The sequence below is a fragment of the Periplaneta americana genome, chromosome 8 (genome assembly GCF_040183065.1).
Source record: "Periplaneta americana isolate PAMFEO1 chromosome 8, P.americana_PAMFEO1_priV1, whole genome shotgun sequence".
Classification (NCBI taxonomy): domain Eukaryota; kingdom Metazoa; phylum Arthropoda; class Insecta; order Blattodea; family Blattidae; genus Periplaneta; species Periplaneta americana.
The window spans coordinates 59,102,174-59,246,352 of record NC_091124.1 but is presented as its reverse complement, the minus strand read 5'-3'; positions in this window follow the sequence as shown (position 1 = coordinate 59,246,352).

Here is a 144,179-nt window from a genome sequence, read left to right as displayed (position 1 = left end):
ATTTATTTATACTTATGTTCCTCAAAAGAAAAATTGTGCTATAGCCAAAGTTCTGCCACTGAAGAGTTACGATGTCTCGTTCAAGCAGTAAGCGGTTGCTTTTATACGTATAAGAGGAGCTGGGGGCACCAGATACTTCCCCTACCGTTTGCTTGTGAGCATGCCTGGTATATACATTTAAAAGGGAAAAATTCTCGAAATATGCATTATGCAAAATAAAGTTGGCTTCATTCGAAAGTAAAAAGCACGAAAGGCGAAGATCCATTTTTACTTTTTCAATATGCAAATCAATAAAAACATGCAATTGAATGAAGTTCCGCGGTCTAATTATTGTTGTTATCGTTACCGTTTTCATTGTCAATTTTGACTATCGCCTGTAACAAAGGACAACTGGACCTGGAATTCATGTTCTGGCGTTTTCCCATATGACAGATGTTGCCGGTACAGTTCAAGCATTGAATAAACTGTACCTGTTTAAAGAGTAATACCAAAATCATGAGACAACACAAATATTTTAATTCTCAGTTCATCGCGAGTGAGAGATTAGAGATTTGTATTCATGAGTGCCACGTATGCGCCGGGCAGATGGCTCGCATACCTCAGCGTTACTGGGCCGCTCCCAATGTACACAAAGGCGAAATTGCATTCCCACCCAAACAAATAGCGCGCTGAGTAATTACAAATAATATTAAATTTTAGGCGTATTTTCGGAGTTCGCGCATGCAACCTGTCAACAGCAGATCTGTCTGTGTACAGGAGGATCGACCTCTGCCGCAATATCTCAAGTACGGAGGCTTCACGCCCCATCAAACCCGCCCGTCTTCTGCCCTCAAACAGCGGTACCTTTTATTGATCCCCATTTTGTAAGCTCTTTAAACCCAGGGGGAAACTTAGCCTGTAGCATATTTTTCTTTTCACGTGTATATATAATATATAAAGCTAACAGCTTGCTATTCCCATGATGAAGGAAATAAAAGGCTTGCATGTTTTATTTCCATATAATCAAGTTTCTCTTATTCGGGATATAAAGGGATGAAATAAAAATAATGAAATGTGTGTACATAATTATACAGAGTGTAAGGGGTATAAGTGCCATTATTTTAAGGTGATTGTTCATGTTTTAGGGAAGAAAATATGTCCTCACAATTTTTTTCTAATTGCAATATTTAACTAATTATTAGGGACCGGATTTTTATGTAATATCAAGGTATGAAATATGTACACATTTATGTAAGAAAAATAAGCTGAATATGTACCAAAATATGTAAAATCATGAAAATATTTAATATCAATATCTGGCACGTATTTCTTCACCTGCCATAATCAGGAACATAAAATCCAGACGTTTGAGATGGACAGGACATGTAGCACTTATGGGCGAATCCAGAAATGCATATAGAGTGTTAGTTGGGAGGCCGGAGGGAAAAAGACCTTTGGGGAGGCCGAGACGTAGGTGGGAAGATAATATTAAAATAGATTTGAGGGAGGTGGGATATGATAGTAGAGACTGGATTAATCTTGCTCAGGATAGGACCAATGGCGGGCTTATGTGAGGGCGGCAATGAACCTCCGGGTTCCTTAAAAGCCAGTAAGTAAGTAAGTAAGTAAGTAAGTAAGTAAGTAAGTAAGTAGGTAAGTAAGTAAGTATCTGGCACGTATAGGACAGGCACGACTCTCCAGTTGTGATTTCATAGAACACCCGACTTTTTTTACCTCACACGTGACACATTACATTTCCATCTGTAGTAAAAGTTTAAAATTAAATCACAGCTGAGGTGCTGAGGCGAATGTCACACCGAACCTGGCGACGCTTTGTTTTGTGTGAAGAGAATTATGGGGGACATACCTACTAAACCTTATAGGCACTTAGGACAAGAGTTAGTGTAAATTGGATGTATGTCTGAATTATGAATTACATAAATAATGTGTATATTTGAGGTATTTGTAGAGGATAGCTTTGTGCCCACTCTGTAGATACTATAAAACCACTAACCATGCGGCTCATGTCAGACTTGACACAGGTTTTCCATGGAAAGATTAGGAAGAGAGTGAGTAAGGTTGCAAATTTCATGGGAACGGCTTGTTAAGACGTGTCAAGAACAATTATAGTTCGAGACAAATCATGTCGTCCTCCTCCCATTCCACTGTATGAATACAACGCTTTCTGTGTGATTTTTACAATACAAGGAGTTGTATGAGAAAGGTTGCCTTTTGTTCATTCATATTTACATTGGACAGTATGGGGTGAGTGCCTCTATTACTTCCTGGAACTAAGAACGTTATGTTTCGTCCCGAAATATATCTTTTCTTGGGTAGGTAAAAAAGACTTTAAAAATCTGTATACTTCCCCAGCAGAAGTTTCTTTTTTCTTTTTTTCCTTTTAGAGAAGTAAAAATTAATAAAACCCCTAAATATATAGATTTATGTAATACCAAGCCATAATATGTAATTTGGGGTAAATATGTAAAAATATGTAGTATCAAATTTTAATATATTGATGGTAATTACAAGATTCTGAAAGATTTGTTATTTATATACGGTTAGGTTGAAAGGAATATAATATGTAATTATATAAAAGCCGGTCCCTACTAATTATTAAAGTTTACACTATTAGGGATTTGGCAACGTTGCTGGATGCGGAGGAGGGAGTTTATAAGTACACAGTACAGCTCAAGCGGATACAGACATACCGGTACAAAACAGATCTCTATTCTAATGCAGGGGCGGACCGCTGTTTACATAAAACGAACAGCGAATACAAACTTTCAGCCTTATTAATAGAACTTTATTGTAAATTTCCATTTTATTTAACAATATTGGCAATATTGGTCAACTTTTTTATTGTATGTCTAAAAATAATCACAAAATCAAATGAATTTTTTTTTGAAATGCAACATTTTAATCTCTACCGCTTCCATAAAGCAGTACTATTTTTAAAGAAATTTCTGTTTGTGTAATTTTCGAAATGAGGTAAGAGACTCCTAGTTTCTAATAATCGTTGAGAATCTGCTACAAAAGTTCGCCGATTAGGTAACCTTCATTGCGGAAAACTGACGATAGGCCTACATCCTTCTTGCCTCACTTGAATTCTCCATAAATTAATAACATATGATATTCCTAAACTGCGAATGACATTGTAAGTTTATCGAATACCTGGTACCGAACTGTCATCCGCTCGGCAGTAGACCTATGGACAAGGAGCTTGAACTCGGCTGACATGTACGTACGTCTGTGCAGAGTACTGCCTGCTGAACACGTTGCCACGTCTCTCACGCCAGAATATTAACCTATTTAAGCATGAAATTTTATTTAATTCCACGAAAACGTAATAGAAGACACAAATATGTATTTAAACTAATACTACCTCTTTGCTAGGTATACCTACTGAAGTAATTGTTCTCGTAATTTTACTAACGATATAAGCAGTATAATGCGAATAAAATAAGAGAAGAAAGTTTTTTTTTCTGGGAAAACTATCAAGTTTTGACCCTATGTTGTATGGACATTTTTTGATCCTGTAGACCAGGCCTGCACAAGGTTTGCGCTCTCCGAGCCGGCTCACAGCTCATGAGCGGAATGCAGATATTAGCTGCGCTCTGTATAGGGTGGACTGGAAGAAGGAGTGAGCTCGTATAAAATATACACAAAAGGAAGTTCTATTACGAGGTTCATGAAATGAATTCCCGTTCGTGTGTGCAAAACTATCTTGGACTTATTAATTAATACAGAAATATTTATTTTACAGAAATAATAGAAATTTTATACCTACTTAAATGCACAATATCATGTTGTTATATATTTATTTATCAGTACATGAAAACGAGATTTTATGCTGTTGGCAGCTGAAAGGAACAGTAGCCTACTGATCGTAATGAATCATCAGTTACAGATGTTCGATGCCTGCCTTTATTAATGTTGATTATAGAAAATAGTTGCTCACAAATATAAATGTTGAGCCAAACATAGCAATCATTTTCACAGCCAGTCTGTGTAGTCGTGGATATTATTGGTAATGTTTAGTCTTGTAAAACTCAACCACGCTAGTAGTATTATTCAAACGATCTTTAGTCCTTAGGTCACATTGAAGATCAATAAGTCCGAGCTGTAAATCGTTAAATGGTATGTTTTATTTAACGACGCTCGCAACTGCCGAGGTTATATCAGCGTCGCCCGCGTGCTGGAATTTTGTCCCGCAGGAGTTCTTTTGCATGCCAGTAAATCTACTGACATGAGCCTGTCGCATTTAAGCACACTTAAATGCAATCGACCTGGCCCGGAATCGAACCCGCAACCTCGGGCATAGAAGGTCTGCGCCAACCAGGCCCACCTGTAACTTATATGGCTCTGTTTCAACTGGTGTTGAAGGAATTTATTATGATAACTTTAAACTTCTTTCCAATTAAGACAAGATTTTTAGTGGGTTATTTTACGACGCTTTATCAACAGCTTATGTTATTTAATGAGAAGAAGGTGATAATGCCGCTGAAATGAGATCGGGGTCCAATACCGAAAGTTATTTCATTATTTGCTCATCTGGGTTGAGGGAAAACCCCGGAAAAACCTCAACCAGGTAACTTGCCCCGACCGGGAATCGAACCCGGGCCACCTGGTTTCGCGGCTAGACGCGCTAACCGTTACTCCACAGGTGTGGACTTTAAGACAAGATCTTGGAATCTAGAATTAAATTCATTTTGAATGTCAATTAATATTTGCACATAATCGTTTAACATGGCTTCATCACGAGCAGTTTCTATCGTTAGAAAGTAAGGCATATTACCTTCCCGAAACTGACTTACGAAAAGTGTAAGTTTACGACTGAAATCCCGTAATTTATTCAACATATTAACACTGAGCTGGCCTTTTCCCTGAAGAGAGATATTTACATTTTTGAAGATTAATATCTTTAGTATCTTTATGTCTGGACTAGTAATGACGCATTGTTATGTTTCTTTCTACCTTTCAAAATGTTGTGGTAGATAAAGCACTGAGTATTTACTCCAGCAGCTATGAAAAAATAAGCATTTTCCCATGCAACATTGAAAGAATTTGCCTGATCACTACTTTTCCGTATTTTAGATTCCTCCATACCGTACTGTAGCAGTAGGTAAGCAACGTGAAACAGTTACTGAGAATACACACTGCACTCGACTAGATAGTTGAGTGGTCGTTCCCTCTCCTCTACCTGTAGCAAGTCTCTGTCATTCTGACGTGTCTTCCTCTCCGATTCGGCAAGCGGTAAACACCGCTCTCCCGCCCCGAAGGAGCGCGCGCGCTCGTTGAGCGCTGTTTGTGCAGGTATGCTGTAGACCGTCCCCGACGACTGTGAAAAGGATGGCACTTATACCTCTTACACTCTGTATATTTGATACGAGAGAAGTCGACAATACAGCCAGTGCATAATCTTGATATACAGTAATTATATTTGCGTGTGCACTAAAACATTTTTATACTTTATGGTTGGTTGTTGCAATTGCCATCCAATATTGGAGGAAAATGTGGTATTATGGAGAGGTGTTTGTTATTAGCAGGCTTAGGGTCCGAGACAACATAAGAATGATGTGAAGTTACAGTGCAACGGAGAACAGATGAAGTGAGGTGGTGCATTGAGTTTTGTTTACCTGTGCGTTGGTGTACAATCGGGTTCGTGACCAGATGTACAGTATTCTTTCGTCTCTCGCTACGAAACGAACTCAGGCCATCACAGTGAATTTTCAATTCATAGTGAACAGCTTTTTCGAACTAGTTGCAAGTATGTACAGTAGTGGCAAAAAAAAAAAAAAACCGGACCGACCCTTGTAGCTGATTTCAGAGCCTCATTCATTCCAGAGCACGATAGACTGGTAACTAAGAATTTCGTGGTTCGAATCCTGCCTGGGAAGGAAACTTGTTTTCTTCCTTATTCAAATTTATTCCTGTACTTTTCGATTGCTGGTAAAATTTATGTTCTGGGAATAATAAGTTAATTAAGTAGTAAAATATCGCCGCACTCGAAAAGTATTGGGAATAAATTTGAATAAGGAATAAAAAAGTTTCCTTCCCAGGCAGGATTCGAACCACGAAAGTCTTAGTTACCAGTTTATCGTGCTCTGGAGTGAACAAGGCTCTGAAATCAGCTACAGGGATAGGTCCGGATTTTTGCCACTACTGTATATGGTTGTTCATTTTAACGCTAACGTCTTCAACTTGAAAACTTGTGAGATATGTATCCTACTTCATTTTCCACCGTCACTAGATTGTAGTATTAACAGTAGAATAAAAAGAAGCACATTGATGTCGTTGTTTACATTCACAGTATGTCTGTTTATTATGCTCAATGAACTCTATAGTCAAGTTGTGAGTACATTGGTTGCTAAAGTGTCCCGGATTCTAAGCCTGGTTATTAGGCTGTAAATAAAACATAATTGTTGAAATATATTGGATAATAGCACAGCTCTTTAATATGATATGCAGAGTTAAGAAGTTAGTACGAAAATTATTAAATTGTGTGATCTTGAACTACCGTATCTCTGTATCGACTGAAAAGAAATAGCGCATCTCTCATTGTCTGTGAACCAGAAGGACAAACATGTATAGACGGGTGGTAAGCAAACATGGTTCCGTGTAACGCTTTGGTGTAATAGTCAATTAAATTGCACTAGATTTTTTATTTTATCTAGACTGTTTCGTTTATATGACGTCATTCCATTTTCCACCAATAAAGTGTAATGAAATTTTGAACACCAACCATTCACAGTCAGACATCGTGATAATTTTTACAGCTAGATTTATTGCTATTAATTTATCGGAAGGTCGTTCTTTTGTTTAGTCAGTGTCGCCAGCTGTTTCCCCGTAAATCGATAAGCATCCACACGGTTAAACTTTTCTTTCAACTTTACACATTCAAGCAATGACTGCAATATTGATATTTAATATTAATTAATATATTTACGCAGTGAAGACGACATTCAAAACGGCTCAAGATGTAGACACAAAATTTCATGCATCTTAATTGAACGTACGTTTTAAACTTGATTCTTTCAATATTCTTCCCAGATTGCATGCATACGTGCATGGAAAATTGAACCGTGTAGATGCAGCTTTAATTCCTTTACACACTACAGCGAGATTGCGTTTGTCGAACTATGGAAAATGCTTTCCTGTAGCACGGATAACGATCGAAATAAGGCACAATTGACATTGGACAGGTAACCTAACCTAATTTAGCCTATCAAATTTGCATTACGTGAATGAAATTAATCATTTAATATAATGTCAGATGTTAAAATTTATATAACATCAGCGCATATCAAACCCAAAGACATTGTGTAGTACTGTATACAAGGTCTTTGATCAAACTGCCTTCTGTATGGCGTAATAAAATTTGTGTTTTTAATTATCTGTACAGAGATGGTGTAGCAACATATGTCTCGCTGTAGTGTGAATACATAAGCATTGCTAGCTGTTTCCACACATATTACATAGTTCATGATTCTCGGTGTAGTGTATAATGTAACGATGAAGTACTAAATAGATTACGAAATCTTACTTCCACATCTATATCTTCAGCTTCTACATCAGGAGTTCCTCAGGGATCAGTATTAGGCCCCCTGCTCTTCTCTATTTGCATAAATGGAATTTCTAAATCATTTAAGCACTGCAGATAGGGCCTATCAAATATATGCAGATGACGTTCAATTGTATATTTCAGCCCGTCCTGATGCACTAAATGATAGCATTGATAGTCTTAATGAAGATCTTGATTCCATCTCTTCCCGGTCTCAACAATTTGCGTTTAACCTAAACTCATGTAAATCACAGGCTATTCTATTCGCGAATCGGAGATTAATTCCTGAAGTCAACGACCTGAATATTCCACCTGTGAAACTGAATAAAACAATCATCCCATTTAGCTCTACCGTAAAAAATCTCGGAGTGCATTTCGAATCTAATCTAAATTGGGATACGCGTATTAAATATATATGTAAGAAGGCATTCTCTATTCTCCATTCACTAAAAAAATTGTATCATTATCCATCTAAATTAAAACAGACGCTGGTACAGACACTCATTCTACCTCACTTCGATTATTGCGACGTTTTGTTCAGTGATCTCAGGATTGATTCCGCTCAGAAACTACGTACAGCGTGCGTCCGCTTCATTTGTAATGTTCGAACTATGATCATATCTCACCTTCTTTCTAGAAGTTATCATGGCTTAGGTTACATGAGAGGAGAAATCTGCAGTCACTTTCTCTCTTATATCGAATTATGCACACTTCATCCTCCTATTATTTATTCACTCGTTTTCATACTCTCTCTCGCTATCATAATATTAATACTCGATCACAACGCGATAACACGCCAGAAATTCCACTTCACACATCATCTCTGTATTCCTCATCTTTCACTGTTGCTACCTCTCGTCACTGCAACTCTCTGCCGCCTGAAGTCAAGGGCTGCTGAACATTGAAATCTTTCAAATCCAAGTTAGAAAATTATCTTGTGACGAGTTGCCAAACTAACTTAATATTATGACGAGTGTTGTATTGCATGTTTCCACCTATTCACATTTTTTTATGTTCTAGTGATATTTAACTTATTTTATATTTTTGTTTTCATATTTTCCGATAATGGTATATCTCTAATGTGATAAGTTGAGCTATATATAATCATAATTTTCCTTACTGTGTGTACTTAAAAATATTGTATTAATTGTATGCTTTGTACTGCACTATTTTATTACTACTATTAGTATTATTATTACTATTATTATTATCATTATTATTACTATTCTTCTTCTTCTTATTATTATTATGAATAATTGTCTTATTTTTTTCTTTGTGTGCCTCATTTATTTTGACCAGATGTTCACATTTTATTATGCTTTTTTTCTTTCTTTCTGTATGTTATATATTATGTCTGATTTCTTCTTACTTGTTGTTTACATTTTATTGTTATTATTATCTTTTTCAGTTTTGTGTGTAAAATTGTAATATACTTTGTAAATTTGTAGTGTTTTTGTAACGCAGTTTTTACTACTGGTTGAGTGTTGGAGAAGGCCGTATGGCCTTAACTCTGCCAGGTTAAATAAATTATTATTATTATTATTTTTATTATTATTATTATTATTATTATTATTATTATTATTATTATTATTATTCCATGTGCATTGTAGGCTATCTGAATAAAATTACTCTTCATTCGGATATGATAACTGCTTTTTCAGCAATTCATTTAATTAATGTATTAATCAGGCTGCTTGCAATTACATTATAATATGTTTAAATTAAGTTATGATTTCAGCAGAAAAAGAAATGTATTTCTATTATAACAATAAGAGAAAAGCGCAGAACATGTAATTCACAATGTTAAACCTGCATTTTCGCTTTTCGCAATTGGCATTACTGAATAACATCCAATTTCTTTATTGCAGTAATCGATATTCATCTATTTCAGCTTCACCATGTCAGAATAGGTTAAGTATTCGTAAATATTTGATTATTAACGTTTTGGGAGCGAAGTTTAGGAATATATTATTTACATTTTTATTTCATTCACGAAATAGTCTTAATAAATCTCAGACCACTCGTGACATTAATTACTACAGATAAATCAAAACCTCTAGTGACATTACTGTAGGCAAGAGCTGAAAATTGCAATTTTTTATAAAAAAAATGACAAAATTTCACTTCTGTGTATACCTTTTAATAATTTAGTTCAGAACGAACAGATACCATTCGTAATTGGGACAAGTTAACAGTCATGAGGATCTGGTTAAATATTTCAATCGTTGAAATATTTGCAACCTCTCTCTGTGTTCTGTTCATGAACTAAACTTCTCTTTGGCCGCCCTTAGTGTCTTAACCCGGTTTGTCCTCGCGAAGTGGAGGTTTATTCAATCTTAGTCCGCGTTTGCAGTGCCATAGAGCGCCTCCTCCCCTTATTTCATTAAGTGAAATCTTTAATTAAAAGGAGTTTCTTTGCCACCTTGAACACCGGCCGTGTGTACACAGCCTGTCTTATTGAATCTCCCTTCACGGCTGTTGCCTTGATTGCGCGCAGCCGGGGCAGTCCAGCAGGTTTGAGTGATGGCAGGGCGACCCCATACACCCTTATCGACAAGCACCAGCAGCGGGTTTAACTAAAGGGGACAAGCAGATTTACATCCCGAAACCATGAATAATGTTTCAGAGTCTGAGGCTTTCTCGGTCTCAATTTACTCTGGAAGAAGCTCAGACCAGTAGAGCTCTGGTGTCCACTGCAATCAATGAAATTCCTTGCAATGCATAATTTATTTCGTCACATTTAAGCAGCTCGAAGAAAATAGTTGCATCAACAATACAAATTGTAATTTTCTCCTCAGAATAAAACACACTTAAGCAGACCTAGAAGTTACACCATTCGCAACACAAGTTACAGAAATAACGTCTGTTCTTTTTGAAATCGATCATTTCATAATTTCTGAATTTCATCGCATTTCTTCGTCCTATTAAAGAAGAAGCGTTGTCTTAGATTGTAAATATGGTTCCGTTTTTTAAATATTGTTTTTTTGGTTTCAATTTGGTTTATTTTACGACGCTTTATCAATTGCGATGGTTATATAGCTTATGAGCAGAAAGTGTATACCTTATTTTATTTCAAGGAGTGCAGTTCGGTGGCTCCTTTGAACACCCACTTACAGATTTATGACTTCCTACACAAACACCTCTGACAATTCCATCCTGTCCCCTCGTCCCAACATTGCACAGTTGCCATAATCCTGGTGACCTTGAAATGAGACTGACGGGATTCTTTGAATTCGGAAAAGATGCAGCAACTCTGCCTCCACGTGGATTTGACGAGAGCCTGTCAATTCTTCTGAACAAGCGTTGTGATTGGTTACTGACAGAAGAGAAGATTTCCGTCGTCGTAAGGAAGATATTTATTTATGACAACCAATTAGTAGGGGGCAGTAGAAGATCTGTCGGGAAAGTCCTTTGTATGAAACGGTACTCCATGAAAAAAAATACAGTATATGCGGGATGACGCAATGTGTGCAGTTGTGTTATCCTGCTCAAGTATTTAGTACGCGTTGAATAGCGTTGTGCTGATCCACAATGTCGAAGGCAAAACGATCAATTCGCTCAGAGATAAATTGAAGTAAAAACCAGAACAACTCAGGCTATAGAGAAACATTGCAACAGTACATCGCACAGGAAATGCGTGGAAATGAAATCTGAGGAACCATCATCATCATCATCATCATCATCATCATCATCATCATCATCATCATCATCATCATCATCATAGTTGTGCGAGTCGAAACAAAACGTTCTGCAAAGACATGTGCAACATGATGCTCAGTGCAAATATTCCTCTAAAAAAATCGAGTTATCACCATTTTAGAAGTTTTCTTCAGAAATTCTCTCGATACAAAAACTGTTTAAGCGATGGCGAAGACGATTCAGTTTCGACAACGTACGAGAATATATCGTCGTTCACTGCAACGCTAGTAATTCCATCAATGATGACGAGGTATGTGCAACAGTACTTCATTTTTCTTTTCCTTCTGACTGTACGGAGATATAGGAGCATGTTACGTCGTCTGTTTACGTTTAAAACCTGTTGAGCCAATGGTCTGAATGAAAAAAAATGTAACATACAGGCCTAGTAAATGTGCACCTACATTCAACGATAAGTCATCCAGCATCCACTGTCTACTTACGAGTGAAATGAAGGTGATAATGCCAGCGAAATGAGTTCAGGGTACAACGCCAAAAGTTATCTAGCATTTCCTCTTAATGGGTTAAGGGAAAATCCCGGAGAAACGTCAACCTGGTAACTTGTCCCAACCAGGATCTCAACCCGAGCCCACTTGTTTCAATGTCAGACATGCTAACCGTTATTCCACAGCGGTAGAGTTTAATATTTTTCAGCACTGTCTTTTTAAATCTACATGCACTGTTGACAACTATAAGACTCTCCTCCCCGGTAACCATGACAACACCAGTTCAACGAATAAGATAGCTGATTAGCGGAGTGTTTAAACCTGACTTAGAACCCGCGAGAGGAGGCGAATTTCGAGAAATCCTACTCACCGCTTACAAGTGTACGCTAGTCTCAGCTGATTTCCGCTATGTTCGGCTGTATTGGCAAGCTCGCTCTCTCTCTCTCTCTTTTTTCTTGGCCTTAGAAAATCGCGTCATATATTGTTATATTAGCCTATATATATTTTAAAGTTTTTTCTGCCTGCGGTAAAAGTTTCGTTTTATGTTGGGAGATTTTTTGTCTTGTTTGAGGGTGTTCCTGTTATTTTTTCTTTTTGTTACAATACATATTTATTTATGCAGTATATTAAATATTGATAGTTTAGAAATAAATACAGATTTGTCTCTATTTTCTTCTAGTAATAGTTGTTCAGTATGTTGTGACCCAGTTGATCGGTTTGCGAAGGAAGAGGATCGTCGAGTGTATATTTTGTGTATAAATGGGTAATAGTACTGAAGTACGTAACAGGCCACAATTTTTTTAATACAACCTCTCATTTGGCACATCTTGGCCTCCTCAACTTTCAAACCCACCGTCAGCCACTGTTTCATTCCCAATAACATTAAGTCACAGCTAAAGCGACCATAATATAAACAATAAAAGATACGAAAGCAAACTTAGAAAGTATAGAGCAAAATGTACTGTATGCGGAGGCGGTCATTGGGTTTTATCCTAACGACATGTTTGTTTCTTCTTGTCATTAAATGAGCGTGTTTCATGGAACGGTGAAGGTCTAAATTGTTGCACGGTCAATGAAACTTCAACCATTTCGCAGTGTTTACACACTTTTAGTATATGAATTTCTGTTTTTATGCCTTATTAATAGGCTTTATATTTAAAATAATCCATCATCATCAAAATCATCATCATCATCATCATCATCATCATCATCATCATCATCATAAACTTCAAGGTTTGGGCCTAATGACCGTTCCGTCTCCAGGACTTAGCCTATCTGATCTCTCCGTCGTTTTCTCGGTCTTCCAGGTTTTCTTCGTCCTACTGGTTTGTATGTTCACATTCTTGTTGATAGTCGTCCTTCGTCCATTCCTTCAACGTGTTTTAGCCAATTCAATCTACAATTCTTGATTTTGTCTGTTATGCATTCAACGTTTAATCGTTTACGAATGCCTTCGTTTCGAATATGATCTAATAGTGTGTGTCCTGTTAAAGATCTAAGGATACGCATCTCAGCGGCTTCTAGTCTTCTTTCCTGTCTTTTAGTGAGGGTCCACGTTTCCGCACAGCTAATGTTTTATAAAATTTTATGCTCGACCATGCTGAAATGTAGTAATTATACACCTGGTAGCAGACCTTTAATGCATGTCATTAAAGTACACCTACTCATTAAAGGTCAGGTCTTTCAGCTAATGACGACTCAGGTTACAACTGTTCAGCCAATGACAGGTCAGCTTTCTACCGTTATAAAACCGCAAGTATCGATTATTCTCGGATATGCAATCGAAAGAGAATTAGCAAAAAGTCACGGAGGCTGGAAATCCAATACTGTCGCAGAAGGTTATGTTCTGTTACTATAATAATTAGCGTTAATTGTAAATAATATTCAAATAAATTCAATTTGTCATCTCGTTTTTCAATGTCCAATTTAATTTCAATGTTATCTCTGTAGGTTCTTATGGCCTAGCAAGGTCAATGTGAACATCTGTTCCTCGGAAAAAATCAATACTTTCGCGTCTGCCAACATCTCACAACATACGGGATATTGGTCAAGGTCAGATACAAAGAAAATTAATAATATCAAGTTAGAAATATGTTCGAGCATAAAAAGTCGTATGAAACTCGCCTATAATGGTAATTAAGAAGCTCGTATGAAAATTATGAAACTCGCTTGCGCTCGTTTCATAAATATCCATACTCGCTTCTTAATTACCTTCATTATAGGCTCGTTGCATAATGTACTATTAATATCGTGTCACTCTAGCCTTTTTAAGTAATGTGCGTTTAATTGTTACTATCATCTTTTGGAACTTCAGAATTTTATTCTCTGCATCACATGATTCTATACATGAAAGGTTACAACCCAGGTAATTGAAGGAATTAGTTTGTTCCAATATCTTATTATCTATTAAAATCTTCGTTCTGATGAGGTATTTCCCTTGAAATGCCAAAATTTTTGTTTTGTTTGTGGATATCTTTAGGTTATATTTCTTTGCAACATTACTCAGTGAAAATATGGCTCTTTGTAAATCATCCTCCGTTTTGTCTAATACCACCTGATCATCCGCAAATAATAGTGTGTTCAAAGGGGTTCTATTTATAGTAAAATCCTTATTTAAAGTATGCTGCCATTCTCTTGTGACATTGTCTATACTTACTTACTTACTTAATGGCTTTTAAGGAACCCGGAGGTTCATTGCCGCCTCACATAAGTCCGCCATCGGTCCCTATCCTGAGCAAGATTAATCCATTCTCTATCATCAAATCCCACTTCCCTCAAATCCATTTTAATATTATCTTCCCATCTATGTCTCGGCCTCCCTAAAGGTCTTTTTCCCTCCGGCCTCCCAACTAACACTCTATATGCAGTTCTGGATTCGCCCATACGTGCTACATGCCCTGCCCATCTCAAACGTCTGGATTTAATGTTCCTAATTATGTCAGGTGAAGAATACAATGCGTGCAGTTCTGTGTTGTGTAACTTTCTCCATTCTCCTGTAACTTCATCCCTCTTAGCCCTAAATATTTTCCTAAGCACCTTATTCTCAAACACTCTTAACCTATGTTCCTCTCTCAAAGTGAGAGTCCAAGTTTCACAACCATACAGAACAACCGGCAATATAACTGTTTTATAAATTCTAACTTTCAGATTTTTCGACAGCATGTGACATTGTCTATATATAAATTACATAATGTGGATGATAAAAAGTACCCTTGTCTGACTCCTTGATTAATTCTTCCGTAGTCTCGCCCATTTCATATTATCTTTGTGTTCTGATACATGCTTTGTATTGTTACATGACCTATTTTTTCTAAATCCATTCTGTTCTTCCATCAATGTATGTTCAGTAATCGTATTTAGTCTGTTGGTTATGATTTTTGCATATAGTTTATATACAGAATTTAATATAAATTTAAAATCGTGTTGAAATTAAACGTTTCCATTTATTTTTCTGTTGAAATTCCCTTTCAGCACTCCATACACAATAAGTAATTTTGTTTTCCTGCATTAAATATACCGTTCAAGAATTTAGCAAACGAACAATGTGGTTAATTCTTACACATTCCCAATTGTAAATATTTGCTGATTGATGTGAACATACCTAACCGCTACAAGCGTAACGTATCTGTTGTAATGCCTGCATCCGTATCACTGCCATCCATAAATGCGGACGTACTAGCAGCATGTGTACGATAAATGTTGTGGGTTAATGAGAGTAAAAATTTTTATTACTGACCATTGAATTAAATAGCCGGAAGCACATGTTCAAAAAGATCAAAGCGGGATCCAGTTCACCTGACGCTGATAAAGGTCTAGCATTACGTAATAACTCTAATGCTGTACACGACACAAACAAAGCACGTGCTGTGCATGAATAAATGTAAACTAATAATCCACATTAATTCATAGTAATATTAGTTGCTTATATCCATTTCAGCTGCAGATAATCTCTCTACATTCATACCTACAAATATAGCCTACATACGTAGATCTATAGGTAGACAAAAGCTTTGCTGAACGTTTGCTGAATTGTGTTGGAGTTAGACAATAATATGTGTTAACAAGAATGGAATTAAATTCAGTAACATTTTTATAGTATTATAACAGCTTTTTAATCTAGTCACAAAATTATTCGGATTTGCTGCAGATAACACATGGCAGCGTTCCCGGATGCAAATCCAGTGGACTGGATTACATATCACGGAGGCGGGAAAATGAAAACGAATATCCCTTCTGTAGCGATTGAATGTATCGTTGTTCGTGTTGTCATTATACTAACCAAATAACGACAGCACTTCTTTTGAATTTATAGTAGTAAGCAGCGCACAATCGTGGGTTCGATTTCCAAGGTTCTCTTCAGCTGTAAGACGAATGTTAGATAATCCATGGCGAATCTTCAGTATCTTTTCATCAAGACACGATTTCGCTATCACTAATTCCATCGACGCTAAATAATGTAATAGGCCTAATTGAGGAGCTGAGGACCGATTTCACCAAACATTTAACTTCAAGCAATTTCGGAATCTTTCCTGTACCAGTATATAAAAATAAACTAAAATTGAACTTTTTCAATTCAGATTCCTTTCAGTTATAAGCCCTTTTCTCTGCGATAGTTGTGTAAAAATATAGGCTATATATTTATTTCCTTCCAACCCTTTTTGTTCTCTTTATCAGCCGATGAATTTATTAGCATAGCCTTTTTATTGTGAATTTTATTTAATATTCGTATTTATTTTTTATTATTATTTTATTACATTCCATTTTGTTATATTCTACATTACGTTTTCCATATTAACCATTTGTACTAAATGAGTTGCTTTTACTATATTTCAATGTAATTTACTTTCTTGTTTCTATTATTGTATTATTTTCATGTTGTTTAGTGTAGAGTTTATTATGCTATTATTATTGTTTTTGTAATTATGTTAGTATCCTGTTCTTTAACTTTTGGTTAAATTTTAACTGCTTGTATACTTTGTGACCTGGTGGAGTGTAAGAGAAGGCCCTATGGCCTTAACTCTGCCAGTATAAATAAAGAATGATTATTATTATTATTATTATTATTATTATTATTATTATTATTATTATTTTGTAATATTTTAGTATTCTGTTCTTTAACTTTTGTTAAATTTTAACTGCTTGTATACTTTGTGACCTGGTAAAGTGTAAGAGAAGGCCCTATGGCCTTAACTCTGCCAGTATAAATAAAGAAATTATTATTATTATTATTATTATTATTATTATTATTATTATTATTATTATTATTATATAGTCTATCTGATATCTCCTTTCGTCCCTTGGGCATGTCCATGTGTATCTTCTTCGTTTATGTTCTTGGAATAATGTCTTTACGACAATCATTGCATTTCTTTTACAGAAATTCGCAAAATATTCTCCTCTATCATTTCTTTTTCCCAATCTATATTTTCCAACTATTCTTCCATCTTGTCATTCTCCTACAACTGAGATCCAGTCGTCCATTAGAATTACGCATACTCCCTTCTTCTCCTTCTCAACTATCTCTTCTATCTTGTCACAGCTTTCTTCCAGTTCCTCGTCTGCTAATCCACTATGTGGCATAGGCCTACTTATAAACTTGCACCAAAATTACGTCCATTTCCTTTCCTTGTAGTCTCACCATCATCATTCAGTTATCTACATAACGCATTGATATCACTTTGTCTTTTACACGTGGTCCCAGTAATACACCAACACCATGACTTCCTTTGCACTCACTATTTCAATAAAACAACTTAAATTCATCACTCACCAACTCACCACTATTTTCCCATCTCACTTCTGATATTACCTTCACATCCACTTTGTTTCTTCTCATTTCTTCCTTCAAGTTTTCCAACTTACCTGCTTGTAGAAGAGTCCTTACATCCCACGTTCCAATCCTCAGTCTTCTTGTCTTCTTTCTGTTGGGTTGCTTCATAATGTGTCCTTCCCCAGTATACCCCTTCCGGACAACCGAATGGGAGGAATCTTTTACCGTGGAAAGACTTATCATACCATTTTTGCAGTTTTCTTGTGAAAGATAAATGCGGTAGCTTCCCGTTGACTTCCGCACACTACTCTCTCTTTCGCATCTTAAAAAGATCCCAGGGGCCCCAAAGTGGAGGTGAGGAGAGTGGATTTGACTAATTAGACCCTCCGGACTTCATAGAAATTCACCGCAAGGGTTAAATATCAGTTATATCAGGGTTTTTGACCCGATGAGAGACTAAGAACTCTCAATAGCCTTTGTCCCCCCCACTCGATTATTCTTCCACAGATGATTCATTTAATCATTCGTAAACATTCTTGGGCGAAATAACGCGCCCATGCATATCGATAACACAGCTCAGAGATCAGAGGAGCGTGTTTTGTTTTCCATTCAAGCGTGTTGAATTCAAATCACGTGATTTCAAGTAACCTGAATTCAAGTCGCAGTTCAGACATATTGAAGTTATTTTGTTTTCAAGTAGGATAAAATGGCGTCGATGGATGTTGTGCAATTAGGAATTTCTGTAGTAGCAAGCCTCCGTGCCAGGGAAATGATAAATATATTGCAGAAATTGAAGACGCGTTCTTCAGTATTGGTTAGAAATTAGATTAGTAAGAGAAATACACGACCACTGACTATTACAAATAGAATAAGTTTAATAATTCTTAATGTAAATATAATAAAATATAAGCAGATCTGATTTACCATAATTGAAAATAATTATCTTGAAACTGTTACAGTTCCCAAAAAATTATATCAGCCACATTGAACTATGCCAGTTTCGACCGATAAATGTCATTCCTTCAAGCAACACTCTTGTTAATCCCTCCTATCTTCCTCATTTTTCTCTATGTACAGTTTAATAGTTTTTAATTGTATTTCATACCTTACCTGTGTCCACGTTCAAATCTCTGCTATTCAATTATTCAATGAACTCTTTCTTCCTTAGCATCTTTCTTTGCATTTCTGTCACGAAACTTTGCAGTTTCTACAGGGACATCATTTTATTTTTACTAACATTTTTAATATTAACCTGGCTATACCTTTGGATTAATGGCTCAGAGCCAGAAACACCGTTTGCTATCCCCTTCTACAATTGAAGTCGATGAATCTGGCGTAAAATACAAACAAATCACTTTACTAAGTATAGGAGGGAAGAAAAGTAATTCATCCATTTACGTAAACTAGGAAATATCGTAATTTTGAATTTGATCATTTTCATTGGATTTTTGTTTAATCAAAATACAGTACAGTATTAACAATAAGTATTGTTACTCACGAACTGAGTTATCCATGCGAACGTATTCATTATGCAGTGTATATTATACTGTCTACAGCATATCAGCGTACAATATAAAGAATGAAGTTAAATTGAAAAATATTGGATATTTAAACACATTTTTAAAAAATGGTGGCCGTTCATTTCGATACAGGCTTCAGATCTTTTGTGCATATTATCGCACTATAGACTATTCCATCTAATTCCAATTACCAGTTTCGTCCTTCGTACTACTAGCTCGTGTTGAAATAATTCTAAACCTATTATATAAAAGAGTACCTTACGTACTGTAAATTCAATCTTCACTTCTGCCCGACCCGCACAGATAACATTACTCAGACATGCTATCTACTGTCCGTCCTAGTGGTTATGTCGCAGGATCGTAGAAAGGGGGGAAATCACGTGACAATTAATTACTTTTATTTAAGTTATTTTAAATAGTTGCGAGTGAGGAAAATCGTGATGCGACGTAGGCAAACGGACGACAGTACCTGTGCGAAAATATGATTCAATATTGAAAGCTCTTTCGTCACTGGAAAACATGAAAGTATTTGTGGAACGTACTATACTCACTAACTCAATATTGTTTGTGTTTACTACGACCTTAAGGCGACTTTGACTGTATACGCTTGGTTCTGTGAGGAGAACAGTTTGAAGTTCACTAGTAGAGGGGATGGGAGTGAAGTGCATTCAAAAACTCAGGTACAATAAAAATTGAAGGAAAAATAAAATGATGTCCCTGTATAACCCACAGGCCTCCGTGAGTTTTATACAACTTCAGGAACCCAAACATTTGGTCATTATTTCACTTACTATTATTTCCTATTATTTTTACGTCCCCAGTAGGACAGAAAAACAATTGGCTGTTAATTTAAAGCTTTTAAAACAGCTGTTAATTTAAATTCTCGTGCTTTTCCCCTTGAGTTCAAGTTATAAAGTAATGTTAACACTCTTCAAGTTGTTTCTAGTGTCCTTTCAATCAAGTAAACAGTATAGAGAGATTCAACTTCACTTGAAATTTGAATTCAAGTCGATACTTGACTTCAAGTCAACTTGAAACATAGCTCTCACTTTTCAAGTTCGTGTAATCAAGCGACTTGAATTCAAGTTACTTGGAAAGTGTGAACGGGGCTTTACTCGCTGTGCTCATCGAGATCAGTTGAATATTGTTGATGTAAAACATGGCACAGGTGTATCAACTCAAATCGCATAAGACCGATAAACAAAAACAACTGTCGGTTCATGATGAAAAACATTGATATGCCTCTGGTTTGTTCAGAGATAAGAAGATGGCAGTGAAATTTGAATTCTACGACGACTTGGAAATCTACAGACAGGAAATGGAACACCACAATCGCCAAGAATCATCCGAACCCACTGTGACAAAACCACTACTATCTATTAAGGCCTCCCCACACCGACGCGAAATATTCGCACCGGTGGCGAATGTTTCGCTTCGCAAAGTTGCCACTGCCTCAGAGTACACTGCGGTATATGAGTGTGCCCACACCGACGCGAAAGTATCGCCGGACGGCTGCGAATCTGCAGCGTTGAAATTTAGATTCGCCGCCTGCGCGGTTTTTTTCGCTGCCGCCGCGAATTTTTTGATAGTGCTCTGTGAGAAATTGTAAGGAAACATCCAGTTTTATACGATTTATTCTAGAGGATTACAAGTAAGTAAGGAAAAATGGCAATATGAGTTGCAATCTAACTGGAATTTAATGAAAGTGGTAAGTTATTCACATCTTAAGAGAAAAATTCTAGCCTACATACGGCCTGTCTATAAGGAATGATTTCATATTCGCATCTTTGTTTTCTTTTATCAGTCCTTCAGAATATCATAGCATTGCTTAGTACAGAAATATATTTCTAGAGAACCTACCTATATGAACTTTGCGTTATTTAACATCTTACTAAGGTTTAATAGTTCAAAGTTAATAATTTTCTTAGTTTAGGAAAGGTTTCATTCTTAAAAGCAAACATATAAGCCTATATTTATTAGCAATTTTGTCAAAACTAATCTCATTCATATTTTATTCCTATGAAATACTCTAGGAACTTTTGTATTAACTAATACAGAAGAGTTGTTTCAATAAACATAAATAGGCCTATTAATTGTTGTCATTAAACCTTATATCTGTATCTCCTAACATTAATACTCGCGTTTGGTGTCACTACAACTCAATGAATAATAATCAATGTTTTGGACTTAGGCTAATATTTTTATTTTATTATGCGATATTTGTCTACATAATGTTAAAATAACCGACTTGCAATTAATTTTTAAATATTAAATACAATATTATAGGATTGAGGCAATTTTCCGAAGAAAAGTTTGAACCTCACAAATGATACCAAGAAGGCACCACTTATGAGGCAACTAGGCCAGGAGATAATGGAGTAGGGTGGCCAGTTCCTTTCCCCCTCCTTTTCATACATCGCCGAAAAAATGAGCAAAAATCTACACCTAGCAGATACTGCTTCACACTTACACATAAACAGGATAATTTTATTAATTATACTCGAATATCACTACTTGTGGGACAAATCCCTCTCAGATTTTAGACTTACATCATCTCTTGTCTTCCTTCTCTTAATGGACGCATTATAACAGAATCAAAGAAAAGGTAGAAACGACGAGACGAAGTACAGTCTCTTCTGTTTTCGAGATTTTGTTACGCACTTAACACACGTGCATTGTAAACTATTTTTGCACGATCATATATTTAGAACTGCAAATACTGTATGAATTTTATGATACTTTTTGGATTGAGAGCGCATTTTAATGAATGTAGCCATTATACATTCAAGGGAGTATCAGTTTGCTAAAAAGTTTAATAAAAGTCAGTATGATTTTCTTTTTGCATCTAATGATAAAAAAAATGAAAAATATGTTATAGAGGGGGATTTAGACGTATTATATTACATTATAATAGAAACGCGGACAATTAAAATTTAATAATTGTTGTCAAATGTGAATTTATTGATTTCACGACACTAAAATGATTTATATCGTGTTAGGAGTTTGTTGCACGTACTCTCATCAATTCCTAGAAAATTGCTAAATGACCGAGAATCTTCCAATGTCATCTCTCTGAGTAGGAATAAAAAAATATATTACCAATAAAGGATCTTTTATTTCATTTCACTATTTTCAATTATTTTTATGTCCTAGGATGGTAATTCATGTTATGAGGGATTCTCTGAATATTCGTTTCATAGGTAATTTATCTTTTCAGATCTCCAGATATCTTTAACTTCTTGTTTCTGATGCACTTTTGTATTTTTATACGTGGACTTCACTTGCTCACACGCACTTCTTTCTTTTTTCTATGTGTTCTCTCCTACAGAGCTCTAAGTTCTTCGACAACGTTTGCAACCGCAAGCACAACACCTAAGGCTAAATACTAGGTATTATCGTTCGCCATTTTGATTCTTTTCTTTTAATAATTTAATTAAATGTATTCTAATATTTCAGTTACATTTATTTTAATATTCTAACTACATTTATTTTAATATTGTGATTACAATTATTTAATTGCATTATTTATATTTTAATTACATTTATTTTAATATTTATTCTTACATTTCAAAACACATACAAGTAATTAAAACAATTTAAGCGATGGAAGTATTTTGTAAGCGGATTTGAAATCAGAGCAAAGATTTCTGTATTAGCAGACAAGAGGTTGTCTTGAGTTCTTCGCCAAGTAAAAAATACTCTTTTCTTTAACTCGCCGTAACTTGAAAACCAGTAAAGATTTTGAATAGCGGCAACTTTTAAAAGTAATTTCCATTCTTTCTCAACATTTCATTCGCTTTGACCCCCCCATCTAACGTGAAAAATAAAAAAGTTTACCGCTAACGACTTCTGAAGGTCTAAATGTCTATTTTCAACAGATCACTTCCAAAGTAGTATCTTTTTTTTCCCCGCGTTTCAAAAACAATTTTGATTTCAAAATTTGTTCCTTGCTTTCCTCAGACATTGACTTGCCAATCACAAAAATAACAGTGCCATTGATTGACTGTCATAGGAGATACGACATGATATTCCTCTGCATACGCGAAATTTGGTGTCCGTTAGCGCTGCGAATATTTCACGTCGGTGTGGGGTAACGTGCGAATTTCGTTGCCGCTGTATAAGCGAAATATTCGTCGCCGCCACGGCTGCGAATATTTCGCGTTGGTGTAGGGAGGCCTGTACAGTGATTTTTCCGGAGCTGTCACAGTTCGGAACTCTGACCGAAGAACAGTCACACCCCCCTCTATAAGAAACGGATCATTCTGAGAATGAAGGATATTACCAGGATGGATCTCGAAAAAGAAAAAAAAAACTGAGACATTATTCTAAAACGATATTTCTGAAATTGTTCTCATTCTATGATCCAACTTCTTCAATAATTCAAATAAGATTACGTGCTGTCTGGGTGGCATATGGTGGGCAGACAAATTGTTGATGTGGAATGTGTCCAAAAATGCATAGTTCAAGAAATTATAACAACAAAGTGCGTTTATATGGCTTTGCTTTTACGTTGGAGATCTAGACAAAGGTGGGCCAAAAGTCGCTTTCCCAAATAATCGTTCTTAGGTTTCATACTTGTACACATATACAGATGCCATAACTTGAATAAACGAATAGCTGGTGTAGTAAGTAGGTTGACAACCATGTTCGTGAGTCAACTGTTTTTCCGATGTCATGTTGTTTTGTTTTATTGTGTTGGGTTGCATCTCTAACGGTCTTACTAATAAACCGTGCATAGTTTTTATAAGAGACTTATGCAGACTTGAGACACAAAAACGTTACTAATAAACTATGCATAAACGATGGATATATAAACAGCCTGTAACTACACAATGGGAATTGTTTGCAGTAGTTATATACATGAAACCCCTTGTTTAAGCGTTGTATTTAGAGAAAAAATGGCCGCCCCTCTAACAGCTGTTCGTATCGACTACCATTTTATGATGATGATTGCCTTGTAACCACAGAAGAACAAACCCAAGAGCACAGAATAATTAGAATAATATTGCTGTAGCTTGTACTCTTTGACCAAAATATAGTGTGGTAATCGATCAGAGCCAGTTGTACTATCGATACATAGCACGGCACACTAGAGCCCTCTACCGGATGCAATAGAGAACCTCAGATATTCTATTACCTTTCGTAATGAAGTAATGACGAAACTGTGACGTAGCTGTGTAACAGTTACACTGTTATACACGACGTATGTAGTGATTGTTAGTAAGGAATTTACACACGACTTATAAACGAGCTACTCATTGTGTAAGACAGTTAAACGTCTGTATATAGACAATTAATATTTGAGGAGAAAAATTCGCTCCGGCGCCGGGGATCGAAGCCGGGTCCTTGGTTCTGCTTACCAAGCGCTCTGAGCTACGCCGAATTCAATCCACAGTACCGGACCGAAACCTCCTCCTTCAATGTTTCCCTTTGTGGCCTGATTCCAAATTAGGCATATATGTTGACGCATATGTCCAATGTCAATTGCCATTATACTAGGAGCGCACTCAGCTGAGTGACTTATTTGGCCGAGATTCCGCAGTTACGTGCACAATTATCTGTACAAAAATTTATGCACTGTAGCTATGAGAATATTATAGATTTATTAATTTGTCCCACAGAATAATATCTCCTCAAATATTAATAGACTGCCTCCGTGTTCTGTTGGTCAGCATGCTGGTTTACAGATCAGGAGGTCCCGAATTCGATTCTCTGGCTCAGCTCACGGTGAATTTTTCTTGAAAAAGAAGAATTTCCTGGGTGTCTAGAGTCTGGAAATTTGTATGAATGTGAGTGTGTTTGTGTGTGTGCGGGTTAATATTAATTAAACAATCATCAAAAATATAAAAATACATCAGGACTGTCGCTGGGCAGTAACCTGAACACACGTTTCAGCGTCACATTGTTGACAAGTAACTCCATCTGTTAGCACAACCATAAAGCATCTAATAGATGCTATAGGGCTACCAACAACGAAAAAAAAAATTGTGAATATTACAGATATTATTCTGTAGGACAAATTAATAAATCTATAATATTATTCTGTATATAGAGTTTTATTAGTAAGAGTAAGTAAATGTATAAGAAAGTGTTTGGGGAAAGCGACTTTTAACCCACCCCCTGTATTTTATACAGGTGTTTGATAAATTTTATTTCTGAAGTAAAATATTTTCTTTTATACTTCAGATAGGCTATTATATTTCTATTAACGATCAATTTTGTCTCTGAACTCAAATGGTTTCCCTTGAATAATTTGTGTGAATGTGTTTGCCTGCGGTCAACTAGTAACGTCTATGTAATCTTTTCTTTAACGCAAGGGACCCCAAATATGTTTGTGGCTTTTTTCTCTCCCCTTCAGAGTGTAGCAAGAAACTAAAATGCATGAAATGGCCTGTGTACTACTAAAAAGTCCAACAAGCTGCTTACCCTTAGAATGAAAATGGTGGCGGGGGGGGGGGGAGAAGGAAAAGAACAGGCTTTCTCGCAGTAGCGAAATCAGCTTCCTTCTTTTCTCCCCTCTTCTCTGTACCACTCTAACAAACATAACATTTCCGTGATCTGATGCTAAAATGTAAGTTCAAGGCAAGCAGAGAAGGACGGAGAAATGAACGCTTTTTAGATAGGTTCGCAGCCAATATAACGATGTCCCAAAGGAATCGAATGGCCACATGAGGCGACTCCTAACAAGTCTTTCGGCCCGGTGTAGGGAACAACAGACTTCCATGGAAACTTGTTTACATTGCATTTTCTTGCAAATAGCTCAAGTTAGCAAAAGTTGTGTACTTCACGAAGTTTAGAATTTCGCTAAATCTGTACGTGCATAATTATTTTATGCCCAACATACTGCGTGTTCAGTTCAAAGTGTGTCATGGCTCGCTATATGCCGTCATGTGGCTAGTTGTTGAGCCTAGAGAATTCAATCTTCCTACACTTCCACAGAGGCGTATTACGTATCTACCAGAGAAGTTTCTTTGCAAGTAGGCGTTCATTCTGAAGAGTACGATACGTACGGTAACACCTGTAGTGGCAGGAATGTGAACTGTTTGGAAACACGTACTGAGGTGAGTTCTTTTCTTACTGTCGGGATATGTGGAGAGGGTTAAGACGATTACTTACGTATTTGTTGACATAAACTTCAACGGTCAACATGGACAGGGAGCATTTGATTTGTATTGTAGAATGTTGCCGCACGCAACTGATGATAACAAGTATCCTGCGTACGACTTGCCCGCGCAAAACACTGTTCGAAAGAGGTTATGGTAGCACACAGACGTACAGATCGCCATCTGTTGCTACGACGTTCAAGTTATAGAGTGCACGTTCTCAAGTTCAGATTGAACTCCTTGATTAATAGGCAACTTCTCTACATAAAAGCTGAAACTCGCTTCAAATCGCTGACTCACAACAGTGATGTCATGACACACTTTGAAATGAACACCCAGTAGTATACACAATGATTAAACAGAGCATTTCAGTCGCGTTGTAACTACGATTATAGGAGTTTCCGATATACATCCTAGATATTTGTTTGTTATCTATAGTAATGTCACAAGAGGTCTGAAATTTGCCGATAAATCCACGAGCGAAGCCTATTTCTGTGTTATTTTTATTTTCGAACCAAAGACACAATTTAATATGGTATTTATTTTTATCTACTTTTGGTCCTAAGGCATAATTTAATATAGAAATAGCATTGGTCAACAAAGTCTTTGTTAAATGTACAATTTCTGCTGTTTTTTATGTAATTTTATCTCCTGATTCCAAAAATGAAGCCAGAATTTTTCTACCACTTACTATTTTTTTTTTTTTGTAATTTTAGAAAAATTAGTTAATTTCTATTGCTATACAGGGTGATTCACAAGGAAAGATAAAAAATTTAGGATGTGAATTCTGAAGTCATTCTGAGTCAAAAAGTTCATATGAATATAGATCCGTTTTCGAACGGTTACGGAGATATGGCTCTTTGATTTCATAAAAACTTCTAAGATTCCACTTTACTAACTCGCATTTAGAGACAGATAACGGACAAATTTAAAGTTTATATTCATGTATGCATACATATCTAATATTCTAGACGTCGGGGTCGATGTTTTCGCACATTTTCAAAGGTACCTACTCCTGATTCAATGCACTGTTGCGCTCGGGCGTAACTGTTCTCTATGCCGAATCCAAAATAGGTCGATTAGCGCCTCTCTCGTTTCCCCCTTTCTTTGCTATACGAAGTCTTTCATCCAACCCCATAGACAGTAATTCTCTTGGATATGGTACCCTTCTGTTCGGAAAGCGTCGTTCATATTCAGCGACGGCACGCAAGGAACTTCCATCACACAGACCATAAACATACACAATATCGGCGTAATCTGTAGTCTGAAAATTTATAAGGCATCTTGAAAAACAGAACTTGACACTTCCGATAGCTGTACATGTATGACTGCTGTACTGTAGGTAGCTGACTGGACTGCTATGAATTGATGATAGTGTAGGCTATTTGTGATATCTGCGGGTTCTGTGTCATTACATCAGAGAAGGGCAGGCGATTGGACATTTGTAATGCCCCACCTTCCGTTTCTTCCTCTTATCTACATCGTTCACAATGCAGATTCAAATGTTATGTCATTCATTGCGACCTTGACCTTATCTCACGCCTCGTCTCACGACAGCAGCATATGGTAACGTCTGATTCACATTGGGGCGAGACGTTTTACCAAAAAAATTCATCTAGCTCCGCCATCGTTCGAAAACGGACCTATGTTCATATGAACTTTTTAACTCAAAATGGCCTAAGATATCGTATCCTAAATTTTTTACCTTTCCTCGTGAAACACCCTGTATACAGTCTTTAACATGCTACTGGAAAGAAAACATTTAAAATATTTTATTTTATTGCTTTAGCAATTGACCTATAACTTTAGAACATTGTTGTCTGTGAAGTCAGAATTCATAAAAAAATTATTCCTCGTAAGACTGTGAGAGTTAATATTAATTCTCAGTTGAATTGGAAGTTACATTCATGAAACGAGTTTCATAACCTGTGTTTCCTTTGTTCTTATTTTAAGTGTGGTAGAAGTATCTTATAAACTGAAAAATACCTCGAAATACTGTATAAATCGCATAAACCATTTTTATTGCGATTGTGATTAGTTAACTTTGAATTTTACTACACTAGTTAAAAGAGCTAACGAGTGTTCTTTTGATTTAAAAATAGATGAGGACAGGAACTGGACCCCTGAAATCTGTTTTGCTCCATGTGATTCTATTAACTGGTTGGCTAAAAGGATCCTGTCATATGGCTTTTTCAGTTCTATTGATATCCCGGGAACCTAAGGATCATTCAACACTGTTACTTTTTAGGAACCACAAATCAGAAGATTACAAAGTACTTGTCAGTGAGCTTATTCAGAACTAAAATGTGATGGGATGCCATATTTCTCAAAATAACTTCTTCGATTCTCATCTATTTTTTCTGTTCTCAAAACCTCCGGATAGTGACGAACTGGGGAGTATTTTCACCAGGACGTTTCTGAAATGGAAAGACGCTACCAGGAAAATAGAGCCCAAATATTCTATTAGGCTACTGCTGGACACTCAAAAAGACGTTTCTGAAGAGAAGTATAGCCTAAAATCTATTTCACACACATTTTGTGTAAATAAATATGATTTTAGGTAAATTGTTACAAGGTATCAATACCAGAAAAGTCTGAAGTTCATTTCATATAATTACTAAAAAATCTTGCGTGATAGAACAATTTTGAAAACACATCTGAAATCAGCACAAAAAATGCTATAAGAATCACCTATTCGTTATATTTTATGAAAAATATGTCTAATTTTGTTGGCCAGTGTAGTTTAAGTTTCGAGTAGTGTACAAGATGAAAATGAATATTTAATTTTGAATAATACAGCATTTAAAATAGAAGTTGAAAGTGAAATTGTGCACAAAATATGATTAGAATGGCGAATTAGAACGAACAAAAATGTTATTCTACGTATTAATTTACCCTTTATTATTCCACAGAAAATATCTAACTCATTGGGTTATGGTAAAGAATACTGTGAGCTGTACGTTCTTCCTAGTAAAAATTCAAACTATTTCCTTCTATGCGAGCATAGTTCGCTCGTAAACATGGCTTTGAGTCTTCCTCGCTCGGAGGAAACGCCCTCGAGTGCGAGACACAAGGGCGAATGCGAGCGAGCGAAACATTTTCATTGCAGTGCAGTAATACAAACCCAAATCATAATCTAAATAAATCAGGTATATAAGATCGACATTACGTTATTCTGAATTTTTTTGGGGGGGGAGGAAATATTTTACGACGCTGTATCAATATCTCAGGTTATTTAGCGTCTGAATGAAATGAAGGTGATAATGCCGATAAAATTAGTCCGAGGTCAAGCACCGATAGTTACCCAGCATTTGCTACTATAAGGTTGAGGGAAAACCCCCGAAAAAACCTCAACTGGGTAACTTGCCTCGGCCAGGACTCCAACCTGGGTCACCTGGTTTCGTGGTCAGACGCACTAACCGTTACTCCAAAGTTTTGGACCTTGTTCTGTATTAACAATATTGCACCGTAGAGAATAATTAGTTAGTCTGGTAACTTCGAAACTGCACACCGAAAAAAATAAAAACCACTAGATTTAGCGAGAAAATCTCAAAATTGGCAACAGTGGTGGTTAGCAACGCGCGCTCCCTCTTTAGTCACACCTATGATTTATTGCAATGGTCTAATGAAAAGTGCACGCAATATAACAACTTAAGTAATTTCAATGAAGAAATCTATTTTGAAGCCGACGATACTTCTATGAAAAAGTATCGTATTATATCTTCATAATATTTTTAGGACAGAAAATGTAACTCCAGTTGCATTAGCGATACAATAGTAGTACATTATCTTTCGTATTGATGTCAAATAAATTTAAGCACCAATATCAGATCTACCACTACTACCGCTACTGCCACTGCTACCATTACTATCATTGCTACCAGTACTACCACTGCTACGCTATTGTCACTACTACCGCTACTACTATTGCTACCGATACTACCACTACTACCGCTACTAACACTGTTACCGCTATTGCCACTAATACCGCTACTACCACTACTATCGCTATTGGCACTACTACCGCCACTACCACTGCTACCGTTACTGCCACTGCTCTCGCTACCGTTGCCGCTACTGTCACTGCTACTGCCACTGCTACCGCCACTGCCATTGCCACTGCTACCGCTACTGCTACTGCCACTGCCACTGTCACTGCTACTGCTACCGCCACTTCTACCGCTACTGTTACTACTACTGCTACTGCCAATGCTACCGCTACTGCTACTGCCATTGCTACCGCTACTGCCACTACTACCGCTACTGCCACTACTACCGCTACTGCCACTGCCACTGCTACTGCTACTGCTACTGCCACTGCCACTGCCACTGCTACTGCTACTGTTACTGCCACTGCTACTGTTACTGCCACTGCTACCGTTACTGCCACTGTTACCGCTAGTGCCACTGCTACCGCTACTACCATTGCTAACGCTACTACCAATACTACAGATTTTCTGCTGCTTTGTATGTGTCGCAAGTTTCTTAAAATTATATAAATATTTGATTGTGATACAGTTGAACTGATGAAATCTTGCAAATCCCTAATTTCAACACCCTGGATCCTTCAACCCGTAGTCTTGGCGCCTTTCTAACCACACAAAGGGAACAGAGGTAATTGTGAATTTTGATTACCAAATTTTAAAGAATAATAGCAATTCCCTGCAATAGTATATATTATAACTATGATATATGAAGGCATGAGTATTGTCAAAAACTTTCTTTAAATGTCACGAAATCCAAGTTAATTCATTTTCAATAAACACAACTGGTATTCAGAAAGTAAATTCAAATTTGAATTTCAAAATTATGATAAATCACTCTTATTGTTAGTGCCCTAGAAATTGTTGTAATTTTCCATGTTTGGAAGAAACTTCACAAATGAAATAGGTATGTATAAGTATATAAGATGGGATAAACATATATCTTACTTATGTATTAGTATCTGTAAAATTATTTACCTATACATTTGTCATTCTCCGATATTATTTTTCATATTGTAAGATTCACATATTTAGCAGTATTTGAGTCTAAACTTTTTTAGATATGATAGCCTATAATTGGTTTGGGAAGTAATTACAAAATTTCATTAAAATAATTACTATGTGTTTTTCGCAACACGTTAATTACCTAATACATTTTTTTTTCCCGAATTTTGTGTTCATAATATTAAACAAATTCACAATTTAACTCCGGTGAACTTTTTTTTTTTTTTTTTTTTTTTTTTTTTTTTTTTTTTTTTTTTTTTTTTTTGTAAAAATCGTTTAAGTACACAGATGACATGGAAACATTTCATAGTACGAGACGAAATATGTTACCCCTTACTTGAACCAAAATACGATACAAAATCTGGGCAGATTCATTCTTCACGTTATGGACTAAGCTTATACAATCAGTTATTTAATATAAATCCAGGATTAAGTGACCTTAATAATAACATTTTCAGTAAGCGAATTCAGTAGGCTATTATATTCCTTCAAATTAAAACTTTTTCGTACAGATATAGTATAGCCTATACCAATAGATGAAAGCAAACACTGCTTAACCAGACTAAATTTAACATACGATAACAGTCTCGCTAGCTCCCGAGACGGATTTCTTAAGTAAAGGAAAGTGAAGGCTACGCTAAGAGTTCTAGAATTTCAGAAATGGAGCGCACTTTCTCAAAAAGGGAGAGAAGTTTCCCTTTTCGCGGAACATCCCGCCACAAACCGGTGCATGACTCATCCTGAAGGACTGAGCTGCAATGAATGGAGGAATGCTATAAAATGGTCGGTAATGTTGCGGCTGTACGCGCTATTCCGGGCAGATCCATGGACAGTAACCGTTGTCGCCACTGCTTCAACGAGATAGAAACTCTCGCCCACGTTCTTGGATCTTGCCCGCATGGTGAGACATTACGCAATGCCAGGCATCACAAAATCAGGTCCACAATCGCTCAAGCTCTTCGCCACAAGGGATATACCACCTTTGGAGAAATCCGTGGTCTATCGGAAACAGGAAGCTATCGGCGGATTGATATATTAGCCTTTAACAACACAACAGGCTATATAATAGATCCTACTATCCGCTTCGAATTGAATACAACTCAATCGGAAGATATCAACAATGAGAAGAATCAAATTTATGGTCCAACTGTTCCTTATTATTTACATATGTATAAGTTACAAACCATTGAAATTATTGGTTTATTAGTAGGTGCTAGAGGCACTGTTACAAAAAAAATTATTAATTTCTGCAAAGAGTTCAATCTTGAATAGTCTTTGGCCAAGACTGTTTCTTTGATAGCTCTAAAATATTCAATCTATCTTCTGAGAAATCACATATATAAAGTAAATTAATAACACAATAATAATAATTATATTTCTCACGAAAACATTTTCATAAAATTGTACGTATTTACTAATACTTGTATATTTGGTATACTTCGTCCTTCAGGGCAACCCCTATTTTAGGGGAAGTATTTCATAATAATATATATTTCTTCTCGACTAGTGTTTTTCTGTTTCTATTTGTAGTAATTTTAATTATATCACTTAAATTCTTATGTTATCTAATTGGAACTGTCCTAAACACGAGCATTTACTGTTTTTGTTGCAAACCGTATATTTTTAATATGTATTAAGTTATTTTAATTTTAATAAAAGTATAAATATGTAGACGATATGATGATAAGTAACTTAAACATAAGAATTTCCAACACTGTAGGAAATACAAAACTTAATCACAAGCAGATGTGTTATTTATCCGCTTGTTTGTTCATAATGCGAAGTTCTAATTGTTCGGAAAGAATTCAATTTAGACGCACGATAAACCTCTACAATCCTCTTTTAATTTTCAACGACTGGTCTACGAACTTTCACTTCGGCGACAAAATCTGTTCCTCGCTGCTAGTACGAAAGAGATTACGCAAATACCGATTAAAGCCCTACGTATAATTTCCTCTAACACAATTCCCTGTATACAGGTCTGTTAAACAAAGCCTCCCGAAACAAAATTTCGTTTAGTTCAAAATATCAGACTGGAATTCCTTTTGATGTGCATAGCAGAGGTGTGTGTGCTAAATTAGTTGAAACACTTTCGTAAGGTGATTGAGTTAACAACTTTCGTTCGTTAAGAAGGAAATTCAGACTGAACTAATGGATCTCCTTGCCTAGCAATGGATATAATTTCCATTTTAATGATTGACTTTATTAACAACTTCATATGTTTGTGGCTTTCAGATTGCACAAGAAAATACTTGGATTGCATAAATTATTATTATTAATTAATTATTTAATTAATTCGTAGTTTTCTACCCAAGAACAGGTCTTTCACTTTAAACACCTACCTTAAGGCTGGTTCACAATAAACCAGAAATGGAAACGACGAAAACGAGAACGGAAATAATGTTAAAATAAATGTATCTAAATGTGAACATTCACAATGAACTATTGTGAATGCTCACATTTAAATACATTAATTTTAACATTATTTTCATTCTCGTTCTCGTTGTCGTTTCCGTTCCCAGTTTATTGTGAACCAGCCTTTACTCTTAATGTCCGCAGATGAGCCATATTTTATCTTAATGTCGTCTATCATCTGATATCTTCTTCTGAACCGAAATGTTATCCCAATCACCATTTCTTCTAGTGCATTCTTCATTAGGCAGTTTCTTCTCTCTTCCTAATCAGTTTCAGCATCATTCTTTCTTCACCTACTCTTTTCAACACAACTTCATTTCTTAATCTGTCTGTTCATTTCACATGCTCCATTCTTCTCAATACCCATATTTGAAATGCTTCTAGTTGCTTGTCTTCACTTCGTCGTAATGTCCATATTTCTGCCCCATGCAATGCCACATTCCACACAAAGTACTTCACTAGACTCTTTCTTATTCCTTTTTCCAGAGGACCGCAGAAGATGCTCTTTTTCTATTAAAAGTTGTCGTTGCCACTTCTATTCTCCTTTTAACTTCCTGGCAGCAGCTCATGTTACTGATGATAGTACAATCCGAGTATTTGAAGCTGTCCACTTGTTCTACTGCCTTATTTAGAATTCACACATTTACGTTCTCTATTTTTCTTCCGGTAACCATGGTCAATCTTGTTTGCATTTTTCTTCATCCCATACTGCTTTTTTCTTCATCCCACACTGCTAACTGCTGTCACTTCTCTCGAATAGCATATCTCTTAGTATCGTCTCCTCTTCTAGGAACAACGCCATATTATCAGCAAATCTTATTCACTTTATTCTTCGTCCTCCTACTATCACCCCTCCTATGTTCCAGAAACAGTTCTTCATTAAATCCTCCAGTTGGATGTTGAACAGGGTGGATCATAAAGGGCATCATTTGTCGTACTCCTCTCCTTATTTTTAGTGGGTTATTTTACGGCGTTGTATCAACATTTTATGTTATTTAGCGTCTGAATTAAATGAAGATGATAATGGCAGTGAAACGAGTCCTGTGTCCAGCACCGATAGTTACCCAACACTCGTTCATGTTCGCTTGAGGGAATACCCTGGAAGAAACCTTAGACAGGTAACTTTCCCCGAAACCTCAACCAGGGAATTCGAACCCGAGCCACCTGGTTTCGCGTTCAGACGCGCTAACCGTTACTACACAGGTGTGGACTCTCCCTATTTGACTATTCTAATATTTCTTCCCCTATCCTGACTCTGATTCGTTTCATGCATAGGTTACAGAATAGTCTTCTCTCTTTCCAATCCACATTATTATTATTATTATTATTATTATTATTATTATTATTATTATTATTATTATTATTATTATTACGCTTTAGACATAGCTATATGGTACTAGATACAAATCCCAGCTGATGATGAAATAATAATAATAATAATAATAATAATAATAATGGTAATAGAAATTACAAATTTATTTAGAAATTTATTTATTTAATCTGACAGGATTAAGGCCATAAGGCCTTTTCTTCCATCCTATCGAATTGCAAACATAAATGCAAAAAAGTACAAACACTGACAAAAATAATACAAATTAAATTAAAGTCCTATAGCGGGTCAACAGGGTTAAAAGAACACTATAGAGCTCTCATTGAGCCTTTACAAGAAGTAAAGGAATTGTATAGCGATAATAATAATAAAAATAATAATAATAATAATAATAATAATAATAATAATAAATACGTTATATATTGAGGTAAAATTGACAACAGCATAGTTACAATATTTATTATGTTATGGTTTAAGCCGAAGTTGCGTAGCCTGACAGGTGTTTAGTAAGCAATTCCATGAACTAGAATGTGATTCCTTAATTTAAATTTGAATTTTGGTGTCCCACAGTCTCTGACACAGTCAGGGAGAGAATTCTAGAGGCGTAGAATCGATACGCTAAAAAATGATGAGTAGAAGGATGTTTTGAGCAGAGAAATAGAGAGAAGGTACATGTTCCGGTTCGAGGTAGTAAAAGGTAAACAAAACGAGATATTATGTAAGAGAGTATGAAGGTGTGGATGATTTTAAATAGTAATAAGAGGGAGATGAAGAATCTTCTTTCTTTAAGTGGATTCCAAGACAACAGTTCTACTGATGGTGTTACATGATCGAATTTTCTAATGTTTCAAACAAACGCAGATTTTGTGAACACGGTGTAATCTGTAGGCAGGAACAGTATATAGATTCGCGAATAGAGAATCGCAATAAAGTGGGGCGTCACTAAAGTTTGGATGAGATTATTTTTTAAGCTAACAAGCAAACTTTCTCATGGAATCAGACAAAAAAGTTATTTTTTTTTCTTCCATCGTGTTAATAATGTCAAAAGAAGTGCTTATACAAATTCTGTCCACTCGAACGCAATTATGAGGCCGTTCGGAAAGTGATTTTCCCTGGGACCGTTTACAGAAAGAAAGCACAATTACATGGAAAGATTTATTGAAACAGATACAGCAATTATTGCGCTATTTGTCAACATATACCCCCATTGGAATTGAGACATTCGTCATACCATGGGATCAATTTTTGTATCCTTGTGTGGTAGAAGTCAGCCGCCTGGGACCAGAACCAGCGTTTGACAGCCGTCTGTCCCTATCTGTCGATCCCATGATTTGACAAATGTCTCAATTCCGGTGGGGAATATGTTGAAAAATAGCTCAATTGCTGTGTCTGTTGCAATAAATTTGTTTAATGAAATTGTGTTTTTTTCTGTTAACGGTCCTTGGCGAAGTTATTTTTTATGGCCCTCGTAACTGCGGTCGAGTGGCCAAAATTTATATAAGCACTTCTTTTGACATTAGTAACATGGTGAAAGAAAATAAATTAACTTTTTTATCTGCCCCAGTCAGAATGTTTGCTTGTAAGAGGTAGGTAACGATAATGATAAAGATAATAATGGTGACGGATGGTTAATGTGGAATGAGTAAAGGAAAACTCTAGAAAACCAATCTCGCATTCTGTTCTCCAACGGATATCAGATGGTTATACGTATTAATTATGGCAGGCATGTCAATTGATGCCCATAGGAGCAAGCGCGCGCTTTAGAGCTCAGGAGAGCCTGAGCGCTTTACAGCGGAAAGGAAAGAGACAGACGAAAGAGGTGGTATATGCCGCTTGGTCGAGCTATATTCAGGGATGGCCAGCACTGATACAATAGATAAAGGGAAGAGAATTTATGAAAACTGTATCTATGTTAATTTTTAGATTTTCCTGAGAAGTATAAGTGCATTATAAGAATGTAAGTTTTAATTTTAATTTTCATTTTTCACAAGTTTGATTTTTTATTCAAAAGAAATATTTTCTCAACTTTTCTTATAGAAAAGTGAAATTTTCAGGTATAGGCATATTTATTTAGTAGCCTTACAGAATGTTTTCGTAAATATAATATACCGTATATACGTATTACTGAAGATAGTGTATTGAACATTTTGAAAATATTCGCGTGTAAGGAAATGAATTAACAAAGCAACTACTGTTACATCATAAGCGAAAGATACGTGCCCATGTGTTGTAAAAATGTCAGCTCTATAGCTTCAGCAGATTTCGAGAAAATAATTATTGAATATTCTGATGAAAGGAAGTTGCTCACAAATATCACCATAAAAGCATAATGCGATAAGAGTTTTGTTATGTAATATTAGTTACACTTAAAACATATACAGTACCTAGGTAAATTTGGTTTGTACTGTAATATTGTTTTGATTAGTTTATTGATTACTTTTGTAAGGCTAAAGATACCATTAATATAAATTCCAACTTATCATGTCATACTCAATCTCTTTCTTTGAAATATCACTTTCTTTATGAATGATATGTTTCATGCACTTAATACAGTATAATATTAGCCTATACTACTATGGAATTTAAGTGCATATTCCTTCTTAACTCTCTATTATGTTATTAAGATTTAAAACACAAGTGCAATATTAAGAAATCAGTGTTAGTACTTTTGTTTTACAGACAATATAGATAATATTAAACAGAAAGAAGCCATATAAAAATAACGACATAAAATTTCATGTTCCGTTTGAAGTTTGTGCACCACTGTTTTCTTAATCCAACAGGTTGCTTATTCATATACACAACCCTTCCTTTTTCCATACTTAGCGCTTGCTGCCCGCGCACGACGTTAAGGTCAGAAAAATGCGCTTGCTTTGACATCACTGAATTATAGATTTGATGTAAGGACAAGATACGTTATGTTTAGGTTGCGTGTATCTTTGAGCGTATTATATAATTTCCCGTGTAATACGGTAGAATACCGTCAAAGCAACCGTCAGACATGATGTTAGTTGTCATTCCTTGGCCCTCGTGATGTTGTCGGAATCGAGTAACAAGAAGAAGCTTCTCTTTCGTGCTACGCAACAGTTTAGATCTCGGCCTGCGTTATTTTGAGCTGCCGTGTGAAAACGGAGACAAGTTCTGTCTCGGCAGCTCCGTTACTTTCAATCACGCTCGTTCGAACTGGCTGCGGGGAACTTGTCCCCTGCACCGTATTTCAGTGAGGTTTACAAGGATGTGAAAATACAAACCCGCCGAGCTGTTGCGTATGTTGGCTTACCTACGGTGACAGGAGCACCGAGTGGAAAGAAAAAAAAAAAAAAAAGACCGGACACTACTCCGCTACGAGAATTTTTTTCTCTACCCTTCTTTTTATCCGTACTCTCTCTATAGGTGACTGGCTCTCAAAGAGAAATGATTCCAAAGTCTCCTTCCTCTTTAGTTATATTTTTACAAGAGGGGATTTTGAATATATTATCGCTTTAGGAAATCAGTGAAGGGTTATTTTCTCAACAGGTTACATTATTTCTGATATTTATAACTACAGCTGATGTTGAGTTGACGCACTCCCCCACAGCTTCAACGGTTTCAAAGAACGTTTTCATGTCTTTTTCTCACTCTTGTGGGTTTTGTAGAAACCCTCTTCACAGAGCTTCTGTATGCAGAATCCTGTAATAAGTACAAACGCAACGAAACGTAAATTTAGGTCAAATGTAATAATAAAAATAAATCCAGATATCGAAATACACATAGTGGAAATTGAGGATTTTATTGTTAAAAATATGAATATTACTAACATACTCTAGAACCACATTGGTAGCTAAGTTGATAAAGGATGCATTTGCTTATGACAGTTGTCGGCATAATGATCGCAACCCACAAGACAGGATATAAATGGCAACTACATTCTGTGGAAGGGGTTGCACTCTGCAGTGCAGTGACGGATTTACAGACAGTTGCGCCACTACACTCCTATCTACCATATGTAATTAGAATAGTCCATTCACGTGATATTTAATTAATCATTTTTCAAAGCAATTTCTTCGAAATTGGGATTTATATCTGTGCATGCTATTTTCAGTTACGCAAGGAGATGAGCATCGCTGAAGCGGGGTCTGTGGCTGCACTTTATAAATTTCATTTTAGAAAACAGCTGTTCGCACTGGTAGGTTGATGAATACATACCGTCATTTCCCATAACTATGGTTAACGATACAACCATTCAAATATCATTGTAGAAGTAACATAGACTGTTCGTAGATAGCGGCAGTGACTTGAATTCAAACTACAGTACAGCATACATATAGATAAACGAGGTACTACGTTATGGAGTACAAAATTTGAATAGTTGTATCGTGGACAATAGTTATGTTCCAGGACCATAGTTATGGGAAATGACGGTACTCAATATTTTTGAAGCAAACTGTCTAAGCAGTGGATATGTAGTACTTTAAAAAAAATTTAGTTCCCAGTTCCTTTGCATTCTGCTTTCAAGAAGCCATAATTCTGCAAATCCAGTACCTCTAACTGCAATTCTGGGATAACATTTTGAATTTAAACATGAAAAGGAGTGGCAAAAATATTGAAATCTTTCTCCATCCTTTGCAAAATCACTGAATCTCTGTTCTTTGAACTCGGATAACAGGTGATCTATTTTAAGAATGTACATACTGTATTTAAGTTCGCGTCCTGAATATTTGTAACTTATCCTAAACATGAGAAATGAAAGAATCGCCTTTCTTGTAAGTGTGATATCCTCTCGATTCATATGATTCTGCGAAAGACATTGTGTCACTAACGAAGCTCCGAAGTACAGCAATCCAGTGTAAATCGCCACGTACACGCGCAGTATTTTCGTGGAGTGGGGGAAGGGGAAAGTAGGGAGTAAGTTTGATGCTTCGCTGAGGTCTGACGTCACAGTGGCAATGCCGCAGGAATGCCCACCATTGGCTTATGATAAATGGGGACCCGGGTTAAAACACCGGCGATGGTAGATCGGTATTTCTGGTGGGTAAAGCCAAGGTTCCTGGTTATTCAGATACAGATACTTTGTTCGCCATAACAATCTTTGATCTGACTGGATGTTTCGCTTTTAGCCTCTGTCATTATTTTCATTTCCTTAGCTGAACTTTTAAGATTGTAAGATTTACATAAATTACTTAAAAGGTGCAAGGTCTATTGAAATTTTCTTTCGTTCCTTGAATTATTATTAGATCAACCGCAAACAGAAGAGCATTTATATACTGTAAATGTCATCATATTAATTTGCTATAGGTAGGTAAAGGCAGATATTTATGGAGATTAATTTTATCATTTGTGTTTTTTAATATTGGGATCGGCGGAGATTATTGGAAATTTTGCAAAATACAATTATTTTGGAACTGGGATATCAATTCACTGTCAGCATGAATATTAAAATTCAAATAACATTAAAGGTTCTTTGGATTCTGGTAAAGGTGTGGTATGGCCAATAGACAATATTTGTTGGATTGAGACTGTATTTAACACATATTAATTAAAAACGAAAAAAAAAACTTGTAGCCCTCAAATTAACACTTTCAGATTATTAGTGACATGTCGAATTCTCCGTCTTTTGAGTACACTAATGTAATCGGAACACCTGGGATACCATGTAATGTAGGCTACTTGGGTATACATGTATAACAAATTCAAGTGAAAAAAAAATCCGAAAAAATTCTCTATAAAACGACGCAATAGTAATAATTCGCGAATACGTTCATATTTCGCGATTTGTTGCGACTGTTTTATCCGTATATTATTACAGATGGATAGATGACAGAACTGTGATCCATTTTGAAGTTGCACACCACTTCGGAGGACCACGCTCTGCATGAATGTATGTATATGTGTAGAGGTATACTTATTGTGCACTAGGGTGGATGTATGTGTAACTGAATAGGATGTTGTAAGCGCTTTTTTTCTCATCTTAGGCGTATATTGAGTACATGATCAATAGATTATTCAGAAATATATGAAAATTATATCGTTTGTACGTAACGAATCAGTTGAACATTAAGGGTACTATGCATAGATATTTCGCTAGCCCGCGCTACGGGCGTGCTAAACTAGCCCCGGCTATCGACTGATTACTTGTACAGGATTCATATCATATATCATATCATATCATATCATATCATATCATATCATATCATATCATATCATATCATATATCATATCACATCACATCACATCATATCACATCATATCATATCATATCACATCATATCATATATTTTCCATCTCAAAATTTGTTTATAGACTTTAATGTACTTAACGTAAGACAAATTTATTATATTGTATTAATAAATTTCATACATAAAAATCGAAATAATTTTGAATTGTATTCTCATAGTTATGAAACAAAAGGTATGAATTCTTTAAGATTGTTTGAACCAAAATGCAACACTGTTACAGTATTTAATCATAGTAGTAATTTAGGCCCAAGAATATATAACAAATTTATATTTAAATATCCTAATCTTGTCAATTCTAATAGTTCTAGTATTAAATTAAAAAAGTTATGTATGGATTTTATAAAAATTGAAAAATTGTAAATGTAAATTTATATACTATAATTGCAAATTGTATTGTATAATTATTAAATATAATTGTATTGTATAATTATTAATTTCAATTCAGGAATCCGCCCCTGAGCACGAGTTCTACTCTTTCAGGGGCGAGCTAAAGTTTCTCTGTATATTTTATAATTTGTTACGATTATTAGCAAAATAAATAAATAAATGAATGAATGTATGAATGAATGAATAAATGAATAAATGAATAAGTGAATAAATGAATAAATGAATAAATAAATAAATAAATGTCATATCATATATATCATGACATATATCATATCATATCGCTAACACTGGTTTATTAATACGAAAAACGTTAGTTCGCTGATCATCCACCGGAAGCCCGCGCTAAAAATGTCTATGAATATGACCCTGAATGTCTAGCAGAATTTGATTATTTTCAAATCACAACCTACTTTAGACATCAACGCAAGTTATTAAAGCGAAATGTGACTGCAGCGCGATAACAATTGAACACGTTGGTAGTAGCTTCATGAGTTTGCAGTTAACGTTGTGAAAACTTTTATTTCGGTCAATTAAGACGACCTGCAGTCATTATCTTATTTCGGATTAGGGCCCACTCTCTTTATAACTTGTAGCATCTGCTGCCCCATTTCCCTCACCATACTAGACCACCGGCTCTCATTTCGCCATCGCAGCTCCAAGTTCTCCGTTAATGAAAGAAAATATTAAAGCATTTTCACTTTCAAAGCAACAAGGCTAGAATTTCACAGACCGAGGAGTACTTGTATGCTTTTAAACATTGGCATGTCCTACATTTATTTTCATAAACCACTCCATTTGATTAAAAAACTCAAGTTCCAAGTAAAACGTAGGCCTTTAGCTTACGCTCCTCCGTATGTTGACTTCTTTTGAAGTGTGGCGTCATATTATTAATACATGGGCAGCATATTCATATTTATGGAAGGCAGAATCACGGCGTACGGAGTACGCAATGGTTATGTCGTAACTTCAATGTTGAATGCGTAGTCATATTGGTGGTTTCAAATTCGCCTAGGGCGCTAGTGCATCCTTCTCTTAGCAAACACAGTGTCTCCTGTTATTTTATATATGTACAATCCGACATCACGTCATGATTTTTAGTAGGTTATTTTAGATAGATGGATGGGTTTATTGAGCAATATTATACATACAGATGTACTATATATTCATAATTTTCTCTTAAATTCAATGCACGGTTCTTCTGACCGTACGTGCTGTGTAAAACAAGTCCTACTTTGTAGGTTTCACCCCCTTCACCTATGATTAGATCCAATCACTCTCTAAAAGAACACACAGATTAAAACTAAAATGGCACAAACAAGACACATTATAGAGCCTATCATAATAAAACAGGCATAGAAGTGTATAATTGAGTATCCCTTCGTCAGTTTGCATCACAAACTTCAACAGCTGAAGTTCTAATCTGTCTCGCCTTCTAGAGGAACAATCCAGTCTTTTGTTCGTATTCTCTAATCCCCAAGAGGTCAAGATATGCAAGCGAACTCCTATTCTGACTTAGCATCGAGGGTGGTAGATATTTTCTCCGAATATGTTTCGTTTCGACACACTGCAGTAAAACATGTTTCCAGATGTCCTTTTCCCCGCACAGTGAACAAAGGCGCTCTCCTTCTTCGTTGACAATTTTATTATCCTTCTATGCCTCCAATCTCAGCCACGCTAAACCTGCTCTACTGTCTTTGTTACAAGAATTTATGTAGTCATACTTCCCCAGGTAAGCATGAGATCTGTAAATGTAGTGAGGACTTTTCCGAACATTGGAGCTCAATCTCTTGCCTCGCGATATCAATTAAACGCATCTTCACATTACGCTATATATTCCTTCTGTTATCCTCTCCTGTCCACATCTGTGGAGAAACGGTTAGCACGTCTAGCCGCGAAACCAGGTGGCCCGGATTCGATTCCCGGTCGGGACAAGTTATCTGGTTGAGGTTTTTTCCGGGGTTTTCCCTCAACCCAATATGAACAAATGCTGGGTAACTTTCGGTGTTGGACTCCGGACTCATTTCACTGGCATTATCACCTTCATCTCATTCAGACCCTAAATAATCTAAGATGTTGATAAAGCGTCGTAAAATAACCTACTAAAAAAAGTTATTCTCTCCTTTTTCTCACACCCGTCCCATTTCTATATGATGTAGCCCTCTCTGCAGTTTATAAATCCACCCTTTTTTCCACCCCTTTCTTTGTTAAACTTTGTAGCAAATCGACCGTAAAAGCGATTGGTCCCCAAATATAATTTTAACCAGTATTTTATCACCCTAACTTTCATATGAATTGCTTCGTTTTGAAGTCCAAACTCCTTTAGCACCCCGCAATTAGCTGTGCTTCTGCCTACGCTGTATCAACATCTCAGGTTATTTAGCGTCTGAATTAAATGAAAATGATAATGCCGGTGAAATGAGTCCAGCACCGATAGTTACCTAGCATTTGCTCATATTGAGGTTGAGGGAAAATTCCGGAAAAAATCTCACCCAGGTAATTTGGCTCGACCGAGATTCGAACTCGGGTCACCTGATTTCGCGACCAGATGCGCTAACCGTTACTCCACAGGTGTGAACACCACGTCGTGTTAACCCTAGCAATACCAACCGGGAAGGAGGGTACTCTGTGCCCACCTTCTCCAAAATTTATATTTTAAATATGTAATTGATATATTAAACATATAAAATATTATTTATTGTCGGTTATGAATCCTTTTAGCTTATTGTGTTATTATTTAATCATTTTCACTGATAGTTTTACTAAAATACGAAAAATATGTCACGATGGACAAAAAATATCCCTCCGTTGGTAACTAGTGTAACCCAAGATACATCTAGGGTTTCAAGTTATTTCAACTTATTTCAAGCAAGATAGAGAGTTTGATGTAGAGTTTGAATATGAAACTTGTGATAGTGACGTAGATCCAAAATACATACCAGGATGAAGTCGCATCTCAAGGAGAAAAAATGAATGGAAGGTATAGTAGGAAAGATTGAGAATAATTGTAGAAAATAATCGAATGGTGGAAGAAGAAAAAGAAGCAAGAAAACAGAACACGGGAAAATCTCATGTATTCCGCTACCGAAGAAAAAAAAAAAGAAAAAGAAAGAATAATGAAATTGTATTCTGAAATATTTTCTTGTAGTTAGATTTATATATAGGCTATTGTTTCCTGTAAATTTATTTTCATGTAAGCAGAAATTAGAAACAAACAAAACTAAAGAAACAAAATAACAATTATATTCATAAATATTTTCTTGTAGTTAGGTTTATATGATTTTAAATTTCAGATAAGTTTATTTTCATGAATATAGAGCACGGATGTGTGGCATAATGCCTTTTTTACTGGGTGGAAGTAAATCATTATTTGCACTGGTATAAATGTGATTTGGAGTAAATCAAAGTGATAGGGCTAATTTTTATTTGGTCTATTTTGCATTTGTTAGGTGTTTCTTACCAATAAATGTCTTTTTTGTCATTTTAAAACAATATATTTTCTTGTTTATTTGAAATTTTCTAACTAATTATAATGTAACGTGTATGAAATTTAAATATTTGAAACGCTGACTAATTTTACTAACAATGTAAATAAAAGTAATTTATTTCGGTGCTGAATCTGCTAAAAATCGTGCTTTAATACTACTGGTGTAATATGAATAATGATCGACAATCCACAGCTACAAATATAATATTGTCATGTCTTTACGATACCAACATTCAGTTTTATAATTTTGAATATTAAGCTCGTTCTCATAGAAATTGTCATGTAGCACTTTTAATTGTTTGCTTTCATATTTTCAAATCTTACTGTTATAATTTTGTGCTACTCTTGTTTATTATTGTAGGAGAAAGAAATTTAAGTGAGGAACAGTCAGTTATTGTCGGGTGACAGAAGGTATAAGATCAGTTAGCTAGAAATGCTAGAATGCCTAAATTCAGTAAACCATCGAGAAATAAAACTTCATGCTTACGTTAGTGAATTTGATGCCCATGTGTTTTCAACCGATGGAACAGTTTTGTTATGTAAGGTTTGTGAAAAAGACAATTAATCAAGAAAAAAGTATTTTATGCTCGACCATGCCGAAATGTAGAAATTATACACCTGGTAGTAGCCCTTTAATGCACCTTATTAAAGTACACCTATTCATTATAATTCAGTTGTTCAGCCAATGAGAAATCACCTTTGTACCATCATAAAACCGCAAGTATCGATTATTCTCGGATATGCAATCGAAAGACAATTAGCGAAAAGTCACGGAGGCTGGAAATCCAATACTGTCACAGAAGGTTATGTTCTGTTACTATAGTAATTAGCGTTAATTGTAAATAATATTCAAATAAATTCAATTTGTCATCTCGTTTTTCAATTCTAAATCAATTTCCAGGTTATATCAAGACTAATGTTCATTTTATTCTCTATATTATATCAAGGTCAATGACATTCGTGGCTCGGAAAAAATCAATACTTTCGCGTCTGCGCACATCTCACAATTCAGATCAGTTCTGCTCCTCACTTTACATAATCATAACCTGAATACTTATGAATAATTTCAAGTTAGAAATATGGTCGAGCATAAAAAGTCGTATGAAACTTGCCTATAATGGTAATTAAGACGCTCGTATGAAAATTATGAAACTCGCTTGCGCTCGTTTCATAAACAAGCATATTCGCGTCTTAATTACTACCATTATAGGCTCGTTGCATAATGTACTATTATAAGTCAACATGTATCACTTACGAAGTAAATATGTGACTTATGTTGATACAATTTAAATTTATTACTAAAATATATTATGCCTTTTTGAAAATGTATCATGCCTTTTTCAAAGATGATTGTGCCTTTTTTCGTTTTTATTGCTTTTATTTGCCTGCCTATTTTAACTGTTATAAATGCCTAAACATCCGGGCTCTATTAATGAATATGAAAGTTATAAACAAAAAAGAAACCTAAGCAAATAAAACTACAAAGAAAATAATAAAAATTGTATTCCGAAGCAAATACAATTACTCCGCCTATTACGTTATTTTTACGTATAAATAGCAATACAGTACTACTCAATGACGATAGCATTCTAAGGTTAAAAACACAAAAAATAGAGAAATTCGTAGGCTATATAAGCTTGGTGCAGATCATGATAAATTTACTCGTACAAATTAATCAAACTGTAACAATTTTCAATTACTGCAATATTGGACTAAGAGCTGAATGTGGACGTACATTCTTGTTAGAATACGACTGTTCTCGTGTCCTAAGTCTGTGACTTGTTCTGATTGATACGTGGGCCATTTGTCACAGCGGATCAACCTGTCACTATGAACACTGTTTCGGTTGCCAGAATTATATGACACAAATGTGTTGAAAATCAAGTACAGCGCTTCATAATCTGGGAACAAACATGTCCGTAGATAAATACACAGACAGACATACACAAACAGATTAACAGACCAGGCGCACCAACAAACAGGGGTACCAACAAACAGAAGCGGGGAGGGACGAGCACACAGATTTCCAGCAAACAGGAAATGGAGAGGCGCTGCGTCTGACAGGTCCAAACATTGTTCTTACGGATCCAACAGCATTCAGCGCTGTGCAATTAAGTGACGTTAAGGAATTACGTTTGTCGTGTATTGACGATTCGTATTAAGAGGTAATTATAAGGAACAGTTACAGATAAACTTTTAGGGCCGTTACTATTTAATACGAGAAAAATTCGTACCGGCACCGGGAATCGAACCCAGGACCTCTCAGCTCTGCGCGCTGAGAGGTCCTGGGTTCGATTCCCGGTGCCGGTACGATTTTTTCTCGTATTAAATAGTAATAATACATATTGGCTACTTCATAGTAGCCGTGCAGTATTCAATGAGGTAGGCGAGACCTCATACAAAATGAATATGTGATGTTTTAGGGCCGTATTCATAGACATTCTTAGCGCGGGCTTTCGGTGGATGAGCAGCGAACTAACGTTTTTCGTATTCATAAACCAGTGTTAGCTATATGATATGATATGAATCCTTGTTTAGCACGCTCGTAGCGCGGGCTAGCGAAATGCCTTATGAATAGCACCCCTAAATGTCGTTTGGCATCGGTCTAACAAACCCGAGACATAAAATAAGCGAATGAAACAAAACATGCAAAAGTAGTGTTTGGGTGCTTAAAGTGTATTGTTTTATAATACGAATATTTATTTTCAGTCAATGACTTCACTATTAATATATGTAAGGTGCGAGTCCTTACATTACATGATTTAATAATGTATGAACGTTTTCGTCGGTTTCATACCAAAATCATCAGATACAACATTCTATACTGGGTGTTCAGTTCAAAGTGTGTCATGGCTCGCTGTATGCCGTCATGTGGCTAGCCGATGAGCCTAGAGAATTCAGTCTTCCTACACTTCCGCAGAGGCGTATTACCTAAATGCGAGAGAAGTTGCCTAGCAAGTACGGCGTTCATTCTGAAGAGTACGTACCGAAACAACGGTAACGCCGGTAGTGGCAGGAATGTGAACTGTTTGGAAATACGTACTATCGGGATATGGGGAGAAGGTTAAGACGATTACTTACGTATTTGTTGACATTAACTTCGACGGTCAACATGGACACGGAGCATTTGATTTATGTTGTGGAATGTTACCGTACGCAACCGATGATAACAAATACCCTGCGTACGACTTGCCGGCGCAAAACACAGTTCGAAAGAGGTTATGGTAGCACACAGACCGTACAGACCGCCATCTGTTGCTGCGACGTTCAAGTTATACCGTACACGTTCTCAAGTTCAGATTGAAGAACGCCTTAAATAATAGGCAACTTCTCTAACATATAAGCTGAAACTCGCTTCAAATCGGTGACCCAACAAAAGTGACGTCATGACACACTTTGAAATGAACACCCAGTATAGCAATATCATCACTAACAGGTACATATGTCTCTACAAACCAAAATACAATATGTATTAATAAGCATACAATATGATAAAAACATGATAAAAACCAACATAATTAGGAAATAATTGTGTCTATCTTGTGTGACTACACTCTTCTGTCAAATGATTAAAAAGCACACGTGTGATTACAATACTTGTACAAATATATTTGCAGGTCTTCACTGATAAAATAATAAAAAGTAAAATGAAATCTGTATACTATATTGTGTGAAGAGATGCATTACAGTCTTTGAACTATGTTAACTGATTTGTTCGTGCCCGTATTCTTGTTTCATCATTACTGCACGTCTTTTCACCTTCTAAATGTATGTACGTCATAATATATAGACTGAGGTTGTGCTTTGAGTCTAATTGTTCAAAGTTGTTATGGATATCATTTGTACCCGACGATATATTTCAATATTAGGTTGTCTTATGATGTTGATTTGCGGCAAATACTTGAAAGTGCATTATGAGCGGTGATGCTCTTCAATCTAAAATGGAAGTAATGGAGTTATATAATTAATTTAAATAATGTGTATTATCATTAAGTTGATGACTTAACTTTAAATGAAGAATTATTGAAAATTCTATGAGATTAATTAAATTTCGTGTGACGTGTTGAGTAGATGGAAACTTACATAGTAATTTACGGACGGTATCCAAATAATGTAGTTGTTGTGGACTATTATGTATTGTTTTAGATAACGGATTCTACACTAAATAAACAAAATTCCTTATACATGAAAACACTTCAAGTCAACACTGAGTGATGAAGTATAAACTAGGAATGAGATTGCAATAGGGAAAATAAACAATTGAAACATCAGAAGTAGGAACTGTCTGTAACGAGATAAAATCAAAAAGAAAAATGCACGAGATGAGTGTCAAATCCTGCCACTAAATGAGGGGATAGTAAAATGTAGAAGACAGTGAAATAACCATGAATTTAGAAGAAAACAAAAGTGTTATTACTCAAATGGTCGGAGAAAGTTTCTTGTTTTATGTTATGTTAATATTTTCGTTTTATCAATGTTTTTTTTCATAAAAGACCGTCATAAACTTATCTGATTTAAAAGAATAATGTTTTATTTTTATTTAATTTCTTGATTAACGTTTTCGGTTTTATAAAAACTATTACTTCTTGAATTGAACAGTTACATTGAAATACAATGGGTTACATTAAACCATGTTATGTTAAAAGTATAAAATAAAATCGTGCAAAGGATATCAGAAAACATTAATGTATATACAGATTTAAAACTGTTAAAATATTAAGATTAGAAGTAGGTCTGATGTGAAAATTATTTTGCGGAATGTACAGCCTTACGCTTCCTTTCAATTATAAAAAGGTATCCTATAATTTTTACATAATAAATGTCATGAAGTGTGTATTTACAAGATATGTTACTGTGAAATTATAAATCGTTGAAAATATGAAAAATGTATGTATGCAGCGTCAAGTTTTTGGTTGTACACAACGTCTGGAGGCACGTGTGGTCTTGTAACGGTGCAGCAGAAGGGTATGTCCTGCGTTGAAACCGGATGAACCATTATACTTTTAAATCAGATAAATTTGTGACGGTCTTCTATGAAAAAAAAAAAAAAAACATTGATAAATCAATACAACTTATCGGAACAAAGATGGGTATTAAATTTAAATTAATATTTTCGGTTTAACGCCTGTAGGCCTAATATGTCTTCATTGTTGTTGTTGTTGTTGTTGTTATTTCTTCGAGCAACAGTAAAAAATATAAATGATACTCGAGAGGAAATTAAACGCAGAAAAAATATGGAAAATGCGTGTTAATACTCGGTTGAGAAGCTTTTGTCATCCAGTCGGCTCTAAAAAAAAGCTGAAAATTAGAATTTATAAAACAATTACATTACCAGTTCTTCTATATGTTTGTGAAACTTGGACTCTCACTTTGAGAGAGGAGTAGAGGTTAAGGGTGGTTGAGAATAATGTGCTTAGGATAATATTTGGGGCTAAGAGGGATGAAGTTACTGGAGAATTGAGAAAGTTACACAACGCAGAACTTCATGCATTGTATTCTTCACCTGGCATAATTAGGAATATTAAATCCAGACGTTTGAGATGGGCAGGACATGTAGCACGTATGGGCGAATCCAGAAACGCACATAGTGTGTTAGTTGGGAGGCCGGAGGAAATAAGACCTTTGGGGAGACCGAGACGTAAATGGGAGGATAATATTAAAATGAATTGGAGGAAGGTGGAATATGATGGTAGAGACTGGATTAATCTTGATCAAGATAGAGACCGATGGCGGGCTTATGTGAGGGCGGCAATGAACCTGCGGGTTCTTTAAAAGCTGTAAGTATTATTATTATTATTATTATTATTATTATTATTATTATTAGTATTATTATTATTATTATTATTATTGTTAAAACCTATTTTTTCGTGTTTCAGATGTATTAAATTGCTGGATTATATCATAACAATTTTCACTTACTTGAGAGTTTATATTTTCCAATACAGAATTTCTCATTTCCTATTTCTGTATAAGTTTATTAACACTCAAGGCATACCATAAACATGGACATTACGATGAAGTTAAGAGAAACGACTGGAAGCATTTGAAATGTGGATGTGGAGCAGAATGGAGCATGTGAAATGGACAGGCAATAGTAATTTATAGTACAAGAGAGTAAATTAGATTTTTATCCGCGAGTGAAAGGTTTAGCGCCCGAAGCGAAGTCGAGAGTAATAATTTCCACAAGGGATAAAATCTGTTTACTCTTGTGCTAGACAATATTTTATCAAATACTGATATCTAAATTTAATTTCAAGTTGCTGGCCTTTTCTTTGTAATGTGCTGTTTGTGAAGAAGTAAAATTATTAATGACTGTATGGATTTGTTGTTGCTAATGTGTTGATTGTCAAGGAGAGAATTATTAAAAAAAATAATTCACTTGCGAATTAAAACTTTATGTAATTGCTGTGAATAAATTCATTATTTAGGTTGCTAATGACGGTGAAATAAAGACCAGGGGCCTATTTAAACTTTTGAAAAGTGAAAAGTCTTTCTTTTCTTCCATAGATTAGATGAGAGACTGCTTTGCACTTTTCATTTCATTCTGCAAAGACTTAGCATATCTGTAGTCATTGCAACTTCATGTTGTTGAGATCAGTTTCCTAGCCAATAAAGACATTGTTTTTAGTCAACTATCCGAAGACAATTCAGAACCACAAAAGTGATACTGACAATACACCACTTATGAGGCAATTAGGCCAGGAGATAATGGGTTTAGGGTGGTCCGTTTCTTTCCCTCTCCAATGCATACATTGCCGACTAGCTACATATTACACTAATCAAACTTCAGATGCATACAAACAGTATAGTTCTTCCTCTAACATACATCTTCAAATGAGATGTACTGCCGAGAAATAATAGATGTACATATTATATATCAGCCAGAACCGCAATCAGAGGCAAATAAGGATATGAGTAATAAACCGTTCTTTAGATAAAACAGATAAAGTTATTAGTGTTTTTATTTCTAAAATAGGCCCTATTCTTTCAATAACATAACCTGCTTAAGTTGGGGTAATTAAAAAAAATCTTTCGCAAAATAAAGACAAATTGACGTTATGAAATTTATCCTGTTTCTATATAGAGATTACTTTATTCTTGAGTTCTTCGTCACTTGAATCATTTAACAGTAAATTTTGTCTTCTTTCTCCTTTAAATTATTTCGGATCCAAAACAAAAATATACTGAATATAATAACTTTAATCCTAACTGCAGAGAGACTTGGTTCTTTACAAAAATCCCATTCACTTTTGATAATATGACTTCCCACTTTTCAAAATTTTTGTAATGGTGAAACAGAAGTAATAATATATTTTGAGAATTTTACTCTACTTTTCCTTTTCACTTTCCACTTTGCGAAACAGTTTTTAAAAGTGATAATGGAACAGAAACTGCAATTAAAAGTGCACACTGCAAAGTGAAAAGTTAAAAAATTCATTGGTGGAATTGAAATTGACCCCAGTTTAAATATCACTTATGGATAAAATAATAAATTAAACTTTGCTAGGAAGTGTGGGTGAAGATAGAATAATTCTTAAACTGATCAGGAAGAGGAAAAACAAATTGGCTGGGTCACTGGTTAAGAAGAAAATGCCTACTGAAGCGTATACTGGAAGGAATGGTGAAAGAAGAAGATATCAGATGACAGACTACATTAAGATCTTACACGGATCGTATTCTGAGAGGAATAGGATGGCGAAAATTAAGGACCTGCCCTTGGGCAGGAAAATTAGAGATTAAAAATTATGTAGGCATATGTGTTTCCCAGTCAATCTATTTTTGACAACATATCGTTGGCTGCCACATTAATAACAATAAATCGAGCGGGTTGGCTTAGATGGTAACGTTTGAGACTGGTATTCGGGAGGTACCGGGTTCAAACCCCGTGGCCTGCCAATCTGACTGAGGGGGGTTTCCATGGCTTTCCTCAGTCATAAAGGAAAATTCCGATTTTAAAATTTACATAACTACTATGATTCATCACCGCCTCAGTCACCGATGTCATAAACATAAATAAAATATCTAAAATCAGTTACATGAACGTAAACAACACACAATAGAAACAGGAACTGAACAATAGTAACAGCTGCTTACTGGTATACCATAGATCCTAAACTCGTGACATGACCGCTGATGTTAAAGAGTGTATAAATAAACTTAAAAATAATAGTAATAATAATAATAATATTATTATTATTATTGATTATAAATTGAAAATGTTCGTATTTATTTTGTCACACATATTTAGCATAATAAGTTATATTTTCATAGATTTCAAAAATGCATAGGACTCGGTTAAGAGAGAGACATTTAAAGTTACACAACGCAGAACTGCACGCATTGTATTCTTCATCTAACATAATTAGGAACATTAGATCCAGACGTTTGAAATGTTCAGAGCATGTACCACGTATGGGTGAATACAGAAATGTGTGTAGAATGTTAGTTGGAAGACTTTATGGAAAAGACCTTTGGGAGGCCAAGACATAGATGGGAGGATATATTAAAATGGATTTGAGGTAGTTGGGATATAGTGGTAGAGACTAGATTAATCTTGCTGAGGATGGGGACCGATATCGGGCTTATGTGAGGATGGCAATGAACTTCCGGGTTCCTTAAAAGCCATTTGTGAGTAAGTGTTACTATTCTTATTATAACTAATATTACACTCTTCCTTGTGATAACTTGTCTTTGATTACTCTCTGATGATGAACACGTGAAATATACTGTTCAACGTTTATTCCTAGTTGGAAATTTAAAACTTCACTTATTGACTGACAAAGCATTAAATATACATTTGCAGATGCATGCCTCCTTTTCCGTCGCGAACATAAAACCTATCAGCGGTTGGAGCGTGAGTGGATTTTGCACTATGTTTGTTGATATGTTGTATGTTGGAATAAGCATTAACATAAGTGTTATTTCTGCATTAACATTAAAATCATTTTGCGTTCTTCTGTTAAAACAAGCTATGGAAATAGTTACGTGAATGATAAATACATAATTTTTCATGAACTTAAAGAATACAATGTTGGTAAAATGATGATAGTGCATTTCAAAGAATACGTGTACCCCTATAATGACACCTGGAAACACAAGACCTACGACCGTGGAAAAGTGATCAACAGGCTGCGCATTTTCGTTTCCAAACAAGTAAGGAAAGTTATCGTTTAGTATATCTTGGAGTTTTAGGGTTCAAACTCTGAACCTAAATGCTTACGTCAGGACGCTGCGAAAGGTATAACCTAATTCGGTACATAATAATAATAATAATAATAATAATAATAATAATAATAATAATAATAATAATAATAATAATAATGGAGCATGAGAACTATAAGTGGGATTTCTCCTGAATTGAAATGGTCTGTCCAGCTACTTTTTAACCATATAAATGCACTAACACTGCGAAACTAGCGCTGTACAAAATATTAGTGCTACATAATATGACAGAAAATTTAATTAAATCGATGATAATAATACTGAACTAGTAAGTACAATATATATTATAGAATATAATAGTAAACATGATGCATATTAACTGTAAATACTCTATATATAATATATTATATACAATAATTAATTTAACGAAATCAACTCCATTACTGTCAACAAAAACATATATTGAGATTATGAAATTCATATCTTTTACTATAACTGCCATTAAAAATTTGTTTAAGCTAACAAAAAATTCTTCCTACGTCACTTTACGTTACACGGACAAAATAATACCTAATAACAAAAATCAGTATACAAATTAGCAATAGGCCTATTTACATTTTGCACAATATATACAATTAATTCATTTATCAAAACCTATCCCGTTGCAGTGAACGAAAACATATATTTTGAGGTTATGAAATAAAGCAAATATATTACGAACATCACATGAAATTTGTTTAAAATAAGAGAATGTTGTTTCTACGTCATATGACGTTACAGAGACATATTTATACAGTAATAGACTACATTACATCATTGTTATTTGGGGCCGTATTCATAGACATTTTTAGCGAGGGCTTCCGGTGAATGATCAGCGTTTTTCGTATTCATAAACCAGTGTTAGGTATAGGATATGATTTGAATTCTGTACTAGTAACCAGTTGATAGCCGGGGCTAACTTAGTACGCTCGTAACGCGTGCTGCGAAATGTCTATGAATATCACCCTTAATGACCCCATGCGTACCTGCTTGCAATTCTTCCCTGCTTATTCATCCACGTGACGTAATATATGCACAAGAAGAAACTACTCGATCCGCTATAGAGAACAGAAATGCGCTCCCTGGTGATCAAATAATAACAGTAGCGAAGACAGAATGGTATTATTCTGTTACAAATTGCTGCATTTATTCGTGAGAATTAGTATTACGTCCATAATGAAATAAATATCAATAACTCAATCAGTAAAGCAGGAAGAAACTCACCATGCATCCCGTACATATTTTAAGTGTATTTTTACGTCGGCAGTAATAATCTGACCGCCCTTTAGACGCATCACAGCCACATTACGCCTCGTCTATCTGCAGAACGTGAACAAAGTAGTGATACAGTCTGTCTCTGCCCTTCCAACAACAACAAGAATGAAGCGATGTTGTGGTTTGGTTGCCACTGCAGACAAATCTTGTGAATAATGCATCAGGGTTTCTCTAGGCACTACCGCCACCACCTTATACAGCAGCTCTCTTAATGGCAACTCAGTGTCGGGGCCTTAATGCGAGCCGTGTATTGAGTAGCAAGTATATATTATGTCTGCCTCCCCCACGACTCTCACTATATACAGAAGGCCAGCTACATTCGCTACATTTGAATTCGGATTTGAAATCCACAGCTCCGTCTTCCTAATGGAGAAGAATGTGCTGAAAAGAAATTGCTCTGTGAATGATATTGAAATTTTTTTCTCTCTCGATGCTCCAGAACTATTTTTTTTAACTCTCTTCCTCTTGCTATTCACTGCATACTGGATCAGTCTAAATAAATCAAGTTACGGAAATTAAAAAGAATAACCAAGTCATCCGAATCACGTGAGCGATAAAAAAGATTCCCTATATTGTGAGTGTGAAGAAATTTAATTGAAAAATGATCTTAATTTCGTCTCTTGCCGGATGTAATCCACATATCAATAAACTGCGCCTTTAACATTGAGTGAGTGCCGCAGTTTTAGGTTCGAATCTTCTCTAGACATGGATGTTTTCCGCTATAAATGTGATGTCCAGTCCAGATGTTGTTAAAATCTAAAGCCTCGTCTCCACTATTAAAAATTTAACAAAAACATGTTAAATATAGGCCTAACATTTGAATTTAACATGTATATGGACATTTCAAGTCTCATTTGACTTAACATGTTAACTGAGTATGTTTGAAGTTAACACTTTTAACATGTTGGCGTGTATTCCAGCAGAAATGGAAAATATGTCAAGTCAATTCACTTGCTCGTGCAATGTCGGTACAATTCGGCAAAGTTCGTACAGTTTCTATAGCAACTAACTTTCGATTTTGTGGCTCGTAACTAGGAGCACCTCTTGATAATTTTTATACGATCCTTGGTGTTGGCTGTAAGTTGTTCGAAGTACTGGAGTGAACGAAAGAAAATACTTTAAAATAAAATTGATTAATGCACTGATGGAAAAGCCTTGTTTGTGGGATGTGGCTGCAAAATAATACAGCGACAAACCAAAGAAGGCGACTGTTTTAGAGAACTGAAATTATTATTTAACTGTTCTCGAGAATACAATAGAGAGTTTTCGCATCCTCGTGGTACGCTAAACGTTAATGCTATGTTGACGTCAGTAATGGTCGTATTTGGTGACATATGTTAACATTAACATTCGTAAAACTTCGGAAAGAATAACATGATATTAGCCGCTCCTTTAAAATTTATCATGTCATAGTTCCTATGACAGTCAATCAATCGCGCTGTAATTTTTTTAAATGAGGTGAAATGGCTGCTCTTAATTGTGTGTCTTTCTTTGTTATGACAGAAAATATTTCTTGCAGCACTACATTATTAAAATCGTGTTCTGACATTCTCAGAAAGTTTTTTAATCCAAATCGATCTTCAACTTTAAGCTCGTTTAGAATGTCTTCTGCATTGTGTCTTTTACTAAGATATTGCCGCATCCACATTCGCATTTCTTCCTTTTCAAGGCCTTGTAACAAGCAATAGAGGCAATTACAAAAGCCAAACCATCTTCATCTGAGTCCATTGTCCAAGGTTTGGAAACAAGACACTACCTACATTAAAATCTCATAGACTGTTTATGGTGGACTACGCAAGGAAAGTAAAGTTTAACATGTTTAACAGTGTGGACAAAGTGTTAAATGAAATTAGCATTAACATGTTTAATCAACATGTTGGGATGTTAACAGTAAACAGTTTAACATTTAACATGTTGTTGTTAAATGTTTATTAGTGGAGACATATTGAAATTTTTTTCTCTCTCGATGCTCCAGAACTATTTTTTAACTCTCTTCCTCTTGCTATTCACTGCATACTGGATCAATCTAAATAAATCAAGTTACGGAAATTAAAAAGAATAACAAAGTCATCCGAATCACGTGAACGATAACAAAGATTCCCTATATTGTGAGTGTGAAGAAGTTTAATTGAAAAATAATCTTAATTTTGTCTCTCGCCGGATGTAATCCACATATCAATGAACTGCGCCTTTAACATTGAGTAAGAGCCGCGGATTTAGTTTCGAATCTTCCCTAGACATGGATGTTTTCTGCTGTAAATGTGATGTCCAGTCGTCATGTTGTTAAAATCTAACGTTGCAGTGGTCCTGGCATTTCGTGTTATAAAAAGATGTCGGATGTCGATAAATTGCACTTAAAGATTTACTGTAGAGTATGCTATTCGAGATCTGTAAGAAAGAGAGGGACAAATAAAGACATTAAAAATGGAAAAAAAGAAGGAAGGAGTATTGGAGGAAGTGGCGAGTGGAAGGAAAAAGAAAGAAAAGGTAGGACAAAAGCAGGTAGCATGAAAGGAAAGATGATGGAAGCACAGTCTAGTATATACAGTCACGAAGCTTGAGTTGCGAGGGTGCTAGGAACAATAGACTGTGCAAGTACTATTTCGCATTGCCTGTAATGAGGCGATATTAGCGATCCTAGTGGTTAGCAACTATCTATGGATGCATATTTACTACGTATTGATCTTCGTGACTGTATATACTAGACTGTGTTGGAAGTACGGAAAAAAGAAGAAGGAAGAAAGAAGGAAACGGCGAAAGATAAAGTGAAACGGAATAGAAAAAGGAAGGAATATACGAAAGGAGGAAGGATAGAGGAAAGTAACGAACGAGGAAGTCTGGAAGGGGGAATGCAAGTGGTGGAAAAAGGAATTAAAAAGAATGTGAAATAGAAAGGAAAAGGATGAAGGAAGGAAGAAAAAGGTAAGATTATAGAATGCTGAATACTACGGAAGAAAAGGAGAAAGAATGGAAAAAACGTCGAAACAAACACAAGAAAGGAGAAATTATGTAAGAAAAGAAGAAAGAAAGATGATATAAAGGAAGGATAAAAGTAATGTAGAAGTGAATGAAGGAAGGAGGATTGGATGGTAAGAAAGAACATGTCAAGGGAAAGAGAAATAAAGAAAAAATTGTGAAAGAGGATTCACACAATACAGATAATTGCTTGAATATGTCTTTGTTTTTATTGTTTTATGTTTCTTTTATGTCAGTTTGGATACGTTTTCTATTGTGTGTATGTGGGTATATATATATATATATATATATATATATATATATATATATTACACACATATGAGTAGTTTAATATCAAAGACGGACATCTGTCGTCTCCATAGTTTTGATCTAGAGGCACTTTTTTGTTTCACAGTGTTCTTTATAGTATTTTAACACAATTTATTTTCATAAATGTAGTGTTAGAGTTTGTATATAGTTTCACCATAACTGAAAAAAGCATGAAAAAATGTATAGGAATCCACATTTTCTAAATTTCATCTCAGGGTCAGGTGTCCGCCTTTGATATTAAGCTACTCATTCATTCATTCATTCATTCATTCATTCATTCATTCATTCATTCATTCATTCATTCATTCATTCATTCATTCATTCATTCATTCAGTGTTCTGCCCAAAAGGCAAGTCCAGCTTTCTCCAATCTTTCCTATTTTCTGCCTTCCTCTTTGTCTCCTCACATGATCCATAGATCTTAATGTAGTCTGCTATCTGATTTCTTCTTCTACCCCGAACTCTTCTCCCGTTCACTATTCCTTTCAGTGCATCCATCAGTAGTCACTTTCTTCTCAGCCAGTAATCCAGCCAAATCTTTTCCTCTTCTTGATCAGTTTCAGCATCATTCTTTCTTCACCCACTCTTTCCAACACAACTTTATTTCTTATTCTGTCTGTCCATTTCACATGCTCCATTCTTCTCCATATCCACATTTCAAATGCTTCTATTCGTTTCTCTTCACTACGTCGCAATGTCCACGTTTCTGCCACATTCAGTGCCACACTCCACACAAAGCACTTCACTAATCTCTTCCTAAGTTCTTTTTCCAGAGGTCCGTACAATGCTCCTTTTTCTATTAAAAACTTCCTTTGCCATTGCTATCCTCCTTTTGACTTCATGGCTGCAACTCATGTTACTACTTAGGCCCATATGTAGTACATCCTAACTAAGTATTTGAAGCTGTTCACTTGCTCTACTGTCTCATTTAGAATTCGCATGTTTATCTTCTTTATTTTTCTTGCGACAACCATGGTCTTCGTCTTGTTTGCATTTATCTTTATTTCAAACTGTCATTTAGCTCCAGTAGCATATCACTTAGTATCATCTCCTCTTCTGCTGACGCCATATCATCAGCATAATAATAATAATAATAATAATAATAATAATAATAATAATAATAATAATAATAATAATAATAATAATAATAATAATATCATTATGAGGGGAGTAGTAATGACAGCTTAATAGTAATAGAATTTTTCTAATAATTCCTAGTTTTCTGCCAAACAGCAGGTCTTTTTTTATTGGGTTATTTTACGACGCTGTATCAACATCTAGGTTATTTAGCGTCTGAATGAAATGAAGGTGATAATGCCGGTGAAATGAGTCCGGGGTCCAGCACCGAAAGTTACCCAGCATTTGCTCGTATTGGGTTGAGGGGAAAACCCCGGAAAAACCTCAACCAGGTAACTTGCCCCGACCGGGATTCGAACCTGGGCCACCTGGTTTCGCGGCCAGACGCGCTGACCGTTACTCCACAGATGTGGACCAGCAGGTCTTTAATTGCAGACCCATCATTCTCCAATCTTCCTTATTTTCTGCTTTTGTTTTAGTTCCCACATGCTTTCCATATATCTAAATGTTGTCTATCACGTGATATATTCTTTTGCCTGCAACATTTCTCCCGTAACAGGATTAATAGTAATAATAGGAATTTTAGCAAATTTAATAATAACAACAGTCCAGTATATACAGTTACGAAGCTTGAGTTTATGAGGGTACTAGGAACAATAGACTGTGCAGGTACTATTTCGCATTGTCTGTAATGAGGCGATAGTAGCGATCCTAGTAGTTAGCAACTATCTATGGATGTATATTTACTACGTATTGAGCTTCGTGATCGTCTATACTAGACTGTGGTAATAACAATCGAAAGCTTTGCTTTCCTCTTTTTGTCTCTATCAGTACGCAATCTAATCATAGTAATCAATCATTATGTATAATCATTTCTTATCTTACACCTTCGGGCCTATTGTGGTCTTTTTGATAACATTATGCGGAGTTAAACAGATGCTGAGTCTTAAAAATTCCTTCCGTTAAAACAATATGAAATCAGATTGAGTTTATACAGATATTGTTCACTACTTTGAAGTCCTGGACCCATTATTGAAGTACAGTAGTTCTCGTACGTTACGGTGTTAACTTAGGCTTTCTGTATTGTTCGGCATCTTCGGACTCCCCTTTATGACTCATTATCATATCATCTGACCGACGCTGATAACTTGTATAGTTTAAGTGTCCTTGAATAATGCACTGGCCAACTCCCGTACTGGGCGGTGCTAATGAGGACCCTTGCAGCTCAATTAGACAACGATTATAAAAGAAAGTAGAACTGAAAATGAGATAATGGACAATGGTCAAGTTCGTCATAGTTATCGCGCAATTTACATGCAAATGATCAGCTTTCTTCTTGCGGGAGAATAAAACCAAAATGGTGAGCGTGATACACGGTCTCTCTTAATGGCAGTTTGCATGGCGTTAGGGGTTTGCGGAGCTGTTGATACTGGAGGGTGGAAGCAACTAAAGTGATATGAAGAGAACATTCCGACCGAAATTGAATTTCACGCATGCGCAAGCATTAGTTCGCCCCCTACCTCCCTCTGCCTCACTCGCTTCTCGCGCAACCCTCGGCCATTTACTACTCCTACAAGGTCTGCAACCCTGCAGACGCACTGATAATCTACATAATGGGACCCCACCTAGCGCTGGTTTGTGAATCGAATGGCCACCGTTCCTGCCGGCCTGTAATTAGTAATGATATTAAGTCTATCTTAGAACGGCAGAGAATTAAGCCATTACAATATTCTTAATGTCGCGTTATGCAAATTGTGTACAAGTCACGAGTGAGTGCTACCGTGCCGTAAACAGACAACTAGCTGGGGAGAGTCGCTGTTGAATGGGGCTCTTCGGAATCACAGACTCGACTGTGACATAATGCAATGCTTATCTACTTATTTTGTGAGTTAACTGTCCATTAGATCGGAGTTTGAAGTTCAGTAACAAAATAATATTCCAGTTTTCTTGGAAAGAGACGGGCTAAGTTAATATTTTTTATGCTCGATCATGCCAAAATGTAGTAATTATACACCTGGTAGCAGTCCTTCAATGCATGTCATTAAAGTACACCTATACATTAAAGTTCAAGTTTTCAATTATTCTCGGATATGCAATCGAAAGACAACTAGGAAAATGTCACGAAGGCTGGAAATCCAATACTGTCGCAGAAGATTATGTTCTGTTACTATAATAATTAGCGTTAATTGCAAATAATATTCAAATAAATTCAATTTGTCATTTCGTTTTTAATTTCTAAATCAATTTCCAGGTTATATCAAGACTAATGTTGTCTAGGTTATATCAAGGTCAATGATATTCGTGCCTCGGAAAAAATCAATACTTTCGCGTCTGCGCAATCTCACAATTCAGGTCAGTTCCGTTCGTGACTTACATAACCATAACATGAAAACTTATGAATAATTTCAAGTTAGAAATATGGTCGAGCATAAAAAGTAGTATGAAACTTGCCTATAATGGTAATTAAGACGCTCGTATGAAAATTATGAAACTCGCTTGCGCTCGTTTCATAAACAAACATACTTGCGTCTTAATTATTACCATTAGAGGCTCGTTGCATAATGTACTATTATTAGGTTATTTTACGATGCTGTATCAACATCTCAGGTTATTTAGCGACTGAATGAAATGAAGATGATAATGTGTCCGGGATGGAGCACCGATAGTTACTTAGCATTTGCTCGTATTGAGTTGAGGGAAAACCCCGGTATAAATCTCAACTAGAGTCAACGGCAATTCGGAAGGCGGTAGTCTGCTAGCGTTTGCGTCGAGAGAGACAGATAGAGCAAGGCAGCGTACAACATTGCCACATCGTGCTTCACGCGCATATGCAATACAAATAGCGCAGGAGAGAACTTAAATTATCAAAAGACAATAATGACCTTAGCCGTAGGTTACTATAAACATGACGTCAAACATAAACTCTTTCCTTCACTAACAAAATTCTTTGCGCTTTTCTCATTCCCACACCACATGCTTCTGCAGTCGTTTCTTGCACGTTGGCAACGTTGTAGCCAGCATCAAGATGGCCGGCAGCGTTCTGCTCGTCAACGTTTTTAAAATCATTATATACACCTCAAACAATATTTTCCGCGCCTGGCTATGCAGTACTTGTCTTTTTACAGTCTCTTCTTCCATTTATTTATCTCACACACACATAGTTTTACTTATTCAATGTACTGAAACACTCACACGTAAACAAACGAACTCGTGAAGTACTTGTTACACACTGATTCCGATTGGTTCTACTGTACAAGCTTGTGACATCACATACTAGAAATGCTACGGCGCATATAGCAGCTGACCGCCTTCCGAACTGCTGTCTAGTCTAGGTACTGTAGTCCACACCTGTGGAGTAACGGTCAGCGCGTCTGGCCGCGAAACCAGGTGGCCCGGGTTCGATTCCCGGTCGGGGCAAGTTACATGGTTGAGTTTTTTTCCGGGGTTTTCCCTCAACCCAATATGAGCAAATGCTGGACCCCGGACTCATTTCACCGACATTATCACCTTCATCTCATTCAGATGCTAAATAACCTTAGATGTTGATAAAGCGTCTTAAAATAACCTACTCTAGGAACTGTAGAGCGTCTCGTTTAGGCAAAGTGAAGACGTAAACAAAGTGCAGGTAACGTGTGGGAGGGATGCACAAGATTATAGTTACAACATTTATGGTGGAGCATTAATTGAAATTATATTTTCCAAAAAAACACAAAAAAAAAGAAGAAAAATTGCATAACGTTATCATATACACATTTTAACAAACATGCAATTTGTAACTTGAAATAATTCAATAGAAAAAATCAAATTTTGCTACTTATATGATGTTATTGCAAGCAATATTTTTTACGATAATGAATTTCATTCTCTGTATGACTAACATAATATCACAGTCTTTTTGTGGCCGAATTAACAAAACTACAGACTCTGATGATGGTGTGCAGCAGTGCTCGTCAGCACTCGCTGAAATGGGTAGAGTGCATGGAGGGTAAGAAACTCTGCTCCGTCGTGCACAAGGGATAGAGAGGCAGCATACCCGCCAGCAGCGACGAATGTACTCTAGGGCTGTGTCTTGTCCGCGGGTAAGAGATGCTAGCCCCACCGTGCAGTGTTTTGATGACCGCTGGTGTACAGTAGGCCTATACACCGAAACAGCTGTAAGCCACACGTGCTTATATAATTAACACTAGTAAGTTTGCCATTTTATCAGTCATTTGTATTTAAGTGTTAAAAATAGTGTACGCAAGATTCAAGATGAAAACTACAGTATATTGATCTGAAATGGCAACACTATTTCCTAAACATAATAATTGTCCCTTCTCAAAGTTCAATTTATTCAGGTACTACAGAACACAGTGCGATATCTGGCGTCATATATTATATGCATGTAATTATGCTGTGTTGATGAGAAACAATAAATTATGGATAAAATAAATAAATTATAAAACACACTTTCTTCATCATATGATGATAAACAGAAAGTAAATACATATGGAAAGACTAACTCTAGATTTGAACATTAATATGTAAATAAAAGGTGCTAAAATGTTAATGCAAAAACAAATGGATTTGTTGATGTGATATTAAAAATACTTCTTTCTGTTTTCCTCGTGTTCTTTTTGGCTGTGTCTGGCATTGGTCTAAGAAAGGTGTGATGGATTTAGTTCATATCTGGTAGCAAGATCCCAAATTTTAGCCAGAAAATCATTGAACGCTTTACTAAAAATTACAGGAAAATATAATTCAATTATGGAACAGTTTAGAAAACTTCAAAGTTCTGTAAATTTATTATATTAATTTATTACTATGTCTATTGTTATTATTATTATTATTATTATTATTATTATTATTATTATTATTATTATTATTATTATTATTATTTGTATAAAATATTCACGATATAATATGATACAATATCACTACTTTTTGTTTCTGACTTTAATGTTCTGGCACTACTCAGACAAAGTAGCTTCAGCCGCCACTGCCTAAATCCCAAACCATGGAAAAAACACATTAATAATCCCCTTTTAAGGAAAAATTGTTGTGCTATAACCGGGAATAAAACTTGCGACCCCATGAACTGTCGCCAGAAGCTCTGATTCCTAGACCACGAGACTGGTCTTGAATAACTTACATACCATAACATTCTCTACAAGTATATTTAGAGTGGAATTGCTGTATTTCATCTGAATGATCGTTGCTAAGTGATGTCAGAATAATGTGACATAACTCATTGCATATGACGTCAGATATTTAAAAATCATGTAACATTTTAGCCATTTGACACATGAGCATAAACATTTTAAGTTAAAATGGAATAATGATTTTAAAATATTCATGGTTAAATTGCTGTTGTTAATTTCTTATAATTTACTTAACACACTGTTTTTGGACACTAAATTCCGAATTAATTATAAAAGCCATATTGAATTATTAATTGAAGAGATACAGTAATACTTTTGCATTAAGATCTTAACGACTCAGTAAATTATAGAAATGGAGATCTAATTATAAATATTCTTTACATCTACTTATATAACCCCAAAACGTTTCACTTTCATATCGTCAATATAGCATTATATATATATATATATATATATATATATATATATATATATATATATATATTAATGAAAAATAGTCACATCATGGCATTAACTATAATAATATTTCATTTCTAATGGTAATAATGTCAACAAACCACCTCAAGTTTTGTAGTTTTTAATATCCAATACACAGCTGTACTCAGAAAATTACACACCGCAGAATCAGACCTGTAAATAATTTTAGTAAGTCTTGGAGTTTTTAATAACTAATTGAATTTGAGCTCTAAATATGTCAACAATCCTTCGTGTAATAACCTATTGTTAATTGTAGTGTATGTTTTGTTTTATTCTGAAATGCAGTCAGTTCTCAAAACTGACGAAAGATGGATTTTGGGAAATAGGAAAATTATGTAGGAAATCTAACGCTTCACTGAAACTTATTATTTTTCTGTTAATGCTAGGATGACAAGCTTCAAAATGACTGGTCATTCATTAAAATCCGTTTAGCCGTTTTCCCGTAATTTCCATTACCAGTTCAATTATATATATATATATATATATATATATATATATATATATATATATATATATATATGTAGATTGATTTTACGTGTTGAATTTCGTTACAGTAAGAAAGGATTTTTCTTCCAAAATATCCACGACTTTTAGCTGTTTGTTTTCACCTACTTCTAATTTTCTGACCGATGAGCGAAAAGGAGCGATACAAATTCAGTTACAGCGTCCAGTCTGTTAGCTACTTGTTACGACCAAGAAGTATAGCTCGACTCAGCAACGTTTCAATTCAGACTCCGAGGTTCAGCAGACCATTCTAGGTAATCCCAGAGCATCTGCGAAGAGCTAAAGCAACGCACACACACATATATTCGTCTGTCCCAGTATCAACAGCACAAGCTGTGGAGAGAGAAGTTGAACTCAACTCAATTTCACAAGGATTTACTCCATAAACGAAAGAAACTTTTTGGTAAATATGTTTAGTGGGCCAACAGTATGGCGATATAAAATTTCTAGAATGGAATTCCCCCCTCTCCTGCCTCTCATCCCACCAGTCTTTCAACCATTTTTCCTAAATGCTGTTCTCTGTATACCACATCAAAGAAACAGAGATCAAGGGTCTTTTTTTTTCTTGTCGATTTACTATAGATTGGATCCTGCTACCTTTGTCAAATCCACTCACAACTTTGGCCTGGATTTCCTTGGACGTGTCCGAAACTCCTATCGTAGCAGGCAGGTCTCAATGCAAATATAACTCGAGAGATTGCGAAGATAGTGTCCGTCTTACCGTAGCTTAGTCATCTGACGGCTTCTGACCAAAAGGGACTACACTTCGAACTCAGACTTTGTGTGATCTGTCATAGGTAAAGCAATTTTTAGACATGATTTCTCCATTTCTATTGATACAGATTCACTTAATGTGATAAAAGTTTAAAAATGTATAACTTTAAAATTTTACTCTATTAAAATAAACCAATTAAAAAAAAGTGATATACATTGAATATGCCGTACAGCCGTTCCGGAGTCCATTTATTCCATCGTCAGCTTCCTTACTCATTTGAGAGTATATACATTTATATAATATTGTTTTTTAACGTAATGCAGATTTTCATATCGCTTATTATGTATTTTTTTAGCTGTAGTTCTTTCTTTTTGTTCAGGATAAGATATGTTTTTTATTTTAATTTATGCATATATAGGTGATATGTACCGTTTTAGATTCGATGTTGGACCCCGGACTCATTTCACTGGCATTATCACCTTCATCTCATTCAGACGCTAAATAACCTAAGCTGTTGATAAAGCGTCGTAAAATAACCTACTACTAAAATGTACCGTTTTAGACAGTCTTTTTTGAATTTTATGTTGTGGTGTATCCTGACTATCTTCACATTCTTATAGTTGGGTATCTATGATTCAAATACCTTAACGACGTTATTCATATCTTTTAATATCGATTCACTTATTAAACTAGACTTCGAAATTCAGGTGTCGATGAAGGAGATACAGGCTGACTGATAGCAAAGTGTTGAACGGAGGTGGGGGAAGAGGCTAGTGCTGGCTTGTTTACTTTTTCCGGCCTGGTTGAACGTATCGTACGCACTATAGTCCCGTCGTCCTTATTTGCGGCAGCCAATCACGTTGCAGGTCGGTTACATTTAAACGTGTGCGTCTTGTGATTCGCTGCTGAGATTTGTAGTAGCAATAGTACTGTGCGAGTATTTTAGAAAATCAATAAATTGTGTATTTTGAATCTAATTATCCATTTCTGTGAATGTATAAAAATGATTTTTGTTTTGAAAGTTAGAAAAGAAAATTCAGACGCCCTTGTATGACAGAAAAAGTATAATTGGGTTTAGAATTCAGCGCTACACAGTTTAGAGATCGTCTAGGTTTATTCGTATGAGAAGAAGCTTTGCCTTTTTTTCGGTTGTACTAGTAAGCTTTGGAAAACCAATAAAAATCTATTAATAAATCTCTACATACGCTCTAACTATTCAGAGAATATAGCAGTACGTGGAAAAAATAAATTACACTTTAAATATAAAATAATGGCTATAAATCGTAGTTTCAATGTAATATTTTCCGTCTCTAAATTAAACAGATATTTACTTAAAACAATTCGTACAAAATGATATTTATTACCTCTTCACGTTTACGTAAGTCTGGGAAATCAAGACTAATTACATTCAAACTTAAATAGCTAGCAAGTTAAATTGGCCAATGGACATAATAGTCTAGAGGAAAAAGTGTACTTTGTAGAAGAATGTATTTTATACACCGAGACGCAGGTGTAAAACGAATAATATTAAACGAAGAAGGCCATACCAGGGAGACTAAAAGAAATGGAGCAAAACGCAACACGAATTGTCCCTTTACAGGGACAGCTGTCGCCTCGATTCCAGGTCTCGGATTCGGAGGCCTCTCTAATTTACATAAGGGGTGTGTCGCAAACCTTTTGAAGTTGCTTAAAACGCAAACTCGAACTACCCCTCCCCTTGCTTTTAGTATTTTAGACTTTATAAATGTTGTGTTGTGGCTGAAATTCAAATGTGGTACTACTACAACGAACATGGGTTCTAATCCAGGCAAAAAAACTTCATGTGTGATCCGTAATCATTTTGTTATTGTCGTCTTGTTCAACGCTATACGCAGAATCGGTGGTAGTGATGATTATGGTGAAAGATGATGGTAGCCGCGGTAGTGGTGATTATTATAATGGAACATGATTGCTGGTGGTGATTGCAAATAAGGGTTATGGGTGTTGGTTATAAGTATATAATAGTGATGACTATGAAAGATAATTACGTAAATGGTGGTGACTGCGTATAATGGTGATGATGATGATGATAATAATAATAATAATAATAATAATAATAATAATAATAATAATAATAATAATAATGGTTTATTTTAACTGGCAGAGTTAAGGCCATTCGGCCTTCTCTTCCACTCAACCAGTATGATAGAAAATTACTACAATGCTATGAATATAACATAATAATACAATAAAATACAATTCAAAGCAATACAATACTGGTGTTAGGAAATATAATTTATCGGAGATTTTTTCCAAATTTAATCAGTAATGACCGATATAACTGCAAACCTTGCTGACCTTTGAGGTTTCCCATTTCTTTATTTAACGGGGGGGGGGGACTGAACTGAATTTCGGTAATTTATAAACTATAAAAGATACATGAATAATTTCTTACACACTAGTTCTGAGCATTACTTGGTACATGCATGCAAATTTTCAAAGCTGTAGTGTAAGTAATATCAGCATTATTAATTATTCATACCGGTATTAATTGTATGTTAATATTTTGATATCTATATAATAAATTCTTATCTTGTGCTATACTTACATATTTTTTTTTTATTATTTTTTTCTAGGTAACTTACGGCATTTAATTGTATTCTTAATATTGTAGTTGTAATCCCCTGGTAGAGGGGAAGAGAAGGCCTGATGACCTTATCTCTACTAGGTTAAATAAATATACTGTATGTGTATATATATATATATATATATATATATATATATACTATACTATATTATACTACTGTATACTACTATGGCATGGTAAAACATAATTGACATTTAGAACACCAATGATGTTTTGAATTAAAAATTATTAAATTTAATCATTTCAAAGTTTAAAAAAATCATACATATTAGAGAATTAAGCATTTTTAGACCAAATAATACTTTACATTACACAAAACTGAATGCCAATTGTCAAATATTGGAATACACTGAAACAGAAGAAAAAATTTCAGAACAATAAGTCAATAAATGTGGGAGTAGAGAGAGTTTGAAAAAATGAATATGTAGAAAAAATTTAAACCTCTTCAGGCCTGATGTACATTATAGTGTATATTGTTTCTTTTTTTTTTCTTCTTTTTTGGAATGTCTTCGATAATGTTAAATATTTTGAAAAATTCAATATGACAGAAATGGAGGATATTATTTTTTAAACACTTCTATACCTGAATTAAAAATACAATTAAAAATTTTCGGGAGGGGTCAAAATTGTTACCAAATTTTGATTTTCTGTGAAGAATTTATTTGGGAATTATGTATCCCCAAAATGATTATGTGACCAGTTTTTTTTTTCAATTTTTTAAAATATAAATTCAGGCCTGAAGAGGTTAAATGAATTGAATTTTGGTAATTTGTAAACTATAAAAGATAAATTAATAATTTTTTGCATACTAGCTTTGAGTATTACTTGATACATACATGCAAATTTACAAAGCTATAATGTAAGTAATATCAGCATTATCAATTATTCATATTCATTTTATGTTAATATTTTGATAATATAGTACAGAGAAGCATACATCCTGAAACTCTATCAATTTGACACACATATATACTCTCTGAAACGAACTCCCTGTCTCAATTTGCATGTAATCAGTTACTGTCCAAATTTCACGAGAGGATCCCTGCGAGGGGAGTATGGTCCTTGCGGGGTAAGAGGAGAGAGTAAGCCAGTGACTCAGCGTTCTTGAAGGAGCAGGTGGATGGGAGTGGTGTCATTGGCCGGCTGGGACAAACAAGGCTCAGTCAATGGCCGGCCTGTTCAGTGTCGGGGATAGGTTATAAGAATGGGGGAAAATCTCGCATTCCTTGCTCGGATCTTCTCGTGAAATGCGGACTGTAGAAAATTGAAGAAAACATAGTAATTTTGCATTTAAATAACACACGGCTTTAAAAATGGCGGCAGAAAATCCTGTTAGAAGTGGAATATGAAAATTAGAGCTGGTTCACAATAAACCGGGAACATAAACTGCAACGAGAACGAGAACGGAAATAATGTTAAAATAAATGTATTTAAATGTGACCATTCACAATAGTTAATTGTGAATGCTTACATTTAAACACATTTATTTTAACAATATTTCCGTTCTCGTTCTCGTTGTCGTTTCCCTTCTCGGTTTATTGGGAACCAGCCTTTGAACTTGGTTAAAAGATTCACAAAAATGTTTATAATTTTTAATGTGAAAATCCAAAAATCGCCTTTTTAGGCCATATGTATATATTTTTCAGTTCAGTTGCCCCTTAAGTTTCATATTGTAAAGCCAACTGGTTAAATAAAATATGTTTACAGTAATATAACACGAGTTATAACGTGATATGATGCAGTTTAATATGACAGGATGCGTGACGTGATATGATATCATGCATATAGGCCTATTGTACATGTGCGACACGAGATATTACATATCTCATAACAATGTAATAATGATGCTGATAATGTAATAATAACAGAAAACATTACGAGGGAGAAATACAGAACGAAAGAGTTGCTGGATAACATCGATCATGCTACGCTTCATTATTCATTTTAGGATGCATATTCTTTCTTCCAATGATTACTCTAACTGAGAAATTAAAAACAAACTGACTACAACATTACCACAGTAACATATACAGGGTTATTCAGTGACTGTTACAAACTTTTGAGGATGATAGAGGAGACAATTATTGTGAAAAACATTCATATAGGAACCTATGTCCGGAAACGTTCCTTTTGGTAGTTACAAGCCTAGATATTATGTTAGTCAATGTAACCAGCTAGAATCGAACTCAAGGCTATCATTTTGAAGTTTAGTTGCAGACGACATGTTTCTGCAAACGTTGGTGATTTCTCATAAACATGGGATAAGCTAGTTGAAATCGTAAATTATATTTTGACTCATTAAACCTTGCAACTTTCTGATATGCGTTTCATTTATGGAAGAGCAAAAGGAAATGCAAGGAAAATTGCAAGGTTTAATGTTAAAACCCATGCTCATGCGTTTGTGTTTAACCACAATCTAGTATATACAGTCAAGAAGCTCAATACGTAGGGAATATGCATCCATAGATAGTTGCTAACCAATAGGATCGCTACTATCGCCTCATCACATACAATGTGAAACAGTACCGGCACAATCTATTGTTCCTAGTACCCCTCATAAACTCAAGCTTCGTGACTGTGTATACTAGACTGTGGTATAACCTCAAATGTTTAGTTTTCTTCCATAATTCATTTGTTTTATTCCTACAATCTCTGGTTCATTCAATTCACAGGCAGTGATTCAATTACACTAGTGAAAACATGCATTCTGCATTAGATTAATGGCGGCTTATTATGTTGCTATAACCTGAAATGTTCAGTTGTTTTTAAATAAATTAAATTTCGGAAATCCACGTTGTTCTCCTTGGAATAAAGGTAATAAAAGTTGTGTGTTTTGCTAAGGTGAAAGAGGTACTGTAAGTCACTGCCATGAACATGAAAATCATGATTATATTATAAAAATTCCAATCAAAATGACATCTTTCTCGCATCGGAATTATCTCACTGAATACAATTCATGCTTGATATTTTCTCTGTGCTAATTTAATTGAGCTTCTAAACTTACGTATGTATGTGTGTAGGCCTATTTATTAAACACTACAATTGGATATACACCCGGTGGCAGTGATTATATAATAACTTATACAATAATAACACTACAATAAATATTAATAAAATTTACAATAATTGCAGGAAAAATAATAAAAAATGAAATAAACTCAAATCTAATTCTAACTATAATTAAATAGATGCAATAAACCTAGGACTGTAAATAAAATTATGCTATAATAACTATTACAATAAGCAAAAGTAAACCTAACTTATAAGTACTTTTATTAAACTCTACTATTATCACCTTAATTAATTACATAACTTAATTACATATAATCTTAATTTATTACATATCAACTTAATTAATTACATGACACAACGTAGATAATTACACTGCACCTACAATTACATGTTCAGTCTAATCTTCTCAAACTTTCCATAAAAGTATTGATTTTGAGGGGACTACTCTGAAAGATTGCCGCAGGTAAACTGTTATATTCTATAGGGACATCATTTTATTTTTACTAACATTTTTAATATTAACCTGGCTATACCTTTGGATTAATGATTGAGACCCGGAAACACCGTTTGCTACCTCCTTCCACGACTGGAGTTCGATGATACTAGCGTAAAATACAAACAAATCACTTTACTAGGTATAGGGGGGAAAAAAGTAGTCCATCCATTTACGTAAACTAGGAAATATCACGTTTTTAGTTTGATAATTTTCATTAGGTTTTGTTTAATCAAAATACAGTCCAGTATTAACAATAAGTGTTTTACTCACGAACTGAGTTATCCATGCGAACGTATTCATTATACAGTGTATATTATTCTGTCTACAGCACATTAGCGTACAATATAAAGAATGAAGTTAAATTGAAAAATAATCATAATATGGATATTAAACATATTTTTGAAAATGATGGCCGTTCATTTCGATACAGGCTTCAGTTCTTTTGTGCCTATTATCGCACTATAGACTATTGCATCTAATTCCAATTACCAGTTTCGTCCTTCATACTTAGTAACTCATGTTCAAATAATTCTGTACCTACTCTATAAAAGAGTACCTTACGTACTGTAAATTCACTCTTCACTTCTGCCCGAACCGCACAGATAAAATTACTCAGACATGCTATCTACTGTCCGTCCAAGTGGTTATGTCGCAGGATCGTAGAAAGGGGGGAGGATCACGTGATAGTTAATTACTTAACGAGGCCCTTTTATTTAAGTTATTTTAAACAGTTGTATAATATTACGTAGACGTCCAATTAATTTCTAACAGAAATTAATGTTTTCAGAAAAGAGCTAAGAAAGCCCAGCCACTAGTCTTTACAGTGGAGCGAGCAGAAGCAGGTGGGGGAAATCGGGATGCGACGTAGGCAAACGGACGACAGTACCTGTGCGAAAATATGATTCAATGTTGGAAGTTTTCGTCACTGGAAAACGCGAATATATTTCTGAAAAGTACTATAATCACTAACTCAGTACTGCGGCCTCGGTTCTGTGTGGAGGACAGTTGGAACTTCGTTAGTGGAAGGGGTGGGAGTGAAGTACATTGAAAAACTCAGGTACAATAAAAGTTGAAGTAAAAATAAAATGATGTCCCTGTACTATTATGAGGTTAACAAAGGAAAATTTTGCCACTTCCAATGTTGTAAGATAATTTTTTCTAGATCATCGGTCTCGAAAAAAATACCATGGCAACATACATTCGTTAAGCTCAATTAAATTATCGAGAAACTATCAGCACTCGTATTACAGAAGAAAATGTTCCTATAAATCGATAATACATAGGAGAATCGAAGCAGGTCATTCAACTTCCAAGCTCACTCTATTACCACCGCATAAACCGGAAATATGCCGCAGCCTCTCCACCTCTCGCATCTACAGGCTTTAATACCCCATCATGTCCGGTAATCTACATTTTGTACGGAATCGTTCAATAATGAATCAGAATACAAAAGACTTATAATACTCACTATTCACAATCTGGCGCGGATACCATTATCTCCATTATATCCCAGATATCTTTATATCGTTTACATTCCGTTCAGCACCTCCCGACCCCCCCCCCCACCACTTCAATTTGAATGCTGTATGAAGTTGACTCTGTAATGAATCTCAAATTAGAATGCATTTCAACACATGGGCTCTAAATGCGACACCGTACATTAAACGTATCCGATGTAAATTATGATAATGGAGTTTAATCCAATTTAATGACGGCTCTGTCTGAATTAGCTGCGAACGATCGGACTAAATATTCCGCTATTTATATTAATTATAAAATACATTGCCACCTTCCGTCGTCTCGCCTGTGGAGTTAGGATTTGGATTGCCGAACGAGAACACTTCATCATATCTTGTTCAAACAGTTATTTCTCATCATCGCAACTCTTTAAAATATACGGGTACATACGCATAAGCTCGATAACGATTGCTCAGTATTAATGTAACGAACAGAAACATTGTCCTAATGTTTTATTAGCAGTCAAACGTTAATTTTTTATTTTTATTTAATATGCTGTATCGGCTGCAAAGTTATTTAGCGTTAATGGAACTGGTGATAGAAGAATGGCATTTGACGAGAAGAAATTTTATAGTTTATCCAATAAAACACTGAAATATCAATTAAAATTTAAAATTCATTATCTGACTAGAGACCAATGCTGAAGTTCGCCAAGGTTGTGGGCTATCACCTCTGTTGTTTATAATATACAGGGTGATTCACGAGGAAAGGTAAAAAATTTGGGATGTGAATTCTGAAGTCATTCTGAGTCAAAAAGTTCATATGAATATGGGTCCGTTTTCCAACGGTTACGGGGATTTGGCTCTTTGATTTCACAAAAACTTCTGGGATTCAACTGTATAGGTCTCGCAAGTACGGATTACCGACGGAAGGAATGCGAATCAAACACTGCAATAAGGAAGAGCGGGCGACAGGAAAGGTCACGAGATAACTCTCTATCTCAGTGTATTTCTGTAGGCTTTACATACAGAGTAATTCACAAGGATTTACCGTCCTTTACGGAGCTCATTTCTGAAGACATTTTGAGCAAAGAAAGTCATATAAACATAATAGTTCCTATTCTCAATATTTTCAGAGTTACACTAATTTAAAGTTGTTTGTAAAATACGTTTTTTATTTAGTTTGAAAGTAAAAGAATAATACAAATAGAGAATGAACCATTCAGAAGTATCATTTCTTTAATTGGCAAGTATTATGAAGCTAAAAATTTGCTGTGAACTCCTAAGTTGCTTCGTACAGACATCTTTTCTATTTTTAACTAGAAAATTAAATAATTCTTACGCTCTTATTACAACAATTATTGCAAATCACACCACTTCCACCGACTTAATGATTTGCAGTTCAGTTTTACATCCTAATTTACAGTCTTGGAGAGATCACAACACATTTTAAAAAATGTCGCCGTCCGCTTGAGTACACTTGGCCGCACGCTTGTGAACGGCACTCGTCGCTCTACGTAACTGCATAAGGCTATCTTTGATTTCCGTAGCGCTCGCGCTGGCTGCTGACTGCACGCTGACCAAAATCACGCGTTCACAGCAATGCATTCCAGTAACGAAACGTAAATCTGTAAATACTTAGAATAGGACCCATGTTTATATGACATTTTTTGCTCAGAATGTTTTCGGAAATAAGCTCTGTAAAGGACGGTAAGTCCTCGCGAATCACTCTGTATATTCTAGTAAAATATTATGTATTTAAAACTCGTTATATTTTACACTTTTTTATTGATCATTGCGAATTTAAACTCTGATGCTTAGCCTTTGTCGTATTGAATCTTTTCACAAAATCGTGAGCAGTACAGGCGTGCTGAATGACTCGGCGCGTCGCTCCGGAACGCAATTTATCAGACTCCATTACGAAGTCGATGTCTCCATGTTGGAACTCCGCAGGAGGCGAAGTCGAGAGAACACGGCGATGTGATTGTCATGTGCGACAAAGTTTTTTAAACTCGGTCCCAATTTTATCCGATTACAAACATTATAACCAGACTGGTACATGGTGTGAATAGCCTAAACCTGTGTCAGTCGGTCTGGTACTGTATAGTAGAAATGCCTATAATTCGTATTATCTGCAAACACGAACACAATACATGTCAGCGCGCCCATTGTGTGCGCCTCTCGCTAGCAATACTCGCACTCTCTCTATTGATGCTATCATACATACGGTGTAACAGGCACGCATCTGACCGAACAACCTGGCTGGCAAGCAGGCGGTCTGGCAAGATTTGCCAAGGTGTTAACATACTGATGGAGTAGGGGTGGGAGATCACATGGAAATCGCAAATACGTAAAACACTTCACTCTATGTAGCTCAAAAGCGATCCATGTAACCCTCTAAGCTTCGTTCACTTAAGGCTGGTTCACAGTAAACCTGGAACAGAAACGACAACGAGAACGAGTACGGAAATAATGTGAAAATGTATTTAAATGTGAGCATTTACAATAGTTAATTGTGAATACTACCATTTAAATGAATTTATTTTAACAATACTTCCGTTCTCGTTCTCGTTGTTTCCGTTCCCGGTTTATTGTGAACTAGCCTTTAGTTATTAACTTTCTCTCCATATTAATAGACTCTCTGTCTTAAAGTTCATTTCTTCGCTCAGTTACTCAGTCATAATGTGTGCATACGATTCATCTGGAATACTCGTAAATTTGATCATGTAACGCCTTCCCTCCAGTTACTTTCATGGGTGCGTCTGAAAGAACGAAGAACAATACATTCACTGTCTCTTCTGTTTACAATCATGCATACTTCTACTCCGAATTATCTGTTATCGCGCTTTCAATTTCTTACAACTCTTAGAAACCGACATCAAGCACTTATTTCTATCCCTCATCATAGAACGTCTTTATATTATCTTCCTATACTGTAGAAATACCTCGCCTCTGGAATTCGTTACCTAATGACGTCAGGGACTGCCGGACTTTATCACAATTCAAAATTAAATTGGAAAATTTTTGTCTTAGTTAATGTTTTTAGGTATTGCTAGAAGTATTGATTTGAGTTTTTTTTCTTTTTCTTTTTTAATCTAGATTAAAATTGCAAGTTTCTTGTTTATGTTAGTTAATTAGTTAGGATACAATTAATTATGATACTTAATCACTCATTTAGAGTTTGTGTGACTGCAACCTGTGTATATTTTTGTGTGGCTTTACTTTGTTTATAGTGTTTTCTCTCTCTCTCTCTCTTTATTTTTTGTGTAGCTTTACTTTGTATATAGTGTATTTTTTCTCTGTTTTTTATATTATTGTATTTGTATTCCTGGTGTTGTGGAAGAGAAGGCCTGATGGCCTTAACTACACCAGAATAAATAAATAAATAAATAAATAAATAAATAAATAAATTATCCATCGCAACCAATCCAGTCAGTCAGTTGAGTCACTTCTGACAGTACTGGCAGGACAGTAGTTGATTTTATTTACGTAAGTAACTGGTTACATGATAAAAATCTAAATAGCTACGAAAAAATTCAAACGTGTAATAAGAAAGTACAGCGCATACATTTTATCTTTCCACGCTTGCGTACGAGACCAGAGTCGGCAGTAAGTACCTGCGCTCTCTGCCATTCAAGGACACGCATAGTCGGTGATAAGACGGTTCTCTGTTATTGTGTGTAGGACTGAGCTGAGCTTCAGACCAGTGCATCTATTATTGTGTGCAAGGAGACCGCATCTGTCCATTATGTGTGGAAAAGGATCACATTCTACGGCGTTGTACGGAAACAGAGAATCTCCGAAGAAAATATCTACCACCCTCGATGCTAGATCGGAATAGAGGTTCGCTTGCAAGTCTTGACCTCATGGGGAATAGAGAATATGAACAAAAGATTGGATTGTTCCTCTTGAAGGCGAGACAGATTAGAACTTCAGCTGTTGAAGGTTATGATGCGAACTGACGAAGGGATAATGCTAATACAGTTTTATGTTAGTTATTATGGTGTGTCCAAAACTACTTCCGACCTGACAAATGGCGCCTTTAGCACGTTACCATGGCAACCATTCAAATTAACCAATCACGAGAGACGCGTAACCATGGTAACGGGACGGTGTTGCAGTGTCTATATTTGGCCTACAAGTTGCACGTGCATACAATGCCCGGGATGACTCCTAGTTGGCTGGTTAGAGAGTGTGTTGTGTGAATTAAAAACATTGTTTAGTTTTATTATTGTTTTAGTGTATCTATAATTACTGTCATTAAATTATATTACACGTATATTATCTCAGTTGTCATTGGTGGAGTGTGTGTCTAGTGTGTATTTTCTTGTTTCTACGAGAGTTTCTCAACAGGTTACTTGTGCAATGTCGGAAGGAAGGAAAGGCAGGTAGAGAACAAAGAATACTGTACAAGGTGCGCCGTTAAAAAGTTAAGCGCGAGAGATGGTGTATAACGTAAGTGAGTACTTTAAGAGGGAAAAAAGATAATGGCGGGTCTCTCTTACCTTTGGCACAAGTCGTAATGAGAACTGCTGCTTGTGTTAAAATTAATAAGATATTGGAAAAGAAAAGGCCGTGTAGATGAAGATGATGCAGGATCCTCAAGACTTGAAACTCCGGGGAAACGAGAAAAGTGGAGAAAAGTGTAACAAATATAAATGCTTTCCAGCAAGATGCTTTACTAACAATATTTCATTGACGAATATTGGCACTCATAAAAGTAAAGTTATCGTATTGAATTTAAACTTATTTTTACAGTGTACATTTCTTTCAACGCATTTCTAATAATTTTAGGCTAAATTACATTGAGAAATACCGGTACTACTACTATTAATAGTAATAGTAATAATAAAAATAATATACTAATAAATGATCATGTACACTACTTTTAATGCATAGTATTCAACAAATTGGTTAGCAGTGTATATATTCATGTCAGCTGTTCGTTACTGCACTCTATCGGCAGCTCGCTCGCTTACACGTAAGATGAACAACATTACTGTCCCTTCTTTGTAAGCTGTCAAGTAGGAAGTAGTTTTGGTCACACCATAAGTTAAGTTAATGTATATGAGACACTGTGTTTTGTATGTACCAATTGCTTATTAATCTGTGTGTTTTATGGAGAGTGATTAGATTTTAGTTTAGGTGAGGAGGAAGGAACCTTCAAAGTAGGATCGGTTGTACAAAGATAACGCAATGCATTCGTATGGCTTTATGTTTGAATCTAATGGTTTCTTGCTTAATCAAGAAAACACTATCAACATAACTTTCAGCCTAAATTATCTAATAAATAAGGACAACAGACTCAACTACATAAAATTTCTAGGACTTTTTATAGACTCCAGTTTAACATGGGATAAGCACATCGAATACATATGCACAAAGCTATCAAGAGTTTTATATTTGTTAAAGAAATTAACGACTTGCGTTTCTCAAATTTATTTAAGATGTGCCTACTTATCTTTCTTTCAGTCGATAATCCGATATGCCCTAATTTTCTGGGGAAATAGAACCAAAATTGGAAGCGTCTTGATTTTACAAAAGAAAGCCATTAGAATTTTATGTAAATCAAACTATCTGGAACATTGTCGGCCACTTTTCAGACAATCACGGATTTTAACAATCATAAATTTGTATATAGGCCTATATGATCTAGTACTTTACACTCGACAAAATATCGACAATTACTCATTAGTGGCCAATATACATGATCATGAAATTAGAAATAGTGAACAAATTAATATTCAATATTGTATATTACACAAGAGCAACACAAACTTTGTAATTATGGGGATGAAATTATGTAATTAGCTCCCAAGTCAATATTATAAATTACCAATCAATAGCTTCAAAACTAGATTTTACAATTGGTTATTAAATAATCCTTTTTATTCTGTTGCTGAGTTTTTCAACACAAATTTATATGAAATTGTATTTTAATAAATAAGTTTAATTGCAATTTAGTTAGTTTTCTTTAATTTAAAAGTTTCAAATTATTTCATGTTTTCATTTCTTATTTAAATTTTACTCTTTCTTTTATTAGTGTTTTTTTTAAATGTATTTATATATTTTTCAATGTATTCTGACGAAGCCTAAAACTGTATGTCTAATGGCCAAATAAATTAAGTTGAATATATATATATATATATATATATATATATATATATATATATATGAATTATTGTGTGCAATATTTCATTTTGTGTCTGTTGCTTGAGGCATGGTGCAGAGATTTATTATAGAGAATAGAATTTTTATTTTCAGTAATTAAAAAAAAAATAAACACATGCTAAGTGTCATAGAGAATTTCAAAAACGTTTTACTGGAATTGAACTACCTTAAAGAACTATACTTCGTAAAATAGTGAATAAATTCAAAACTACGGTATCAGTATTGGGCAAGGAAAGAAGACGAAGGCGTCATGTTTTAACAGAAGAGAAGTTGGACAGTATAGATGGAAAATCTCTCATGAAGTTAACACAATAATCAGGAATCAGTCTATCATCATATAATGTTACAAGGTTACTAAAAACGAGAAGAAATAGCCCCAACATTTCGGAAGCAGAGCTGCAACATATGGACCAAAATATGTTTGGACGCTACGTCTGTATTGCAACAAATGGTGAACATTTTCAACATCGTCTTTGAAAGGAAAGCATTTTTTAGCACTTCCAAAATTTCAAATTGAAAAATTGTTCTTTCTACGATTTATCTCTCGTGTTCTAGACTCGTAAGCGTCTCTGTGGAGGTAGCGTGTGGGCAGCTGCGCTGTGCACTGCCGCTTCCAGTCTACTTCCACGAGCGTGGAAAGATAAAATTGATGAGTTTAAATAGGTCACTGGTTACATGATAAAGATCTAAAAATAACTACGTTAAAACTTTAAACGTCTAATAATAAAGTATAGTATATATGCCTTTCTTACGATAAGCTTTTATAAAATTGTATTATTATTTCCTGAGTTATATCTAAAATTATTATGCATAAGGATTAATTTTTGGTACTGCAGGATATATCTGTTATGGTAACAATGATTATTAGAGGAGAAAAATTCGCTCCGGCGCCGGGGATAGAACCCGGGTCCTTGGTTCTACGTACCAAGTGCTCTAACCACTGAGCTACGCCGAAGTTCAATCTACAGCACCGGATCGAATTCCTCTCCTCTAGTGTTTTTCCTTTTGCGGCCTGACTCCAAGTTCGACATATATGTTCACATATATTAAATCAACTGCCATTATAAAAGGTGCGCACTCAACTGAGTGACTTGGTGGCAGGGATTCTACAGTAATATGCACTGTTGGGAGAGGAATATACGTAAGGATTAATGTTTGGTCCTACAGAATACCAGTACTATGTATATCTGTTATGCTAACAATGATAATTAGAGGAGAAAAATTCGCTCCGGCGCCGGAGATCGAACCCGGTTCCTTGGTTCTACGTACCACTGAGCTACGCCGAAGTTCAATCCACAGTACCAGTACGTCAGGCCACAAAGGGAAAAACACTATAGGAGAGGGATTCGATCCGGTGCTATGGATTGAACTTCGGCATAGCTCAGTGGTTAGAGCACTTGATGCGTAGAACCAAGGACCCGGATTCGATCCCCAGCGCCGGAGCGAATTTTTCTCCTCTAATAATCATTATTATGCATATTTATTTGTTCGTTTCTTTCTTGAAATATTTTGGAAGGAAACCTGTGATGCTGATAAGTAGACTTCGTGGAATTACCACGAGAATCGCAAGGTTTACTGCGTACGCGGTATAGACTGTATGAGAAGAGGGCGTGCAACGGATGGAGTATGCCTCTAATGTAAACACTGAACAGTATACTGCGGTTGCAATAAAACCTGTATTCTGCATTCAAGAAATATAATGAATGATCATTGAAGTAGGAAATGTCTAAACATGTAAATACCCAATTATTTTATAGTGAGATATGTTAACTCTTAAAATGTATTGTAAAATACTTGCATCATCCTTGAATATGTGCATTGCGGTGAAGAGTTACATACATTTTGAGCGACTGCAAAGTAACCTCCTCCGATGGTCACTTAAACAGTTTTTATTTTGGGAAAATGTACGTTCAACATCACACCATTGTAATACGTACATATTTGAAGAACGGAAAGTCACTACTTTTTAGTACACCAACTTCAGATGTCTTGTCATGACCTGATGGTACATCATTTATAATACGAAGTTGTGAATAGGCAGAATTTTTAGCAATAATGTTTCTCAACTTACATTTCACTTTTTCTGAAATTAGTGAATTGTTATTTTGGATAACGGTTTGTGATACTTTATCCACTATATTAAGGGCTTCTGAGAGTTGTAGTTTAGACGATTATAACAGGATGATGCTTTTGGACACGATTTTAAAATTAGAATCAATGAACAAAATATCTTCCAATAGCTGTTCAGAAGGCAATGATTTTGCAGCTGCAACAACGGAATTGTCTGTGCTATCCAATGCGTCAATTACTTCCATTATTTTGCCGTAATGTTCTGCATAATAATTAACAGCATCCAACCACGTTCCCCACTGTGTCAAGACTGGCTGCGGGGGTAAGGGTATTCCAGGAGCAATTATTTGGAACAGCAACACTCTCATTGTAGTATGTTTGATTGAATTCTTGTCTGCACTGAACAGATGTTAAGCTTTGACTATTCCAACCACAGTAATGCAAAAACAAGTGCTTACATAGGTATACATTATCTGTAGCTGCTCTATCTATTTGGACCGGTCACATCTCTTAACATGAACTGCTTATACTACGAGACCGGGCGGTCGCTCATCTCCTCTATACTACCGTACATCAGCAACCTGATTGCATGCTGCGTGTGGCAATTCAACGAAGCCTACTGATAAGCAATCCATTTTCCTATTCCTGCGGGCTTTATAATTTTAACTCTTAATTTCTTCATTGCTATTGTTTCCAACATATTCTTTTTCTAATATTTTTTCACAATCACATATTTGTTGTTATACCCTGCAGAATCTCGTGATATTCGTTTCGAACACAAATGGATCCATCGCTGAATGTTGATTTTGTTATTACTAGAGTCCTGCGTTTGATTACCTAGAGACAACAAGCAAGCCGCAGCAGTGTGGTTGCGTATGGAGTATAGATCAGTGGCACTAAACCCCAGACACACATTTCATGTCTGTCTTCAGTGAGCAACGTAGTCAACATGTTCATACAAGTATAGAAGCAAGTAATCAGTTATTATGATGTACCGAAGTAACCAAACGCAGAATTCCTGCACGAAAATATGTACTTAGGTACATCGTAATAATATGATATGCGTAAGTAATCACTTAGTGATTCAAAACGGCGCTCCTCCCGTCGGATCCCGGCCACTTAGTCACTCGTAATGAGTGCACCTCTGTACATAGTGCGTTGGGCATTGTGTCACTGTCACATATTCTGTGACACAGTACAGTAGTGGCAAAAAAACCGGACCGACGGAATAATCAAAGTCCCCGAAATGAGCCACTGCGCATGCCACGCCCGCATTCACAAGATAGCGAGTAATCTATAGAAATTGTAGTTTCGACTAATGACGTAGCCCATTTCGAAAACCATTATAAAATAAGCTGGTAAAATTCATGTTCTGGGAATAATAAGTTAATTAAGTAGTAAAATATCGCTGCAATCGAAAAGTAATGGGAATAAATTTGAATAAGGAACAAAAAAAAAAGTCTCCTTCCCAAGCAGGATTCGAACCACGAAAGTCTTAGTTACTAGTCTATCGTGCTGTCACTGTGAACAAGGCTCTGAAATCAGCTGCAAGGGTCGGTCCGGTTCTTTTTTTGCCACTACTGTACATGAGGGTAGGCCACCAAAGGGAAAACTGAGAGAGAGAACTTAAACTGAGGGAATTCGATCCGGCATCGGAATTGGAATCCGGTATGGCTTAGTGGATAAAGCGTCAGCACATAGAGCTAAAAACCCGGGTTCGAGTCCCGGTGCTGGAGATTATTATTCTCGGTTCTATCCATCATTTATCATAAAGTAATAAGTGTAAATACATAATTTTGTTTTTACCGTGATTTATTGTGTTATTGTAATTTCCACCATTTATTTATTTATTTATTTATTTATTTATTTATTTATTTATTTATTTATTTATTTATTTGTACATACATAGACTGTGTCCAGTTACAACGCTCACAAGTATTCATAATTAATTTCTACAATCTGACTTAGTGGCGGTAATACAGTACATGGACACACACAAAAATAACTACAAACACTTCTAAGTGAACGAAAGTTGAAGCATCAAAGCTCTTTTCGATTTATTGTAATCTATGTCTCACCAAAGTTTCAGGACCCTACGATACTTGGAACTGTCAGTAATGACGTCATATTTAAATGATTGCACTCTTTTTCAATAAACAACATGATATTGGCTAAAATCGTTATCTCTTAAAAGTTGAAATACTGTTATTATTGCAATATTTATTCTTAATAAAGTTAAAAACAAAATTAAAAATACTGTAGTAAATATTCAGACAATATGTATTACTAACAAATTTAATATTAAATCGGTAAGAATACAGCCCAATTATCGTCAATAAATAAATTAAGAAAATATTTTTGTCGAAATAGAAATAACATGAAAAACTATAAAATCCAAATATAAATAATTATGTAAAACAGTTTAGTTTCAGTATACATATTTGCTTTTATCGACTTTTTTAAAAAACTTAATTAGATCATCCTGTAATCCACCATAGTACATATTCTCTTACAATACATGTTATTAGGGTATTTTATGTGTAACTGTGCGAATAAAATATTGATCTAAATCTGAAACTCTTCAAACGTATATACTTATAGATGGAAATAAAAATAATTCAATATATTAACAATTTTATTTGCTGCATGTGTGAAGTTTTGAAAAGACGTCCCTCATATTTGGCCAGATCAGTCTTTATTCTTTCACTACGTAACTACAGTCCTAACATATTCCTATAAATACGCCATATGGATTAAGTTATTAGTATTCAAAGACGCGAGTTACGCGGAAATCTGTCAGTTTCTTCCTAATAACCCTAGAATAATAATGTTATTCAAAGTCAAAAAATACTCGGCTCTATCGAGTATCGAACATCTAAAACGGGTATTGACATTGAATATTGAGAAATTGCGGTGCCGACTGTAGTCTAATATGAATTTATAAAATAATAGGCCTATCTGTGATTCAAATTCGTACAGATCGGTTAGTTATGTGTCTACTTTGAATTAATATGTTACAGAGAGCTCAACTTCAAATATAAAAATATATATTTGTTTTTAATAAAATACCAATTAGAGTATAATTACGAATAATAGCAGCTTAAAAATAAATAATAACAAACTCAGTCTTTCCACATAAAATTATCATAATCTGCAATATTATTTTTGTTTTCTACTATGGAGTTATATCGTAGGAAGATGATTTCCACCTGTCTTTTCAACATTTTCACATTTACTGTGCTGTCGACACAGCGAGTTAAAAACCCGGCATAATTTGTAATGTAATATGAGGTTAGATACAATCTTGCGCTAGAATTTCAAGAGATAATTTGCAGAGATTCGAGTAGTTGAAGCGTCACTCTTCATTATACTGCGTATTAAATCTTAAGTGACTTTTTGTTTGATACGTTTCATACATAAAGTTACACATCAAATTGAAATTTACTTGCTTGTGTTTTTATACATGAAAGTCCGTAAGTATGGATCGCAAAAATCTTTCTCAGTGAAGCAATGGTTACCGTCCATGCCTCTGTATTAAAGATAAACTAATTCGGTGAATTTTTGGACGGAAATAATAAAATTCAGAAGTGCCACTTCCGTCCATTGAGAAAGTGAAACTAATGGTTTTAAGGGAAATTCTCGTTCTTGAATAATAATGGAGACAAAGTTGTATGTCCAGATCCGCCCTATTCCATTACCAATTCTCAATAATAGATTGTTAACACTTCAATGACGATTGGGAAACACCTGGATTGATAAGAGTGGATACATGTTCTACGTTTGATGTGTATTATTATCAGATCATTTTAACCTAATAGAATAGTCAACATTTACCAGTAACATGCTGCTAGGCAGAAAAAGAGGTATACTGGCCAGACTTACGTGATTGACTGACTTGATTCAGTGACTATTGACTGACTTAACTTCAATGACTGATCGACTTGAATAACTGGTTGACTAGCCTGAATGACTGACTACCTTAAAAATTGACTGACTAACTTGAATGGCTGACTGACTAACTTGATACTCTGACTTCAGTTAGACTTATTTACTGACAGGCTGACAATCTTCAATGACAATGACTGACCGACTAACTTTAATGACTGAGACTAACTTGAAAGGACTGACTTACGGACTTGAAGGACTGCCAAACTGACTAGAGTGACAGACTTACTAGAGTAACAGAATGACTAGAGTGACTGACTTGAGTGAAAGATTGACTTGAGTGAATGACTGACTAGAGTTACAGACTGACTAGAGTGACAGACTTGAGTGAATGATTGACTTGAGTGAATGATTGACTTGAGTGAATGATTGACTTGAGTGAATGATTGACTTGAGTGATTGGCTGACTTGAGTCAGAGACTGACTTGTGTGACGGACTGACTTGAATGTCTGGCTGACTTGAGTGAGAGACTGACTCGAGTGAGAGACTGACTTGAGTGACTGGCTGACTTGAGTGCGTCAGTTACTTGTGTGACGGACTGACTTGAGTGATTGGCTGACTTGAGTGATTGGCTGACTTGAGTGAGTGACTGACTTGAGTGATTGGCTGACTTGAGTGAGTGACTGACTTGACTGGTTGACTTGAGTGTGTGACTGACTTGAGTGATTGGCTGACTTGAGTGAGTGACTGACTTGACTGTCTGACTTGAATGACCGGCTGACTTGAGTGACCGGCTGACTTGAGTGACTGGCTGATTTGATTGACTGACTGACTTGAGTGACCGGCTGACTTGAGTGACTGGCTGACTTAAGTGACTGGCTGACTTGAGTTAGTGGCTGACTTGAGTGAGTGGCTGACTTGAGTGACCGGCTGACTTGAGTGAGTGGCTGACTTGAGTGAGTGGCTGATTTGAGTGAGTGGCTGACTTGAGTGAGTGGCTGACTTGAGTGAGTGGCTGACTTGAGTGAATGGCTGACTTGAGTGAGTGGCTGACTTGAGTGACCGGCTGACTTGAGTGACCGGCTGACTTGAGTGACCGGCTGACTTGAGTGAGTGGCTGACTTGAGTGAGTGACTGACTTGAGTGACCGGCTGACTTGAGTGACCGGCTGACTTGAGTGACCGGCTGACTTGAGTGACTGGCTGGCTTAAGTGACTGGCTGACTTGAGTGAGGGCTGACTTGATTGAGTGGCTGACTTGATTGACTGGATGACTTGAGTGAGTGACTGACTGACTTGAGTGAGTGACTGACTTGATTGACTGGATGACTTGAGTGAGTGACTGACTTGAGTGACCGGCTGACTTGTGTGAGTGGCTGACTTCAGTGAGTGACAGACTGACTAGTTGAAAGACTGACTAGAGAGACTGGCTGACTTGAGAGACTGACTGACCTGAGTGACTGACTGACTGTCTTGAGTGACGGACTGACCTTAGTGACGGACTGACTTGAATGACTGACCAACTTGCTAACTTGAGTGACCAACTTACTGAATAATTTGAATTACTAGCTGACTAGTTCTGGTTAACTTACTAGTCAACTGATGACCAACTTACTAATTTGAATTACTAGCTGACTAGTTCTGGTTAACTTACTAGTCAACTGATGACCAACTTACTAATTTGAATTACTAGCTGACTAGTTCTGGTCAACTTACTAGTCAACTGATTCTAATCAGCTGACCGACTGACTTGTCAACCGATTGATTTGACTGATCTGACTTACTACTTTGAATTGATCGATTTGTCTGATTTTACGACTGACTCTTTGCTAATTTTCGACTGAGTCTCGATTAACTTGACGACTGATCTCACTGGCTGACTGACTCCAGTTGATTTTGCCAATATGTTTGTTTTGATTGAACGACTTTAGCTAGAAACACGGATAGCGTAACACACTTCAAATCGATATGTTTGCTGAATCAGAATTCTTGGTATAATGGGAAATTAGGAGATAATGAAATTGAGAGAAAAAGTTAACAAGAATGTGGGAGTTCTCGAAGAGTATTAAGTTGGAGAATACTTCTCGCATTACGCGAGACTTGGCAAATTAATAAGCATTAGTTCCTTAACCTTTGATATTTAGAGATTTCCCTGTAGCAGGTAGCGAGAACGTAATTACATGAAGTTAAGGCACATTCCAAGATTTCACTCTTCGAATCTGTGTGGGACCTCGTCACCTTTGAATTTCAGGGCGGTTACAATGGCTTCCGGTTAGGAATCCCGGGAATGCAGCATCTCAAGTCCTCCCCGCTCGTTGTCTGTAGTCCGTTACTCGGAAACTTCTATTGCAGGATCCAACTTCTTCTTGTTCGGCGCTGACTCCAGGAAACGCCGCACAATTAAATGAAGGATATTTCCTCTATTACTTGTGATCCGTCAGTGGCATGAAAGATAATGAATATATACTCCCAGCGGATTGTCTGGTACCGCAGAACTTTAAGTTTTGGACCAAAAGCGTCACTGAACGAAATCGCTGCCACTTTGAAGCCAGTTAAAAGAACATTACAGTGACGTCATCACAATCATAGTCACACTCACCTTTACCAACATTACCACGACTACCACTATAAATATTATAACTTCTCACTTACTCTTACCCCTCTTATTTTTAAAGTGTAACTTCTACATTATACCAGTTACATCAAGAAAGTAAGTTTCTTTGGCCCGTTTAGAAACAGATAATACAATTTCATAGAAATATTTATTGGAACAGATAGACTAATTGTTTTTTTTTTTTTTTTTTTTTTTTACTTGTTAGGAGGGAGGAAACATTCCATGTACTACGACCTGAGGTGTATTGTACATCCCCCGATATGGGATGAGTTGCGTGCCCATCGATCCTCTACGCCAGTGATGTCAAGTGATGCTCATAGGAGCAAGCGCGCGCTTTAGAGCCCAGGAGAGCCTGATCGCTTTACAGCGGAAAGGAAAGAGGCAGATGAAAGAGGTAGTATAATACCGCGTGGTCGAGCTATATACAGGGATGGCCAGCACTGATTCAATGGATAAAGGGAAGAGAACTTATTAAAACTGTATGCATGTTAATTTTTAGAGTTGGTTGAGAAGTATAAGTGCATTATAAGAATGTAAGTTTAAATTTTAATGTTCATTTTTCACAAATTTGCTTTTTTATTCAAAAGGAATATTTTCTGAACTTTTTTTACAGAAAGTGAAATTTTCAGATATGTTTGTTTAGTAGCCTTACAGGTACTAAAACAATATTTTCGTAAATCTAATATACCGTAAATACGTATTACTGAAAATAGTGTATTAAAATGTTTGGAAATATTCGCATGCAAAATGTTTGTAAGGAAATGAATTAACAAAGCAAATACTGTTGCATCACAAACAAAAGATAGGCTATGTGCCTATGTGTTGGTAAAACGTCAGCTCTATAGCTTCAGCAGATTTCGACATAATTTAATATTCTGATAACAGAAAGTTGCGCACCAATATCACCTAAAAGCATAATGCGATAAGAGTTTTATTTTGTAATATTAGTTACAGTTAAAACATATACCTAGACAACTTTGCTTTGTACTATAATATTGTTTTGATTACTTTTATAAGGCTAAAGATACCAGCAATATCAATTTCAACTTATCATGTCATATTCAGGTCTTTCTTTGGGATAACACTTTCTCTATGTGTTTAATTCACTTAGTACAGTATAGTTGCAGTTATTATGGAATTTGTGTGAATATTCCTTCCTTACTCTTTATTGTGTTATTAACGTTCAAAACACAACTGCAATATTAGGCTAAGAAATAGGTGTTAGTACTTTTGTTTTGCAGACAATATAGAAAATAACAAACAGAAAGAAGCCATATAAAAATAACGACATAAAATTTCACGTTCCGTTTGAAGTTTGTGCACCACTGTTTTTTTTAAATCCAACAGGCTGCTTATTCCTCCTACCATATCTAGCGCTTAATGCCCGCGCACGACGTCAAGGTCAGAAAAATGCGCTTGCTTTGACATCACTGTTCTACGCGCACCGACCTAACCGCTTGACCCCCTTAACGACCGGTCCCTAAGCCAACAGAGTCCATGTACCACTCCTGCTTCGGCAACCCCCCCAAGGTTCCCTTAACGGTCCGAGGCGGAAGGACTCCCCCGAGAAGGCTGCCCCGGATTCCGTTGCAGAAGCTATCCATCATCGCATGAATATAATCCACGGATGCCGGTCGAGAGTGCCAGCAGCTTCGGAGGGCCGCCTGTAGAGCGATCTGAAAACTAGAAGTAACGGGATGATGAATGAAAGGATGATAGGGGAGGAAAGGAAGTGGCGAAGATGAGTGAGGTTTCAATCGCCTGATAAAGTTACCTGATATTCATCCATAGAAGTGAGGCAAAAACCCCGAAAAAACCTCACCCAGCCAATTCGTCTCGACAGGGGTTCGAACCCGGGCCCGCTGGGTTCGGAGTTAGACTCGCTAACCCCTCAGCCACAACGGTGGATTACAGTAATTGTTAAGATATTTTTCAACATATTCCCCACGGAACTGAGACAGTTTTCATATCGTGTGCTCAGCTTTTGTATCCCTGTGTCATAGAAGCCACCCGCCTGAGACCGGATCCAGTGTATGACAGTCTTCTGCACCTCTCTATCACTGTGAAAATGCTGCCGGTGTTGTCTTGCTGCAGGTAACACTTAGCCAGATAGGGCTTGGCGCACAGTAGATCTTCTGCAGGAGTTCCGTTGGGATGTGTTTCAACATCCAACCTACAGCCAGGATCTCGCTCCTATCTTTTCTTACACCTCAAGAAGTTGCATCAGTATTTTCACTGTGGCAGAAAGGTGCAGACTGCTGTCACATAGGCTACTGCTTTCGATTCTAGACTGCAGACTTCTACGGCACAGGGATACAAAAGTTAATCCCACGACATGACAAATGTCTCATTTCGTGTGGAGAATATTGTAACTTTTATTTTAAACAATAATGTAACTTTATTTGTCACAACAATAATCACTTTCTATAATTTAGTTTAAATACTCCCGTCAACAATAGGATTTCCACTCCATACAGCAACACAGTATTCGTTATTGCACTTCACAGACGACAATGACAATTCACTTGGATTATTGAGAACAACAATGTACTGCTAATCTTAACTGATATTCACAAAGCACTATTTACAACACAAAACTCTCAGTTCTCAGTTCGTTTGCCTTGGCTAGTTCTTCTAGCTCAGTCACTCAAGTTCACAGAATATCGAATCCAGGACTTGCAAGAATCAGTCCACTGAACTTCGAACTCAGGTCCTCCAACTACGGTCCACTGCACTCGAACCAAGGACTCCGGATACGCCGCACTGGGCAGGACGCTCCCACAGTTGCGGACACACTCAAGTCGAACTCCGGTCTCCTGCTATACAGGACTGACTGGATTGCTGACCAAAAAACTGAACTCCTCTTCTCCTCGCGTCCTGTATTTATTAGTTAAACCACACTTTCCAGAAACTACGATTTCGTGAACAATCTACAGACACCGAGAGGAGGGCGCTTCCCGAAACTTCTCTGATTTTCCCCCTCAGTCGCAGCTGCTTTACTTCCCCCTCTCTGCCGAGGCCCAGCGTGCCGTCGTTCCCCTTACGTCCGATCCCATCAGTTTGCGTGACTGCGGCCTCCTCGGTCTCCGCGCGCCTTGTTACTTCCACGCGCGCCCCGCCCTCTGTGGGACGGGTGATCGACTCCCGGCGGTCACAATATGTTGAAAAATAGCTCAACAATTACTGTATCTGTTCGAATAAATATTTCCATGAAATTGTGTTTTCTTTCTCTAAACGGCCTCGTACTTACATTAACAGAAAAGGAGAACAAATGTAGTGAATAGAAATTACACTGACGTCATTATAATTCTATTGCAATGCAAATGCTTTTTCATATGCGATAAACTCAACAATGTGAGCGAGTTTATTCCTATAAACAGGGGGGGGGGTCCGCAAATGTACATATACTACTTGGGGAAGTTCTTTATAATCCATGAGGTGTTGCAATATATATTTTAAAAATATGTAATGCTGTCCGTTTGTGCTTTTACTTGGACGCGAAACAGATTCGTACACAATATATGCGTAACTATAGAAATTTGATACAAGGTTGCATTACTCGCATACATATGGATAAATAAGTCTAGCGCCGTGACATCGTGGTTTAAGACATCCTGCCTAGGACTCGCGTTACGGAATGCGCGCTGGTTTGAGCCCTCATGGAGAGAGATATTTCTCATGAAATTTCGGCCAGTGTATGGGACCGGTGTCCACCCAGCATCACGCTGAACTTGAGGAGATACGATAAGTAGCGGAATACGGCTACGAAAGCCAGCTATAAGAACTGGAGCAATCATCGTGTCCACCACGATATATCCGTTCTGGTTGGATGATCGTCCACCTCTGTTTCGGCATGTGAACATGAGGCCTGCAGCCGGCTGGTCGGTCTAGACCCTTAAAGGGCTGTACCGCCACTGATTATTATTATTATTATTATTATTATTATTATTATTATTATTATTATTATTATTATTGTTATAGATGGATAAATAGCAATAATAATATTTTGTGTATATAATGGATTGGAATAAACTGATGGGAATCCTAAAAAAATTGGCATGAATTTAAAAAAGAAGTGCTTGTTCAGTAACCTTTATATGAAACAACGAGTCAAAGTCACGATAGGAGAAGAAATGTCAGAAGAAGTGAAATAGGGAGAGGAGTACAACAAGTGCCCTTTATCACCTACCCTGTTGAATATCTACTTGGAGGATTTAGTGAATAACTGTTTTCAGAACATGGGAGGAGTGATAATAGGAAGAAGAAGAAGAAGAAGAAGAAGAAGAAGGTGTATAAGATGTGCTGATGATATAGCGTTGTTAGCAGAAGGGGAGATGATACTAAGGGATATGCTACTGGAGCTAAATGACAGCTGTGAGCAGTATGGAATGAAGATAAAGAATCCCTTCGGGATCGAATTGTGGCAGGTTATGAGGAAATACGTAATACATCTGGAATTTGGGATCGTGTTCGCAGGGCCATGAGACATCGATGTGAGATCTGTATTCAAGCAGGAGGTGGACATTTTGAACACCTGCTATAAAGACAACTACCTGCGGGAAGAAAAACGTTCCGGTGAATATCACTGTTTTGAAGGCCATAACTTGGAAACCAAGCATTTCAGGACACATGTTGTAATGAACTTTTTGCATTATCCACATATGGGGAATACATACCTGAGATTATACCCTCTATTTTTTAAACATCCACGGTCTTACTAATAAACACTCTATATACAGACGTTTAACTGTCTTATACTTATACAATGAGTAGCTCGTTTATAAGTCGTGTGTAAATTCCTTACTAATAATCACTACATACGTCGTGTATAACAGTATAACTGTTACACAGCTACGTCACAGTTTCGTCATTATTTCGTTACGAAAGGTAATAGAATATCTGAGGTTCTCTATTGCATCCGGTAGAGCGCTCTAGTGTGGCGTGTTAAATATCGATATTACAACTGGCTCTAATCGATTACCACACTATATTTTGGTCAAAGAGTACAAGCTACAGTAATATTACTCTAATAATTCTATGATCTTTGGTTTGTTCTTCTGTGGTTACAAGGTAACCATCATCATAAAATGACAGTCGATACGAACAGCTGTTAGAGGGGCGGCCATTTTTTCGCTATATACAACGCTTAAACAAGGAGTTTCGTGTATATAACTACTGCAAAGCAATTCCCATTGTATAGTTACAGCCTGTTTATACGTCCATAGCTTATTCACGGTTTATTAGTAACGTTTTCTGTCTCAACTCTGCATAAGTCTCGTATAAAAACTATACACGGTTTATTAGTAAGACTGCCAATGTATAAATTCCTCCTGGCAGCTGTCTCTGTCTGGCCAAAATCAGGATTGAAAATTTTATTTCAAGTTTATGTGATTCTAACAGCGGTTAAAGTTCAGTGAATGATATACTTTACCATTCGATCATGGACTTACTTACATTGTGCTTTGAATTCGTCTAGGGAACATTTAGTACCCAAATAAATTGCCGATATTTGTGAGCACTGTGATAATTTTAATTCGTATTTCCTTGTAACATTGAAAAGTATGAATATTCTTCCTACAAAATGTGTCAATACCTCATTTATATGAAAGTGGAGTTACACCATTTCGTGGTCTGAGCCCCTTATATGACGTTTGTCTTATATTTTAACATAGTGTTAAGCAATACACTGTGGCGTAACACCCACTTGGTACAAGGCACCGCTCACGTAGTTTATTAGTGATTTAATTTCTTAACTCGAAAACCATTCCAATTACACGGAATCCAGTTGCGGAATCTGAAAGCTCATGATTCTCCACGTATTTGACATGCATTATGTAGGCCTATATTCTGATATATCTCCTGTACTTTGGGAGAGGCAGACATGGTAAATATCATTATTAAGCTAATAATAAATTTTACATAGGCCTTACCATTCTCTTAAACCTGTAGTAATTCTAATGATGTTATACAGGGACATCACTTTATTTTTACTTCAATTTTTATTGTACCTGAGTTTTTGAATGTACTTCACTCCCACCCCTTCTACTAAGGAAGTTCGAACTCCACACAGAACCAAGACCGCAGATAGTAAGCAGTACTGAGTTACTGGGTATAGTACGTTCCAGAAATATGTTCGCGTTTCCCAGTGACGAAAGAGCTTTCAATATTGAATTATATTTTGGCACAGGTACTGTCCGTTTGCCTATGTCGCATCCCGATTTCCCCCACCTGCTGCTGCTCGCCCCTCTGTAAAAGCTGGGCTGTCTTAGTTCTTTTCCGAAAACATTAATTTCTCTTAGGAATTGGAAGTTTACGTAATATTATACAGCTGTTTAATTTAACTTAAATAAAAGGGCCTCGTCACGTCATGTGATTTACTCCCTTTCTACAATCCTGCGGCATAACCACTTGGACGGACAGTAGATAGCATGTCTGAGTAATTTTATATTTTCGGGTCGGGCAGAAGTGAAGATTGAATTTACAGTACGTAGAGTAGGTACAGAATTATTTCAACATGAGTTACTAGTACGAAGAACGAAACTGGCAATTGGAATTGGATGCAATAGTCTATAGTGCGATAATATGCACAAAAGAACTGAAGCCTGTATCGAAATGAACGGCCACCATTTTCAAAATTGTGTTTAAATATTCATATTATGATTATTTTTCAATTTAACTTCTTTCTCTATATTTTACGCTAATGTGCTGTAGACAGTATAATATACACCGCATAATGAATACGTTCGCATGGATAACTCACTTCGTGAGTAAAAACACTTATTCTTAATACAGTACTGTACTTTGATTAAAGAAAAACCTAATGAAAATTATCAAACTCAAAATCGCGATATTTCCTAGTTTACGTAAATGGATGAACTACTTTTCTTCCATCCTATACCTAGTAGAGTGATTTGTGTTTTACGCCAGTATCATCGAACTCCAGTCTTGGAGGGGGGAGCAAGCGATGTTTCCGATTCTCTAAAGGTATAGACAGGTTAATATTAAAAATGTTAGTAAAAATAAAATGATGTCCTTGTACTTATAGTAAGAACTGATAGGCATTTTGACATCTTTATTTTCTGGATAAGATATAGCGCTTTTACCACCATAGTACTTATCGTTACAGAGTTATTAATCATTAAAATGTAGTTACGTTCATCGTGTTGCTCTCGTGTGACAGTCACGAAAGTTTCTACCGTAATCTTGTACATAGAATTTATCTGCGTCAAAAGACTATTTCAGCGATGGGGGAACTGCCTCATAGAGCTAAGCTTCCCCTCGCATCCTACTATTAGTAAGTGGGGAGGGGTGTATGCACTCGCTGCGACTAGAACATAGATGTCCAATGTAAGTCGTATGAGGTAATCCCTAGCGTAAGCAACCCGCAGCGCATATTCTTTAAGGTCGTTTTTCCCTATTTTATATGGACAGTTAGTGACCTTAGCAGAGCATGCTTGTCGTGCAATATCTCCTGGTTCTATAGGCGTTTCGACACCCATGGACTAGAAGAACTGTTTACTCGATTCGTTCAGTGATGACTCTTATGTTTATTCGTCCTTTCTCTTTCCAAGCATCAGATACTCTAATTATTATTATTAATTATTGGAATTAATTACCTCTGATTGAGGTTCTGGCTGATATGTATATACATGGTGTTTCCGGGCTGGTGTTACAAACTTTCAGGGATGAGGGGAAGGGCACATGTATCAATTTGAGATAAGGAACCCTGGTCCGAAATGAGTGAGTCGAAAGTTACAAGCAAAAATAGTTGTGTGGAAATGAAATAATTTTATTCCTCTGTACACCTCATTTTTGTGAATTTATTTGTACATCTTACACATACTGTATTCATCTGAAGTTGTTTACGTTGTCTACTTACAGTATTCCATTCAGTGTGCTGTCTGAGGGGTGGGGACAGGAAACTATACTAAAGTAATGCAGATAGCGTAATGTGTAACGGACGTGGTCGGTCCTGATAATTATGCACGTCTGTAGACAGCAGTGTATGTCTACAAGCTGCAGTGTCCAGTCGATCAGTCCTAGTGAAATAAAGGAGTAGCCTACACGAGAGCGGAATATGCAGACCTGATTTTCGAATGCGGATGAGCCAATGGGAACGGTAGAGAAGCTCACAGATTGTATCGGGACAAGTACCCACGTAAGAGACATCCGGCCCATACCATCTTTCCATGACTGTTCCAAAGGTTGAGGGAAGGAGGGCACGTGATGTGAAATTACAATTCCATTTATACACAACTATTTTTGCTTATAACTTTCGACTCAGACATTTCCGGACCAGGGTTCCTTATCTCAAATTGATACATGTTCCTTTCGCCAACATCCCTGAAAGTTTGTAACACTAGCCCGGAAACACTCTGTATATTACCATGCAGTACATCTCAATTGAAGAGTCCACTGCAAGAATGATGGATATCACTTTCTTGTCGAAAATGAACCAAGACTGTCAATGCATAGCTTAAGACATATAGAATGTACATAGAGAGTTATATGGCATTAACACTGATAGTCATTATCCAGTAATGATCGGAAAATCACAGTTAAGCTTTGAGCTCTAAGCATTTCAAAGTTTCAATTGCTTCTCCTGCAAAATGTATTCCAAATGACATCCATCATTCTTACAGTGGACTCTTCACTTGAGATATGTGTCAGAGGAAGAAAAATATTGTTTGTACGCATCTGAAGTCCGATTAGTGGAATATGTAGCTAATCGGCGTTGTATGCATTGGAGGGGGAAAGGAACTGGCCACCCTACCCATTATCTCCTGGTCTAGTTGCCCCATGGTTCATGCCTTTTTGGTATTACTGATGAGATTCCATCCTGTCTTCGGACAGTTGACTAAACAACAACAGTTGGAATTAATTGACCTTCAGAATGACAGTCCTCTGCGGACTTCAGGAAAGGTGAGATTGGAGTTGTAAACCTATACGGAATTAGGAGAAATATAATTCCCGAATCTCCGAATGTTTACTGCTCTTTTTGAGCGTATTGCGAATCTCAGCGCTGAGCAATCTGACGGCATCACGGTGTTCCGAATTTCAACCATGACGTCACTGATGCTCCACCGGTGTCGCACCGGTTCCATCAGCTTGCAGAGGTAGTGGCAGTATCCATCAGCCGCCATCAGTGAATCTGATTGGTTCTTGTATAGGGTGGGAATTAGCAGACGAATGACATCGTGCACTGTTATGTCATGGCGGTGTGTTCAGCTGTATTGTTTGTTGGCTTATGAGCGAACATGTCAACGGACCAGTTATTACTACTGCTTCAAGAAATAAATTGTTTATGCTCTCTTTTCTTTGAACGAGATGACAGTACGGAAATTTCGCAAAATCTTGCTAACGTAGCACAGACAACAACTTGTACAGCCGCAATGTTAGCCATTGAACCTTCCAGCAATTTGTTCCTATTTCGCTGCAGCGTGACGTCATTGATGTCCACCGGTCCAGTGAGATTCGGAATACGCTATTTGGTATATTGTTAGACACTATTTACTGTACTTATGTGAACAAGTCCGTAGGTTGCAGCAATATTACTGGCGATAATTAGTTGCTCTTTTGCATGTGTGCACTTTAGAATTTGAACCTCATATTCATGTTTGTTGCAAGTAAGTGGTGTCAAATCTTGTTTGAAAGTGGAAAGAAATTCTGAAGTAAGTGTCATGGAGTCCACCACTGTGGAGTAACGATCGTCCCGCCTGACTATGAAACGAGCGGGCCAAGCTTCAAATCCTGGTTAGGGTTTTTCGAGGTTTTCCCTCAACCAATTGAAGCAGAATTGCTGAATAACTTTCGGCGTTGGACCTTGGACTCATTTCACCATCATTAATTCATGTCATACCATCATCCTTACCATGACCCGGGTTAAGTTCACGGTACGACGTGCTGTACTTGTACAAGAGTGAGATCGTTCGGCTACCCAATCATTCACAGAATAGAAGTGGTTAGCACAGTAAGCCTCAGGCTGTAGTGAAAGCTTTCTGGTCCCTCCTCCGTACAAGAGAAAAAAAAAATGTCATGGAGCAATAGGTTTAAAAGAAAGAGTAAATATAGAGGGCTTTCATATTAAAAACCTCCCAGTCTAAATAACTAATTATTTAAATTGAATTCAATTTAAACAAAAAACACGTCAATTTAGATATTGAAGTGGAAGTCTGAAACAAGGCTTAATTGCATTTTAGATTTCGTCCCCCAACTCCCAGCCATCTCGATTTTGAAATTTCAAATAGCACACCTATATTTTTATGCTTAAATATGAAAGAGCATTCAATTGTTCGTACACATCATTCATTTGTTTTCGCATCTTTTGTTTTCTATCGTCCCCAATCAAACTATAATTTTGTTATTGTTGATTATAGCTGAAGAGAATAAAGCTACAAAAACTTATTGAGCATTTCATGTAATAGTTCTGTGGTCGGGAGGAATATGGTCTTAAGTCAATTTTTTCTGAAAATGAGATTTTTATATATTCTGAAAGCGGAAACAATTCTCTACAATCTGGTAAAATGGTTAAAGTCAAATAAGAGTCCTGACTAGATATATAGAGCGTTACCAAATGTCTTAAGTACTTTTTGAATTGAGCACACACAGAATAAAGGACTTAAGAATATTTCATACTTTATTCCTTACATACAGTCACATGTTTACTTTCCATGCTTCCCTATTAAAAAGGTCTAACTTGTATTTTAGCCATTTTATCACATACTGATGCCCTTTCCTTTTAAAACTTTAAGCACCAGGGTAAACAGTCCTATAATTGTTTAAGGCCCATTTTTCATTCCTAATAATTTACGTCTCTAATTTATTTTGACATGAAAAAGATCTTATGTTTACGTAGTCCCTTCTACTCAGTTTGGGTTCTAGTTTTAAAAGGGCTTAAGTGCGGCTATTTTTGGAAATAATCTTGAAAATTGTTAAATGAGCAACATTACCTATTTTAGAAGAAATATAAACAAATAATATCCAGGAAAAAACTCTTATTGATTAAATTTAGAAAATCACACAAAATAAGCTGTTTTTTCATCCTGCAATCAACTGATAATGGCAAAAATACAGGTTGCCAGGCGACGATAGAAAACAAAAGATGCGAGAACAAATGAAAGAGGTGTATAAACTAGTGTCGTGCATTATAGGCGCTATGTTCGGTTCAAGATTGTCAAGTACTGCGAAGTTCGATATTCGCCGATGTTCGCCTGTCGTGTTTGTTTCACCTTGATTCGCAGTCCTTCACTCCCACCTCTTCATGTTTTAACTGCTTAAAGATTTTAGCACAGATCTTGCTTGAGACAAAGTTTGTGATGTTTTGGTTGCCTCTTTCATGTTCGAACATTACCGGACACTAATATAAACAATTGAATGATCTTTCATATTTAAGTATAAAAATCTGTGGCCGGGATGAAAAAGGTCTTAAGTCAATTTTTTTGTGAAAATGAGATTTTTATATATTCTGAAAGCGGAAACAATTCTCTACAATCTGGTAAAACTGTTGAAGTCAAATAAGATTCCTGACTGGATTTATAGAGCGTTACCAAATGTCCTAAGTACTTTTTGAATCGAGCATACACAGAATAAAGGACTTAAGAATATTTAATACTTTATTCCTTACAAAAATAACATGTTTACTTTCCCTGCTTCCCTATTAAAAAGGTCTAACTTGTATTTTAGCCATTTTATCACATACTGATGCCTTTTCCTTTTAAAACTTTAAGCACCACGTAAACAGTCCTATATTGTTTAGGACCTATTTTGCATTCCTAATAAATTACATTTCTCATTTATTTTGACATGAAAAAGGTCTTATGTTTAAATAGTCCTTTCTTCTCAGTTTGGGTTCTAGTCTTGAAAGGGAAAAAGGGAATCAAGAAAATTGTTAAGTGAGCAACATTACCTATTTTAGAAGAAATATAAACTAATAATATCCAGGAAAACCTCTTAATTTAAAAAAGTCTATAATTGACACCAATTTCAATCTTTCTACTGCTCTCTTGAAAAGTATAAAATTTTTACTTAAGACCTTTTTCCTCCCTGGCACAGAAATATATGGGTGTCATTTGAAATTTGAAAGTGGGGTAGCTGGGAGGGGTTAATCTAAAATGCAATTAAGCCTGGTTTCAGACTTCCCCATCATTATCAAAATTGACGTGTTTTTTGTTGAAATTGAATTCAATTTAAATAATCAGTTATTTAGACTAGGAAGTTTTGAAATGAAAGCCTTGTATATTATTCACTGATGAGAAGTATTTTCTACTGTTTTCCTCTTCACTAATTTTTTCTGAAAAAAAAAATGAAAAAAAAAAAAACAGAAATTTCGCTTCAAATTTTGTTTTGTAGGATTTTTAGCGGGATGAACTAAAAAAAAAACAGAAAGTTTATAGAATGTCAAGCTTTTATACAGGTCGCAGGATAGGGGGCTAAAAAAAGGAGTATCCTGCGAAAAGCAGGACATTCGGTTACCCTATCTCACTAATGTATGGCTACCTATCATCCAGAACTAGACTGCAAAATTTACTTTAAGCATAAATCATTATGTACTACCTTTAGTATTCGTTTACTTGATTCGTCCTTTCATTAATTAGATGGCTCACGGCCGACTTGATGTTCCCTTCGCTTTTTTGTATACGGCCTTGACAATAGTAATATTTTCTTGAAATTGGATAATTTCTCAATTCCACCACTTGGCGCTGTCTGCCAAGCTCTGGTGTCCACAGAAGAAATACTCAATATGAATTAAAATAAATGATTAAAGAGTAATAATAACACTTATAAATAATAAATAACAAAATAATAAGTATTATTATGTTTAGTTCTGTTAATTATGGTAAAAGCGTGAGCTTAAAAGCAGGGAAGGTACCACATAGTAACCTGTTCAGTTTAAGTAACATGATGGCAGAGGAGTAATTTTGTAGTTCATTCGCTGAGTAGCACCCCTAGGCTAAACTGCGATGTTTCAAAGTAATCACTTGTGGACCGGTTTCGATTCCCGGTCGGGGCAAGTTACCTGGTTGAGGTTTTTTCCGGGGTTTTCCCTCAACCCAATATGAGCAAATGCTGGGTAACTTTCGGTGTTGGACCTTGGACTCACTTCACCGGCATTATCACCTTCATCTCAGTCAGACGCTAAATAGCCTAAGATGTTGATAAAGCGTCGTAAAATAACCTAGTAAAGTAAAATAAAATATTTGAATTTTTCCACCTCTTCGAAGGATACAACTCCAATTTTTATATTTCCATTTCGTACAATATTATGGTCACGAAATATAATCATCTTTTCCTGTCACTCGGAAATTCGTGGAATGATATTGCTCCTTCACTCTTTTTTTCTATTCGAAGTACACAATAGTACACAACAATACGTCATTTTGAATCATATCACAATAAACTCACATACCAGTAGAAATAAGCGCAATATTACTAATTATAATCGTACAAGAAACCATACACACATTCCTCAGTGAACCTTGGGAGTTAGTGCCATCTGGCGGGAAGTTCATATTTTCTCGATTACAGCTTTAACACAGGGATCAAAATGAATTGTCAAGGCCGGTAAAGGAGAAGCGAAGCGAGCACATCAAGTCGGCCGTGGATGGCTATACTCTGTCGCATTACCTTTTACACACATTTTCACATGTTGAACATCGTTATAATCACTTTCTCTGTTTATATATACTGTTGTTTACTTCCAAAATACTATATTACCTTATTTCATACATCTATTCTACGTTAATTTTATTTATTTCCATTTGTTAATATATTAATATCTTAGAACTTCCGTACGATTCTTTGTATTATGCTTATCTACACCAGTGGTTATCAACTCATAAATTTAGGAATGTACATATTATTCTTACTGCAGTAACTTTGGTTCATTTGGTTAGTAATTTGCGCTGCAGATTACACATTCACCATGCACTTCGTTTTTCAAATTTTTGCAGCAATGTAGAAATGCTCTGGTCTTGAGTATTATTCTTTAACTACTTTTTTAGCTTCGACGATTCATTTTGCCTAAGGTTTTCCCATGGGTTTCCTCAGGTCAGGTTGCCAGGCGATGATAAAAAACAAAAACTGCGAAAACAAATGAATGAGTAATGGAACGGAGAAAAAATTCTCTCCGGCGCCGGGATTTGAACCCGGATTTTCAGCTATACGTGCTGACGCTTTATCCACTAAGCCACACCGGATTCCACCCCGGCGTCGGAAGAATCGTCTCATTGTTTTAAGTTCCAACTCTTGGGTTCCCTCTATTGGCCGCCCTCTGCACTACGTCATAGATATCTATGAACCTAGGACCGAAGTCCACACATGTGCTGAGGTGCACTAGTAATGAGTGACTAGTTTGCCGGGATCCGACGGAATAAGTGCCGTCTTGAATATATAAATATATATGATATGCGTAAATCACTTCGTGATTTAAGACGGCGTTTATTCCGTCGGATCCCGGCCAACTAGTCACTCATTACGAGTGCACCTCAGCACATGTGTGGACTTCGGTCCTAGGTTCATAGATATCTATGACGTAGTGCAGAGGGCGGCCACTAGAGGGAACCCAAGAGTTGGAACTTAAAACAATGAGACGATTCTTCCGACGCCGGGGTGGAATCCGGTGTGGCTTAGTGGATAAAGCGTCAGCACGTAGAGCTGAAAACCCGGGTTCAAATCCCGGCGCCGGAGAGAAGTTTTCTCCGTTCCATTACTCTTTCATCGTATGATGACGCAGAATATCTGCATGGAAATATCATATGTACTTCGGTACATTATAATAATATAAATGAATGAGGCGTATAAACAATTGAATGCTCTTTCATATTTGTGTCATTTGAAATTTGAAAGTGGGATGGGGGTGAAATCTAAAATGCAAGTTTCAAACTTCCCCCTCAATATCTAAATTTAATTCAATTTAAATGATTATTTATTTCGACTGGGAAGTTTTGAAATGAAAGCTCTGTATTTCTCGGACAGTATGTCTATTCGTCAATAAGATTAACTTTGCTTTTGAAATTTAAATAGTCCTATTTTTCCAAATTGTGTTTTACGAGTTTGTGTTGATATAATTTGAATAAGCAGCTTTGTTTTCATTTAGTAGCACTTAAGGAGAAAAGTACACCATTAACCTGCAAAGATTTAGTGAAATTCGTTTTTTTATCTCAGCTACTATAAAGGCTAAATGAACAAAACTTTCATATTTAATATAATTACATACATTACACTTTATAAAAAAAGATTCAGAATATTAAAATAGCTAACAGTTACCTGTAAAACAATATCAAATTTGAATATTTTTATACAACTATAAAGCATTTACATAGGCCTAATAAAATGCACAATTAATTAAATATTTTCATGATTGTTTTATTGCATTGTTTTAAATACTTACATCAACAGTATAATTTAGGATCTTTTACCTATTCCTTCAATATATTTTTTTTTCTTAATCGTTACCTTCAATCTTAAGTTTTCTAAAAATGTTTATTAAGAAAAAAGTATTTCCTGAAGAAATAGGTAAAAATCCTAGACTATGTTGTTGATGTAGGTCTTTAAAACATTCAGCAATCTAATCTTGCAGATATTTAATTAATCGTATATTTTATTATGTAAATGCTTCAGGATTGTAAAGAGAAAATTATGCAAATTTGATATTATTTTACAGGTAATTGTTAGCTATTTTAATATTCCGAATAGTGTTTTATATAGTGTTATTTATGTATATTAAGCAGGAAAAGTTTCGTTCATTTAGCTCTTATATTGCTGAGGTATAAAAAAGAACTAATAATAATTTCACTAAATTTTCGCATGTCAATGGTGTACCTTCCCTCTTAAAGAAAGAGATTTTCTGTTTTAATTAGCCGTCATTATTGAGAATTCAGTTGTTCTGTCAAATATTTGTAACATGGAGCATAGGTAGGATTTTTTTTTTTTTTTTTTTTTTTTAGTTTAAGGTAAGCTGTACCCTGTGCCATATTTATAACGAAATAATAATTAGTACTGGCACAGTAGGCCTTATTCATTACATGCGAAATAAAATTACCAGCACTGTGAAGTTGATTCTTTTTATTTGAAGTTTAATGTCTAAACTATACAAGTATATCCGAGCCACTTTCATTGAATACTACGCCTTACATATACATGCCGCAGTAGTTCCATAAAACATGTCACAATGTTGCTGTTATACAGGGACATCATTTTATTTTTAATTCAGTCTTTATTGTACCAGAGTTTTTTAATGTACTTCACTCCCACCCCTCTACTAGTAAACTTCCAATCATCCTCCACACAGAACCAAGGCCGCGTATGCAGTCAAAGTCGCCTTACGGTCGCAGTAAACAGTACTGAGTTAGTGAGTATAGTACGTTCCAGAAATATGGTCGCGTTTTCCAGTGACGAAAGAGCTTTCAATATTGAATCATATTTTCGCACAGGTACTGTCGTCCGTTTACCTACGTCGCATCCCGGTTTCCCCCAGTCTCTTCTGCTCGCCTCTCTGTAAAGGTTAGTGGCTGAGTTGTCTTAGCTCTTTTCTGAAAACATTAATTTCTGTTAGGAGTTGGACGTCTACGTAATATTATACAACTGTTTAAAATAATTTAAATAAAAGGGCCTTGTTAAGTAATTAACTGTCACGTGATTTCTCCCCTTTCTACGACCCTGCGACAAAACCACTTCGACGGACAGTAGATAGCATTTCAGAGTAATTTTATCTTTTCGGATCGGGCAGAGTGAAGATTGAATTTACAGTACTTAAGGTAGGCTACTCTTTTATAGAGTAGGTACAGAATTATTTCAACATGAGTTACTAGTACGAAGGACGCAACTGGTAATTGGGATTAGGTACAATAGTCTATAGTGTGATAATATGCACAAAAGAACTGAAGCCTGTATCGAAATGAACGGCCACCATTTTCAAAAATGTGTTTAAGTATCCATATTATGATTATTTTTCAATTTAACTTCATTCTCTATATTGTACGCTAATGTACTGTAGACAGTATAACATTTATCCCTGTCATGTGCAAGATTAATCCAGTCTCTATCATCATATCCCATCTCTCTCAAATCCATTTTAATATTATCCTCCCATCTACGTCTCGGGGTCTCCAAAGGTCCTTTTCCCCTCCATACAATAAGACAGTATAATAATATACACTGCATAATGAATACGTCCGAATAGATAGATCAGTTCGTGAGTAAAAACACTTATTGTAATACAGTGCTGTATTTTGATTAAAGAAAAACCTAATGAAAATTATCAAACTCAAAATCGCGATGTTGCCTAATTTAAGTAAATGGAATGAACTACTTTTGTTCCCCCCTGTACCTAGTAAAGTGATTTCTTTGTATTTTATGCCAATATCATCGAACTCCAGTCGTGGCAAAGGGAAACAAACGGTGTTTCCGGTTCTCAACTGTTAATCCAAATATGTAGCCAGGTTAATATTAGAAATGTTAGTAAAAATAAAATGTTGTCCCTGTATGTAGGTACACATTTTTTCTACACTGTTTACAATTTGAGTTCCCCGTTCCTGGACTATTTCAAGCAACTTTGATGACTCACAACAGAAAACCTTTCTTTTTTTTTTTTTTTCTACGATGTAGTTTGTATGAGTGTTCTGGTTACAATAAAATGTTTTCTTAACTATTTCTCTCTAAACTCTACACTTCTTCGGGTTAGGAGTTGCAAGCATTACAGAATAATCACGAAATATACTCATGAAATTAATTTTAAACCAGTGAAGGAGCTGGCAACAGAGCATGCTTTAATCGGATTAGCAGGTTGAAGTAAGGAGTTACGTGAAGTTTACAATACCCCACCCTTGTTTAAGATCTCCTCTGAAGAGCATGCCATTACTCTGAAGTGTTGCAATTACGTTAATTTGTTCTTTAGATAAAATTATATCCAAGAAATTGTTCTGTAGAAAAATTAAAAAAAATGCTACTTTAGTCATAAGGACAAGCCTTTACAGATAGTTAGGCTAAACTAATTGACATTCTACGCCCAAATTATATTTTAGTTCATAACCGAAATCACGCTCTTTATTGTTGAAGCAAATTGTTTATTAACTTCATGTTTACTTTTCATTCTAGTCTTTATATCTCATGTTTGAATAATTGTTTATCCCTAACTTAATTTCTTGCTACATACGACTGTTAACATTTTGTCTGAACATCAATTTTATTAATATTAATATGAATATCAGAATAAATTATTTATCTACTTCTTAATTCCTTACCTTGTAACACTTACCTAATTCGTAAACGTTTATCTCTGCCTTAATTTCTCCTGTATTACCTCATAATATTCATTTAAGGGGTTAGGTATAGCTTACAGCAGTAACATTTTGGAAATATTCAACATTTTTTTCCTTCATTATTGTATCTTGTACAATAATGAAAATTAGTATGTGTAAAAAACTGTCCTTCTGCTATATGAAAAAAAATATATATATATATTTGCAATTAAAAAAATTTACATTTTTTTTAATTCACTTCACTGTACAGTGATGAAGCGTTTCCCACATAACTAAAAAACTATCCAACATCCTGTGATGAATTTTTTGTGTGTATTTATGCATGTCATATCTACAATGTGATGGAAGATCTGTTCTCTACCTTTGATAATTGTCTGATAAAAAAGTAATTTAAAAATGGTCAAATATCAGTATTTTCTTCTAACACAAAAAACGATTTATCAAGGAATGTAGTTGAAAAAGCACGATATTGTAAGCATGAGTTTCAGCAATAAAATAAAAGAAAAAAAAACGTGAAAAAGTTAACAAGTTTATGAGTTATTAGGGAATCGCTTCATCACTGCACAGTATACTGTCACAATTTTGAATTTTGAAAAAAAAAAAAAAAATATATATATATATATATATTAAATTGTAAATATATTTTTTTCATGTAGTAGAGGGCCAGTGTTTTACACATACCAATTTTCATTCTTGTAAAAGATACAGTAATGAAGAAAAAATGTTGAATATTTCCAAACATTTTACTGGTGTAAGCTATACCTAACCCCTTAAGTAAGAAACTCATATTTCGACCTTAATTCCGTCTGTGTTAATATTTATTTTATACTTGATTACTTTAACTCTATCTTATGTTCATCTGTCTTAATATTCATACCGAAACTAATCAATTTCCCCGCTTTAATTGCTTCCGAGATTGTTTGTCAAAGTCACAACAGCCTTATGTCTTAATATTTATTTTTTACTTAATTTCTTTATCTCCGCTTTATATTCATCTGTCTTAATATTCATACCGGAACTAATCAGCTTTATCTCCTTTAATTGATTCCGTCTTACCTCTTGGTATTTGTCTAAGTCACAACATTTTATTCCCACCTTAATTCCTTCTGCCTTAGTATTCGTATTTTATTTTATCTCCGCCCGCACTCCATTAACATGTTATGTTCGCCAAGTAAGGGATTGAACACTGACTCGCTTGAGTGGCAGTGACGAAAAACAGTGACTGAGGATCCATCGAACCCTTGAAATTGCATGAAACTATTATAGAGTTATTGATATTGTGAACATGGTTGGAATTGTAAGGATGTTTCTGTGATTTGAAATTAAAGTTTGATGTTTATTTTCATTTCTCTTTTTATACTCTAATTTAAATTTAATAAAATAAAATCTTTTCGTTACTTACTTCATAATAATTGCTTCTTTATTCCAATGACCTAGTCTCGAGTCATCAATATCCTCGTAATTGATAATGTTGGTTACTTAAGAAAAGACGAGCTGAAGGAATGTGATTTTCTTGACTGTGGCTGCTGATTATTATACACATCACTCGGATAAGCATCCTAGTAGCCATGCTATCACTCATTCCGAAAACATTAGTAACAATATGTGTGTGGAAATTAAAGGATACTAATTATTAAACAAAATAACTATTAATAATTGCTTAATCCTTTAGTACGAATTACATTTTTATTAATAACTTAACTTTTCACTTGCTAAGCATAACAGTAGTGATCAGTGACTGCATATTTTTAAATGAATAATATTGATATTGCGTCACATAATGTCAACATTCATATCACTAAGGTTCGGATAAAGTAGCTTTATCAGGATAGGCATCCTTGGTTCGTGAGTTTTGTTTACAAACATTAAATAATCGAGTGCCCCCAAGCCGACAGTAGTGACGCTGTATATTCAGTTCCTGTTGGCTGTACTGTCCATTCACTGATGTTTTAGCTAGGTTGGGGAGCGCTCTACCAAGCAGATAGAGTTTTAGTTAGTGGAAGGGATACTGTTTACTTAGTCTGAGCAAGTCAAAACCCTGTCCTATACAGCTAAACAGCCCATCCTGATACAGCTACTTTATCCGAACCTTATATATCGATAACACTAATGTACTTCCCCTTGTCGCTTCATCTCTCGCTCCTCATCTCGTGAGTAGCAAACAATAGTCGAAACTAAATACATATCATTATCATGCCAATGGTGTTTTTTTAAATTGTAATTAATAATAATATGTTACTATAGAGACTGGAATTAATTTGGGAATTACTACCACATCTGAGTACTTTAGAATTAAACTAAGTTAAACTATTTCTGTTTTATATTCTCCGCATTTATTAATCACCCAATTTGTGTACGAACGACGAATAATACTGATTTCACTATGGAGTCACATTAATTTGTTTTCTCTTTCTTTATTCGAAACTGCTTTATTTGAAACACATGGTTTCAATCATCCCAGGCCTATTTTAATTAAATTTTAATTAGGTAGATAGGTGAAAATTACATAAGTACGTGTCTGAGGTGTTCAAAGCACTCCAACTTCACAAATAGTTATTACGGACATAAGAATGCTTTAAATGTCTTGAACAAAGCCATTGTCGTTACCTAACGCATTAAGGGGCAGATGTTATTAATTTCGTTAGGGGAAGGTCTTGGGTTCGGTAATAAAATTCAATGAAAAAAATCACTTTTAAAACCAAGAAACTTATTAGGTATTTTCACCTAGACTTATTTTAAACTAAACCGTAGTTATTTTCACAACCACCACCAGCATCAACAACATCACCATCGCCGTTAGATTACGCATTTTGAGTCACATGATCACTAACTTCACAGTTCTCTGTTTCACTGTGACGCCACAAATATTTCCGTAATTTGGTAATACTTTATTTATAATCTCGCCATTATTTTCACTATTACCATCATCGTTGATTGTTCACTTTGTCATAAGATCATTAAATTGACAGTTCTCTGCTTCACTGTGATCCCATTCGTCACAAGGAATTATTTCATCATTTCTCCATAGGCTTAGTCCATTCAGAAGTGTTCTGATCTTCTTTGTTTGCCATTCATTGGACATTATAAAATTGTGAATAAAATCAAAAGTCTTGGAAAAAAAAAATCGTCCGCTTGTAAAAATAACTCTTTATAAAAATATGTAACAGAAGGTACGTGGGGTGTTAACAGCACCCCAGTCTTTCAAATGTTGCACTGAGAGTGAACAAGTGACAATAAAATTGACCTGTCGCTTTTGGCAAAATTGTGATCCTTTTCAAGAAGGTAATAAGCCCGTCAGAAGTTTAAACAACATTATTTTCAGAATCATTGATTATTTGAAGGGTTCAGAGCCATAATGGGCCAAGCGCCATTTATTAAAAACGGAGAAAGCAAGGTTTAAAGTTAAGTGAATACCATAGCTTAATGAAGACTGATATGTCATATAGTTTTAATACACATGCTTTTATATTACTTGCTATATGTTTCATTACATGATTGTGACACCCGCCTGGAACGTTCTGGTCGTGTCTGGTTGCCCCGGGAGTGTGCGCGCGCATCTAGCGAAAAGGAAGGCCCAGGGAAACGGAACTCAAGCTTCGGTAGGTGCTGTAGCGCGGCACGGAGCGAGAGGAAAGAAGACTATGGTGACGGTGCGGAGCAGAGAGAGCAGGGGGGATCATCTAGAAGCGTATCCCTCTCGAAGGTTCGGAAAGCCATGCGAATCGAAGATTCGAGATATTACGGTTTAGTAATAAAAGCGCGAGCAGTCGGTCGCGAGTCAGTCTTCAGTCAGCCTTCAAGTCTTGGACAGCAGCGAGCAAGGTGGAACTGACTTCGAAGTGCAGTGAACTTGAGTGAGTCCGTAACTGTGGCAGCGTCCGGAGGTCTTGAGTTCGACGTGCAGTGAACTTGAATCCGTAACTGTGGCAGTATCCAGGCGAGTACAACGTATCCGGGGGCCTTGTGATCGACGTGCAGTGAACTTGAGGAATCCGTAACTGTGGCAGTATCCAGTCGAGTACAACGTATCCGAAGGCCTTGAGTTCGACGTACAGTGAACTTGAGTCCGTAAAGCCGGAAACACATTATTGCCACGGCATGTGTTCTCCTGTGAGATCATATAAGTTGGAAGGCACGTGCTGTGTCGCGTTGTGTGCACATTATCGCCACGCCATGTCACTTCACACTAAACTTACAATCTGTTCAGTCGCTATTTAATTCAGTAGCTTTCTGTAGCAGAGATGGAAGGTGAATGGGTTAGTAGTTCCAGTAGTTCTTCAGAGTTTGAAGAAGACATCGAAAATGCTCTGGTTGATGCGGATTATAAATTTATTACAATTGATGTAGGCTCTTACGGCAGAAACAATGATGGGTGTGTTTTTGCTAATTCACGCTTTGGGAAAAAAACTGGAATCTAATACTTTAAATGTGCCACAAAATGCTCCATTAGTTGAAAATGGAGAGCCACAACCACACATAATTGTTGGGGATGAAGCATTTCCAATAAAAAAATACCTTCTGCGTCCATATGGCAGGCACCATTTAGATGGAGACGAAACAAAAAAGATTTTCAACTATAGACTTTCCCGAGCGAGAAATGTGGTCGAGAATGCATTCGGAATTTTGACTGCTCGTTGGAGAATTTTTCGAAGATATATGGAGGTACAACCGAACATGGTCGATAGAATTGTACTTGCGTCATGCTGCCTGCATAATATGCTATGTAAAGACAATATGTTTGAGCCTGATGTGCAAGCACTTTCACTACCAACCTGTGCCCTAAGAAACCTAGACCACTTGAGAAGAAACAGTACAGGAGAGTCTTTTCAAGTGCGAGAAAACTTCAAGGAATATTTTAATTCTCTAGGCTCATTGCCTTGGCAATTAAATGTTGTTCGTCGAGGTAGATCGCAAAATTAAGATTAATGTCTACAGTACAGCTGTTGTAGTCAGTGTTAATATGCACTTTTATGTGTATGGTCGCATCTACACTGATGTACCTCCTAAAATAATAATAATAATAATAATAATAATAATAATAATAATAATAATAATAATAATAATAATAATAATAAAATAGTAGTAATAATGAGGTTAAGTTGAATCGATGATTTACTTATTGGCTATTCCTTATGAAAACGATCAGTAAAAAACCTCGCATTTTTTATACTCATCGTATCACTGTTCTCTACGTACAAAAAAGTTTCATTGTATTTAGAAATTTTAAGGTCAATTTTCTCTATATTTCGGTCGATTTGAGATGGAATTAGCTCTTGGAAATAAGTTAACATACAGTACTCACCGCTTATATTCATCTCTCTTCCTATTTCCTCCCAAGCTTCTTTTCTCATGTTTAAGTCTCTGTAATTGGATGACTTAAAATTATACATAAATTCATATTGCCTTACTTTTTCAATGATATATTCCTCCATAATGAACCTGCACGTGCTCTCCACCGTCCAACAATGTCCGGTGCGACAGGAAATCTAAACGTGATGGCACGAGTGCTACACAGGAGAGGACGTGGCGTGGGAATAGTGTGATTCTGAGCAACGTAAATAAATGGAGAAAACGAATACCACACATTGAATGCAGAACGTGACAGCACAGGAAATCACATTTCGTGCCGTGCCGTGGCAATAATGTGTTTCTACCTTAACTGTGGCAGCGTCCAGGCGAGGGCGAAGTACCCGGAGATCTGAGTTCGATGTGCAGTGAACTTGAACAGTGAGCTAGAAGAACTAGCCAAGGCAAGCGGATTGTGAACTGAGAACTGACAGTTTTGTTCTGCACTTAGTGCTTTGTGAACATTAATTGACATTAGGCGTACATTGTTGTACTTCTCAATAATACACGTGTATTGTCATTGTCGCTGTGTGGAGTGCAATAACGACTACTGTGTTGCTGTGTTGAGTGGAATACCCATTGTTCTAAGGTGAATTATTAAGAATAAAAGTCACATTGTTGACAGGTGTGGTGGTTAAAAGTTGAATAAACGTTACATTATAATAATCACTTAATTTTAACCCTTGTTTTCTTCGCTTTTTATTTATGGTGCTTGGGCCACCATGGCTCTGAACCCTTGATTTAGTAGCAGAGGTGTTGTGCCATCTCACATACCAAGTTAAAGATTACGTCACTGTATTAGCAGAAACTGTGATCAGATATCTAGAATGTCAAGCGCATAAACGTTTCGTATAAAAAAAAAAGTTAATGGATTTTGAGACATAACCCCTTGATACATTAAGCATTTGAATTGCTCAGAGTATCACCCGCAGGAATCTGACCTCCTTACTAGTGTAGCACCATATTGATTACAAACAAGCATCTCTATTATTTAAGGAAAGCGCACAAACATAGAATAAATCCATGAGGGATACGTGGCCGTGTGTAAACTGGTTTTAGTAGCGAAACGATAAACCTAGATGTAAGATATCAGAAAATTACATGTGACATTAATGTGTTCTAAGTTGCTGCGCGAACAATAGAGATTGCATCGGATGACGCTACCCTCCGCTGTGAGAGCTTGAAGGTGTATAAACGGAGCCTTCCCGCACAAATCAATGCGAACCGTGGGTGTCTCTATTGTGACACACTTCTTTTACACGTGCTCTAAAGCTTTCACTCACAATGAAGCAGATAGAGCGAATACTTAATGCACGGCATATACAGGGCGTCCCAAATAAGCTCTTAGTTCCGAACAATCTAAACTTCTTTTTTGCCTGTCATTGCTTCGTCTTATATAGCATTGTCCCATTTTATTTGTCTGTTACTGCCCTGCCTTTTCTATTATTTTCCCGTCTTTTCTATCACTTTCCCATCTTTTCTATCATTGTCCCGATATGTCTGTCACTGTCCCGCCTTGTCTATCACTGTCCCATGTAGTCTGTTACTGTCCCATTTAGTCTGTTACTATCCTATCTAGTCTGTTACTGTCCCGCCTTTTCTGTTATTTTCCCATCTTTTCTATCATTGTCCCAATTTGTCTGTCACTGTCCCATCTAGTCTGTTGCTGTCCCGCCTCTTCTATTATTTTCCTATATTTTCTATCATTGTCCAGATTTGTTTGTCATTGTCCCGCCTTTGCTGTTACTGTCCAATCTATCTGTTACTGTCCAATCTAGTCTGTTACTGTCCAATCTAGTCTGTTACTGTCCCATCAAGTCTGTTACTGTCTCGCCTTTTCGATTATTTTCCCATATTTTCTGTCATTGTCCCGATTTGTCTGTCAGTGTCCTGCCTTGTCTATCACTGTCCCATCTTGTCTGTCACTGTCACGTCTTGTCTGTCACTGTGTCATCTTGTCTGTCACTGTACCGTCTTTTCTGTCACTGTCCTGTCATGTCTGTCACTGCACCATCTTATCTGTCACTGTCCCGTCTTTTGTATCACTTTTGTATCACTATAGTATATGGGCCTTTTCCATCATTGTTCCGTCTTGTCTACCATTGTCTCGTCTTGTCAATCACTGCCTTGTCTTGTCAATCATTGTTCCATCATGTCATTGTCCCGTCTTGTCTATCACTGTCTCATCTTTTCTGTCACTGTTTCGACTTGCCTATCACTGTTCCGTCTTGTCTATTACTGTCCCTTTTGAATAGAATTGTTCCCGTCCTGTCTACCATGGTCCCTGCCTTCTTTATCATATTTTCTTGTCTTTTCTATTATTGTCCTGTCCTATCTGTCATTGTTCTGTCTTGTTTATCATTGTTCCGTCTAGTCTGTCATTGTCCCGTCTTATCCATCTTTGTCCCAAGTTGTCTACTATTCTCCTCATTATCTATTTTTGTTACGAGCTCTTCATTCTTTCCCTTTCTTGTCCATCTTTGCCCGTCTCGTCCATTCTTTCCCCGTATCGTCCATTATTGCCCCACCTCATCACTTCTTTCTTCGTCTTGTCCATTCTTGCCCCGTCTTGTCCATTCTTGCTCCATTTTTTTCATTCTTGTCCAGCTTTGTCCATTATAGTACCATGTAGTCCATTCTTCTACTGTCTGTTGTACCGTTTCCGCTTTTTGCGTTAGTTTCTAGCTTACTGTACTATAATTATGAGCAACCTTTTAAATATGATAAGTATATTATTCACAGTTTCCGATTAGTGATTATAAACACATGCGATACAATTTGAGTGAGTCGCCTGTTAGCTGGTACTTATTTCGGAATGTTGTTTCATGAAGAGAAAATATATTGTATGTCCTTAATTAATTACGTACTTCTCTTATCATAGGCCCATATACTCTCCCGTGTAAACCGAAACAAAAATAAAACATTCAAACCAACTCATCTATAGTTTTATTTCCGAAAATGGGTGATGTAATCTACGTGTCGTTGTATTCCTGATACAGCGTAGACTTTTTTTTATGAAGCCTCGCACTGTATTATTTTCTCCAAAAACTAGACTTACTTAATAGCATACATAAGAGAAAGTTATCTAAAAGTATCAAGTCAGGTGAACTTGCTGACCAAACCAACGATTTTGAAATCATTCTATTAGTTCCTTGCCACAGACTGATTTCACTAGATTGTCTAAACAGCATGTGCGTATTCTGTTGGGGATATTATTGAACTATTTTCTTAATCTAAGGTTTAACCATGATAATCTTGTTTCAGAAATGATCCATGAAATTGTAATATGTGAAGCAAATCTGTTGTTGTTCGCAAGAATTTAGGGTAAAGATTGGTAATATTGGAGGGTAATGTTGTGATAGTTCTTTTTGAGAATTTATTACAATTTTACTGAGCGAGAGGAATATCGTTTTTTTGCGTCAGCATATTAAGGGAATGTTCGTGGACAAGTTTCTGTACAAAACCGGTCCTTCTCGCACTCAGTAAAATTGTAATAAATTCTCAAAAAGAGCTACCATAATATTACTCGTATCACAATATTACCAACCTTTACCATATGTTAAAATTCGGCAATAAACATAATTAAATCCCGCTTTTTTATGAAATCGTTGTTGATGGGAACAATATTAATTGAAATAATTCCACAATATCTTAATTAAATTACTGATATTCCATTGCAGAGCTCCGTGCAAACATAAAACTAAGAGACTATAGAGAGAAGTTTTTAGAGGTTGTAAAGAAAGTAATATCATATTTAAAAATGTATCGTACTACTACTAAAATCTGTAGAAGATCCAATCATCTTTCTCGTAAAAAGGAGAAAATTATTTTCATAAGTGAAACAGGTTTAACCCTCTTAACTTAGCAGCTCTAGAATTTCATGCTACTTATCTGAGGTCTTTATTGACCCCAAGAATATTTCTTGCTAATAATTTGGATATTTTACGACTCAATGCATTTTATATGCAGTATAAGCAAATTCAAAGTTTTCATTGCACCAAGATTTACTCACTGTGTTTAAACAATGTATGAATTAATTAATTTGATTAGTTTAATGGCATACTATTTATTCCGTAAATGTGTTTTTATTTTTTTCAGTTATCAGATAATAAATCACTTTCCTTGAAATGAAATGAAACACAAAAAGGATTTTTTGCACCAAGTATTAATTATTATTATTATGTTTAGATAATTAATTAATTTAGTCTCATCACCTACTGCAGTAAAAAGAAAAATAATCTAATTTTATAAATATATATAATTACTCTTGAACCTACCAAATTTACCCATAGCCTACATGACATGACAGTTTATACAGTTCATTTTCCAAAGTACATGTTCACTTTGCTTTCAACAAAACTCTATCACTGCAAAATAATTCTAACTAGAAAATAAAAATGTGTCCTTTACTGGGGCAATCCACGAACCCAAGCGATAAACTTGAAAAAAATAATCAATACATAATTATGAAATAATTATTTTAATTGTAAAGGAAACAAAAATTACCAAGGATAGCATATCTAGGTTACTGGAACGTTCCGGAGTACATGGATGTAGATATTAACAATAAAATATTGTGTGGGGTCAGAAAAAACCCCGGGTAAATGTCGAGGGTTAATATGTAATATTTACAGATTTCATAAATTCATAATTTATGATTTAATTTCAATTTACTTAAATTACTAAAAGTTTCAAAGTGACATTTCAAAAGGAATACAGGCTTTGCTAATACCCGGAAAGTGTCAATAGTTACTGTATAATCGGTGACGTGGCTATGCTTATGGCTTTAGATCTATCTTGTGAGAGAATGCGCAACGTTTTTTGCGCCTATTTTTTTAATGGACAATACTACGATATTTTAGGATGATGCACGCAAAGGAACAGCAAGTTGAGATATCTCACGCAAGTTGACGCGGGTAATATCGAATTACCACGTACAGTAGTGTAGCATTGCCGCTGTAACACCCAATTAGCTGTCAAGTACCCACAGGGGCTAATTAATTCACTTCGTTATCTAGGACGGACTTGGCGCCGCGGTGTCACCAAACAGGGACTCGGCACGATTGATGATATTGTAATCGACCGCCACTATTGGAAATCTGTAACGCAGGCTGTATACCACGTGCTAAGATTGGCAACGCTGCCGGCGACGTTCTTATGTCTCACTCCACCAAGTGGAGTTTTGTGCACGTCCTATTACATACGGATGAGATATTCTTTCAGACGTAATTACGGAATTGACCATTAAAGAGCGATATCAGTGCAAGAAGAGGATATATCCATTCTTCCGACTGGAAATTATAAATTAGCTGAAAATTACGTAATTTTAGAAATGTCAATAAATAATTATTCACCTGCATATATTTTCCCTAATTAGTAAAGTTAATTATACAGGGTAATTCACGAGGATTTACCGCCACTTACAGAGCTTATTTCTGAAGACATTTTGAGCAAAAAATGGCATATAAATATAGTTCCTATTTTAAATATTTTCAGAGTTACACTAATTTAAAGTTGTTTGTAAAATACGTTTCTTCTTTAGTTTGAAGGTGAAAGAATACTAAAAGTAGAGAATGAACCATTCAGAAGTACCATTTCTTTAATTGGCAAGTATTGTGAAGCTAAAAATTTACTGTGAACACCTTAGTTGCTTCGTACAGACATCTTTTTTATATTTTCAACTAGAAAATTACATTATTCTTACGCACTTAACATAACAATTATTACAAATCACACCACTTCCACCGACTTGATTATTTGCAGTTCAATTTTGCATCCTTATTTATAGTCATGGAGGGTTTACAACACATTTTTAAAAATGTCGCATGCTTGTGAACGGCACTCGTCGCTCTACGTAACTGCTTATGGCTATCTTTGATTTCCGTAGCGCTCGCGCTGGCTGCTGACTGCACGCTGACCAAGATCACGCATTGTTCACAGCAATGCGTTCCAATAACGAAACGTAACTCTGTAAATATTTAGAATATGACCCATGTTTATATGACATTTTTTGCTCTAAATGTCTTCGGAAATAAGCTTCGTAAGTGAGGTAAATCCTCGTGAATCACCCTACGTTGATGTGACCTATTATGTACTTCAAGACCTGTATCAAACTAATGACCGTTGAAAGACGCAATGAATCTCTATTTACATGTTGGGATTGAAGAAGATAATATCATATGAAAGTCATAAATACGCTATTATAGATAGACCATTCGTTATCTCCTGAAGCCTACCTGCGCGTGAAGGGAAGCAGAAAATGGACTGAGAAGCTTCCCTCCCTCGCTACGCTTCTACCTGCAGCTAGTTACTTCACATACCCCCACCATAAGGTTCTTACTAGAGATGAACAACGATCGAGAAAGCAAGACTAATAGCGCCCGCAAAGCCGAAAACCCGCACGACAGTGTTGTATTACGTCGCGTCGTTGATGTAAAGACTGCTTGTGAGCGTTTCGAGACGTCGAGATTGATCACTCCCGAAATCCCGAACGTCAAGCAGCCTTGAATCGCCACAGTTGTTTATACCTGACTGAACATTTATCTACTTTGGAAACTGTTATACCTATATGTATAAACAATCAAGTAGCCTATTTGAAACATCATCTCTACCTTTCAGTATATAATAATCCGTTCCCCAGTCTTTATTTAATCACTAGGCACTTATTAAAAGGCTAGGAATTTTCTTTTCATATGTTTAAGATCAAGTGTGCAATCTCAAGTAAAAAGACAATTATAAGTATTTGTGTCATATTGATTTCATATTGGAGCTGAGTAATATTAGCGCATACTAAATGACTAAACTATTATTTTTATATTATATATATATTATTGACTTTATTAATTTATATTATGCTACTAATATTATGGTACTGTCATCATCTATATAGTCATATCTATTGCTGATGAGCAACTGCGACTTAAATATTATGTGAAGAATGTAATTATACTTTCTGTCATGTACATTGTCATGTAACATTGTTATATATTTAAAGACGAAATTACTAGACAATGCATAAAAAAATCAATATTTTATTCGTGTATTTTTAATAAAAAAATATATCGAATGACATTAATTTTTGCTCATGACCAAGTAATTATTCCCAACTCTGAAAGCAACTTACAGATATCAGCACACGTGTTAAATAAATAGCAGACGAGTACTGTATGTCCAAATCTACAAACAAATGTGATAGCATTTTCGAGTAAATACAATGTAAGATCCAAGATTGTAATACTATAGATCAAGTGAATAAACTCAAATATTTAGGACGTACTGTGTCCAATATGGCTAATCTTGGCCAAGATGAAAAAGAAAAACAGACAGGAAAATTAAATTTTATTAATGGCATGATAAATGTAGATACCTAAAAAAATAAGGCTACAAAGGATTCTATCCTGAAGTTTTATAAAGCAATATTTGTTCCGAAGTTATTTTATGGCAGTGAAATTTGGATTTTAAATGAAAACGACAAAGGCTTGAATCAAGTGAAATGAGGTTCCTAAGAAATATTGCAGACCACAGAAGGAGAGATCACAGAGGAATGCAGATATCCGAGAATAACTAAAAATATTTGAGATAAATGATACAATAAAGCAATACAGGAATAATTGGTTATCTCACGTACAAAGAATGCAAACTACTAGGCTATCATATCGATTTTTGAACTACAGACCGATTGGTAGAAGAGACATTGAACTTCCAAGAAAACGGTGGACAGAACAGTAATGTAGACTGATACATTAAAGTTGCTAATGCATGAAGTATGATGATGATGATGATGAAATTTAAAAGGTAGAAATAAAAGATTTTAGTTAATATTGTTCTTGCGCTATTATAAACATCTTAGAGTAAAAATCATTGAAAAATTCGTATATTTGTAGGAAATATTATGAAAATGTTCATCCATTATTTTGTAAATTAATTACTATTAACTAGAATCAGTTCTTTAATAATAACGAAAATACGTAATAAAACAGAAGAACCGTATTGCAGGTGTATAAAATTTCATTTCAGTAGGATTGAAAGATATTGAGATATAAACTGTTAAATTGCACTTCAATTTTATTATATAATTAGAAAGATGTACCTGCCCCTTAATAGAAGAAGAGAAGGGGTATTTAATAGAGAATGGATATGGTCTGTTTTTGCACCAAGTTCTTAAAATGCAATTTAGGTAGTTCCGTAAGATCTCTGAGATGTAAGATAGAGGTAGAAAGGGAGAGTCCCCTTAAAGGTATGCAGCCCAACGAGATACATTTCACTAACAAGTTGAGGGTTTCACGGACAGCCTCCCCTCCTCCGCCCTCTCACATCGGATTAGCAAGAGGTCAGCTCTGGTGCACCCGCACCCTTGAAGAGAGCTCTGTGCCTCTCTATGCATAGTCGATCATGTGAGATGTACAGTTGAAGCCTAGCGCTGCGGAATGAGTTAATGGGGTATGCTGGAGTAGAGTCTGTTTCTTGTCGAAGTCGGCAGTAAAACGGTATTGTTTTTGGTACCAAATTTCATAGCAACTAATACAGGCATTATTTATTGTATAAATTCCAAGATGAAAAGCTTCATTTGGAAAATGGATTGGATTATTCGCATTGTTTTTCATTGCTGCAAGGTACTTCTGACTTTCACGTGATATTCGTCTACTTTATTTTCCCATTAAACGAAGTAATATGTATTTTAAAACAAGCGAAATGCATAAATATTTGGGAATTAGGTCACAACAAGGCATATCCAGAGTGATTCACGAAGATTATGCAATACACTAAGATGTGATTTCTGGTATCATTCTGATGAAAAATGTTGTTGTTTGTTGTTGTTGTTTTCTAATGCCAGGCGTTTGACAATAAAGTCATTTGACCTATTGCACTCCAATATTTTTCAAAGATATTATCATGACCAGCCACTGAAGCACAGATTTTGAGGTGTTCCGAATCCATTTCTTGGTTTGAGTTGCACAATGGGCAGTTAGGGGACAGATATATTCCAATTCTATGCAGATGTTTGGCCAAACAATCATGGCCTGTTGCCAATCTAAATGCAGCTACAGACGATTTTCGTGGTAAATCGGGAATTAACTGTGGATTTTGATGCAGGGAGTTCCATTTTTTCCCTTGGCATTGAGTTATCAAATTTTGTTTGTTGAAGTCTAAGTATGTAGATTTAATAAATCTCTTCACAGGGTAATACGTAGATTTAGTAACAGGTCTGTAAGTAGCAGTGCTGCCCTTCTTTGCTAAAGCATCCGCATTCTCGTTTCCCAGGATTCCACAATGGGATGGTATCCATTGGAATACATTTCTTTTATTGAGTGATATAAACATATGTCATATAACACATACAGCTCCAGTTGTCCAGAGAGAGAGAGAGAGAGAGTTAATAAGAATGCGTTTTACGGAAGAAAGAAACGTGATTTTGTTAGAAAATACTCGAAATTTGTCACATGTATATATGAACCTTTTTCATCAGAATGATGTCAGAAATCACATCCTAGAGCATACCTGCACAAATAGCGCTCAACGAGCGCGCGCGCTCTTTCGGAGCGGGAGAGCTGTGTTTACCGCTCGCCGAAACGTCAGAATGACATAGACTTGCATTGGTAGAGGAGAGGGAAACGACCACTCAGTTATCTAGTGAAGTGCAGTGTGTAGGCCTATTCTCAGTAACTATTTCACGTTGCTTACCTACTGCTGCAGTACAGTATGGAGGAATCTAAAAGACGGAAAGTAACATTTAACATTTAACGATTTACAGCTCGAACTTATTGATCTTCAATGTGAACTAAGGGCTAAAGATCGTTTGAATAATACTACTAGTCTGCTTGAGTTTTACAAGACTAAACATTAGCAATAATATCCACGACTACACAGGCTGGCTGTGAAAATGATTGCTATGTTTGGCTCAACATTTATATTTGTGAGCAACTGTTTTCTATAATCAACTTTAATAAAGGCAGACATCGAGCATCTGTAACTGGTGTTTCATTACGATCAGTAGGCTGCTGTTCCTTTTCAGCTGCCAACAGCATAAAACTCCGTTTTGATGTAGTGATAAAAAAATATAACAAAATTATATTGTACATTTAAGTAGCTATAGAATTTCTATTATTTCTGTAAAATAAATATTTATTTATTAATTAATAGTAGTCCAAGATAGTTTTGCAAACACTGAACGGGAATTCATTTCATAAACACTCTTACTAGTACTATATTTCCTTTTGTGTATATTTGTACGAAATCACTCCTTCTTCCAGTCCACCCTTATACAGAGCGCAGTTAATATCTGCATTCCGCTCATGAGCTTTGAGCCGGCTCGGAGAGCGCAAACCTTGTGCAGGTCTGTCCTAGAGTATTGCACAATCTTCGTGAACCACCCTGTAGATGTCCGCATCTAACAGGAATAATGAAATATATTCTGCTGAAGAAGACAGGAAGAAAAAAATCTTAGTGACAGAGAAATTACTTGTCCAATTATTGTAAAATATAGTGTAATTTAACACTTAATATCTGAGTAGGATTTTATAATGAAGCTAACTGACAGCTATGAGCAGTATGGTGTGAAGTTAAGTGCAGACAAGTCGAAGATCATGGTTATCGGAAGATAATTGAAGACGGTATATGTGCGAATCAGAAAAAAGGCGGTGGAACAAGTGAACAGCTTCAAATACTTGGTGTGTACTAGAGATGAACAACGATCGAGAAAACGAGACTAACAGCGCCCGCAAAGCCGAAAACCCGTACGACAATGTCATATTACGTCGCGTCCTTGACGTAAAAACTGGTTGAGAGCGTTCCGAGACTCGAGATTGATCACTCCCAAGTCCCGAAGTGAAGCAGCCTTGAATCGCCACAGTTGTTTATACCTGACTGAATTTTTATCTACTTTAGCAAGTGTTATATATGTATAAACAATTAAGTAGCGTATTTGAAACATCATTTCTACCTTTCAGTGTATAATAATCCGTTCCCCAGTCTTTATTTAATCACTAGGCCCTTATTAAAAGGCTAGGAATTTTCTTTTCACAAGTTTAAGATCAAGTGTGCAATCTCAAGTAAAAAGATATTAACGTTATGTTTTATGTTTCTTAGAAATTCAAATTTATTTGAGAATTCTTTTTTACTTATATAACCATGGGTAATATCATATAATAGAACCAGAACATTTTGATAACTAAGATACTGGTCTGTTTTGTCTTTTTGTCTCATTTAAACATTTCTAATGTTATTTATTTCAATGATGTATGTTATTCAAAGTTACGAAATCTTTCCACGCCGACCAAATGTTATTTCGAGATCGATGATTGAGACTCGAAGCGCACAAGAGTTACGAGACGAGACTCGAAAGACAAGTGCAACGAACACAGCGAGCGAGAGCGGCAGTTAGTTTTGTTCGTCTCTAGTGTTTACGGTAGAGGAGGTGAGACCTGTCCTGTGACCTTATCATGTGCCATGACTATATCACCAATTGGTATGGAGGGGGAAGATAGGTTTTAGCCTGATGTGAGATGAATTTCGGTGTTTGTAGGTTCCTATAATATGACTATTAACCATCGTGAATCAAATCTCTTTCTGATAGCTGATTATTTTCTCTCTCGCAAAGTTCACATGCCAGGTCATAATTAGGTACGGTAAAATTGGTAGGGGAGGAATTGCTAAATCACACCTTACTGTTGTTTTTGGTTCAGAGAAAATAATTGTTTTTTTCTTTCTCTCAAAATCTGTTGATAACCCAACATATATATATATTTTTTTTTTCCGAATTTTGTGTTCGTGATATTTAACATATTTTCAATTTAACTCTGTTGAACTTCTTTCGTAAAAACTGTTATAATTGTTGTATTAAAATGACATAGAAGCATTTCATAGTACTAAGCGAAATGTAACATCTTTTGCACTTGAGCCAAAATGCAATACAATATCTCGGCAAATTCATTCTATATTATGGACAAAGCTTAATAATATTTTCAGTAAGAGAATGAAATATTATATCTCTTTAAATTGAAACTCCATTATTCTAGTTTTCATACAAATACTTTTTCTTTCCTTTTTTCCGAATAGTTTCATTTTTTCAGTTTCTATTTATTATATAATTGTAATTATATCACTTAACTTCTAGTACTATATTATGTACCTGGAACTGCCCCAAGACGATTATATGCTGGTTTGAATGTAAACTGTATATTTTAAGTACTATACAGTTTGGTTGGTAAAGTCTGCACCAAAATGAAACTGATAATAGATCACGAGGAGAGATTTGAAAGATCTAAATAAGTTTTTTTCCCTAACATTTAACGTTTTAGAGGATATTGTTGTTTTTCTATTAAAAATATGGCAACATCACGGCTACTGCAATAACTCTAAGCAAGCGCACTACTTACCTTCCCCTCCCACTCTGCTATTCTCAGTCGGTAACACGCGACGTGCGCTGCGTTGCAAGATTTATTTAAAGAATTATCGCTATTATTCAATTTAAATCCATGGCTAAAGGCTTAATTTGTAAAAATGCTTCAAGATATTAACTGTTCAGATTATTTTTTATCTTTATGCTTATATAGCAATCAGCCATTCCTCTGGAGCCACTACCGCAATAGAGCGCTGCAAACATTGGGCAAAGACTATTGTTTTCCTGCTTAACGGTGCTTCATCGAAGGAAAATTATAGGGGAGAGTTGGGTAGTATCGGACATCGGGTAATATCGGACAGTGCGTTTCTTCATCTCCCACCGGATTGTAGTACCTGAAGGACATGGTTACGTTTCTGTATGCGACATCACAGAAACGTAACCATGTCATTCACGTACTATCATCTGGTAGTAGATGAAAGAAACTCACTGTCCAATATTACCCGATGTCCGATACTACCCAACTCTCCCCTAATACAAGTTTTGTTATATTTAGAGTCACGCCTTACATTTTGGTGCAGAGGTTACCATCCAGCCTGTATATATTACATAATTTTTAATTTAAATTTCAACAAATTAAATTCGAATTAAAACGTGCAGACCACATAATTAGGGAATAACTACTTGCTTATAATTTTGATATAATTAATCGTCACACGAGTTAAGGACACGTATGGGCGAAAATAGTAATTCTTAAATGCGGGTGCTGAATATCACGCATACATAGTTTCCATCTCTTAATTTATAACGTAAAATTAAAGGTACAATTTATTACCGAAGACCCTGATTTACATTTAGACATGAGCTAGTTTGAATAGAGATTGAATCTCATTTGATTTTTGGGTGAAGTGTCTTGTGTGCCGAAGTTTGGAGGTAGCAAGCAATCGCACATTGTAAGTTACATTAAGGAAGCAGCAAATGTCACATAACTTCGTGATAGCACCGCAGAGTGATGAGGAAATGCTGGAGGATGCACTCGCTACTTGATAAACACAAGGGTACGCCAAACAAGGGCAGAAATGGACGCTAGTGGGTGATATCTCGCTAAAAATGACAGCGGGGTGGAAGTGACAGTCACTTTGTTATGTTTTCAGTTTCCCTTTAATGTCACAGAAAGATGTGTGCTCCAGAATTTGACCACATTTAAACATGATAACCTTTTGATATGCATTAGCGCTGGACAGAACATGAATTGAGGGTCAATTTCTCTCGCAAAGTTTTGAATTGCTTCACTTTTAGGAACCATCAGTTTAAAGTGAAAATTGTCAGAACTTTGACTGAGTGAACGAGAGTTAAAACAAACAAGTACAAAAAATAGGAAATAGAGGAAAATGAAATACGAATTGGATAGAAAAATATGAAAAGAGATTCACAGGAAAAGAAACAGGAATATGAAAGAATGAATATAGAGATACATAGAAGAAAGATGGAGAGAAAAAAGTATGAAGTGAAAGACGTCGAAGGAAAGAAGAAGAAAAAGAAAACAAAACGAGTAAAAGAGAGAAAAAAGAAAAGAAAAATAATTTTAAGGACGAAGGAAAATGTTAGCTAAAGGAAGAGGTCAACAGGAGAGATTAAGAGAACAAAGAGAAAAGACGTAAAAGGGATGAAAAAATAAATATTGCGACGGTGATTGTGGAAAGAATAGAGAAGAGGAAGAAGTGGCAAAGATTAAATAGAATGAGAAAGAGGTAAGGCATAAAAACAAGAAGAGTAAGGAATGAAGAAAAGTACGGAGACAAAAATTAGCCTATAAAGAAAAGAACGTAGTGATAAGAAATAAAGAAATAGAGGAGGTGGTAAGAAATCAAGGAAAAAAGAAGCAATGGATAAACAGAAAAAAAGAAGCAGAGAGTAAAGAGAAGGTCAAGGAAGCAATAGTAGGTAAAGATGAAGAGACAAGGATTAAAGGAGAAGACGAAGTATTAAGGATGAAGAGAAGAATGTAAATACAAGAACGAAGTCAGAAAAAACATAGAATATTACAAAATAGTAATAAATAAAGAAATAGAGTAAGAAGAAATGAAGAAAGAGGAGGGCAGGAAGATAATGAAGAGGGGACAAAGAGGCAAGGAACAGAGATAACAAACAAGAAGGAAATAAAGCGAAATAGTGAACCGTAAATAATGTAATTAATTACCGGTGGTTATACTTTCAGATTTTACAAACAAAAACGTTTCACACAAATTAGCTCGTCTTTGCTTCCTATTCGAGATAAAAATTGTTTTATATGAAACGTTTCATAACGTCTTTTAGAAAAGTCATTGATTGAATTCCAAAGATGATTAGTCAGTTTAAGAGAGCGATATATTATGGTAATAAATTATTGAAATAATTTTAGTTTTATTCTTTAAATGTGCAGGAATCTGGCCCGAACCAATGTAACTTTTCGTCCTGCAAAGGCATTTTTCAATGTTACATATTTCCGGATCGAATTTCTGCACACTTGAAGGACAAAACTCAAATACTTTCATTAATTTATTATCGTAATTAATTTCTTCCTTAAATTGATTGAACATATTAGGAATTCAACCAATGGATTTCCTGAAATGAAATGTTTCATATTGTTAAATTCAAAATCCCCTCTATATACCACCAGTTACTTTCAAAATCCTTAAATTTGTGAAAGTGGATATAGGAAATTTTGAATCTATAGGATTCAAGTCAGGCATAGTAAGAGTCTCATGACTGAACTCTGGTGCAATTCCAAGATTGCGCACTTAAGATTTTTCGTAACAACATCATATTATCACAAAATAAATGCAACCAGATGACAAATCACTGTCTTACATATTGGAGGTATAAGCTTCGGCAGATTCTCCGAAATGTGTTCCTACAAATCAAAGAAGTGACAGGGAACAGGAAACTTCTTGATATCTGCAGGAATTTCCTTTTCAATCTAATATTTCCGTTGCTATATTAATGCCCCACTTGAATTCACATAGCTTAATGGCTGATACATTTGAAAACAACATCATGTAGAATATATTTTGTTCAAGGGAATATTGGTTTAACATTTCAATTCAAACACAGCGATACAAACATTGCAGTGAATAGTAAAAGAAATGTCTGAATCTTTAAAAGCAACTGTAAGTTTTGTGTTTATATTAGAATTGTAACGACCTTTATTGCTCTCCAAAACACATTTGGAACATATAACAGCAATAAATATGATTTAATGGTAAGAATAAATGGTATTTTGCTTTTAATATCATTCATTCCTTTTTCCGTATTTCCGTTTTCAGAAGGGATGGGACAATGTTTCCTATCAGCGATAATACAGCCTTATTACTTCATCTTTCTCTGTTCTCTCTCCTTTGCATTTTCTCTGTTCCTCCATATTTTTTCGCTTCATCTTATTTCTGTCTATATCTGCTTTCACCAGTTTCTTTTTGTCTCTCTCCTCTTTATTCTTTTCTTACTGTTTCTATTTTCACCAGTTTCCTTTTCTCTTTTTATATCAGTTTCCTTCTGTCTCTGTCTTCATCAGTTTCTTTCTGTCTCTCTGTTTATAGCAGTTTCTTTTTGTGTTTGTCTAGTCTTCATCGGTCTCTTTCTCTCTCCTCTTTACTAGCAACTTTCTATTTCTCTGCTCTTCATCACTCTCTCTGTCTCTTTGTTCCTCGCCAGTTTTTTCTCTATATCTTCTTCATCAATTTCTTTGTCTCTACAAGGTGTTTCCGGGCTGATGTTACAAACTTTCAGGGATGATGGGGAAGGGCACATGTATCAATTTGAGATAAGGAACCATGGTCCGGAAATGACTGAGTCGAAAGTTATAAGCAAAAATAGTTGTGTGGAAATGGAATTGTAATTTCGCACCACGTGCCCTCCTTCCCTTAACCTTTGGAACAGTCGGGGAAAGATGGTATGGGGCCGGTTGTCTCCTACATGGGTACTTGGCCCGATACAGCCTGTGAGCTTGGCTACCGTTCCCATTGGCTCATCCATATTCGAAAATCAAGTCTACATATTCCGCTCTCGTGTACTCCACCATTTCAGTAGGACTGATCGACTGGACACTGCAACTTGTACACATACACTGCTGTCTACAGACGTGCATATCAGGACCGACCATGTCCGCTACACATTACTTTATCTGCATTGCTTTAGTGTAGTTTCCTGTCCCCACCCCTCAGACAGCTCACTGAATGGAATACTGTAAGTAGACAACGTAAACAATGTCAGATGAATAAAGTATGTGTAAGATATACAGATAAATATACATAAATAAGATGCACAGAGAAATAAAATTATTTCATTTTCACACAACTATTTTGCTTGTAACTTTCGACTCGGTCATTTCCGGACCATGGTTCCTTATCTCAAATTGATACATGTGCCCTTCCCCATCATTCCTGAAAGTTAGTAACACTAGCCCGGAAACACCCTGTATATTCATCAGTTTCCCCCTTAGCTATATTGATCAGCTTCTTTCTGTCTCTCGCCTCTTCAAATATTTTTATCTGTCTCTTCACCAGGCTCTTTCTGTCTCTCTTCTCTTCACCAGTTTTTCCTGTCTTCACCAGTTTCCTTCCGTCTCTCTATTCTTCATCAGTTTATTTTTATCTCTGTTCATCAGTTTCTTCCTGCCTCTCTGCTCTTCATCAGTTTTTTCTGTTTCCCTTCTCTTTATCAGTTTTCCTCTCTCTCTCTCTCCTCTTCACCAGTTTCTTTCTGTCTCTCTGCTCTTCACCAGATTCTGTGTCTCTCTCTGTGTGTTTCGCCGTTTCTTTCTGTTTCTGCTTTTCACGAGTTTCTTTCTGGCTCTTTCTCTTCACCAGTTCTTTTTATCTCTTTCCTTTCTACAGTTTCTTCCTGTTTCTCTTATCTTTTCTCTTAATCAGTTGCTTCCCGATTTATTTATTTTCATCACTTTATTTCTTTATTTTCGTCAGTCTCTTTCTTTCTCTCTTATCGTTTTAGTTCATTTCTGTTCATTTTATCTTCATCAATTTATTCCTGTGTCGGGAGGAAATTAAACACAGAATAAATATAGGAAATGCGTGTTATTATTCGGCTGAGAAGCTTTTATCACCCAGTGTGCTGTCAAAAAATCTGAAAGTTAGAGTTTATAAAACAGTTATATTACCGGTTGTCCCGTATGGTTGTGAAACTTGGACTCTCACTTTGAGAGAGAGAGGGTGTTTGAGTATAAGGTGCTCAGGAAAATATTTGGGGCTAAGAGGGATTAAGTTACAGGAGAATGGAGAAAGTTACACAACACAGAACTGTACGCATTGTATTCTGCACCTGACATAGGGGAGAGTCTTCCAAATTGGACCAATTCCAACATTTTCTAATTTTTCGTCAAAACGGAAATACTTAAAATTTTCACTTTATCGCCAAAACATACCTTGACATTTAAAAAAAACACGTTTAAAACTACAACACGTTATAAGTAACAGTTTAGACAACACCAAACAAAATATAATGATATGCACTCGGTCCAAAATGCAAGAAAGATCTTCTAAATTGGACCTGGAGTTTTTAAATCGGACCACTTCTATCATTCTTATGGTTTAGTTTGTTAATGAGCTAGACGTTACATGAATTTAACTTTAACGATTATAGAAATAATTTTATGCTTGAACACTTAACATATTTTGCACAAAACTACTGAAGACACTTTGCACAAAAGTACTTTTTATATTAATCTTTGTTTTCGTCTTCATTTTAAGCTTCTCCATCTTCATTGACGTTCTTGGTTTTATCTTCATCATCGTCTATGTCTCCGTTTTTATCATTTATTTTACATCGTCGTATTTGGTATACATTTCCATCTTCATCATCATTTTGGTCTTCGACATCATTGTTGTTTTGGTTCTCAGCGTCAGTGTTGTCTTGGTCTTTGACATCATTGTTGTCTTGGTACTCGACTTCATCATCGTGTTCATTCATCGTAATATCTTTTTTTATTTCCATCTTATAATCGTCTTCAAGTTCATCCACATCCTCATCTTCATCTTTCCCTTCATCCGCATCATCTCTATTTCTTGCTCTTTATCGTCGTTGTCTTACTCTACTTCATCGTTGTCTTGCTTTAATCTTCATCATATGTGCCTTTGCTGTACATCTTTTCTTACCAAAGTTTTTGTCTTTATGTTCGTCTTCATTATGATATTTCACAATTGTTTTTGTTTTATCTTTGTCGCAATTTTTATCTCGTATGTTGCCATATTTCTTCAACTTCATCGTCTCCGTCTTTATTTTCCTTTCCTTTATCTAATTATCTGTAATTTCATCTTCCAAGATCCACTCGAACGCCTTCCGAGGTTACGGCCGCTTAGCTGAAAGTTGTACCTAGTGCTCTGTATCTTACGAGATGAATTTCAAACTACACTTTACTAGGGCTGATGGTTACTTTTGATGTGAAACACTCGCGTATTGTTATTTGGATTCATACATTTCATTACATAAATTAAAAATAATATTATACATAAATCTAATAACAGTCCAATTAAAAAACCTTTTCGGTTCAATTTGTAGGAAACAGTAAATTTATTTCTCTAGACATCCAACAAAACTTAAAAAGGCACAAATTTATGTAACTTTGTGAAAAGGTTGTTCTACATACTACTGCACAGTAGAGGTGGGGAAAAAATAACGTAACAGTTATTTTGGAACTGTTCCCTGTTTGGAACTGTTCCAAAAAGTAACAGCACCTTGGAACACCATGTTCCAAAATAACAGTGTTGCTTTGAGCTAGTACGAAATACTTGCGGTTACAAATATTCGTTTCACTTTGGAACTACATTATGACAACGCCTGTTCCACAGAACGGAACATGTTCGGTACTATTGAAAGCAGTGACGCCAACTTTTGGAAAACAGTGGGTGGGCTCAAACATTTGACGAGCCGAAGTTAAATAAATCTCACAACACGACGAGCCCATATAAGTTGGCGCTACTGTTTGAAAGCAGAATTGGGAATCCTTTCGTCGTACTGAAATAAATGTTGGAAACTAAAGTAAAAGATAAATAGTAAAGATACGAAGATCGTCTTTAAAAAATGTACACATTATCTTGGAACTGATGTTAATTGAGTATAGGATTCTATCAAATAACATAATGCCTGTATTATAGTAACTGCATTGTGAATTTTATCAAGGGAGATGAAAATATATAGGTTATGTTTTATTTCCAAATACTTTACAGTTTTAGTTTCATTACCAATTCTTGAAATTAAGCTAAAGTCTGTTGAAACATGACTGTATTATTGAAGTTCTTTTGTTTAAAAAAAAGTACAACGGTAAATTTTCATATTTCATTACAGTGAGATTATTATTCTTCATGACGGTGCATTATTAATATGAATTTTAGCGCGGCCGAATTGATTATAGCTTTTATTTATGCATTTTTGGAGAAATTGAACACTATTGTGACCTTCAGCTAAGCAGAAGAGGAAGAATAGGTTAGGTTTTATTTACCACTGGGATCCATTTCGATTTCGTGACCAAGTTACAAATAATTTAAAATTACATTGCATTTCCTGCTTCGAACGAATTCAATTTAGCATTAGAAAAGATTTCATTTCCAGGAATTCACATCTCGACTCATTATGACATCGTACTGCATCACATGGCATACAGGGAAGTATGTGATCATTTAGCGTCCTAAATACCACTGTTATATTGCATACTACTCGTACGTACGTAAATGTTCCTAAATACCACTGTTACATTACGTACTAGCAGTACGTGGCTCTTCCAGTGAGCTCTATGCTCACTGGCCTGTTCCAAAATAACACTGTTACATTAAATACTCCTGTTATACAAAATACTTGCTGTTACAAAAAATACTCGATGTTATGGAACTGCATTATGAGTTATGACATGACTATAAAATAACGTAACGGCCTGTTCCAAAATACCACTGTTACATTATATACTAGTAGTACTGTACCTGTTATACAAAATACTTGCTGTTACATGTTATAATATACTCGATGTTATGGGACACGGCCGGCTTGATGGTCCCTTCGCGAAGCGTAGCATCAAGTCGGCCGTGTATGGAACTACATTATGACAACCGTTGCTGCAGTGTTGTCAATTTAGCGACTTTGTCACTAGATCTGGCTACTTTTAACAATTTTCAGGGACAAAATCAATACCAACTTTTAATCCTGAAATGGCGTCGTGCATAAATATAACGTAACTGGTTTCGTGGTGTCAATACTGTCAGTATGACTTTTGGACTTTCTCATGGCCCTCGACTTATAATTTTGCATTATTTACCCAAATGTTTGCATGAACTACTTTGACTAAAGGGTTTTAACATAAATAAATTGTGTCACATGCTTCACAGAATGACAGAACTGAATTTAGGGACTTGACTCTGGAGGAGTTTCGTTCATTCCTGGTGTGTTTTATTTTGGTGCAGTTTCCAAATTAAATTATATATGTATGTGTGTGTGTGTGTGTGTAAAAATTAATTTCTGATCCTACAGAATTTATATGTTATGGTAACAACATGGAGTCAGGCCACAAAGGGAAAACACTGGAGGAGGGATTCGATGCAGTGCTGTGGAGCGAACTTCGGCGTAGGCTATATAATATATGGCGGTACTGTTATTTTGGAACTGTTATTTGGAACCTAGTATTTTCGTGGAACTGGAACAGTTGGAACTGTTACGAGAAGATAACAACTTGTCCCATCTCTACTGCACAGTATTAATAAAAAATGCCTCACTCAACCGTCTTTTCTTAAATATCTTATGATAATGGTAACGACAATAACATCAGAAGCTTAAAAAAAAAATAAATAAATAAAACTGTGTTACTAAGTTTACATGATTGCCAACTGCACAATATTTATAAAATTAGATGAGGGAAGCTCGTAGTTCATCAATCTACCAATAGACGGCATGTACTGCATTAGGTTACTTGAAAAAACGATCGGTCCAATTTGCATGCCGGTCCAATTTCAGGTACTTTCCCCTAATTAGGAACATTAAATCCAGACGTTTGAGATGAGTAGGGCATGTAGCACGTATGGGCGAACCCAGAAATGCATATAGTGTGTTAGTTGGGAGGCCGGAAGGAAAAAGACCTTTAGGAAGGCCGAGACGTAGATGGGAAGATAAGGTTAAAATGGATTTGAGGGAGGTGGGATATGATGATAGAGACTGGATTAATATTGCTCAGGATAGGGACCAATGGCGGGCTTATGTGAGGGCGGCAATGAACCTCCGGGTTCCTTAAAAGCAAGCAAGTAAGTAAGTAAGTCTTTTTTCTGGTCTATTTTTGTACTTTTCCTTTTTATTATATTATATTTCCTTTTTCTATCGATTACCTTATCTCTATTTTCGTTCAATCATTTCCTTGTCTATTTTATTTCGTTATCATTTTCTTCTTCTTCTTCTTCTTCTTCTTCTCCTTCTTCTTCTTCTTCTTCTTCTTCTTCTTGTCTCTCTTTGTAATTACTAGAGCTAGGATTTTAGGCTCGTTTAACGTAGACTAAAACATAGTTCATTAATGCTTCTAGTTTTACGGTCTTACTAATAAAAACTCTATATACAGACGTTTAACTGTCTTATACTTATACAATGAGTAGCTCGTTTATAAGTCGTGTGTAAATTCCTTACTAATAATCACTACATACGTCGTGTATAACAGTATAACTGTTAACACAGCTACGTCATAGTTTCGTCATTACTTCGTTACGAAAGGTAATAGAATATCTGAGGTTCTCTATTGCATCCGGTAGAGCGCTCTAGTATGGCGCGTTAAATATCGATAGTACAACTGGCTCTAATCGATTACCACACTACATTTTCGTCAAAGAGTACAAGCTACAGCAATATTATTCTAATAATTCTATGATCTTTGGTTTGTTCTTCTGTGGTTACAAGGTAACCATCATCATAAAATGACAGTCGATACGAACAGCTGTTAGAGGGGCGGCCATTTTTTCGCTATATACAACGCTAAAACAAGGGGTTTCGTGTATACAACTACTGCAAAGCAATTCCCATTGTATAGTTACAGGCTGTTTATACGTCCATAGCTTATTCACGGTTTATTAGTAAAGTTTTCTGTCTCAACTCTGCATAAGTCTCGTATAAAAGCTATACATGGTTTATTAGTAAGACTGTTACGCAATATGATCGCTCAAGTGTTTCTCGTGTTGCATACATTTAGGAATTTTTTTCATAAAATTGTTGAAATCTATCTTATTGGAACCTAAAAACTCGAGGTCTAGACATTACACATAAGATTTTCACTATACTTTCATTTCTGCTTTTCCCTTCAGCCTATTCTTTCCCCTTAACCCCTCCCTGTCGGTAGGCCTTTCTCTCGGCCTTGTTTCCTTCAGCGATTTCTGCCCTTTCTTTCCTTAAAATTATATGTGCTTTCCTTTTATGCATTTGTGTCGGCTTTTGCTTTCATTCCCTTCCTCCCATTTCTTTTCTTTAGTAGAGTTTTTTTTTTTTGTCGTTTATTGTTTTCGAAGGAGTAGGACAATGTTTTCTATCAGCGATAATACAGTGTTTTTACTGGCACGTGGGAAGTAGAATAGGACTTACCATATATTACAGACATCTACGCCAACTGTACAATGCAGTGCGCGAGGCGTTCTCGTCTTACACGAATTCTCTCCGCCCCAACACCCTCCAGACGCGCTCGCCCTCCAGTTTGCAAAATATTGCTCTTGGACATGAAGGGTCGCATTTTGATAGTTGTGACCCTCTTAAATAATCCCGAACAACACAGACGAATAGAAGGTCAGCAACTGTACCGCGACCTAAGGCTGAAGAACATGTAATGTCCAACATAAATTATCAACTTTATTGTGGCTGTAAATGAGTAGAGGAAGGAAGGCAATGAAATCCCAGTTACAGAACGCCCACCTCGACTGCTGCGAGATCAGCATCTGGCTACTCAATTATCCGACGAGGTCCGGGCACGTTTGTAATCAAAATTAGTTGCAGAGCGAGATACTTTGACCATGTCGGTCGCAGTGTGGAAGGGATCAGATGCCTGAAATAGACTTACGTGACCATGTCACAGCCGCGTGCTCTATGTATGGCTTCTATTTAATTGCTTCTAATTCTTAGAAAATATTTTCCACATCTTACATAGGATTTTTTAATAAAATAAATATAATTGTGTGAAAAAAATATATAAATTTAACGGAGTACGAAAAAAAATATTGATTTGCTGCTAATTTTTTTCGGGTATTTTTTTTATCCGTGCCGCCACAGGCCTTGAAGTCTCTAGCAGGCTGGTGACCTCATGTCCAGATTCCTCAGCAGAGGTGAACGATTATCCAACCAGGACGAAGGTATTGTGTGGTGAAGCAATTTATTTAATTTTGCACAAGTTTCTTAACCAAAAATCATTTTATACTGATTTTAAATTAGTATTAAAAACGCGAATCTTACTTCTTTTTTTTTTTACATATGTGTCGTCTTTTCGTTTGAGATGGGCAGGGTATGTAGCACGTATGGGCGAATCCAGAAATGCATAGGCTATGGAGTGTTAGTTGGGAGACCGGAGGGAAAAAGATCTTTGGGGAGGCCGAGACATAAATGGGTGGATAATATTGAAATGTATTTGAGGGAGGTAGGATACGATGATAGAGACTGGATTAATCTTTCACAGGATAATGACCGATGGCGAGCTTATGTGAGGGCGACAATGAACCTGCGGGTTCCTTAAAAGCCATTTGTAAATAAGTAAGTATGTGTCGTCTTTTGCATAGAACAAAGAATAGGAAAAGCAGAATGTTTTATTTAACCTCTTATCAATATGTAATCTATCGTTTTGGGTAACTTGGTAGCGTAGTATGTGCTTTCCATTAGAGATGGTTCTTTGTTCGAGTCCTAGCGTAGACAATGGAAGATATCCTTTCGCGGGACTAGCTGTTCGTTCCTTGTCATGTGTTACTCTCTGTTGTCTCATTGGTGGTTCTGTGCCGTGCTGACCATACCACCAGGGAGGTGTGCAATGTATGTTTAGTGTTAGTTCACAAATATACAGAATGGAGGGGAACCTATTAAATTAATTAACAAAGGAAATATACGAAGTCAATGCGAATAAGTGTTGTCAAATAAGATTTTTGATACATCCAATATTTTTTAGAGTAGCGTTGCAACGCTGTAGCTGTCCTTGAGACGTTTTTGTTTACATTTTCCTCTCACAAGTCTTGTGGAATGGATGATTAGTGATTACCCACTCCCACTGCGGAACAATGACCTCAGGGAGCGTTACAGCGTTGTAACGGGTTACACTTCATATTGTGAATTTTATTAGTAACAACAATGTAATTTATTCGTCACAACAGTAATTCCTTTCTACAATTCACCTTAAACGCTCTCGTCAACAATTGGATTTTCACTTAACACAGTATTCGTTATAGCACTCCACCGACGACAATGACAATTTACTTGGACTATTACGCACAACAATGAACTGTTAATCTTAACTAATATTTACAAAGCACTATTTACAAATCAGAACTATCAGTTCTCAGTTCACAGTTCTTCTATCTCAGTCACTCGAGTCCACAGTATCTCGAACCACAGACCTTCAGAGACAGTTCACTGTACTCGAACTCGGGTCCCTCCAACTGCTGTCAACTGCACTCGAACTCAGGCCTTCGGATGCTGACGCAGATGCGGACGCACACTCGAGTCGAACTCCGGCTGGCTTGCTTGCTCTGGCTTACTCACTGACTGAATAACTGAAAACTGGAAACTGCTGTCGTTCCTTCGCGTCCGTAATTTATAACCACAGCGACGTAGCCTCGAAGGTTCCACGCGTCTCTAGAGATGGCACTCCAGAGAAATCCAGAGCCCTCTCCTCTCTACCAGCACCAGATGCGCGCGCACTCTCTCTCCACTTTCTCGGAGCGTTGGCCCTTTCCCCTCTTCGCCGCGCGCCATCCCAAAGTGCTCCGCGCGATCTTCTTTCTTGCGGGACGCTGGTCGTGAGTTCGAATCTCACGTCGCTGTCACATTGCTCCCTCCTTAGGACTGCTCGTCTCGGGCAGTCCCTTGGTAGGCTGCTAGTCGGTCCAACGTTTGGGGTCCTCCGGCTGCTCCCTCCTTATGGTGGTGCCACCCCATCCTTGACTTGGCTGGGCAGCAATACTCGTACTGCGTGGGCGCCATCTTGCTTTTCCACTTGGCCCTCCAAGGAGAGCTCGCTGGCCACGGGTTGGTCCTGGCGTCCATCAGGAACACATCATTCCGACCAAGACGGAGTATACGGCGCCGGACGTCCACCGTCGCATCGAGTAACCGCATGGCGTCGAGTCCCAGGACGACGTCCTCGGTGATGTTGGCGACGAACACCCACATCTCCAGTTTTCTCTTCCCCAAGGTCAGGTCCAGGAAGACCTCTCTCTGGATGGGCAGGCTCTCGGCTGAAGCAGTCCGTAGCTCGTATTGGCGCAGCGGCGTCCTGCCAGGTAGGCCACGCACGACGTCTGGTCTGGCGATAGTGAGCATCGCCCCGGTGTCCACCAGTACTCTGCATTGACGGCCTCTTATCCGTCCTTCAGCAATCAGCCCATCGTCGCACCTTCTGTCGACCGGTTTCAGGACGAGCCGAGGGGACGGTGATGATGGCGCGGACGTGCTCCTCCTAGCATCGGCCCCCTCTCTCTCCTGACTGTTGCCAGGTCGGTCGCAACTCCTCCGCAGGTGCCCAGGTTCACCGCAGGACCAGCAGGTGGGCACCCGTCGTCTCCGTTGCTCAGGCGACTGTTGGTGTCTCTCGGTGTCAGCCACCTCTCTCTCCTGCCGGTGGCCGGAGCGGTCGCAGTCCCTCCTTAGGTGTCCCGGTCTCCCGCAGGACCAGCAGTTGGGCGTCCGTCGTCTCCGACGCTCCGTTGACTGTTGGCGCTCCTCGACGTCGGCCACCTCTCTCTCCTGCGTGTGACCGGATTGGTCACAGTCCCTTCTCAGGTGTCCCGGTCTGCCGCAGGACCAGCAGGTGGGCGCCCGTCGTCTCCGCCGCTCCGTTGACTGCTGGCGCTCCTCGACGTCGGCCACCTCTCTCTCCTGCCTGTGGCCGGATTGGTCACAGTCCCTTCTCAAGTGTCCCGGTTTGCCACAGGACCAGCAGGTGGGCGCCCGTCGTCTCCGCCGCTCCGTTGACTGCCGCTCGGGTGGCTTCGGTTGGCGCCCCCCAGCATCCGTCGCCGTGACGCTCCTGATCCAGTGCGGTGCTGAGACTCCCGCCGCCGACTTGGCCGCCTCCATCCTGAGGGCCGCCGCCAGAGCTGCGTTGATGGTACGATGCTCTGCCAGGAGTAGCTGTTGTCTGATTTCGGGGTCTCGAACTCCGCTGCCGAAGGTGTAGGCCGCCTCTCCAGCGATGAAGTCATTAGGTAGGCCCCTGAGGGCCTTATGGGCCAGTTGTTCCACCGCCATCGCGAATTCTTGCAGGGACTCGCCTGACTGTTGGACCCTCGTTTTTAGTTGGGTCCTAAATGCTGCAGCAAGTTGATGGTCACCATAACGTCCCTCCAGGGCCGCCATTATCTCAGCGGCTGTCCCATCTTCTGGAACGCTGTGAAGAATCTCCGACGCCTGTCCCTGAAGCGCGGCCAGCAGCTGAGTAGTTTTCTCTGCCGACGTCCACCCATTGTGCTCTGCGATGGCCTCGAACTGGCGACGGAATATCGCCCAAGACGTCGTACCGTCGAACTTCGGCGTCTTGACGTTATGATGTCTGGCTGAAGGCGATGGTTCCGCAGGGCCACTATAGGGAGTCCTCAACTCTGTGGCCGCTTCTTGCATGGCACGTCGAACCTCCTCGGCAACTATCTGTTTATGTTCTCTAGCCTGGCGATCCACCAACGCGAGGATGTGCTTGTTTTCTACAGCATGTTGGTCCATCAGCACACACGTTTCCTCTTGACGACGTTCGAGATCGCGGATCTTGCCGTCGAAATGGTCTACCTCCTATCTCAACTCGGCTACTGTCTCGTTTATAGTTGTAAAATTCTGGTTTAGTTTATCCAAATCGGCCTTAAGTTCGTCTTTTACGATGGCGACAATTCCATCTACGTGGGCCGAAACGCTTTCAATTTGCGTAGTGACGTCATCTTTCACTCGGCTTATGTCGCCTTTCACTTCACTTATGTCACTTTTCATCTCCGTTTTCACTTCACTTATGTCGTTCTTGACCTCACTGATATCGTTCTTCATTTCTGCTTTTACTGCACTTAAGTCGTTTTTCAGTTCCGCGATGGCTTGCAGGATCAGCTGTAGGTTCTCCATTGTCGATAATGTCCCGGTTCTGACACCAATGTGAATTTTATTAGTAACAACAATGTAATTTATTCGTCACAACAGTAATTCCTTTCTACAATTCACCTTAAACACTCTCGTCAACAATTGGATTTTCACTTAACACAGTATTCGTTATAGCACACCACCGACGACAATGACAATTTACTTGGACTATTTCGCACAACAATGAACTGTTAATCTTAACTAATATTTACAAAGCACTATTTACAAATCAGAACTATCAGTTCTCAGTTCACAGTTCTTCTATCTCAGTCACTCGAGTCCACAGTATCTCGAACCACAGACCTTCAGAGACAGTTCACTGTACTCGAACTCGGGTCCCTCCAACTGCGTTCCACTGCACTCGAACTCAGGCCTTCGGATGCTGACGCAGATGCGGACGCACACTCGAGTCGAACTCCGGCTGGCTTGCTTGCTCTGGCTTACTCACTGACTGAATAACTGAAAACTGGAAACTGCTGTCGTTCCTTCGCGTCCGTAATTTATAACCACAGCGACGTAGCCTCGAAGGTTCCACGCGTCTCTAGAGATGGCACTCCAGAGAAATCCAGAGCCCTCTCCTCTCTACCAGCACCAGATGCGCGCGCACTCTCTCTCCACTTTCTCGGAGCGTTGGCCCTTTCCCCTCTTCGCCGCGAGCCATCCCAAAGTGCTCCGCGCGATCTTCTCTCTTGCGGGACGCTGGTCGTGAGTTCGAATCTCACGTCGCTGTCACAATATTATTGATATTAGAGGAGAAAAATTAGCTCCGGCGCCGGGAATCGAACCTGGGCCCTTGGTTCTACGTACCAAGCGCTCTAACCATTGAGCTACACTTAAGTTCAGTCCACAGCACCGGATCGAATCCCTCTCCTTCAGTGTGTTTCCCTTTGTGGCCTGACTTCAATGTGACCGTATAAATCGTCACTGTATTGAAGTCGTCCATTTTACGGAACAGATCAACCGAAACCTAATGGACAAGAGTTCAAGTACCCAGAATTCGTAAAGAGAACAAACTCCCATGTAATAACTCGCGATACGATGTAAACAACTGGATACACTAGAAGTGACTATTGGCATAGACCATTGTTCCAACCAAAAAATGCATGGTTGTAACCCGTGTAGAAAAGCCTCTGGTACAAATATGGAAAAGAATTTTTGTGACAGCTGTGTAAGACTATACAGAACATTATTACATTAAAAATTTCATTTTGAAAAATTGTAGTATAGACCGTTATTAGACCCAACGCTTCAATTGATATATATTTTACAAGGATCGATATTCTGGTCGAAATTCACGTTTCCGTGGGATTTTCAATGGTCTTGATAGTGACATGATACTATGAAGCCAAGCCTTCAGTGATATTAGTTACGATGTGTACACTACGCTCAATGAACTGAAAATCTACTACTCCCCTTCACTTGCTTCATTTTCCAGAGGCTGGCTCGCAAGTCACAGAATGCCGACGTATGGCCTAAGGTATTGATGGTCACCTGTTAAAATTTTGGACAAATTTTAACTTCGATTCAGCAAGTTATTAAATGTCAAAGTTGAACTATTAATGAAGGATGAGAGGAACGGAGAAAAATTCTCTCCGGCACCGGAATTTGAACCCGGGTTTTCAGTTCTACGTGCTGACGCTCTATCCACTAAGCCACACCGAATGCCGATGCCGGATTGAATCCTCTCAGTTTAAGTTTCACCTCTTGGGTTCCCTCTAGTGGCCTACCCTCATGCACTGCGTCATAGATGTATAACAGTGGCACAATGTCCATACATGTGCAGAGGTGCACCCGTTATGAGTGACTAACTGGCCGGGATCCGACGGAATAAGCGCCGTCTTAAATCACAATGTGATTATTTTTCGCATATCATATATTACAGTATTACGGTGTACCGAAGTACATATGATATTTCCGTGCAGAAATTCTACGTCATCATATGAACTATTAAATTTATGGTTTCCGTTTACCCCTGTTTAACTTATACGACTTCATCAGCGGGATTCAAACCCGGATCTGCGATAATAGAAAGGCAGCGCTCTGCTAAGTCACCAAGCCGGAGTGGACCTGTCTTACTCTCCGGTAGTAATCAGTCACATCCCAAGAACTTTGAGAAAAGATCCCATCTCACTTCCTGAAACTTTCCCGACTCTCGTTTCATGTCTCTCTTCATCTTCTTCCCAGTTATCTCAATTCTGGCCGTCGCATATCAAGTATTGTAATACTGCTGTTTTGTACAAGGCATTTTAATGTCTAAAAGCTGGAGTTTTTCTAAAAGGATTACGACGACGAAGTGAATGTGACCTGAATGCTATAATATATTACTGACTTCTGTGTAAATGGAAGAATAGGTACAAACTACGGACACAAGCTCAAAGGAACACAATTGTGAATTTTAAACGTGCTTTTCGTATCGTTAGAATCAGAGGAGGCTAAAAGTGACATTGGAGCGCATTTAGTGAAATGACTTGAGCTCAGAATAAGATAATGCTTTAGGAAATCTGTTTCTCCAGACCAATCTGTAGAAACTTAAGTGCAAAACACGAGACATGAATGCCTTGTTGCAGAGGTGGGATATGGTGTTGTAGCAGACACACTTGTTCACTAAGCTTGTTTCTAATTATAACGTATAAAGACATGGCATAATTAAGGTTCACGCTACAGATACCAGCAGGAGAATAGGACGAACGCGACTCTGAAGAGTAGCTGTGTTTGAAAACTGAACGCGGCAGCTACTTGTATGGAACACTGGTGCCTTTAGTCTTTGTTGTGCACGGTTCAGCTACTTCCTTTGACATTCACTGCATAATTGTACGATTCTGTGGGTAAGTGTCACGCTGGATGTTCCTGTATCAAAACTAACTACGTGCCTTCCTGTATAAATTAAAAATATACAAGTATTTGCGAAATGAGAAGCTTAAAAATGTTGGTACGCTGAACAGAAATGACATGTTCCGGCTGCCTACAAAAGAAGAACGTGTTTCACATTTCAAGCCGAGATTCACAGAAAATTTATTCGTTTGAACTGGTTACGGGAAATTACAGCTTATGTAATTTGTTTTGCTGGCTCGAGATTCAAGCTAACGTGTGAAATTGTATTAAAGGGGACTATAATCATACAGAATACACTGTTAGACTGGCGGTTACAAATGGAGACCCGTGTTTGAATCCCACCAAGACCAATTACAACTTACGTTGCGGTTAGTTTGTAAATGTACTGCCAGCGATCTACCATGCATCCGCTTGTGAATATCACCATTACAAACAATACACCAATCAACAGCAATCACTGTCAACATTTTCTTCATCAACCCATCATCAATATTGTTGCAATTAGTACCTTTATGAATATCGTCACCATAATAAATTCACTTGCAATCACCGTTCTTAACGTCATAATCACACAATCTATTGTAACAATAACCGTCTTTGTTGTTACAATCACTATCTCTCATCATAATTGCCTCCCCTTGTCACAATAACCGTCCGTCGTCACAATAACCGCCATTCTCTACAATCACCTAACTTGTCACAATAGAGGTCCTCGTCATAGTCACCGGCCCTGTTGTTACAACTAGTCTCTATCGTCAAAACCGTCGTCCCTATCAGAAAAAATACATTAAGTATAGTCAAAACTCTTGCCCTTATAGTCAAAAAGCACCGTTCCTATAGTCACATTCACAATCTCTATAGTCACGTTCACTATATCTACGTCAAAACCAACGTCCCTATCATCAAAATGACCGTTCCTATAGTTAAATCTACTGCCCCTATAGTCATATTTATCGTATCTATCATCAAAACCACCGTCCCTGGCCTCATAATTACCGTCATTATCAGCAAAATTATCGTCCCTGCAGTCACATTCACTGTTTATATCGTCAAAACACCGTCCCTATAGTAAAAAAAAAACCTTCTCTAGGTATAGTCAAACCTAACCTCTCTATGATCATATTCACCATGTCTGTCAAAACCACAATCTCTATGGTCAAAACCAGAGTCCCTATCGTCAGAATTACCGTCTCTGT